Genomic DNA, 144,179 nt, shown 5'->3' on the forward strand with positions numbered 1-144,179 from the left:
ATTTTCAAGAGGTCTTTTATTGTTAAAGAGGGGAAATATTCCAACCATTTTGTCATCCCCGTTTTTAGCAAAGAGTAATCGATGTTTTAGTGAAGAAATTTATATTATGAAGAGATAGCTCCTTTAGACAAAGGAGGTTTTAATGAAAAAATTATCCAGGGTGTTATTCCAGTTATTTATTGGAATCTTTTTTACTATCGTGTTCACATAGTGTTGCGCTTGTAAGAACGCCATCCTGTGGGGAACTATGTATGTGAACTTTGTGGAAGCATCCGAATATAAAAGTGGTTTATGGGAATCGGGATTAATCAGTTGACAAATATAAAATAGCCCCTCCGAGGACCATCTAGCGACTGCCTCACCATTTTGAAATTGTGGGTTTCTCAAGAAAGGTAAATGGATGGTGTAATTCTGATGAACGTTATATTTATGTCTAAGTATCATCCATACTTTGCGCGTGGTCATTAAAAGAGGGTTATTTAACAGTTCTTTAGGAACATCAGTGTCTGCTAAATGTACAAATGCCACAAGTGATATCGTTGGCGTAAAATCTTGTTGTAAAAACGAGTTAGCACAAATTTGGTCATTAGTTTACCAATCTTTAAGGTAACTTATATGAGCGGCATGGCTGTATAGTAAGACATCTGGAATACCAATTCCACCATTGAGTTTTCGTTAACAAAATTTAAATAATCCGATTCTGGCGCGTCCATTGTTCCAGATAAATGTGCAAAATATTCAAGTAATGTCTTTGAGATCTTTTTGAGATAATAATACTGGGAGAACTTGTAGGGGGTATAAAAGTTTGGGGAAATGCACCATACGTAAAAATTTGCTCTACCCAAGTAGGATAGTTGGAGACAGCCCATCCCCCCCAACTCAGCGGAAATTTTCTAGATTATTTTCTTCACATTAATGTCATATAAATTATTAATGGTTTAGGGGAGAAGTATGCCGAGATATGAAAGTTGTTTTTTGGCCCACTTCACATGTATATGTGTTGCCCATTTAGGGCGATAAAATCCTCGCTTTAAGTAGAATGCCTGTGTTTTATCAAGATTTATTGTGAAGCCAGACACAGAACCAGGTTCGTTGATTAATTCTAAAAGTGGGAGTAACAAGGATCTTGGGTTTGACAGGTATATTAGAACTGTCTGTGAGTAATTAATACACCTGTGCACTGCTGGGTTACCTGCAAAACATGCACTGTGTGTGGTCCTGAGGACCGAGTTTGCAGACCTATGGTCTAGTGCACAGGTTCTCAAACTCGGTCCTCAGGACCCCACACAGGGCATGTTTTGCAGGTCTCCTCACAGAATTACAAGTGAAATAATTAGCTCCACCTGTGGACCTTTTAAAATGTGTCAGTGAGTAATTAATACACCTGTGCACTTGTTGGGTTACCTGCAAAACATGCACTGTGTGGGGTCCTGAGGACCGAGTTTGAGAACCACTGGTCTAGTGCAGTGGTTCTCAAACTCAGTCCTCAGGACCCTACACAGTGCATGTTTTGCAGGTAACCCTGCAAGTGCACAGGTGTATTAATTACTCACTGACACATTTTAAAAGGTCCACATTTCACTTGCTATTCTGTGAGGAGACCTGCAAAACATGCACTGTGTGGAGTCCTGAGGACTAGTGTGTACCCAGCTTGACATTTCTATAGCAAGTCACATGATCAGCCTATTAAGGTTATAAATCACATCCTAGCTGCATTTCACCATCGCTATCTATCTATCTTGATGGAAATTTATTTTCATATAACATTTCGGTAACAGTAAGCATACCTTACAATTTGAGACGTCATATCAGCAGATACAATTAATAACTGATGCTTCTCTATACAGCAGTGACCATTCTACCAAAGCTAAGTGACCTCACAAAGGCTGTTTATGATGTATGTAAGTCACATGGTCAGCATACTGATGTGAAAAAATCCCATGCCCGCGCCCGAAAAAGGGGGCGTGGTAAAAGGGGGCGTGGTAATGTGAAGGGGACATGCCCATGTGAGCTGCTGGCATGCCCCCAGTTCCGCTGACTACCAAGAATAGACGCTATGTGCATGCACACAGCGTCTATTCACCAATGCTCTGCTATGCAAGGCAGTGAGTGACTGGGAGCCTCCCAACTGCCCCCCCCCCCCCTCATCTGCGGGACACTGCGGGCCATGGGTGTGACAGCTGGACAGGGCCAAAAAAAGGTGACTGTCCCGTGAAAATCGGGACAGTTGGGACGTATGTCTATTTATCTATCTTGATATAAAAATATTTTCATATAAAATTTAGGTTACAATAAGCATACCTTACATTGTGAGATGTCATATCTGCAGATACAGTTGATAACTGACACTTCTCTATACAGCAGTGACCACTCTACCAAAGCTAAGTGACATCACAAAGGCTGTTTATGAAGTGAGCAAGTCACATGATCAGCATTCTGGGGTGAAAAATCCTGCCTGCATTTTACCATTGCTAGCTTTCTATCTATCTTAAAGTACACAATCACTAGACATATTAACAGATACAGTTGATAACTGACAGTTTTCTACAAATCAGGGATCTTTCTACCAAACCTGTGTGACATCACAAAGACGATAGATAGATAGATAGATAGATAGATAGATAGATAGATAGATAGATAGATAGATAGATAGATAGATAGATAGATAGATAGAAATTAAAGTATTTAAAAAAGAAGGCATTCAAACTAGACTTTAAAATAAAACGCAAGGGTGTAGCTACCATAGGTGCAGGCAGTGCAGCTGCTATGGGGCCCAGAGCTGAGAGGGGCCCACCTTCCATAGGCGTGCGCACAGGGGGTTCCTTGTGCGCACAGGCATCCTCTAATGTCGGGCACCCCCAACATGCAGGGCCAGCAGTTGATCATAGCCCAAAGCTTGCTCCACCTAGCCACTGATGACAGTAAGCTTACCATCTTCACTCTACTTCTGCGGCTGTCACATATTAGTCTAGCTGCCTCCCATGCGGCTGTCACATATTAGTCTAGCTGCCTCCCATGCGGCTGTCACATATTAGTCTAGCTGCCTCCCATGCGGCTGTCACATATTAGTCTAGCTGCCTCCCATGGTCCACCTCCGGCTGGTCACTGAGCTGCTGTACCTGGGTGGCCTCCGACTCCTCCTTACTTGGAATGCTATGCATCTGAGTCGTCCAGTCCCGCTCGGGTCCACCTCCAGTTCCTCCTCTCCCGGCTGCTGTTAGATGCAGGCAGCTTCACTCACACAGCCACAATATAGCTCCACTCACCATAGCAGCCTCTGGACTCCTCTGTCTGTCAGCCAGGGGCTTGCTGCTACTCACTGCTGCTGCACTCTTCCACACTGCGGCGCCCACACAGCAACTGCTGAGCTGCCTCACAAGACTCAAGAGCCGCTGTGTCACAGGTACACACAGCACAGCTCCATCCCCTCAGAGTGCTGCCTCAGAACTCTCTAACAGTCCAGGGGTCCCCTGTTTTATCTCCTCTTTTCAGGGGTCCCGAATGTTTCCCTGCTCTGGCTACTAGTCCCTGTATAGCTGACAGGCATGGTATAGTTCTATTACTTGCGTATTGGCTCCTGGAGCTGCACTGAGTGTCCACTGCCACCAATGAGTCTCTGGCAGCATAAGAGTCAGCATATTGCTCCCTCGCTCATACCCACTACATCTAGCATGGGGCCCATATTGGGGGGAGTATCAAGATGCTCAGTTGTACAAGTGAGGTGCCGCATTGCATATATATTTGTTTATTCACTAAAATGCTCTCAGTATTGTATGATAGTCACTAAAATACTCTAGGTATTGTATAACGGTCATAAAATTAGTCTGCATATTTTCTATTAATCACTAAAATGCTCTCCGTGTTGTCTGGCAGTCAGTAAAATGCTCTCCGTATTGTAAGGTGGTGTCTGAAATGCTCTCCGTATTGTCTGGTGGTCACTACAAAGCTGCATATAGGCCCTTATTCCGAGTTGTTCGCTCGGTAATTTTCTTCGCATCGCAGCGATTTTCCGCTAATTGCGCATGGGCAATGTTCGCACTGCGACTGCGCCAAGTAAATTTGCTAAGAAGTTTGGTATTTTACTCACGGCATTACAAGGTTTTTTCTTCGTTCTGGTGATCGGAGTGTGATTGACAGGAAGTGGGTGTTTCTCGGCGGAAACTGGCCGTTTTATGGGAGTGTGTGAAAAAACGCTGCCGTTTCTGGGAAAAACGCGGGAGTGGCTGGAGAAACGGGGGAGTGTCTGGGCGAACGCTGGGTGTGTTTGTGACGTCAAACCAGGAACGAAACTGACTGAACTGATCGCAGTGGCAGAGTAAGTGTCGAGCTACTCAGAAACTGCTTAGAAATTTCTATTCGCAAGTTTGAGAATCTTTCGTTCGCAATTTTGCTAAGCTAATATTCACTCCCAGTAGGTGGCGGCTTAGCGTGTGCAATGCTGCTAAAAGCAGCTAGCGAACGAACAACTCGGAATGAGGGCCATAGTCTGGTTGTCACTAAATTGCTCTGCTTATTGTCTGGTGGTCACTAAAATGCTCTGCATATTGTCTGGTGGTCACTAAAATGCTCTGCATATCGGCTGGTGGTCACTAAAATGCTCTCCATATTAGCTGGCGGTGAGTAAAATGCTCTACATATTGGATGGCGGTCACTAATATGCTCTCTGTATTGTCTGGCGGTCACAAAAATGATGTCTGCGTTGCATGGTGGCAATTAGTATACTCGGTTGTCTGACAATCTTAAGAATAGCATTTTAATTGTATGGCAATCTAAAAAAATATCTCTGAATTATATGGTGGTGTACAAGATGCTCTCCATACTGTTTAACTAACACAAAAAAAGCTCTATCGCAATGCACTCCATATTGTTTAAAGTTCACAAAAAAAGCTCTATCGCAATGCTCTCCATATGTTATGTTCTACGTACTTGGAACCCAAGAGATTGGGTGGCAACCGAAGGGTTCTGTGTACAGATACGTGAAACTGCGAAAGAACTGAGAAACGCAGCTTCACCTAACAAAGATCCCTGACTCCGTTGTCCTTACCAGTGGTCGATTAACGCCTGCAAGACTAACTAATAAATCTATAATAATTAGCAAAACCCAAAAACCTCTGAATAGCCTTTAAGTTAGTGGGTTGAGCCCAATTCAAGACTGCCTGCAGTTTTTTAGGTTCCATAAAAAACCCTTCTGGAGAAATAATATATCCTAAAAAGGACACCTCAGTAATGTGAAAATCACATTTCTCCAACTTGGCATACAAGTGATTCTCCCGCAATTTTTGAAGCACTTGCCGAACATGGAGAACATGCTGTTCCGGAGACTCAGAATAAATTAAGATGTCGTCCAAATAAACTACCACGAATTTCCCCAGGTAGTCGCGGAGGACATCATTTATAAGATCCTGAATCACTGCAGGAGCATTAGACAGACCAAACGGCATCACAAGATATTCGTAGTGTCCGGACTGTGTACTAAAAGCCGTTTTCCACTCATCCCCAGATCTTATTCGGATGAGGTTATACGCTCCTCTAAGGTCAATTTTAGAAAAAATTACTGTGGTGCGGAGTTGATCGAACAACACAGGATTGAGAGGTAAGGGGTAAGTGTTTTTAACAGAAATCTTATTCAGGGCCCGGTAGTCGATGCACGGCCTAACCGATCCATCTTTCTTTTTCAACAAAAAAAAAACCTGCACTCAAAGGGGACTTTGAGGGCCTAATAAACCCCTTTTTTAGGCTTTCCTGCACATAGTCGTCCAAGGCCTTAGTCTCTGGGCCAGACAGTGCATAGAGTCTCCCTATAGGCAAAGTGGCACCAGGAATGAGGTCAATGGTGCAATCATAAGAACGGTGGGGTGGAAGGACGTCCGCATTACCTTTGGAAAAAACATCTGCGTAGTCCTGATAAACTGAAGGAATAAGTTCTGAAGCAATGACAGCTACCCGTACCGGACGAGAAATACACCTCTTAGAGCAGCTGGAACCCCACCATAAAATTTCCCCAGATTTCCAATCAATGGTTGGATTATGGATGGCAAGCCAGGGGTGACCCAAGACTAGAGGCACGGCCGGACAATGGGTGAGAAAGAATTCAATCCTCTCAGAATGTAACGCACCCACAGTCAAATGCAATGGTGGGGTCTGATGGGTAATTACCCAGTTAGAGAGAGGGCCACCATCCAGATCACGCATGGTAATCGGTCTACTGAGCTGTAGCTGCGAAATTCCTAGAGTTTGAGCCCAAGTAAGATCCATGAAGTTCCCAGCAGCTCCGCTATCAATAAATTCAGAGACAAAAGAACTCTGATTGCCTGAAGATACTTCGGCTGGAACTAACAGAGAATCATGTGAGGAGACTAGCTGAAGACCAAAGTGAACCCCCTCAACTTTCACTTGGTCAGGGCATTTCCCTGCTTATTTGGGCAGCTGCGCGCAACATGTCCCTTGCCGCTACAGTATAAGCAGAGCCCTAAATTTAACCTCCTGGTTCTCTCTTCAGAGGAAAGTCGGGACAAACCCACTTGCATGGGTTCCTCGACGTCCTTGGGGAGAGCATACACACAAGGACTAGGCCTAAAACTAGCCCCTCTTTCAGTCCTCCGCTCTCGGAGACGGCGATCGATCTTAATAGCAAGCTCCATGAGCTTATCCAAAGTCTCTGGAACTAGGTACTGAAGGAGACTATCCTTGATCACTTCTGACAAGCTGAGGCGAAACTGACTGCGCAAAGCAGGATCATTCCAGCCACAGTCGTTTGCCCAACGGCGAAACTCAGTACAATACACCTCAGCGGGATTTCTACCCTGTCTTAATGCACGTAAATGGCTCTCTGCAGATGCTTCTCTATCAGGATCGTCATACAACAAACCTAGAGATTTAAAAAAGGCATCAACTGTAAGTAACGCTGTGTCGTCATATCTTAACCCAAAAGCCCAAGATTGTGGGTCTCCCTGAAGTAAAGACATAACTATGCCCACCCGCTGAGATTCTGAACCTGAGGACCGGGGCCTAAGCGGAAGTAAAGTTTACAACTCCGCCGAAAATTTAAGAAATCCTTTTGGTTACCCAAAAAGCGGTCAGGAAGGTTCATCTTGGGTTCAGGGGCTACACTCGGGGAAGCACGTAAAAGATCCTACTGAGACCTAACCCACAGAGTAAGATCCTGCACCATTTGAGTGAGGATCTGGATCTGACTAGCCAATCCTTGGCTGGGATTCAGACCTTGCACTGAAGGATTCATGGGGAAAAAATTACAAGGCCACACTGTTTTTTTGGACAAGAAATACAAAAGGGATTTTTCCCACGCACTCTGCTGGCTGTTAGTAAGAAGAACTATATACTATGTAATAATAGGAAATTTAGAGCTCTTCGTTACATATGTTTTGCAAAAGATATGATAAGCCTCCAGGCCACTTCACGGCTGCTCTATTACTGGAGGTCCCTAACTAAGCATAGGTCCAGGGCTTGGACCCCACAAAGTCGGCCCAGGCCCGACCACCCCAGGGCAGCACACCATTGAAATACTAAAGTGTTAATATGTGTTAAGAAAGAAGCAGAAGCTATGGGTTAGAAAGTGCTACAAAAATAAGGGTGTTAATAAAATACTCAAAAGAGTAATATTAGTGAAAAAATAGGAGTGTTACATAAGTGCTAAATAAATAATATGGCATGCTATCCCAAGGTGGCCCAGCCCCACCAGACCCGGGGGGTACCACTCCCAAACCCATACACAGCATAATAATAATAATAACATCCACTATGGGTCATACAATTGCTTAATGTATGGCCACATGATAATAGCACATACAGAACATATCCAGATTGAGAGCTAGTTTACCTGGAGGCACCCCTGTATCCTCCAAATGGCACCACAGGACCCAGCATGCCCTCCTAATGCTGGCTCCATATATGCCTCTCTGAACTGCAATAAATAGTGGAAAACTGCTATAATCAAGCTGGTAACAATCCCCAGGTGCTGCGGGAGGGGGTTACTCTAGATAAGAAATACAAAAGGGATTTTTCCCACGCACTCTGCTGGCTGTTAGTAAGAAGAACTATATACTATGTAATAATAGGAAATTTAGAGCTCTTCGTTACATATGTTTTGCAAAAGATATGATAAGCCTCCAGGCCACTTCACGGCTGCTCTATTACTGGAGGTCCCTAACTAAGCATAGGTCCAGGGCTTGGACCCCACAAAGTCGGCCCAGGCCCGACCACCCCAGGGCAGCACACCATTGAAATACTAAAGTGTTAATATGTGTTAAGAAAGAAGCAGAAGCTATGGGTTAGAAAGTGCTACAAAAATAAGGGTGTTAATAAAATACTCAAAAGAGTAATATTAGTGAAAAAATAGGAGTGTTACTTAAGTGCTAAATAAATAATATGGCATGCTATCCCAAGGTGGCCCAGCCCCACCAGACCCGGGGGGTACCACTCCCCAAACCCATACACAGCATAATAATAATAACATCCACTATGGGTCATACAATTGCTTAATGTATGGCCACATGATAATAGCACATACAGAACATATCCAGATTGAGAGCTAGTTTACCTGGAGGCACCCCTGTATCCTCCAAATGGCACCACAGGACCCAGCATGCCCTCCTAATGCTGGCTCCATCTATGCCTCTCTGAACTGCAATAAATAGTGGAAAACTGCTCTAATCAAGCTGGTAACAATCCCCAGGTGCTGCGGGAGGGGGTTACTCTAGACAAGAAATACAAAAGGGATTTTTCCCACGCACTCTGCTGGCTGTTAGTAAGAAGAACTATATACTATGTAATAATAGGAAATTTAGAGCTCTTCGTTACATATGTTTTGCAAAAGATATGATAAGCCTCCAGGCCACTTCACGGCTGCTCTATTACTGGAGGTCCCTAACTAAGCATAGGTCCAGGGCTTGGACCCCACAAAGTCGGCCCAGGCCCGACCACCCCAGGGCAGCACACCATTGAAATACTAAAGTGTTAATATGTGTTAAGAAAGAAGCAGAAGCTATGGGTTAGAAAGTGCTACAAAAATAAGGGTGTTAATAAAATACTCAAAAGAGTAATATTAGTGAAAAAATAGGAGTGTTACATAAGTGCTAAATAAATAATATGGCATGCTATCCCAAGGTGGCCCAGCCCCACCAGACCCGGGGGGTACCACTCCCCAAACCCATACACAGCATAATAATAATAACATCCACTATGGGTCATACAATTGCTTAATGTATGGCCACATGATAACAGCACATACAGAACATATCCAGATTGAGAGCTAGTTTACCTGGAGGCACCCCTGTATCCTCCAAATGGCACCACAGGACCCAGCATGCCGACTTTGTGGGGTCCAAGCCCTGGACCTATGCTTAGTTAGGGACCTCCAGTAATAGAGCAGCCGTGAAGTGGCCTGGAGGCTTATCATATCTTTTGCAAAACATATGTAACAAAGAGCTCTAAATTTCCTATTATTACATAGTATATAGTTCTTCTTACTAACAGCCAGCAGAGTGCGTGGGAAAAATCCCTTTTGTATTTCTTGTCTAGAGTAACCCCCTCCCGCAGCACCTGGGGATTGTTACCAGCTTGATTAGAGCAGTTTTCAACTATTTATTGCAGTTCAGAGAGGCATAGATGGAGCCAGCATTAGGAGGGCATGCTGGGTCCTGTGGTGCCATTTGGAGGATACAGGGGTGCCTCCAGGTAAACTAGCTCTCAATCTGGATATGTTCTGTATGTGCTATTATCATGTGGCCATACATTAAGCAATTGTATGACCCATAGTGGATGTTATTATTATTATGCTGTGTATGGGTTTGGGGAGTGGTACCCCCCGGGTCTGGTGGGGCTGGGCCACCTTGGGATAGCATGCCATATTATTTATTTAGCACTTATGTAACACTCCTATTTTTTCACTAATATTACTCTTTTGAGTATTTTATTAACACCCTTATTTTTGTAGCACTTTCTAACCCATAGCTTCTGCTTCTTTCTTAACACATATTAACACTTTAGTATTTCAATGGTGTGCTGCCCTGGGGTGGTCGGGCCTGGGCCGACTTTGTGGGGTCCAAGCCCTGGACCTATGCTTAGTTAGGGACCTCCAGTAATAGAGCAGCCGTGAAGTGGCCTGGAGGCTTATCATATCTTTTGCAAAACATATGGAACGAAGAGCTCTAAATTTCCTATTATTACATAGTATATAGTTCTTCTTACTAACAGCCAGCAGAGTGCGTGGGAAAAATCCCTTTTGTATTTCTTGTCTAGAGTAACCCCCTCCCGCAGCACCTGGGGATTGTTACCAGCTTGATTAGAGCAGTTTTCCACTATTTATTGCACCCTGTTTTTTTGGCCAGTGATAATGTTATGATCTACGTACTTGGAACCCAAGAGATTGGGTGGCAACTGAAGGGGTTCAGAGTACAGATACGTAAAACTGCGAAAGAACTGAGAAACGCAGCTTCACCTAACAAAGATTCCTGACTCCGTTGTCCTTCCCAGTGGTCGATTAACGCCTGCAAGACTATGGTTTCTTGTGCCCACGGCAGCTGCATTTGAATGGGCGAATTAGGTCCGTCCGGACTTCAATGCCCCCGGTCTTAATAGGAGACAATGCATTAACCGAGACCAAGGAGAACAAGGGGAAAACTAACTTAGACTGACACGACTAAAACGGAGAAAGATAAAAAAAAAAAAAAAAAGAAGTATATGCGCGGCGCGGCCACCTGGAACAACAGCAAATAAAGTAATGCAATCTAACGGCCCAATACGAACCCGTCGTAATAAGGCGAGGACAGCAATACAGAAACCTATGCAAAAATGACACAACCAAAAACGGATAAAGGAAATATGGCTTCAGCCATAAAGTGCGGCAAAGCCGCTACTCACGACACCACGAAAGGTGTGCACAGGAAACGGCTGGAACCCAGAAGCTTCAAATACCAGACCACTCTGCTAGAGGGCACCTCGGAGGGCAGCAGGAAACAATCCCTCGGACAGTACTCAGGACACTGGACACTGGATACTGGACACTGGAGTACACCAGCTGGATGCAGGAACACACTAGAGGCAGGAAGACAGGCTCCAGAGGAAGCTATCACCGTCGAGGCTGCACCGTCCTGGCTTTTATAAAAAGGTCCTGCTGACCAATCATTGAACCACCAGTCAGGCCAGCCCCCCGGACCCTAATTGCCCCAGCTGCTATGTGAAGCGCTGAGCGCGGCGTCCCAGCTGCCTAGTAACAGCCGGGACTGCAGTGCAGGGCGGCCACCCAGCATTTCTGGTTGCTAGGCAACCAGCCGGGAACAGAGTCAGCGGCGGAAGTGACGCACCTGCCTCGTTGCCTAGTAACGGCCGGGCGCCAGCACGACCCGCCGCTGCTGACACCATATTGTTTAACTGTCACAAAAAAAGCTCTATCGCAATACCACTGTGTGGTGATCATAAAAATGCCATATACTGTATATTGTGTGGCAGACACAAAATCGTAAGATCCCTCTTCTCTCTATAGGCAATAAAGTGCTTAAAGCCATCTGAGGACAGCGTTAAATAACTATAATAGTTATCGACATGCCCCCTCTGGCGGTGCACACCCTAATAACATTTTCTGCACATTCCTATGCCTCCTTCCCTATCAAAGTTACATGTAGGGGTCCTTACAAACTTTTTCCTTTGGGCCCGCAATATACCTAGGTATGCCCCTGGACCTGCTCATTGTAGTATGGTATAAAATTAACTAGAGGGCATTTTATTGTTATATAATATGAACCGTGGCACTGTAATGAGGCACAATATGAACGGAGAGCACTATTGCGATTCAGAAAAGAAACTAGGGCACTACTATGGGGCATAACATTAAATAAGGCTCTACTATGGTTCAGAAAATGAACTAGGGCACTATTATAGGGCATAACATTAACAACTGCTGCAGACAAGTGTCTCTCTAGAAGCATTGGGACGTGGGCCCCTTCAAAATGTTGCTATGGGGCCCACAAAGTTCTGGCTACGCCCCTGATAAAACGTATCTTATGGAAAATACATTTTGGCACAGGACAGGGTCTGGAACGCTGTCCTTGATTATGTCAGTGTTAAAGAAAGGTTCAGGAACAGCGTTCCTGCTTGTTCCTGCTAAAAATAGCACTGTATACAGTAACAGAAAGTGACATTACAATATAATGTAAGTTCCCATTCCGTCATACCTCACAGACTCGGTAGTTGTCACTGAAAGTTGATTGTTCCAACAGCATCCTTCCTATCTCCCATAGTGCATTGCAGGAGTCAGGGCTGTACCGTGTGATGGACACTGCCCCTCCTTCACCTCTTCTGCCTACTGGGCAGGTCAGCTCAAACAATGATTAAGGGTGGTGTGACCCTCTGAGGGTGCCTGGCGCACATGCTGAAGAGCCCCATAGGCCCACCTCCTACTGTGAGCCACCATTCTTTCAGGAAGAAGTTACCAGCTGCTTGTCTGGGAGGCGGAGCTTCCCAATGTCTGGCTGGGTGGGAAAGAAGGGGGGGGCTGAGGTAAGTACTGTTGTGGAGCTATATGTATCTAATATGGTTTGCAGCCACTGTGGGCATCATTTGAGAAAAGGATGTCTCTTTCAGAGACAGCCTTTGTTCCTGTAGTCAGAGGCACCCCCTAGTTGTTGACACTCAAATGCCTAATGATAGTGCCAGCCCCATCTGTAACATTGCTTTTAAATCTGTTACATACCTGTCAAGCAGGTCTCATGGCTAGTAAAATCACTGCTCTTTTAAATTTTGGGCATAAACACGATCAGAAGTACCGAGATCTACAATCTGATGCTTCATAAATAAACCCCTACAATTTATTACTGGTTTTTAATTTTCTGTTTATAAAAGCCTACTGAGTGGTGGATACTACCTATGAGCTGCAGCCCCTCCCGCAGTGAAATCTGCCACTCTGCTCTGTGTCAGTGAGCCAGATGCAATCTGTGACTGCACTGGCTTCACTGTGACTGGCAGCAACTTCCTATTGGAAATCCTACCTGTCAGTCACAGCCACTACAGGCAGTTCCAGTGGGAGGTGCAGGACTGCCAGACTAGGCTGTGATAAGCATAGAGCTGGCTTCCTGTAGGAAGCTACTTCCTGCCTTCGCGCAGCCCAAACTGACTGCTATAGGCTGCCACCGATGCAGTCCATAGAAGCCGGGGGTTTGCACATGCGCAGTCACAGTGTGTGCGCATGCACCAGTCCCAGCACATGCCATAGACATTGCGCAGGTGCCGGGACCCGAGGCTGTCTGTCTTCTCTACTCGCTGGACACGGGGGTAGAGGCAGCCCTTGCCGCCGCCGCTGCTACTGTATGTTTTTCATTCAAGCATATATTCTGTATTTCTCTGACGTCCTAGTGGATGCTGGGAACTCCGTAAGGACCATGGGGATTAGCGGCTCCGCAGGAGACTGGGCACAAAAGTAAAAGCTTTAGGACTACCTGGTGTGCACTGGCTCCTCCCCCTATGACCCTCCTCCAAGCCTCCGTTAGATTTTTGTGCCCGGCCGAGAAGGGTGCACACTAGGGGCTCTCCTGAGCTTCTTAGTGAAAGTTTTAGTTTTAGGTTTTTTATTTTCAGTGAGACCTGCTGGCAACAGGCTCACTGCATCGAGGGACTAAGGGGAGAAGAAGCGAACTCACCTGAAGTGCAGAGTGGATTGGGCTTCTTAGGCTACTGGACACCATTAGCTCCAGAGGGACCGAACACAGGCCCAGCCTCGGAGCTCGGTCCCAGAGCCGCGCCGCCGGCCCCCTTACAGAGCCAGAAGCAAGAAGAGGTCCGGAAAAATCGGCGGCAGAAGACATCGGTCTTCAACAAGGTAGCGCACAGCACTGCAGCTGTGCGCCATTGTTACTCAGGCACACTTCACACTCCGGTCACTGAGGGTGCAGGGCGCTAGGGGGGGGCGCCCTGAGCGGCAATGTAAAACACCTTGGCTGGCATAAATACACCACATATAACCCCCAGGGCTATATGGATGTATTTTAACCCCTGCCAGAACTTACAAAAAAGCGGGAGAAAAGGCCGCCGAGAAGGGGGCGGAGCCTATCTCCTCAGAACACAGGCGCCATTTTCCATCACAGCTCCGCTGGAAGGACGTCTCCCTGACTCTCCCCTGCAGTCCTGCACTACAGAAAAGGGTAAAAAAGAGAGGGGGGGCACTAATTTGGCGCAGTTTTGATATAACAGCAGCTATAAAGGGAAAAGCACATTTTATAGTGGTATTCCTGTTTATATATAGCGCTCTGGTGTGTGCTGGCATACTCTCCCTCTGTCTCCCCAAAGGGCTAGTGGGGTCCTGTCCTCTATCAGAGCATTCCCTGTGTGTGTGCGGTGTGTCGGTACGATTGTGTCGACATGTTTGAGGAGGAAAATGAGATGGAGGCGGAGCAATTGCCTATTATACAGTTGTCACCCCCTGGGGAGTCGACACCTGAGTGGATGAGCTTATGGAAGGAATTGCGTGACAGTGTCAGCTCGTTACGACAGACAGTTGACGACATGAGACAGCCGGCTACTCAGCTTGTGCCTGTCCAAGGGTCTCAAACGCCATCAGGGCTTTAAAACGCCCATTACCTCAAATGGCAGACACAGACACGGATACTGACTCCAGTGTCGACGATGATGAGACAACCGTGACTTCCACTAGGGCCACACGTTACATGATTGAAGCAATTAAAAATGTATTGCATATCTCCGATAATACAAGTACCACTAAAAATGAAGTGTGTGATGAGGCGTGGGTTTCCCCCGATAAAAAACTGATAATTCCTAAAAGGTTATTGGCATCGTACCCTTTCCCGCCAGAGGATAGGGCACGTTGGGAAACACCCCCTAGGGTGGATAAAGCGATCACACGTTTGTCAAAACATGTAGCACTACCCTCTCCTGATACGGCCGCCCTAAAGGAACCTGCCGATAGAAAGCTGGAGAATATCCTAAAATGTATATACTCTCACACGGGTGTTATACTGCGACCAGCAATCGCCTCAGCCTGGATGTGCAGTGCGGGCCTGGCGTGGTCGGATTCCCTGACTGAAAATATTGATACCCTAGATAGGGACAGTATATTACTGACTATAGAGCATTTGAAGGATGCATTTCTATATATGCGTGATGCACAGAGGGATATTTGCCGACTGGCATCAAGAGTTAGCGCGCTGTCCATTTCTGCTAGAAGAGGTTTATGGACGCGGCAGTGGTCAGGTGATGCGGATTCTAAAAGGCACATGGAAGTATTGCCTTATAAGGGGGAGGAATTATTTGGGGTAGGTCTATCAGACCTGGTAGCCACGGCAACTGCTGGAAAATCCACATTTTTACCCCAGGTAGCTTCTCAACCTAAGAAGACGCCGTATTATCAGGCGCAGTCCTTTCGGCCCCATAAGGGCAAGCGGGCAAAAGGCGCCTCATTTATGCCCCGTGGCAGAGGGAGAGGAAAAAGGCTGCAACAAACAGCCAGTTCCCAGGAACAAAAGCCCTCTCCCGCCTCCGCAAAGTCCTCAGCATGACGCTGGGGCTTTACAGGCAGACACGGTGGGGGCCCGTCTCAAGAAGTTCAGTGCGCAGTGGGCCCACTCGCAAGTGGACCCCTGGATCCTTCAAGTGGTATCTCAGGGGTACAAATTGGAATTCGAGACGTCTCCCCCTCGCCGTTTTCTAAAGTCTGCTTTACCGACGTCTCCCTCAGACAGGGAGGCAGTATTGGATGCCATTCACAAGCTGTATTCCCAGCAGGTGATAATCAAGGTACCCCTCCTACAACAGGGAAAGGGGTACTATTCCACACTATTTGTGGTACCGAAGCCGGACGGCTCGGTGAGACCAATTTTAAACCTAAAATCCTTGAACACTTACATACAAAGGTTCAAATTCAAGATGGAGTCACTCAGAGCAGTGATTGCAAACCTGGAAGACGGGGACTATATGGTGTCTCTGGACATCAAAGATGCTTACCTACATGTCCCAATTTGCCCTTCTCACCAGGGGTACCTCAGGTTTGTGGTACAGAACTGTCACTATCAGTTTCAGACGCTGCCGTTTGGATTGTCCACGGCACCCCGGGTCTTTACCAAGGTAATGGCCGAAATGATGATACTCCTTCGAAGGAAGGGAGTTTTAGTTATCCCTTACTTGGACGATCTCCTGATAAGGGCAAGATCCAGGGAACAGTTGGAAATCGGGGTAGCACTATCTCAGATAGTGCTGCGCCAGCACGGTTGGATTCTCAATATTCCAAAATCTCAGCTGATCCCGACTACCCGACTCCTATTCCTAGGGATGATCCTGGACACAGTCCCGAAAAAGGTGTTTCTCCCGGAGGAGAAAGCCAGGGAGTTATCCGAACTAGTCAGAAATCTCCTAAAACCAGGCCAAGTCTCAGTGCATCAATGCACAAGGGTCCTGGGAAAGATGGTGGCTTCTTACGAAGCAATCCCATTCGGCAGATTCCACGCAAGAACCTTCCAGTGGGATCTGCTAGACAAATGGTCCGGGTCGCATCTTCAGATGCATCAGCGGATAATCTTGTCACCAAGGACAAGGGTGTCTCTCCTGTGGTGGTTGCAGAGTGCTCATCTTCTAGAGGGCCGCAGATTCGGCATTCAGGACTGGGTCCTGGTGACCACGGATGCCAGCCTGAGAGGCTGGGGAGCAGTCACACAGGGACGAAATTTCCAGGGCTTGTGGTCAAGCCTGGAGACATCACTTCACATAAATATCCTGGAGCTAAGGGCCATCTACAATGCTCTAAGCCTAGCAAGACCTCTGCTTCAAGGTCAGCCGGTGCTGATCCAGTCAGACAACATCACGGCAGTCGCCCACGTAAACAGACAGGGCGGCACAAGAAGCAGGAGGGCAATGACAGAAGTTGCAAGGATTCTTCGCTGGGCGGATAATCATGTGATAGCACTGTCAGCAGTGTTCATTCCGGGAGTGGACAGGTATTGCGCCAGGTCAAGGGACCCTCAGGCAATAGCTGTGGACGCTCTGGTAACACTGTGGGTGTACCAGTCAGTGTATGTGTTCCCTCCTCTGCCTCTCATACCCAAGGTACTGAGGATCATAAGAAGGAGAGGAGTAAGGACTATACTCGTGGCTCCGGATTGGCCAAGAAGGACTTGGTACCCGGAACTTCAAGAGATGCTCACAGAGGACCCGTGGCCTCTACCTCTAAGAAAGGACCTGCTTCAGCAGGGACCCTGTCTGTTCCAAGACTTACGGCATGGCGGTTGAACGCCGGATCCTGAAGGAAAAAGGCATTCCGGATGAAGTCATCCCTACCCTGATCAAAGCTAGGAAGGATGTAACCGTGCAACATTATCACCGGATTTGGCGTAAATATGTTGCGTGGTGCGAGGCCAGGAAGGCTCCTACAGAGGAATTTCAACTGGGTCGTTTCCTACATTTCCTGCAAACAGGACTGTCTATGGGCCTAAAATTAGGGTCCATTAAGGTTCAAATTTCGGCCCTGTCGATTTTCTTCCAGAAAGAACTGGCTTCAGTTCCTGAAGTTCAGACGTTTGTCAAGGGGGTACTGCATATACAGCCTCCTTTTGTGCCTCCAGTGGCACCTTGGGATCTCAATGTAGTTTTGGGGTTCCTAAAATCACATTGGTTTGTACCACTCTCCACTGTGGACTTAAAATATCTCACTTGGAAAGTGGTAATGTTGTTAGCCCTGGCTTCAGCCAGGCGTGTCTCAGAATTGGCGGCTTTATCCTATAAAAGCCCTTACCTAATTTTTCATACGGACTGGGCAGAATTGAGGACTCGTCCTCAATTTCTCCCTAAGGTGGTTTCAGCATTTCACTTGAACCAGCCTATTGTGGTGCCTGCGGCTACTAGGGACATGGAGGACTCCAAGTTGCTGGACGTAGTCAGGGCCCTGAAAATATATGTTTCCAGGACGGCTGGAGTCAGGAAATCTGACTCGCTGTTTATCCTGTATGCACCCAATAAGCTGGGTGCTCCTGCTTCTAAGCAGACTATTGCTCGTTGGATTTGTAGTACAATTCAGCTTGCACATTCTGTGGCAGGCCTGCCACAGCCAAAATCTGTAAAAGCCCATTCCACAAGGAAGGTGGGCTCATCTTGGGCGGCTGCCCGAGGGGTCTCGGCTTTACAACTTTGCCGAGCAGCTACTTGGTCGGGGGCAAACACGTTTGCTAAATTCTACAAATTTGATACCCTGGCTGAGGAGGACCTGGAGTTCTCTCATTCGGTGCTGCAGAGTCATCCGCACTCTCCCGCCCGTTTGGGAGCTTTGGTATAATCCCCATGGTCCTTACGGAGTTCCCAGCATCCACTAGGACGTCAGAGAAAATAAGAATTTACTTACCGATAATTCTATTTCTCATAGTCCGTAGTGGATGCTGGGCGCCCATCCCAAGTGCGGATTGTCTGCAATACTTGTACATAGTTATTGTTACAAAAATCGGGTTATTATTGTTGTGAGCCATCTTTTCAGAGGCTCCTCTGTTATCATGCTGTTAACTGGGTTCAGATCACAGGTTGTACGGTGTGATTGGTGTGGCTGGTATGAGTCTTACCCGGGATTCATAAATCCTTCCTTATTGTGTACGCTCGTCCGGGCACAGTATCCTAACTGAGGCTTGGAGGAGGGTCATAGGGGGAGGAGCCAGTGCACACCAGGTAGTCCTAAAGCTTTTACTTTTGTGCCCAGTCTCCTGCGGAGCCGCTAATCCCCATGGTCCTTACGGAGTTCCCAGCATCCACTACGGACTATGAGAAATAGAATTATCGGTAAGTAAATTCTTATTTTCAGCTCTGCATCAGAAATTCCTGCAATCCATGCTCATTTGGTGAGCTATTTGCAGCTAACCAAATGTACAAGGACAGCACCGATGTGGGCAAATCCTCTCACTGAGGGCGGGATGTACTAAGCGGAATATGCGGTAAACCCCTGTTTACCGCATTTTCCTGATGTACTAATCCCCGGCCGGCAGGACAGCGCCGCGGCGGGGTACGCCAGCTTTAGCTGGCATACGTCCATAGAAGCCTATGGGCTTCTCTCCGCGGCGCTGTGTGAGGGATCCGATCGGATCCCTCCCAGCATGCCCTGCGGCCGCCCCCCGTCACCCCGCGCATGCGCAGACTGGCTCCTGTGGCCGCATCGCGGAGGACAGCTCTTATCGGAAGAGCTGTCCTCCGCAATGCTGATCGCATATGTTAGTACATATGCGATCAGCATCGTGGCGATGGGCGGCGATGTACATTAGTACATCCCGCCCTGAATCTAAAGATTCTTCCCTTTCTAATCTCAATTCTATGATGCAGTCATAAAATAGTTTCATCTGCCACCACTGAATGTTTGTGGAGAATCTCCAAAGTTGTCTACATTTCCTATAGATTGCCTATGAAAGGGATTGGGAAACTAAGGGGCCAATTTATCAACAATCACATATTGAATGCATTCTGGGCGGAATCTTACTGTTAGCCGGTCCTGGGAATCCTTCTAGTCCTTGCGAACCTGTTTGTCATCTGGGGTTCTCGCCCGGTTTCGTGAGTAGCGGCTTCTGCCGCGTGTTGCGGCCTATGCCGCTTAGTGTTTACTTTACTGTGAATTGGTGCATTTGCGGAGGTTTCCGCTTTCACTGTCCTCCCCGGAACTCGGCGGTGCCGTGTAGGGGAGTGGACAGTGGTTTCTTTGTAGTTCTTTTCCTTTGGCGGCGTGCCGCACATACGTTTAGTTTTTAGGTAGTTTATAGCCCCTAGCGTGGTTGTTTCAGTTAGAGGTCCCCTTGTTATTACCCTGTCTCAGTTCACACCTTGTCTCTCTTTAAGACCTGAGGGGGCATCGGAGTTGGGCAGACCTAATCCGCCCTTCAAACGCGGCTGCCATGGGCCCAAGAAACCATAGTCGTTCAGGCGTGAATTGATAACACGGGTAAGACAACGGAGGTAGGGTGCTAGGGGCTATTTCCTTCCCATTTCCCAATCCCAGCATTCCGTCTTGGTGCTCAGGACTCACTACATAAGATCTCCCCTGTCCTGAGCATCAGGATCGTAACATTATCACCGGCCCACATAAAAAAAAAAAAAGGGGTTTAATTTTTTCCGTTGTATTGGTGGGCCTAGAAATTCGGCCTCATGAATCCGTCAGGTTTAGGGCCAAACCCTAGTCAGCTTTTGGTTAACCAAATACAGGAATTAACTCAGATGGTTCAGGACCTTACTCTTCGGGTGAGATCGCAGGAAGATCTTTTGCGAGCCTCCCCGAGTATGGTTCCAGAACCAAAGATGCATTTACCTGACCGTTTTTCGGGTAACTGAAAGGATTTTTTTAATTTTAAGGAAGCTTGTAAGCTTTATTTTCGTTTAAGGCCCCGTTCCTCTGGTACTGAGTCTCAGCGGGTCGGGATTGTGATGTCTCTACTTCAGGGTGATCCACAGACCTGGGCGTTTGGGCTAAGAGCGGATGATGCTGCTTTGTTATCAGTAGACGCCTTTTTTAAATCCTTAGGCCTCTTATATGACGACCCAGATAGAGAAGCATCAGCTGAGAGTCACCTGCGTGCCCTTAAGCAAGGCAAAAATCCAGCAGAGGTGTATTGTACCGAATTTCGCCGTTGGTCGAACGACTGTGACTGGAATGACCCGGCCCTGCGCAGTCAGTATCGCCTCGGTCTGTCGGAAGTGATTAAAGACAGTCTCCTTCAGTACCCCGCTCCTGAGACTCTAGACAAACTCATGGAGCTCGCTATTAAAATTGATCGTCTCCGAGAGCGGAGGGCTGAAAGAGGAACAACTTTTAGGCCTAATCCATGTGTATATACTTTTCCTGAGGACGTCGAGGAGCCCATGCAAATGGGTTTCTCCCGGCTGTCCCCAGAGGAAAGAACCAGAAGGTTAAGTTCTGGTCTTTGTTTGTATTGTGGTGGTAAGGGACATATCGCACGTAACTGCCCGAACAAGCCGGGAAACGCTCTGACCAAGTGAATTGTGAGGGGGTTCACTTGGGTCTGCAGTTAATCTCCTCTAATAATTCTCTATTAGTTCCGGTAAAGATTTCCTTTGGCAGCCTCAGTTTGTTGGTGTCGGCCTTCGTCGACAGTGGAGCTGCAGGAAATTTTATGGATTTAACTTGGGCTAAGGCTTTAGGCGTTCCACTGATACCCTTAGATAGACGTATCAGCATGCACGGCTTGGATGGGGGTCCGCTTTCCAATGGGGTTATTACTCACCGCACACCTCCAGTATTGCTGACAGTGGGGGCTCTACATTCAGAAGAAATAGAATTTTACCTTACACATTGTCCGGCAGTTCCAGTAGTTTTGGGTCACCCCTGGCTTGCCTTTCATAATCCCACCATAGATTGGCGTTCTGGGGAGATTTCCCAATGGGGTCCTTTTTGTGTTAAGGAGTGTATTTCCCATCCTGTCCGGGTTGCGGCAGTTGCCCCAAAACTTATTCCTCTGGAATATCAGGATTTTGCTGATGTGTTCTCCAAGGGTAATGCGGACGTTCTGCCTCCCCATCGGTCCTATGACTGCGCTATAGATTTAGTTCCCGGGGCCACTTTACCCAAGGGGAGATTATATGCCCTCTCCGGGCCAGAAACCACGGCTATGGATAATTATATCCATGAAAGCCTGAAAAAAGGCTTCATTAGGCCTTCGAAATCTCCTTTGAGTGCAGGATTCTTTTTTGTTGAGAAAAAAGATGGGTCGCTCAGACCATGTATTGATTTTCGGGCTCTGAATAAGATTTCTGTTAAAAACACCTACCCTTTGCCTTTGATTTCAGTACTTTTTGATCAGTTACGCTCTGCCGTTATCTTCTCAAAAATCGATCTTAGAGGAGCTTACAATCTCATCCGAATAAGATCTGGGGATGAGTGGAAGACGGCTTTCAGCACACAGTCTGGTCATTATGAATACCTGGTGATGCCCTTTGGGCTGTCAAATGCTCCTGCGGTATTTCAAGACCTCATCAATGATGTTCTTCGTGACTTTCTTGGAAAGTTCGTTGTTGTTTATTTAGACGACATTTTGATTTATTCTGAGTCTATGGAACAACATATTACCCATGTACGTCTGGTTCTTCAAAAAACTACGGGAGAATCATTTATACGCAAAACTAGAGAAATGTGATTTTCACATCACGGAAGTGTCCTTCTTGGGGTATATTATTTCTCCCCAGGGATTTTTCATGGAACCGAAAAAACTCCAGGCCATCCTTAATTGGGCGCAACCCACAAATTTAAAAGCAATTCAGCGCTTTTTAGGGTTTGCAAACTATTATAGGCGGTTCATTCATACCTTTTCTGATTTGGTCGCTCCTATAGTAGCATTGACTAAAAAAGGAGCGGACCCTTCCAATTGGTTGCCTGCAGCCGAGTCTGCCTTTCGGGCCTTAAAGCAGGCCTTTGTCTCGGCTCCTGTTCTCAGGCTCCCTAACCCGGAGCTCCCCTTTATAGTCGAGGTAGATGCCTCAGAGGTTGGAGTGGGGGCTATCCTATCTCAGGAAGATCCGGAGTCTCAGGAATTACACCCTTGTGCCTTCATGTCCAGGAAATTCTCCTCCGCAGAATCCAACTATGACGTTGGTAATCGAGAATTGCTGGCAGTTAAATGGGCTTTCGAGGAGTGGAGGCATTGGCTGGAGGGAGCTAGGCATACTATTACAGTGTTTACTGACCATAAGAACCTGCAGTATATTGAGTCAGCTAAACTGCTTAATGCTCGGCAGGCACGCTGGGCATTGTTTTTTTACTCGTTTCAGGTTTATTATCACCTTCAGGCCCGGTTCCAAAAATACTAAAGCTGATGCCCTGTCACGTTGTTTTCTTCCGGTTCACAATAACCATCCTGCTACTACCCCCATAGTTCCATCATCTGTCATCCGGGCAGGCCTCACACAGGATTTATTTACTCAGTTAGTCCAGCTTCAACAGCAGGCTCCTAAACCGACTCCTGCTGATCGTCTCTTTGTCCCTGAATTTCTGAGAGGCACTGTTTTAGCTGAGTTTCATGACGACAAAGTCTCTGGTCATCCAGGTATCACTAAGACCTTGGAGTTAGTCTCTCGCTCGGTGTGGTGGCCTAGTCTTTCTAAAGATGTAAGGGAATTTGTCCATTCCTGTCAGGTTTGTGCACTGCATAAGGTTCCTCGTTCATTGCCGATTGGGCAACTCGTACCTTTAGCCGTTCCTCTCAGGCCATGGTCACATATATCCATGGATTTCGTGGTGGACCTTCCTCTTTCAGACGGATTTCGAGTCATTTGGGTGGTAGTAGATCGTTTTAGTAAGATGGCTCATTTCATTGCTCTTCCCCGATTACCCTCTGCTCAAGGGTTGGCAGTCTTGTTTCTCCGTCATGTGTTCAGGCTCCATGGGTTGCCCAGGTATATTGTCTCTGATCGGGGTCCGCAATTCATTACTCGTTTCTGGAAACGTTTTTGTGCCTCATTAAATATGAAACTCTCTTTAACATCTGGGTACCATCCACAATCTAACGGACAAACCAAACGAGTTAACCAGTCATTAAAACAGTATTTACGGTTGTATTCGGCCAAACTCCAGAATGATTGGTCTGAATTTCTTCCGTTAGCCGAATTTGCTTATAATAACTCTTGTCATTCTTCCACCAAGGAGTCCCCATTCTTTTCAGTTTTTGGCTTTCATCCTAGAGCCAACTCTTTTTTTTTTTTCCTCATTCTCCAGTCTCCTCGTTGACCTTAACCTCCCATCTCAGAACAATTTGGAGAGAAAGGTGCACCTTGCCTTGAGAAAAGCTGCCTTCAGAGAAAATAAATTTTCTGATAGGCTCCGACGTCCTTGCACTTTTAAGGTGGGAGATAAGGTATGGTTGTCAACTCGCAACATCAAGCTCCGACAACCTTCGGCTAGATTGGGACCCACATTTATTGGACCATTCCTTATCATTAAGAAGGTCAACCCAGTTGCTTTTCGGCTACGCTTGCCGAGATCTCTCAAAATTGGCAATACTTTTCACTGTTCTCTTTTGAAACAGTATTTTTCTTCCAGGAGATTTCCTCGGAGGACTTCCCAGGGTAGATCTCCGGTGGATGTTCAGGGGCAACAAGAGTTCTTGGTGGAGAAGGTTTTAGATTCTAAGCTTTCTCGGGGTCGGCTCTATTTTTTGGTCCACTGGAAAGGTTATGGCCCTGAAGAAAGATCTTGGGTGTTGGATAAAGATTTACATGCTCCCAAGCTGAAGAGGATTTTCTTTCAGGAGTTTCCTCAGAAACCTGGCTCTAGGGGTTCTTTAACCCCTCCTCAAGGGGGGGGGGGGTACTGTTAGGTGCGGCGGTCTTCGGCCGTGCCCTGACTGAGCAGCGGTCACGGCCGCCGCGCCTCTCTCCTTCCCTGTCCCCCGCACGGCGCCTAGCAACGCCAGGATGCCGTGCGCACAATAGCCGCCGGGTCCCTGGCAACGCAGGACGCCGTGCGTGCAGGGCCGCTGGGTGCATAGCAACGGGGACGCCACAGGTGGACCGCGTTCCCCGTTGCTAAGAATAGTTAATTAGGTTGCTCGTCCAGCAGGGCAGCTGCACGGCAACTAGTAATTAGGGTCTGGGGGCTGGTCCTGCTGGCCCTCCTGTTATTGGCCAGCAGGGCCTTTTTATGTGAGCCAGCACACTGCAGCCCCGCCGGTGATAGCTTCTTGTATGCTGTTCCTGCCTTGCAGAACTCTGTTCCTGTCAGCCGTGTTTGGTGGATCTTGCTCCCTGCCCTTTGGTACTTTGGAGGTCCGAAGCCGGTCCTGGGAATCCTTCTAGTCCTTGCGAACCTGTTTGTCATCTGGGGTTCTCGCCCGGTTTCGTGAGTAGCGGCTTCTGCCGCGTGTTGCGGCCTATGCCGCTTAGTGTTTACTTTACTGTGAATTGGTGCATTTGCGGAGGTTTCCGCTTTCACTGTCCTCCCCGGAACTCGGCGGTGCCGTGTAGGGGAGTGGACAGTGGTTTCTTTGCAGTTCTTTTCCTTTGGCGGCGTGCCGCACATACGTTTACTTTTTAGGTAGTTTATAGCCCCTAGCGTGGTTGTTTCAGTTAGAGGTCCTCTTGTTATTACCCTGTCTCAGTTCACGCCTTGTCTCTCTTTAAGACCTGAGGGGGCATCGGAGTTGGGCAGACCTAATCCGCCCTTCAAACGCGGCTGCCATGGGCCCAAGAAACCATAGTCGTTCAGGCGTGAATTGATAACACGGGTAAGACAACGGAGGTAGGGTGCTAGGGGCTATTTCCTTCCCATTTCCCAATCCCAGCATTCCGTCTTGGTGCTCAGGACTCACTACATAAGATCTCCCCTGTCCTGAGCATCAGGATCGTAACACTTACTGCCCAGGGTTACATTGCAATATGTGATCCCTTCGGGTAAGTGTATCCCCCAGCACCCACAGGGACAAGGCAGGGCTCCGGCAAGAGGAGATGGTATTGAAATGCTGGCAGTCACCACCCCAACTTTCAAAATCCTGACACATCCCAGTGATACATGCTTCCTCAAACTGATCGGTTGATATTCACTTATCCACTATTTTCACTGCTTGACAATACACCCACTAAGGCCCAGATTTATCAAGCCTTGGAGAGTGATAGATTGCATGGGGAAAAAGTACCAGCCAATCAGCTACTAACTGTAATTTTTCAAACACAGCCTGCGACACAGAAGTTAGGAGCTGATTGGTTGGTGCTTTATCTCTGTGCAATATGTAAAAGTAAGTATTTCACAGTGTGACCGTGACTTATTCCATCTGTAAAGTTGCCCTTACGCTAAAAAATGTTCCAATAACCTCTTCTGTGTTTCCTTTAAAATCTTTGGTTTCACTCTGGCAAAACCTCACCACTCAGTAGCTTTAGAGAGAGAGTATAGCGCAATATAGGGGGACATTAATTGGGTGCAAGGTTTGGTGAGGTAAAAAAAAAACCTTGTGCCCAGTTTTGGATTACCATGGGTGTGCGTGCTACTGATACCTGCGATATCCAATTAAACAAAATGGTTTCAGGGTTTCCAGCTCTGAAAACCCTGCGTGCATGAATATTATAAAAAAATTATACCTGTCCAGTGTTCTCTGCAACTGCCAGTGGTCTCCCCTCCATCTTCCCACTGGGAAGGGGTCTGCTTGTAGAGGTATTTCTTCCAGCTGCTACCTCTGGAGAGAATACATTCACACGTGGGGGTCACCATCACGCACTCACAGACACTCATACACACTTTACACTCACCGCTGCTGCAGAAGACCCGGATCCCGATGCTGGTAGTGGCAAATTTCCCATTAGGCACGTGAGGCACATGCCTAGGGGCGGCACCTGTTTGGGGGCAGGATTTGGATGCTTGTGTTTGTACTGACAGCCCAAAAAGTACCAGTAACTCCAAAATATTTCCACTGTACCATGAGGGTAATTCCGAGTTGTTCGCTCGTTGCCGATTTTCGCAACGGAGCGATTAAGGCAAAAATGTGCATGTTACGCAGCGCGCATGCGCTGAGTATTTTAGCACAAAACTTAGTAGATTTACTCACGTCCGAACAAAGAATTTTCATTGTTGAAGTGATCGGAGTGTGATTGACAGGAAGTGGGTGTTTCTGGGCGGAAACTGACCATTTTCTGGAAGTGTGCGGAAAAACGCAGGCATGCCAGGATAAAACGCGGGATTGTCTGGAGAAACGGGGGAGTGGCTGGCCGAACGCAGGGCGTGTTTGTGACGTCAAACCAGGAACGAAACGGGCTGAGCAGATCGCAGTGTAGGAGTAAGTCTCGAGCTACTAAGAAACTGCTAAGAATTATTTAATTGCAATTCTGCTACTCTTTTGTTCGCTATTCTGCTAAACTAAGATACACTCCCAGAGGGCGGCGGCCTAACGTGTGCAATGCTGCTAAAAGCAGCTAGCGAGCGATCAACTCGGAATGAGAGCCCATATGCCATATTGAATGGAGTGTAGGACATGCACATACTGCCCCTGTAAGCTATCCTACTACAATGCATCCGGAAAGTATTCACAGCACTTCACTTTTCTGCAGCAGGGTACATTGGTTTGCACAGGAAAACATCGGGTGTAGGGTGGATTTTGATCCAGAGAGGCACCAACAGGCTAAAGCTTTAGGCTATCCCAGGATGCATTGTGGGGCCTCCTCTATAACCCCGCCTCCAGCCACTGTGAGCTCAGTTTTGAGTTGGTGCCTGTAGAAGCAGTCACTAACATGAGGGCTGCACTGGGCAGCCCTGAAAAAGCTTTTTCTGACAGAAAATTTCTTCAGAACTGGGCTGTCAGCACTGTATGACATGGTGACACTTCAGCGCTGCAGCTCCATCACCTCCCAAGCGGCGTCGCATACTCCCACGGCCTGTTCCCGGGTACTTGCGGTGGAGATGCTCCGGCTCTAGGCACACGGTCGCAGACGCTCTCCTGGTTCACATGGCTGCTACGCGGAGGAGGTAAGAGGGTCCCCCATGCGGGACCCGCCACTAAATCGCGTTCCTGTTGCAGTCTAGGGAGACGGACTGCGACGCTGGCGTGGACACTGTAACCGAGCAGGGACCCCACTATATCCATCAGGGCATAGTACAGGTCGGATATACTAATATCCATTTTAATAAGACTCCATAGTACCAGGTGGTGAAGTCCAGCATAGGGGAACCGGTGCTTGACCTGTAGCCTCTCCCCTGGCCCAGGGCACTATCTACTGCTGGTGTTCCCGCCCTGGAGCTGCCTCACACTCTGCAGGGCAAGGTTTCCTTTGTAAACCTGCCTGTACATCAGCGCTGTGGTTTTACAAGCGCTTAAGTATTCTACATATCGATATTAAGACAGCGTTAGTTAAGAACAAGTGTACCTCTGCTAGAATATATTGTACGAGTATTCTGATATATACATCCGGTCTCAGACCGTGCATTGTTATACATATACTACTCCAGTGCAGTTTTATTGTATTACTAAAATAATTATCTACATTGTCACTGTGGCTGTGTGTGTCTGTATCTGCTGTGTGGATTTCACTTTCAGTGTATCCCAGGTATATCTATCACTGTATTCTGTACCCTAGGGGACTAGGTACGTCAGGGTCCATATATAGTGCGTCACAGTATTTACCGATTAAAGTGTACTCTACTGTGTACTCAGTCACCTAATGCCGGATTTATTTGCTGGTGTTGTGTACTGCGGGCTCAGTCGCATAATACCGGTCTTATTCACTGGTGTTTGTGTACTGTGTATGCAGTCACATACAAGGGAATTTATTCGCAGGTATTGTACTCTCTCTGGCTGTATCGTACTAATACGCTCTGCGGTTGCATTCACTAATAATGTCTTACACAAAGGGCAGGAAATCCGAGGACGCTCCTGCATCCTGCAGCGCATGCGCCAAGGATTTGACTGAGAGGGAAGTTTTGTATGACGGTCTGTGTACTATGTGCTATACATCTCCCAGTCAGTCCGCGGCTCCTGTAACCAATCAGGAACCATCTTGGGCGGCATTCTCAACTATGCTCAATACGCTTTTGACACGCCTTATGCCCCCTATGGGACCTCCTGTGCAATTACAGCCACATATTGTCCCTATGGTAAATCCGCCCCCTATGGGACCTCCTGTGCAATTACAGCCACATATTGTCCCTATGGTAAATCCACCTTGGGCGGATAATTTGTCTACCCAGTTGCAGCAATGGAGTCACTCCTTGGTTAGACATAAAACTGCCCCAAGTGACTCTTGCGTCATGGGGTCATCTAAGAGGGCTGCTTCCGCCTCACAATCCACTTATCTCTCAGAAGATTCTTCTGATGAGGATGGGGAGTATACTGTCCTGTCAGACACTGTCACAGCTACTTCTGACGAGGAATCCACTACTCAGGTTGATGTCCCTAATTTAGTGGTTGCTATTAAGCAGATCCTACAAATCAATGATGATGATGAGGATTCCACTACGGTGTCTAAGAAATCTGATAGGATTGAACGTCAGAAGGTAACTAAATCGTTATTATTTCTGACCGTCTAGTGGACATACAACAAGAATTATAATTTTTTTGTTGCCGGGAATGAAATTCTCCCTGGATGGTAGCTCGCTATCCTCTCCCTACAAAGTTGTGTAACAAGTGGGCAAATTCACCACCGGTGGATTTCCATGTCACCTGTCTAGTGGTGTCGTCTACTCTGCCTGTCACCACTGTCACCTCACTGAAGGAACCGACAGATAAGGGTGTGGAAGGATGCCTGAAGTCTATTTACTCCCTTACAGCTGCTGTACATAGACCTACTATAGTAGCCTCTTGCAAAAGGAATTGAAGCATGGGTTCAGGCATTAGAGGAAGAGCTGCCCCACGATATATCTGTCATTGCCAGACAGTACTTGTCTCACATGACCACCGCCGCCTATTACATTCAGGAGGCGTCCTCTGAGGCAAGTGTGTTCGCAGCCAAGGCATCGACTACGTCCATCCTGGCTCGCCGTATTCTGGGGTTGAGGTCATGGAAGGTGGACCTGGACTCCAAAAAGACCTTGGAGGTACTCCCTTTTAAAGGAGACATCCTGTTTAGAGAAGACCTTTGTGGCTGACTTGGCGGCTGCTAGGACTGTCTTTCTCCCTAACACTACTCCTTCTGCACATAAGGCAAAAGGTACCACTTTTCGCTCCTTTCGACCTCAAGGGAAAGCAAAAGGTCAGGCATACCCGAGACAATCTCATGCTTCCAAAACCACAAAGCCCAAGGCTAAACAATCCTGGGCATCCTGTCAGCCTGCTTCATGATGGGACAAGCCTCCCCCTAGGGGACCCCTGGGCAGGAGGCCGACTTCTGCGATTCACCCAGGTCTGGTTAAAGACCACTTCAGATGCATAGGTGCGAGAAGTTGTGTCTCACGGGTACACAGTCTCTTTCAACAGGCATCCCCCTCACCAGTTCTGCACAACGGTTATCTCTTCGGATCCGTTACAAGCGCAAGCTTTACAAATGGTGGTGTCGACGTCGAAAAATATTGCAGTAGACACATCACGTACAAACTACACACAGATGGCCTCCGTGCGCGTACTTGTTCTGCCGTGCGTGTGCATATTCGCAATTTGCGTATGGTCGCTCCTGCGGTCCTGCGTATTAGCGCGTGGTATGAGTATTTACGGTAGTATTTGTGATCGCATGGAAAAGCCATAAAAACACATTACATATTTAATCCAAATAGTGCACAATGTACACATAGTCTGCCTGCAACACACCAGCAAGTTACACTAGTTTAAATGGTATAAGAACAAAGGGATTCACCTTTACAGGATAGGAGGGGACAGAACTAGGTTATAAGGTGATGTTTGGTATCCAGCTGTAGGGTATTTTAAGAGCAATATTCCGGTGTTAGTTTGCAGAAGATCACACGCTCCTGCGAATAGTTATGTGCAGGAGCAGAATATAAATATTAACTGTATTTACTGTACACTTGATATGTGGCGGGAACCCAGAGGAGACCATCTGCAAGTGCACCTGAACAGACATCGCCCACCTATTCAAACCGACCTATGACCTCTCCTGTACTGTAAATGACCATCCCTGTCTCCAATGGACAAAGAGATTACAGTTTCCACTGTGTTAGGTTTTGGACTATTGTATAAAAAGCCAGCTGCATGCCCGATCCCACACAGACTCTGAAGGTCATCTACCTTGATGATCGAGGACCGGGCCGGGAAGTGCAGGCGAAACCAAAAACGTATGTACCATTGACTGTAGCCATTTTTCTATTGTATTGTATTGTTGTTTATTGTAACCCCCTTTCAGCAATTATATGTTGGTGTGTCGGAACCCAGCATCTTAAATACAATCTGGTGTCGTGTCTCTTTTCCCTGCTAAGGTTATAAGTGTATTTCAGTCACACGTATAGCTGCTAAGTGCTCACGGAGTGTCTTTGGGTGTTTACGCACTGCGTGTACTTTGTACGGCCAGCGCGGCATATGTACACAAAGTGCGTACACTGTACGGAGCTTTGTATGCTAACGGTGTAAAAAGTACGTAGGCTAAGGTTTGATCACAGCGGCCGCAGCGGCTTCATTTTAAAGTGTATTTAATGTATTTTTAAAGTGTTGCTTTTAGTCCTTTATGTAAATTGACATTTACAATCGGCGGCTCCTCCGGTTTTTCCCATGCTCGCAGGCTAGCAGGTCATAACAGACTTTAATCTATCAGCAAAGGGTGGTAAGTTATCCACGTAACCTTTTCCTGGTTGGTGGATGTTCTAAAAACCCTATTTGTGTGCTGTTAGATTGCGTCTGCTCTGTCTGGTCTGCAGAGGTGCTGATAGAATCCGTAGGTAAACAGGAAAAAAGTTATTAAAAAATCTGTGTAATTTTTTTTGGCGCCAAAAGCGTACACAAAGGGCACCGATACTTTGCATACTCTCTCACATATTGTTCCCACGAGGTATAGATTGCTAGACCAGTTTAGATCTGTGTGACATCGGATACATTTGTTGCTATATAATTAAAATTTGAAAGAAAAGTATTTAAGGAAGTAATTATAAAGACACAAAACGCAGGTATGGCCCAGTCATAAAGGGTTACACAGAACAAGAGTGGGTTGTTCTTGTAAGTGATTATAGTTAGTATTTCCCACATTTATAGAGGTTGTGTGATTTGTTTTATTGCGGACACACGTTTTGTACACGGAACTCGGACAAAGTACAAGACCACGCACGCAGCGTAAAAGGCACGCATGGTCGCGTGTTTACGCAAGGTTGCGTAAGAGTGCGGACGCTAAGTACATATTGCATGATAGTTCGTTCAATTAAAAGGTGGGATAGTAGCCATGCTACAATAGCACATAACTATCCGGTTTCAAAAGCAGAGTAGTATAAGACTTTTGTTTAAGCTCTATTGCCTCTGGGGGAAAAGCTGCCGATCAGAACGAGTGAAATTTTTTCTGTACAGAAAAACGCTGTGTATTTGTGTGAGCTGAAAGCAGGAGTGAGTGGGTTGAACCCCGTGAATTCGGAATCCCGTCGTTTGGTACACCAAGTAAGTGGAGGCTTGGTGGCGTGAAGCGGCTGACTCACATTAGTATAGATTGAAGTCCGCAAGTCGTGAGGAGACTTGCACAGGAGCATGGTAGGGAATTGTGACCCATATAGTTTTTTGATACGCTCCGGCTGAGGTTTCGTGATTCGATTCCAATGGTCGTAGGGCGGATAGGTAACAAGTACCTGTATGCTGTGCGAGTGGACCGCATGTTTGTGGGTGCGATACATAGCGCAACTTGATACCCCTTTACGAGCTTTTGCGTAAAATCACGGTATCATTATCGCTGTGTAGAGCATACGCAAGCGTGATTTGTGTACTAGTGCATAGGGAGTTTTCGCTGGTCTCTCTCAGGAAAATCTCCAACGATGGATATTCGCTGGAAGAGGTAACTCACTCCTAAAAAACTTCCAGTGAATAGAAGTCAATTAGGGGCCCTAGGTTGGATATATCGCGATCCACTATCGACAGTGTACCGTAGTACTGGCCAACGTGGGCGAGAGCGGGTGAAGAGCGCTCAGAGAGCTTTCACCATCTACTTACATTGTGTATTTTGGTGTTTGTGGGAACAGGCCAAGAAGGTAAGGCCCACAATTATGGGAGCCAGTTGCTCAAGTGAGGGACGATTAGCCAGGGTTCAGGCTGGAGAGCCGCGGCCCAAGGGGTTAGGGAAATATGGTCCACACGCTGAAGTTTATTGTGACAAATGGGTACGTATGACTGACAAAGATAGGGTATCATTCCCTAGGGTGGGCAGCTTTGAACCAGAGGTACTGCAGAATGTAGGTAGTAAAATATGTCTGATTAAATCCAGAAAACAAAGGATCAGACATAACGATTGTTTAAACCTGTGGCAACAAGAGGGGGAGGTGCAAAGGGAACAAACTCGCAAGGCAAGTTCCAAACCTAGCAGGAATGAGGGCACGGACACACCATTATCGACACAGGTCGAAAGGAAAAAGATGGCTACAATCAATGGTACATCTGTAAATGATAGTAGTATGCAAGAGCAATGTATTAACCCTAACCTTTGCAAGTTGTATCCTGTTTTGTACTCTCTCCAAGGTTATAGGTCACAGGAAGATGAAGGACGCAGTCAAATCGCAGCCCTCATTCAGGCAGTCACCTTGCAGGAAACTCAGGTGGGGCCTGTCCATCCAGTTAGAGCAGTAACCATATTCCCCACTGAAAGAACTGGTGAGATCACAGCTACCGGTAAGTATGAGACGGGTCATTGCAGAGACAACAACACCTTACAGTAAACAGATCAGGAACGGAATGGTAGGATTACATCCTGTCTTGGAAATAGTAACTCCCAATGGGGGAACCGATAGTCAGGGAGAAATCCTCACCAGGAATAATGCAATGTATTGCCCGTGGTCCAGATCTGAGCTGCGGTCAATCATTTCAGAATTTCCCGATCCCCGGAAGCATTTAGCCAGATGTCAGAAGTTTATCAGAGATCTGGGTAATGCTCATGAACCAGCTAACAAAGATTGGCGGATATTTTTGAAAGCGTGCCTACCCCCTAATATTGACACCCAAAAATTCATCACTGATTGTAGATTAGAGTCGGATAGTCCTATGACTGACGGAAACAATCAGGAGAATGTGGAACGAATTAACAGGCAACTAGAGTTGTATTTTCTCCATAAAACAAAGGGAAAATGAAATGGCATCTGAATATTTCCATCGAGCTCTGCAAATAATGGATAGATACGTTGGGATATCGGAGAAGCGGATTACAGGGAAGTGGCAGTCTCTGTGCTAATGGACGGGCTCAATAATAAGATTTTACTTACCGATAAATCTATTTCTCGTAGTCCGTAGTGGATGCTGGGGACTCCGTCAGGACCATGGGGATTAGCGGCTCCGCAGGAGACAGGGCACAAAAATAAAGCTTTAGGATCAGGTGGTGTGCACTGGCTCCTCCCCCTATGACCCTCCTCCAAGCCTCAGTTAGGATACCGTGCCCGGACGAGCGTACACAATAAGGAAGGATTTTGAATCCCGGGTAAGACTCATACCAGCCACACCAATCACACCGTACAACTTGTGATCTGAACCCAGTTAACAGTATGACAAACGTAGGAGCCTCTGAACAGACGGCTCACAACAATAACAACCCGATTTTTTTGTAACAATAACTATGTACAAGTATTGCAGACAATCCGCACTTGGGATGGGCGCCCAGCATCCACTACGGACTACGAGAAATAGATTTATCGGTAAGTAAAATCTTATTTTCTCTGACGTCCTAGTGGATGCTGGGGACTCCGTCAGGACCATGGGGATTATACCAAAGCTCCCAAACGGGCGGGAGAGTGCGGATGACTCTGCAGCACCGAATGAGAGAACTCCAGGTCCTCTTTAGCCAGGGTATCAAATTTGTAGAATTTTACAAACGTGTTCTCCCCCGACCACGTAGCTGCTCGGCAGAGTTGTAATGCCGAGACCCCTCGGGCAGCCGCCCAGGATGAGCCCACCTTCCTTGTGGAATGGGCCTTGACAGATTTAGGCTGTGGCAGGCCTGCCACAGAATGTGCAAGTTGAATTGTGCTACAAATCCAACGAGCAATCGTCTGCTTAGAAGCAGGAGCACCCAGCTTGTTGGGTGCATACAGTATAAACAGCGAGTCAGATTTTCTGACTCCAGCCGTCCTTGAAATATATATTTTCAATGCCCTGACAACGTCCAGCAACTTGGAATCCTCCAAATCGCTAGTAGCCGCAGGCACCACAATAGGCTGGTTCAGGTGAAACGCTGACACCACCTTAGGCAGAAACTGAGGACGCGTCCGCAGTTCTGCCCTGTCCGAATGGAAAATCAGATATGGGCTTCTATACGATAAAGCCGCCAATTGAGTGGCTCAAAACCAATGGGATTTGAGAAAATCCAAAACTACATTAAGGTCCCACGGAGCCACTGGGGGCACAACCGGGGGCTGTATATGTAGTACTCCTTTTACAAAAGTCTGGACTTCAGGAGCTGAAGCCAATTCTTTTTGGAAGAAAATCGACAGGGCCGAAATTTGAACCTTAATGGACCCCAATTTGAGGCCCATAGACAATCCTGTTTGCAGGAAATGTAGGAATCGACCCAATTGAAATTCCTCTGTGGGGGCCTTCCTGGCCTCACACCACGCAACATATTTTCTCAAAATGCGGTGATAATGTTGTGCAGTCACCTCCATCCTGGCTTTGACCAGTGTAGGAATGACCTCTTCCGGAATGCCTTTTTCCCTTAGAATTCGGCGTTCAACCGCCATGCCGTCAAACGCAGCCGCGGTAAGTCTTGGAATAGACACGGTCCCTGCTGAAGCAGGTCCCGTCTTAGAGGTAGAGGCCACGGATCTTCCGTGAGCATCTCCTGAAGTTCCGGGTACCAAGTTCTTCTTGGCCAATCCGGAGCCACGAGTATCGTTCTTACTCCCCTTTGCCGTATAATTCTCAGTACTTTTGGTACGAGAGGCAGAGGAGGAAACACATACACTGACTGGAACACCCACGGTGTTACCAGAGCGTCCACAGCTATTGCCTGAGGGTCTCTTGACCTGGCGCAATACCTGTCCAGTTTTTTGTTGAGGCGAGACGCCATCATATCCACCTTTGGTTTTTCCCAACGGTTCACAATCATGTGGAAGACTTCTGGATGAAGTCCCCACTCTCCCGGGTGTAGATCGTGTCTGCTGAGGAAGTCTGCTTCCCAGTTGTCCACTCCCGGAATGAACACTGCTGACAGTGCTATCACATGATCTTCCGCCCAGCGAAGAATCCTTGCAGCTTCTGCCATTGCTCTCCTGCTTCTTGTGTCTGTTTACGTGGGCGACTGCCGTGATGTTGTCCGACTGGATCAACACCGGCTGACCCTGAAGCAGGGGTTTTGCCAGGCTTAGAGCATTGTAAATCGCTCTTAGCTCCAGTATATTTATGTGAAGAGACATCTCCAGGCTTGACCATACTCCCTGGAAGTTTCTTCCCTGTGTGACCGCTCCCCAGCCTCTCAGACTGGCATCCGTGGTCACCAGGACCCAGTCCTGTATGCCGAATCTGCGGCCCTCTAACAGATGAGCACTCTGCAACCACCACAGAAGAGACACCCTTGTCCGTGGCGATAAGGTTATCCGCTGATGCATCTGCAGATGCGATCCGGACCATTTGTCCAGCAGATCCCACTGAAAAGTTCTTGCGTGAAATCTGCCGAATGGAATCGCTTCGTAAGAAGCCACCATTTTTCCCAGGACCCTTGTGCAATGATGCACTGACACTTTTCCTGGTTTTAGGAGGTTCCTGACTAGCTCGGATAACTCCCTGGCTTTCTTCTCCGGGAGAAACACCTTTTTCTGGACTGTGTCCAGAATCATCCCTAGGAACAGCAGACGTGTCGTCGGAAACAGCTGCGGTTTTGGAATATTTAGAATCCACCCGTGCTGTCGTAGAACTACTTGAGATAGTGCTACTCCGACCTCCAACTGTTCTCTGGACCTTGCCCTTATCAGGAGATCGTCCATTTTCTTTGAAGAAGAATCATCATTTCGGCCATTACCTTGGTAAGGACCCGGGGTGCCGTGGACAATCCAACCGGCAGCGTCTGAAACTGATAGTGACAGTTCTGTACCACGAACCTGAGGTACCCTTGGTGAGAAGGGCAAATTGGGACATGGAGGTAAGCATCTGTCCCGGGACACCATATAGTCCCCTTTTTCCTGGTTCGCTATCACTGCTCTGAGTGACTCCATCTTGATTTGAACCTTTTTATGTAAGTGTTCAAATATTTCAGATTTAGAATAGGTCTCACCGAGCCGTCTGGCTTCAGTACCACAATATAGTGTGGAATAATACCCCTTTCCTTGTTGTAGGAGGGGTACTTTGATTATCACCTGCTGGGAATACAGCTTGTGAATTGTTTCCACTACTGCCTCCCTGTCGGAGGGAGACGTTGGTAAAGCAGACTTCAGGAACCTGCGAGGGGGAGACGTCTCGAACTTCCAATCTGTACCCCTGGGATACTACATGTAGGATCCAGGGGTCCACTTGCGAGTGAGCCCACTGCGTGCTGAAACTCTTGAGACGACCCCCCACCCCACCTGAGTCCGCTTGTACGGCCCCAGCGTCATGCTGAGGACTTGGCAGAAGCGGTGGAGGGCTTCTGTTCCTGGGAATGGGCTGCCTGCTGCAGTCTTCTTCCCTTTCCTCTATCCCATGGCAGATATGACTGGCCTTTTGACCGCTTGCCCTTATGGGGACGAAAGGACTGAGGCTGAAAAGACGTTGTCTTTTTCTCCTTTATACGGCAATACTTCCATGTGCCGTTTGGAATCTGCATCACCTGACCACTGTCGTGTCCATAAACAACTTCTGGCAGATATGGACATCGCACTTACTCTTGATGCCAGAGTGCAAATATCCCTCTGTGCATCTCGCATATATAGAAATGCATCCTTTAAATGCTCTATAGTCAATAAAATACTGTCCCTGTCAAGGGTATCAATATTTTCAGTCAGGGAATCCGACCAAGCCACCCCAGCGCTGCACATCCAGGCTGAGGCGATCGCTGGTCGCAGTATAACACCAGTATGTGTGTATATACTTTTTAGGATATTTTCCAGCCTCCTATCAGCTGGCTCCTTGAGGGCGGCCCTATCTGGAGACGGTACCGCCACTTGTTTTGATAAGTGTGTGAGCGCCTTATCCACCCTAAGAGGTGTTTCCCAACGCGCCCTAACTTCTGGCGGGAAAGGGTATACCGCCAATAATTTTCTATCGGGGGAAACCCACGCATCATCACACACTTCATTTAATTTATCTGATTCAGGAAAAACTACAGGTAGTTTTTTCACACTCCACAAAATACCCTTTTTTGTGGTACTTGTAGTATCAGAAATATGTAACACCTCCTTCATTGCCCTTAACAAGTAACGTGTGGCCCTAAAAGAAAAATACGTTTGTTTCTTCACCGTCGACACTGGAGTCAGTGTCCGTGTCTGTGTCTGTGTCGACCGACTGAGGTAAAAAGACGTTTTAACGCCCCTGACGGTGTTTGAGACGCCTGGACAGGTACTAATTGGTTTGCCGGCCGTCTCATGTCGTCAACCGACCTTGCAGCGTGTTGACATTATCACGTAATTCCATAAATAAGCCATCCATTCCGGTGTCGACTCCCTAGAGAGTGACATCACCATTACAGGCAATTGCTCCGCCTCCTCACCAACATCGTCCTCATACATGTCGACACACACGTACCGACACACAGCACACACACAGGGAATGCTCTGATAGAGGACAGGACCCCACTAGCCCTTTGGAGAGACAGAGGGAGAGTTTGCCAGCACACACCAAAACGCTATAATTATACAGGGACAACCTTTATATAAGTGTTTTTCCCTTATAGCATCTTAATATATATAATCATATCGCCAAATAAGTGCCCCCCCTCTCTGTTTTAACCCTGTTTCTGTAGTGCAGTGCAGGGGAGAGCCTGGGAGCCTTCCCACCAGCATTTCTGTGAGGGAAAATGGCGCTGTGTGCTGAGGAGAATAGGCCCCGCCCCCTTTTCGGCGGGCTTCTTCTCCCGTTTTTCTGAGACCTGGCAGGGGTTAAATACATCCATATAGCCCCAGGGGCTATATGTGATGTATCTTTTAGCCAGTATAGGTATTTCATTGCTGCCCAGGGCGCCCCCCACAGCGCCCTGCACCCTCAGTGACCGCTGGTGTGAAGTGTGTGACAACAATGGCGCACAGCTGCAGTGCTGTGCGCTACCTCATGAAGACTGAAAAGTCTTCTGCCGCCGGTTTCTGGACCTCTTCACTTTTCGGCATCTGCAAGGGGGTCGGCGGCACGGCTCCGGGACCGGACTCCATGGCTGGGCCTGTGTTCGATCCCTCTGGAGCTAATGGTGTCCAGTAGCCTAAGAAGCCAATCCATCCTGCACGCAGGTGAGTTCACTTCTTCTCCCCTAAGTCCCTCGTTGCAGTGAGCCTGTTGCCAGCAGGACTCACTGTAAAATAAAAAACCTAAAAACTTTTTCTAAGCAGCTCTTTAGGAGAGTCACCTAGATTGCACCCTGCTCGGACGGGCACAAAAACCTAACTGAGGCTTGGAGGGGGGTCATAGGGGGAGGAGCCAGTGCACACCACCTGATCCTAAAGCTTTATTTTTGTGCCCTGTCTCCAGCGGAGCCGCTAATCCCCATGGTCCTGACGGAGTCCCCAGCATCCACTAGGACGTCAGAGAAAAGACAGTAAGGGACAGGGTACAAACATCTATGCCTAATTGGAGAGGGGTCACAGTAGCTTATCTTAGAGAGTGCGCAATTGAACACCACAAGAATATTGCTAGGCGCAGAGAACAACAGGAGGAGAAGCTGATGACAGTAAGTCTACAGGCTTTTGCAGCAAAGCCTCATCAGCCTAAACCCCAAAACCCTGGTGGTAAGAAAAGACCGATAATATGTTACACTTGTAGGAAGAAAGGGCATTTTGCCAGAGATTGTAGGAGTAGTAAAACACATAGTCAATATAGACCCCTAGACAGAGAAAACTAGCCACATTATTAAACACATAGATGGGACCAAGGGACATATAGTAAGGAATCACGAGCCATATAGCAAACACAGATTCGGTTAATGGGAAGAACGGAATAGATGCAACTTTACCCTTTTGACAAAACTTGCTGGGGTTAAGATGAGGCCTCTAAATTTTTGCTTCTTTCTCTAGCAGAAATGGCCCCTGATTAATTTAACAGGAATTTTGTTAGATACGGTATACATATAGCGTGCTCCCGCCCAGGAAGTGCAAAGTATGTTAGTCACCCACAAAGACTAATGTTGCATTTCACTGTTCTAGATTCATGTCCATCACAGGTAGAGGAAATTATCTCTCAGATACCGGGTTCCCTACGAACTTAGAATGGACAGGACACTGGATTGATGGCTGGGATAGTCCCAGTAGGGATATAACACACATAGAAATTTTTTTAAGGGGAGCAGACCTAGTAGAAAAGTCATTCCCCATAGTGCCCAATCCAGTTGTCAAATTTTATAAAATCCTCTTTGTCTCTACAAACTTATCTGTTACTAACCTCTATGTGATTTTTCTTCAAAGTTTCCTCCTCATCTCTTACGTTCACCGACAGGAGGGTACAATACATGGACCCGATTACAGTTCAAACGCCATATGCCTACTCGGTCCGTCAGAGTTCTGCCCAAATCCAGTATATCTCACCAGCACGATGACACCAGTATTACTGCAGTGTGCCTGGTAATGCATAAATGGTGGAGAATGAGAATACTGGTGAAAGGAGACTGTGTACAGACACTGATATGCATGATGGTGTGACAGCCTGTTGGTGAATGCCAAACCTGACATTTTCTTTCTTTTTTTTTACTATTATTCCCCTCTCTTCCCTCATCCAGAGACGGTTTACTTCAAACAACTGATAACACACAACAGAAAAATTTAAATGCAAAATTTGTGTTCCCTAGAGGAAAGGGCGGTCTGTAAGTCGAAGGGGTATGGTCAGGAGTCCTCAGGACTTTGGACAGGTGGACACGGTAAGCCGGTGGCCCCCAGAGCATATCTTCCAAGTCTAGCTGAGGCGGCACACAGTCTGACTCATCTGGGCAAAGAGGGTATGTGGAAGCTGGTAAGAGCCTACTGGTGTGTGCCAGGATTCTCTTCTCATGCAGGTAAGAGAGCAATGACATGTTTTACTTGCTTGAGGAAGAATATTGGAAAGACAATACCAACAGAGCCATCCCATATCCCTCCGACAGACGGACCTTTTCAGGTAATACAAATCGACTTCATACAGTTACCACCCTGTAGGAATTTGAAATATGTGTTAGTATGTATCAATGTGTTTTCCAACTGGGTAGAAGTTGTCACGATCCGGGTATCTGGACGCCATTTCTTACCCATCAGATGCCTCCTAAGGCTGGCTCAGCGCTCCAGGACCGGATCCCATCTGTTATCCTGATGTTTACATTCCTGTATCCTCTCCTGTCACTCTGAGACGCGGTCACAGTAAACGCCATATTACACCTGGCATGGCGTCTCCCGCGGCCTCCGCCGCCGTCCCTGAGCTTCTGCATGCAGAGTGTCTGAGTGGCGATTACGTCAGCCGCGGCCTCCGCTGTGTCCGCGTGGTTGGATGTGCACCTGTCAGCTTGGCGCCTCCTGTCTCCGGTGGCCGGCGCCGCCATTACTGTTTTCATTACCACATGGATTACAAACCAAACTTCCCTCCAAGTGTCTGCATGGGCGCAGCCATCTTGGATTTTGTCAGCTGATCATTTCCACCAATCTGTTCTCAGTATTGATAATCTGCATAATTGCCTAGCCAATCCCTTCCTTGCTGCAGGTTTAAATACACTGTGCCTGAGCAAGGAAGGCGTCAGTGCTTTGGTTGTCAAACCTAGTTCCTGTTTGTCTCTCTCCTGTGATTGTCTTCCAGGTTCCAGCTCCTGTCTCAAGACTTCCACCATAGAGACCCGCACCAGCATTCCACCTGCGGTGTAGCCTGACTCTCCGATCCATTGTGGATTCATCTGTTTCCAGCTACAACATTACCTGCTTCCAGCCCAGCTTCCAGCAGAGTACAGCTTCTCTTAAAGGGCCGGTGTCCTTTCTACAGTTTACCACTCTCCACCGGTATTATTATTTCTCCGCTCTCAAACTCTACATTTCATTCATATTGCATCGCTCTCAAGCCTCATTTATTATTTAACTGGTTCCAGCCAGTATCCACTCCGTGCCAACATCTGTCTGGTTCCAACCAGAACCCACAGCAGCTATTTTATTTACAGCAGTCCAGCTTTCCCTGGAACACCAGCTGATACGATCCTGGGCTTTCTTCATTGTTACAGTCAGGCCTGGTAAGGACTTTCCAACTCGCAGATAATAAGAACTGTCTCATATTACCAGAGCTCTGTGGCCCCTGCCCCTGTAGTACCCAGGAACTGTATTATTTCTCTGCTGATTTTATGTTTCTTTTACTGCTACTGTGATGCATGGAGTTTGTCATAAATAAACATCATTGACTTTTATTCAAGTTGTCGTGGTCACGCCTTCGGGCGGTTCTTCTTCATGTTACTTACATGTCCAGGGGTCTGATACAACCTCCCAGGTTCCGGTACATCTCAGCCCCTGCAACTGAGGCTGCCTCCCGTCAGCTCAGGCCCTCAGTTGTGACAGTAAGCACTGACCTAATGAATCCAGCCGGAGACCAGGATCAAGCGGCCAGGCCGATGCAAGAACTGGCAGCCCGACTAGAACATCAGGAGGCTGCACAGGGCCACATCATCCGCTGTCTCCAGGATTTCTCTACTCGGCTGGATGGGATTCAGACAACTCTCCGTGGATCAGGCGCGTCTGGTGCGTCAACCACAGTGACTCCAGCTATAACCCCACCCACCTTACCCATTTCTGCTCCACGTCTTCATCTTCTAACGCCAGCAAAATTTGACGGATCTCCAAGATTCTGCAGGGGATTTCTCAACCAGTGTGAGATTCAGTTTGAGCTACAACCTGGCAATTTTCCCAGTGACCGTACAAAAATTGCCTACATTATTTCTCTTCTCAGTGGCTCAGCCCTTGATTGGGCATCACCGTTATGGGAGAGGTCCGACACCCTGCTATCTTCCTATACTGCCTTCGTGTCAACATTCAGGCGCATCTTCGACGAGCCAGGCCGGGTAACCTCAGCTTCATCCGAGATTCTCCGTTTACGCCAGGGGTCACGTACTGTAGGACAATATCTGATACAGTTCCAGATCCTGGCATCCGAACTGGCATGGAACGACGAGGCCCTGTATGCTGCATTCTGGCATGGCTTATCTGAGCGTATTAAAGATGAGTTAGCTACCAGAGACTTACCCTCTAAGTTAGATGAGCTAATCTCACTCTGTACGAAAGTTGATTTACGTTTCAGAGAGAGAGCAACTGAGCGTGGAAGATCATCTGCTCCAAAATCTTCTGCTCCTCCTCCTCGCCAACTGTCACCAACTAAAGATGAGCCCATGCAAATTGGCCGTTCCCGTTTAACTCCTGCTGAGCGCCGAAGACGTCTCTCCGAGTCTCTCTGTCTTTATTGTGCAGCTCCGTCTCACACCATTAATGCCTGTCCCAAACGTCCGGGAAACTCCAAATCCTAGCTCGCCAAGGAGAGGGCCGGCTAGGAGTAATGATCTCCTCTCCATCTCCTCAAGATTGTAATCTCCCAGTCTCGCTTCAAGTTGCTCAACGTTATCGGAACGTCATTGCCCTCCTTGATTCCGGAGCAGCTGGGAACTTTATTACCGAAGCCTATGTTAAACGGTGGTCCCTACCCACCGAGAGACTTCCTTCGTCCATTTCTTTAACTGCCGTGGATGGCAGCAAAATTTTTGATGCAGTTATTTCTTTAAGAACTCTACCAGTTCGTCTGAGAGTGGGAGTTCTTCATTCCGAACTTATTTCTTTTTTAGTGATTCCAAGAGCCACACATCCTATGGTCCTGGGCCTTCCATGGCTCCGTCTTCACAATCCTACAATTGATTGGACGACTACGCAAATCCTGGCATGCGGTTCCTCCTGTGCTGAGACATGTTTGTTTAAAGTATTGCCTGTCTGTTCTTCCTCCCCCAGGTCGTCTGATGTTCCACCTCCTCCATATCAAGATTTCATGGATGTGTTCAGTAAAGCTTCTGCTGATATCCTTCCTCCTCATAGAGAATGGGACTGCCCGATTGATCTCGTTCCAGGGAAGGTTCCACCTCGAGGTCGAACTTATCCGTTGTCTCTGCCTGAGACGCATTCTATGGAGGAATACATTAAAGAGAACCTAGCAAAGGGGTTCATTCGACCTTCTTCTTCCCCAGCCGGCGCAGGCTTCTTTTTTGTAAAAAAGAAAGATGGTGGTCTGCGGCCGTGCATCGACTGCAGAGGTTTGAACGACATTACCATCAAGAACCGTTATCCTTTACCCCTGATTACTGAGCTCTTTGACAGAGTTAGCGGAGCTACCATCTTTACAAAGCTGGACTTGAGAGGTGCATACAATCTCATCCGGATCCGTGAGGGTGACGAGTGGAAGACCGCCTTTAACACCCGTGACGGACATTATGAGTACCTCGTCATGCCCTTCGGATTGAGCAATGCTCCAGCTGTCTTCCAGCATTTTGTCAATGAGATCTTCAGAGACATTCTATACCGTCATGTCGTGGTCTATCTAGACGATATCCTCATTTTTGCCAACGATTTAGAGGAACATCGTTTTTGGGTTAAAGAGGTTCTGTCCCGTCTCCGTGTCAATCATCTCTATTGCAAATTAGAGAAATGCGTCTTTGAAGTCAAGTCCATTACGTTTCTAGGGTACATTGTGTCCGGTTCCGGACTAGAGATGGATCCTGAGAAACTACAAGCAATACAAAATTGGCCGATACCCTTAACCCTCAAAGGGGTCCAGAGGTTCTTGGGGTTCGCCAACTATTACCGAAAGTTTATACGAGACTTTTCCACCATTGTGGCGCCTATTACTGCTTTCACTAAGAAGGGTGCTAACCCGTCCAAGTGGTCTGAAGAAGCCATGCAAGCATTTCATCTTTTAAAACAAAGGTTCATCTCTGCGCCTGTTCTGAAACAGCCTGACATCGACTCTCCTTTCATCTTAGAGGTGGATGCCTCCTCCGTTGGAGTAGGAGCGGTGTTATCTCAGAGGGCTAAAGATGGCCATTTACACCCTTGCAGTTTCTTCTCCCGGAAGTTCTCCCCAGCTGAGTGCAACTATGCCATTGGCGACCAGGAGTTGCTAGCCATCAAGCTCGCTCTAGAAGAGTGGAGGTATCTGTTGGAGGGAGCTTCTCATTCAATCACCATACTTACAGACCACAAGAACCTTTTATATCTGAAAGGCGCACGTCTCAACCCTCGTCAGGCCAGATGGGCACTTTTCTTTTCCAGGTTCGACTTTAAACTCCAGTTCTGTCCGGGCTCTCAGAATCACAAGGCCGATGCCCTTTCCCGCTCATGGGAGCAAGAAAATGAGTCAGAGTCTTCAGACAAGCATCCTATTATAAATCCGTTGGCATTCTCCACGGTAGGGATGGACTCTACGCCCCCATCAGGGAAAAGTTTTGTGAAACCGATGCTAAGGAAGAAGCTCATGCATTGGGCCCATGCTTCCCGTTTTGCCGGACATACAGGTATCCAAAAAGCCCTGGAGTTTATCTCTAGGTCCTATTGGTGGCCAACTCTGAAAAAGGACGTCTTGGAGTTTATTGCATCTTGCCCAAAGTGTGCTCAACATAAGGTATCCCGCCAGTCGCCTGCGGGGCAACTGGTTCCACTATCTGTTCCCCGTCGACCTTGGACCCATTTGTCGATGGATTTTATTACAGATTTACCCATGTGCAACAAGTTCAATACCATCTGGGTGGTAGTTGACCGGTTCACCAAGATGGCACACTTCATTCCTCTCACCGGTCTTCCGTCAGCTTCCAAGTTGGCTCAAGTATTCATACAAGAGATCTTCCGACTCCACGGTCTTCCTGAAGAAATTATCTCAGATCGAGGAGTTCAATTCACAGCCAAATTCTGGCGAAGTTTATGTCAAGTCCTTCAAGTCAAGCTAAAGTTTTCCACGGCTTACCATCCTCAGACCAATGGTCAAACCGAGAGGGTGAATCAGGACTTGGAGGCCTTCCTCCGCATCTATATGTCCTCCTCTCAAGATGACTGGGTTCAATTACTTCCCTGGGCCGAGTTCTGTCATAACAACCAGTATCATTCTTCATCTGCTTCAACACCATTCTTCACTAACTTTGGATTCCACCCTAAAGTCCCTGAGTTCCAACCGCTTCCAGCAACTTCTGTTCCCGCAGTGGATATCACCTTGCATCAGTTTGCCAATATCTGGAAGAGCGTACGATCAGCTCTGCTCAAGGCATCGTTCAGGTACAAGAAGTTTGCGGATAAGAAGCGTCGAGCAGTTCCTGCTCTCAAGGTGGGTGATCGGGTATGGTTATCCACGAAGAATTTGAGGTTAAGAGTTCCCAGTATGAAGTTTGCACCTCGCTATATCGGTCCTTTCAAGATTGAACAAGTCATCAATCCTGTTGCTTACAGACTTCAGTTGCCTCCCTTCTTAAAAATACCCAGGACATTCCATGTTTCCCTGTTGAAACCGCTGATCTTGAATCGGTTTCATTCCTCACTTCCTCCAACTCCGAAAGTCCAAACTCAACGAGGCGTTGAGTATGAAGTAGCCAAGATCCTGGACTCACGTCACCGTTACGGTCAACTACAATATCTTATTGACTGGAAGGGTTATGGCCCTGAGGAACGTTCATGGACCAATGCTTCTGATGTCCATGCTCCTGCCTTGGTCCGGAGATTCCATTCCAAGTTTCCTCAAAAGCCAAAAGAGTGTCCTGGGGCCACTCCTAAAGGGTGGGGTGCTGTCACGATCCGGGTATCTGGACGCCATTTCTTACCCATCAGATGCCTCCTAAGGCTGGCTCAGCGCTCCAGGACCGGATCCCATCTGTTATCCTGATGTTTACATTCCTGTATCCTCTCCTGTCACTCTGAGACGCGGTCACAGTAAACGCCATATTACACCTGGCATGGCGTCTCCCGCGGCCTCCGCCGCCGTCCCTGAGCTTCTGCATGCAGAGTGTCTGAGTGGCGATTACGTCAGCCGCGGCCTCCGCTGTGTCCGCGTGGTTGGATGTGCACCTGTCAGCTTGGCGCCTCCTGTCTCCGGTGGCCGGCGCCGCCATTACTGTTTTCATTACCACATGGATTACAAACCAAACTTCCCTCCAAGTGTCTGCATGGGCGCAGCCATCTTGGATTTTGTCAGCTGATCATTTCCACCAATCTGTTCTCAGTATTGATAATCTGCATAATTGCCTAGCCAATCCCTTCCTTGCTGCAGGTATAAATACACTGTGCCTGAGCAAGGAAGGCGTCAGTGCTTTGGTTGTCAAACCTAGTTCCTGTTTGTCTCTCTCCTGTGATTGTCTTCCAGGTTCCAGCTCCTGTCTCAAGACTTCCACCATAGAGACCCGCACCAGCATTCCACCTGCGGTGTAGCCTGACTCTCCGATCCATTGTGGATTCATCTGTTTCCAGCTACAACATTACCTGCTTCCAGCCCAGCTTCCAGCAGAGTACAGCTTCTCTTAAAGGGCCGGTGTCCTTTCTACAATTTACCACTCTCCACCGGTATTATTATTTCTCCGCTCTCAAACTCTACATTTCATTCATATTGCATCGCTCTCAAGCCTCATTTATTATTTAACTGGTTCCAGCCAGTATCCACTCCGTGCCAACATCTGTCTGGTTCCAACCAGAACCCACAGCAGCTATTTTATTTACAGCAGTCCAGCTTTCCCTGGAACACCAGCTGATACGATCCTGGGCTTTCTTCATTGCTACAGTCAGGCCTGGTAAGGACTTTCCAACTCGCAGATAATAAGAACTGTCTCATATTACCAGAGCTCTGTGGCCCCTGCCCCTGTAGTACCCAGGAACTGTATTATTTCTCTGCTGATTTTATGTTTCTTTTACTGCTACTGTGATGCATGGAGTTTGTCATAAATAAACATCATTGACTTTTATTCAAGTTGTCGTGGTCACGCCTTCGGGCGGTTCTTCTTCATGTTACTTACATGTCCAGGGGTCTGATACAACCTCCCAGGTTCCGGTACATCTCAGCCCCTGCAACTGAGGCTGCCTCCCGTCAGCTCAGGCCCTCAGTTGTGACAGAAGTGTTCCCTGCTGCCAGAAATACTGCTACGTTCACTGCAAAGAAAATTGTGCAGGAGTTTGTGTGTAGATATGGTATCCCTAGAATGATTGAAAGTGATAGGGGTACCCATTTTACAGGTGAAGTCTTTCAGGTCATGTGCAAACTGATGGGAATTAATAGCAAGCTGCATACTCTGTACCGGCCACAGGCGAGTGCAAAGGTAGAGAGAGTGAACAGCACTATTAAGAACAAGCTGAGAAAAGTGATGGCTGAAACTGGATTGCTGTGGCCAGAAGCTTTGCCACTAGTGTTGTACAGCATCAGAACCACTCCCAGGTCTCCACTTAACTTATCACCCGTTGAAATTCTTTTTGGTCGACAACCTCATGTAATGATAGACCCCCAGGATGATTTGAAATGCAATAATGAAGTGACTGTGAAATATTTGGTTGGGATGAGCCAGCAGCTGAGAAATCAACAAAGAAATCTAAAGCTGGTGATTCCTGACCTACCGAACAGTAATTGTCATGACATTGAGCCTGGGGATTATGTGATGATTCGAAATTTCTTACGCTCAGGTTGCCTCATAGACAGGTGGGAAGGACCGTACCAAGTCTTGTTAACCAGCACGTGAGAACTCGTGACAAAGAGCAGGGTGAAGAGAACCTCGTATCGCTAGAGTGTTTGTTCTGGGAAAGTTGAGAGGCAGGACTGTTGAAAGGCACCAGAGCACGGAGAGCAACAAGATCTAGGACGGTTGTCGCACCATGTTCTTTTTTCACCCCCCCTGCATTTTCCTTCCTTTTTCTCCTCCTTATTTTCCTTCGTTCCCCTAACAAAATGGATCCATCACAAGAGACTGCGTTTTGGGTTCTGCTAGTAATTCTGTTTTTGATCAGCACAATTTGTTTTGGTGAGGGTCCCAGAGAGGTCGAGCAGGGATCTGGAATAGGTTCTGATGGCGAGTACGAATTTGTAGGATCTCAGGAGCAGCACATCACTCGAGTAAAGGCTGGTATCAGTAAGCGCTCTGGTAGTCATGGAGCTCGGAGGCAATGTGAAGGGTTATTGTCTGATGAATATTGTATTTGTAGGAATTGTGAGAACATAGTCGAAGACGGGTGCATCCAGAGATGTCAGTCCAACATTAATATCGACATGGACCGACATCCGTTCAGGTACCTCAAGGTCAGAGTAAGTCAGGATTAGTACCATACCCTTTAGCGATAGATGAGGTACTCGAATTACGGGGTGGGAGACCGGTGGACAAGAAATTCAATATCTCCAGGCCCCCTAGCTTGAAGCTCCACCAGTATCATGTAGACAGGTCTCTATTGTGTTTTAATATTTCCAATTACCGAAAACCAGGAAATTGGGAAGTGACGTGGAATAACCAGACAATGACCTTTTCACATAGAGCTGATAAGATACCTATTGACCCTGAACTTGTACGCCAGATAGCCAACAGTGGGAGGTATTTTCGGTATAGGTATACACGTGGAAGCAAGACCATGTGGGTTGGAAAACTATCGTCAGGGTATTGTGCCCATATCATCCAGCCCGATACTTGTACTGAGCAAATGAGAGAACTAGGGATTGGTTTCTTTACATGGAAAGTTTGCAATATGGTGATGTTACATTTTGTCCCCTATGTTCTCCCAGATGATGCCTATTTCATATGTGGGAGGAAAGCGTACAAGTGGCTTGCCCGGAGCTCTGAGGGATTGTGTTATATTGGGAGAGTACTACCGGAGGTCATGACCATAACCCACAATAAAATGAAAGACGTTCACCGCAGTGCTCAGACTCCTTATACTCATACTCACTATGGACACATCATCAAGAGACACCTCATAGATAGGGCAGAGCACGCAGCCTCTGATTTGATCCACGAATCCACCGGGATTCAGTTCCTTCTCGCATTAGACCTCACCCGTACTGCCAGAGGAACTATAAATTATAGGTATATCCATGCGCTAGCGAACTTGATAGATAATATCACTGAGATGTATGATGACACCTTCAGGTATACGGGAAGGGAGTTACAAGCCTACAAAAAGGACCTGATCCAGCACAGGATGGTCCTTAATTATGTTACGGCCGTGATAGGTGGGTACTGTGTTACTCTGGCAACTCAATATGGTGTGAAGTGCTGTACATATATTACGAACAGCACTGACGACCCCACGGAGATCATCGATCAGAAGATGGACGAGATCTTGCAGTTGAAGTTGGAGTTCAGGAGGAAACACAACCTTACCTTAGCGACTGTGGGTAATGAACTGACCGGCTGGGTCTCATGGTTGAACCCACGCAAATGGTTCTCAGGGTTAGGAGAGTGGGCTCAAAATGTCATTATGAGTGTGGGGAAGTTTCTCCTTTGTATCCTGGGAGTCATCATAATTATTGGTTTGATATTTAGGTGTGTTCAAATTCTAACGCGGCGCAAGCACAGCACAAATTTGATGAGTCTAAGGAGCAAGGGCGCTGTTACAGCAGCAGATTTGATTTATGATACATCCATAGAGACAGTGTTATGATAAGGATTGCAAATGAATATCATGGCCTGTTTCTTTCACCCGTTTTTCTTTGTCTCCCCCTCTGCCTAGATACATCCAACCACAAAAGACGTCAGCCCTACCCAAAATGTTTATGTGAATGTATTTTTATATATGTGTCTTATCTTCATCTCTGCAACCTCCAGTTAACGGCACACATAGTCAACAGGTGATATCCACATATACTAGCACTCACATATGTTCCCCCTCCATGTATCATCAACTAAATGTGCACCCCATTTGTTGGAACAAGAAGCCGAAAAGAGCTCGGTAGTGTTTGTTTGCCCATTTACAGACCCTTAATACGGGATGAGAAGGATTTAATGTATACTTCGCAATACCTCGAAGCTTATTTAGAACATATACGGCACGATGATACATGCCCCTCAGACATGGATTCATACATACATGCTTTTTACTATCCCACTAGGTCATACATTTCCCACCTACAACTCTTCCCCGATCATCCAAGCTTCTGTATATATTGTATAGATATTTTTCTGTTTATTGATTAGTTAGTGGCAGTTATTGGTGACTGACAAAGGGTGGACTGTCAAAGTCGAAAAATATTGCAGTACACACATCACGTACAAACTACACAGATGGCCTACGTGCATGTACTTGTTCTGCCGTGCGTGCGCATATTCGCAATGTGCGTATGGTCGCTCCCGCGGTCCTGCGTATTAGCGCGTGGTATGAGTATTTACGGTAGTATTTGTGATCGCATGGAAAAGCCATAAAAACACATTACATATTTAATCCAAATAGTGCACAATGTACACATAGTCTCCCTGAACCACACCAGCAAGTTACACTAGTTTAAATGATATAAGAACAAAGGGATTCACCTTTACAGGATAGGAGGGAACAGAACTAGGTTATAAGGTGATGTTTGGTATCTAGCTGTAGGGTATTTTAAGAGCAATATTCCGGTGTTAGTTTGCAGATCGCACACTCCTGCGAATAGTTATGTGCAGGAGCAGAATATAAATATTAACTATTTACTGTACACTTGATATGCGGCGGGAACCCAGAGGAGACCATCTGCAAGTGCACCTGGAACAGACATCGCCCACCTATTCAAACCGACCTATGACCTCTCCTGTACTGTAAATGACCATCCCTGTGTCCAATGGACAAAGAGATTACAGTTTCCATTGTGTTAGGTTTTGGACTATTGTATAAAAAGCCAGCTGCATGCCCGGTCCCACACAGACTCTGAAGGTCAGCTACCTTGATGATCGAGGACCGTGCCGGGAAGCGCAGGCGAAACTAAAAACGTATGTACTATTTCTATTGTATTGTGTTGTTGTTTATTGTAACCCCCTTTTATATGTTGGTGTGTCGGAACCCAGCATCTTAAATACAATCTGGTGTCGTGTCTCTTTTCCCTGCTAAGGTTATAAGTGTATTTCAGTCACACGTGTAGCTGCTAAGTGCTCACGGAGTGTCTTTGGGTGTGTACGCACTGCGTGTACTTTGTACGGCCAGCGCGGCGTTTGTACGCAAAGTGCGTACACGGTACGGGGCTTTGTACGCCAACGGTGTAAAAAGTACGTAGGCTAAGGTTTGATCACAGCGGCAGCAGCGGCTCCATTTTAAAGTGTATTGAATGTATTTTTAAAGTGTTGCTTTTAGTGCTGTATGTAAATCGACATTTACAGTGGCGAGTTCCCTCCTGGATACAGGAGTGGTGGTGCCAGTACCTCTGTCCCAGAGAGGCAGGGGATACTATTCGACCCTGTTTCTAATTCCGAAGCCAAATGGGTTTTTCCGGCCTATACTCAACCTCAAATCACTGAACAAGTCTGTGAGAGTATCCAAGTTCCGTATGGAAACACTGCGCTCAATTGTACTGGCCATGAAACCCGGAGATTATATGGTATCCCTGGATATACAAGATGCTTACCAGCATATACCTTTTGCCATATCACATCAGCAATATCTGCAGTTTGCTATTGGCAACCTTCACTGTCATTTCGAGGCTCTGCTCATCTCCGTCGCCAGGGAGTAAGGACCCCGCCTGCAGTGCACATGGTTTTGCCTGTTATCTAACAAATTTGCTGCTGTGATCAGGTCTGAATTAGGCCCCATGTTCACTGCAGGTGTGGCAGATATATCATTTGCAGAGAGTTAGATTTGGGTGGGTTATATTGTTTCTGTGCAGGGTAAATACTGGCTGCTTTATTTTTACACTGCAATTTAGATTTCAGATTGAATACACCCCACCCAAATCTAAAGCTCTCTGCATCTGCCCCACCTTTGTTACCTACTGTGATTTTTTTTTAATCATTTATCAATTTTTTCCTCTCTTTCTCTGCAACTACTGTGGGGTGAGATTCCTTCTCAGAGCAAATCCAGAGATTTTAAAGAAATACAACATTGATTAAAACTGTTTGATGGAATTTTTAAGCCAATTTACAGATGGGATACTTTAGTCATACTTGCCTACTCTGGAGACTCCTACTTTTTCGGGCAGTTCCCCGCACTCACGGGAAGAATAGCAAGATCTCCCACATCCAAAGGAGATTAGTGATGCAGGGCTTAATGACGCAAATTCACGCCTTCATCCCCACCGTCTCCAAGACATGCTGTGGGTTTAAGAGGCTCTGCTAATGGCCTTTGGTGTATGGACAAAATAGATTTATTTGATTTGACGCTTGCACCAATGGTGTATTGTATAAATTGCTATACTATTTAATTGATTGAAAGCTTTTTTTGTGGTCTTCCTGTTTTAAATTGCTGCACAATTACTAGCAGGAACACTCTCCATTTCCCTCAATTTATTACAAGTTTAAATATATTTCCTTTTCCTACTGGATGTATCTCTTTATGGGGGAAATGTACTAAGCCTTGGAGAGATAACGTATTAGCCAATCAGCTCCAAACTGCCATGTTACAGGAGCTAATTGGTTGGTAGTTTCTCTCTCTCCACTTTTTCACACTCCAATAATTAGCACATCTGCCCATATGAATGAAGATTGAAAGGGAAAAGAATATCTTGGACTCAGCAAGGTAAAATTCCAAGGTGTTGGGTGCATAATGGGTAAAAGGGAAAGCCTGTTTTTGAAGCACCTATTACACCAGCTGTCTACAAAACCCTTTTCACTACCAAGCACACAATCCATCTCAACATGCCTGATCACATGACCCATCTCACACCTCCCACCCAGGCTGATCACGACCTATCTCACCCCTCCCACCCAGTCTGATCACAACCCATCTCACTCCCCACCCAGTCTGATCACATGACCCATCTCACCCCTCCCACCCAGGCTGATCACGACCCATCTCACCCCTCCCACCCAGTCTGATCACAACCCATCTCACCCCCCACCCAGTCTGATCACATGACTCATCTCACCCCTCCCACCTTGGCTGATCATTATAGGACCTGGGTCATCAATCACTTAAAATCCCTTTTGTTACCAGGAATGTAGTTTCTACTTTCTCAACAGTGAAAGAGATTTCAGAGAAAAGCCAAGGAAGCAGTGTTCTTGAAGGGTATGGAGTCCATTGGCACCAGGAGGGGGTGGGGGGAGGATACTAATTACCTGGGCTCGCTGCCCCCACCCTCACGAGTACACCTACAATTGATGGCGGCGCCATCTTCCCAGTGATATTTTTGGGAAGATGGGTCCTGCTCATTGAAAGCAAAGACTGGCACTGGGCCCTCTCTTCCCCCTTGCATTAGAATGGTGCCCCCTGTGGAGCGGGGCTGCACTTATTCATTTTTTTTAACACATATATATATATATATATATATATATATACACATACATATAAGCCATGCCCCCCCATGGCTCTCTACGCCCCTGATGGAGGACATAACCCACTTTCGATCTGATCCTGCACATACCACATTTACAAAGGGGTCAATACTATTATGTTGCACTTACAGTACCACCGGGCTCATGGTTTTTTATTCACAGCCCTGCTTACAAAAATCCAGAGTCCAGGGTGAGATTGGGCATCAAGATGGCTGTATTGCGGTGTCACTGCCAGAGTTTCTACGCCATCACCACAGCAACTCACCCCCTTCGTGGTTAACTGGATTGACCCCCATATTTCCAATTCTATATAAACACATATCCAATAGGAGCAGAGAACAGAAATACAGAATACATCTTTATGCAGACAAAGGAAATTTTATAGGATTGTCAAAAAAAAGTGAGTTACAATTCCATGAAACAACCAATTAAAAATTTGTTAAAAACATACTTATGAAATATTTAATAACAAAAAGGAAATACTCAGACTCCGCATACAAAAAACATAGGGATAAAAAAAGCTTACATTTGTATTTCTGAGCATGCTACAAATAGGCCTGTCAATACAAAATGACAGGTATACTTCACCAAAATGATATACTCTTTTTGCCTCTAAAAAATTTTTTTTAATGCAAGTGTGACTTTTGAGGGGCTGAATTTGCAGCTTTAAAGCGGACCCATCACCTAAACCTAGCGGATGAAGCCATTTTGTGGACTAAGGAGCTGATTCAGATTGAGATCTACAGAACTCGCAAATCCCTGATTAATTTATCTGCGCAGGAGATGCACTTGTGCATGGCGGGTCTGGTCCTGCGACATCAGCTGAAATACCCCGAAAGCCATAGCATGACTGACATGTTGATGGTGTGTGGGGAGGAGCGGCAGCGTTCTATAAACATCTGCCTCTTTTTCTGGGCGTGCCGAAGCCATTAGCTGTTCATTGGCCTTGGCATTCTGATTTTGCCAGACATTCTAAGTAACCTGAAGATTACCCAGATGACTGTTGTTCATTCAGTTGATCCATGGCGTCTTCTCGAAACCAGTTAGCGGGTAAGCGGAAGCGTACGTCTTTTTTAATGCAAGAAGCCTCCTGAGGCTTTTGCATTTTTTAGCACAGACACTGCACAGAAAGACGCAGCAGCTGTGCATTAATTGTTACTGTTTGAATCGGGCCTTAGACAAGGCCTGGCCAACCTGTGGCTCTCCAGCTGTTGTGAAACTGCATATCCCAGCATGCCCTGCTAGTTTTAATATTTACTAATACCAATATTGTGGCAGTGCATGCTGGGATGTGTAGTTTCACAACAGCTGCAGAGCCACAGCTTGGCCAGACCTGCCTTAGACTGTATTTTTAATAGGCTACATCAGAGTTTATCCACGCCCCCATTACAGTCCAGGTTTTAAATTCAGAGGGTTAAATCAAATTGACTAAGGTAATCTGTGCACAAGCATGGCTATCCTTAAAACCTGGACTGTATTGGCTGAAATGCAGTCCATAAAATAGCTGCTTCCATTGTGTATAGGCAAGAGTCTAACTTTAAGGTTAGATTTAGAGCACACCAAGTACAACAAAGTCTGTACTGACTCTGTGTAACATGCACGTTAGCAAAGCAGACAGTAATTAATTAATTAAATTCACTATAATTATACAAGGAAATGGAATGTTCTTCTGCATTGCTACAGATCTGGTAATAGCAATATTCTTCTGACTCCATGGTAGCAGTTCTGTAAAAGTGGACTAGGATTAAATGGAGTTTAAGGAATCGATTCAATTACAGGAGGTTAAATAGGGCTGGATTCTTGCAGAGACGGTACCACAATATGGCGCACAGAGCAACCACACAGATTTATTTCTACGGTCATCAGCAACATTGTCCCCTATTTCACCAGCACAGAACACCAAATTATTACAATTTCTTTTAATAATAACAGTGAAATTAAAAGAAATCCAAACATGAACTGGGTGCACAAATCTTGTTGCGTGTTAAATCATGCAATTATTTTCTTGAGCAATCCTGGAGAATTTTGTAAGACTTCCGCACACATGGTTCCGGCGACCACTAAAGCAGCGATGCTCAGATTTGCATATTGTTTTAGTAAAAGAACCACAGTATGAACCGGGTACTTGTGGATTTAGGGGCTATAATTCAGACCTGGTCGCTGCTGTGCCCTGTGATCGCCTCTGCGTTTGGCCGCCGTTTACGGGGCGCGGCGGCTACGTGGAGCTATTCTACTCTTCAAGTACAAAAGCATCGCCGCTGTGCGATGCTTTTGAACTTGTGCGGGGGGGGGGGGTCGGGCCTGACATGCGGGGCGGACTAGCCCTGTGCTGGGCGTCCCCCTGCATGTCTGTGTGACTGATCGGGTCAGGTCTGAATTAGGCCTACAGTACATAAGTTCATTGGGCCTATACACAACACTTCCATTGCATTGCAGAAAAATGTTGGATCGTGGATTGGCGAATTTGCCGCCGATCCACGTGTTTTGTCGAATTTGCAGGTGTTTGCCAGGTTTTTGGGTCCGTTTTCGTCCATGCCGATTCGACAAAACCCCCCCCCCCCCCCCCCCCCGAAAGTGCATGGGTGGAAATGGATTAAAAAACGGTCGAAAACGCCCGCTATTGAATACACACAGGTCGAATTAGTGCCGATTTTCCACCTGTCGGAATATTCGGCACTAATTGAATATACCCCAATGTCTTTTTTTAGCGGCAAGAATTTCTTCTTCCATAATAACGTGGTACTAATGTGATTTCGGACCCTGGTTGCAGTGTATACATTGCTGTCCGTGTGCAGTACACGTGACGGTGTGAAGCTCACCTATGGCCATTCTATGCAAAAAAAAATAAATGCTACCTGTTAAAGGACATGTAAGCAATTGCAATGTATTTTAATACAGCTTTTATATATTTTTCAAAGTTACTATGTGTTAAGATTTACACCAGTAAAACATAACCAGGAAAGCTGTAAATTACTGAACTGCAAGTAAGATTTGTCCCTGTGCAACAATAAACCCATTAAAAGGCATATATTTATGGTGCTAAGACAATTTTTATTCAATGTACTGATATGTGACATGAAGTGATCTAAAACACACAAATTGTGATCATGTGCATGTAATACCACACTAGTCGAAAGAGGATTGGGATTTAAGGTGCACTTCCAGCCTACACACCATGGCAGCAGCCATTTTGCAGGTCGAACCAATGGGTCAGCTTCTCAATTCACTGAAAGGCTGCACTCAATAAATATTGGTACAGGTCACAAGATGGCCACCACTACTGTGTGTACCGTGACAGGCACACTTTAAGTTATCCCCAGACCAGATGTAATTTTAATAATTCACCGACTAAAATACCATGAATGTGCATGGTAATTCAGTCATTCTTCATGCTGTACCCAAGTCTAAATAAAGTAATTGGTCAACAAATTCCATTAACCCTATGCCAGCATGGGTAACAGTAATTTAATAGTGCACAGTCATGATCGAAAACTCCAGAACTAAACCAGAGAGAGGTACAGGAGGTTTGTGCCTGGTCACAAAAGGCTACATGCAATACTACAAATAATAACAGACTTTAAAAAAAAATGGTTGTAAGGTAAAAATAGGATTTTGGTACTTACCAGGTAAATCCTTTTCTTTGAATCCATAGGGGGCACTGGAGTACTCTTGGGATATGGACGGGCGGAGCCGAACAAAGGCACTGAATATTCAAATTTAGGACCCTCCCACCCCTCCATATCCCCGAGTACCTCAGTGTACTATCTCAGTGTTTTTTACTGAGCGAACAGGAACGATATAGAGAGGTTGACAATGGAGAATACCTATACATAACGGACAACAACAATGTTGACCCATAACCTTACTGTCAACTAAACAGTTGACGCCATAACCGATAGAACTTTATAATTTGAACCAATCGGTGAAAATGTGTTACCATAAGCTCCTCTGAGCTTAATATCAATCAAGTAAAACTTGTTACCCTAAGCTCCCTTGAGCTTAAAACAACCCAGGTAAACTGCTCTGGGTGGGCGTCCAGTGCCCCCTATGGATTCAAAGAAAAGGATTTACCTGGTAAGTACCAAAATCCTATTTTCTTTTTCATCCACTAGGGGTCACTGGAGTACTCTTGGGACGTACCAAAGCTTCCCTCGTGGGCGGGAGAGCTGTTTGATACTTGTAACAGTAGGCAGCCCAAGGCTAGATGCTGATGGCGCCCCATTTATAACGTGTAAACGTGCACCAACATGGTGCACATGAAGGCTATATAGCCGCGTTTTAGACACTCCACGACCCACTGGGTCTGACATTCCCACAGAACCTGTGGGATGAGTTATTACTGACGTAGGCGATTGTAACCTAGCCTTAAAGTAAGCCTGACTTGTAGTCATTATTATTACCCAACTGGATAATGTCTGCTGAGAAACTGGCTAACCCCAGTTGGCAGTATCATAGAGAACAAACAACGTATTCATATCACGTACTGTTGACGTTCGGGACATATATAAACGCGTAATGCGTGTACCACATTCAGAATTCTAGAATGTGCTGTCCACACAGGAACCCCTATTGGTACATTGATGTGAAGAATACGAAAGCGTGATTCGTCCGAAGATCTGCTTTGTCATGAGAAAACTGAAATACGGTGGCTTGGAATACAAGGCACCCAAATATGAAAACAGAACCCTTGCCGAAGCCAAGGCTAGAAGAAAAATGTTTTCCCAAAGTGAGAAACTTAATTCCCATTTGTTGAAGGGTTCAAAATATGAAAACTGTAAGAAATCTGAACCCAACTTCAAGTCGCCTGGCGCTGTAGGTGGGAGAAATAGAGTGTGAACTTTGATGACACCTTGTAGAAAGATGTGTACAGACGCAAACAGAAGCAAACGTCTTTGAAAATAAGTTTACCACACAGATACCTGCACTCTTCGTGCAGATCCACGCAGTTTTCCATCCCACCCCGTTTAACAGAATACGGGTTACTTGAAGGATGATGTTGGAACTTCCGAGGTTTACAACCTATGTAAGCACACGAAATTTTGTAAAAATGAGCTGCCTTAAACGGCTTACTATTTCGTAACATGGTTAGTATAACCGATACTGTAATGCTCAATTTCTTAAGAGGGCGGTCTGAACCCTCACCCCGTCAACCGCAGCTGCGGTACTTAGATAATAGGTACATAGGTAACTATGGGTAAACTAACGTTCCCTGATGTAACAGGTTGGACGTATTATGAGCGGGCCAAGATCGTGTGCAAGTATTCCTTGAAAATTCGAGAAGCAAACTTCTCCGAAACCCATGAGATACCACCAGTATGACTGTGACAAACTGTCTTATGATCCGTTTTGACAACGGAGAGAGCAGCGGAAAATGGTGGAGCCAGATACACGATGCTGAATGACCACATGAATGTGAGAGACTCCACCGCCACTGCCCTTGTGATCTGTTTTGTACACATACTGAGCTTTCGTAATTGTGGCGAGATGCCATCATGTATACTTGAGGGTAACCCCCTTCTGTGGACTCACATATGAAACACCTCTAGATTTAATGTCCAGTTTTCAGGATCCAAATCCTGACGGGTGAGATCCTCTGTCTAACAGATGTCCACTCACATAATGATCTCTTGACATTTTCACATAATGGTGTTCTGAGCCATTGAGGATTTGAGTTACCTGCCGCATTGCCATGCGGCTACTTGGTTCTCACTGGTTGTTGTGTATGCAACTGCCGTTGCCTTGTTTGACTGCTTAAGGCCAGCGTGAGACAGGCATCAAAAATTTACATGAAACTCATGGTTGTTCCTCTCCACAGCAATCTTTAGTACAAGGCGAAAGATTTATTCGTCCTGAAGAGAAACCAGAGTATATACCTGGTCCGACTGAAAGCGAATCATGTATAGCATTGTAAAATGCACAGAGTTCTAGGACATATATCGACAGCAATCTGTCGTGTTTTAGAACCTTTGTTGCTGATTTTAACTACAAATCCTGACCCTCTGCGACTGTCGTCCAGAGTATATGCACCCTTTTCCCTCTGTGGGAAATGCGAGTGAAGGGTGGCGAACTAAATTGAAAAACCCATCGTTATTCTTAATAGGTGAATACACCAATGTACCGCTAGTGTGCGTGCTTTGCACTAATTACTAGACGTACATTTGTTATTGCTGGTGTAGTAGGTAAAAGTCTTTGATTTACCGTATTTATCATCTTACCTAGGCCTTGACATCGTTTAGACGGAATTAGATGCGATTGTTTTCGAACTTGATCTGCTACCGCAGTATACCTTAGTAGCGCAAGTTAGAGGAACTTTGTTGAGACAGAGTTCTTATGTGAGATGAGCTATCATCCCAACATCACTTTTGGTAAATACCCAAAGCGATAAGCAACGGTAGACATGAAATGGTTAATGGTTGTGGCGAATTGCAAACGCTAAAACCTGTGATGAACAAACCGGAATGGGTATATACGCATTGTGAAGATCAAATGCCAGTATTCAATTTTGTGGCTCCAATATGTCAATACTACCCGCAGCAAATCCATTTTCAAACTGCAGTAAGTGATTTGCTGATTGAAACTGCGACGGAGCTGTATGGATTGGTTCCCCCAACCAGAGGGGAATAAGCCACCCTGACTCTGCCTGTATTATAAAGACAGCTGAAACCCAGTAGAAACCAAATGGCTACCTGCCAATCCGTTCGACAGAGGCAGTCATGTCCCTGTTGAAGTCTGGAAACCCCGCAAAGGTAACATGTAAAGACGCGCTCCCACAATTGGAAAAGAGGTCATCAAACTACTGGCTTGCAGACCGTAGCGACCTGTCGTTACAAGGCGTGAGTGTGTGTATCACCGCCTTGAAAACTGAAGTCTAAAGGGATTAAATGCCGGCACAAGAATTCCGTTTCGATTAACGGCTGAATATCAAATGTAGGACCAACAAGCTGTGGCCTTGTGCTGAACTGGCGACGATGAAACGTCGTTAGAAGCTTTACAGATATACTCTGTAGCTTCTTTTAACCGTAATGTCTAGTGACCCAAATGTTTCATGGGTCTTTATAATGTTTGACACAGACGCATTTACCAATGTCGGATGGCGTCATATTGTAAACGATTAAATAGTGGTCAAAGTCTACTAAGTGGAACAATGGAGACCTTGACTCCCTGTAATTTAGCAATGTATGTTGGCAACAACCCTGCACTATCTGAGTGCAGGTCTAATGAACCCTTCTCACTCGTAGTTATCTGTGTGAGATTTGACATAGAATCGTGCATTACATTAGAAGACCAGTTAAATAAACACTGTGGTACCCAAAGGGAATTCCTTTGGAAAACTGTCTTTTGTTAGAGCTGGCGGAATAACTTCCGAGACTCCGATGCCAATGTTATTTTTAGTCTGCACTAGAGCCTTATTCGCTATGCAGACAGACACCCCAATAGGCCACGGACAGCCATTGCACGCCTTATGACGTTATCATGTCATATATATATATTGTATTGGTGAACAGCAAAATAATATTAACTCAAGGTTGATTCTCTCTACGGAAATCTTTAGGAAAAACAAAAGATTTATTCGCTGTGAAGAAAAAACAGAGTAATCTTTATGTGAAAAGCAGTTCACATGGCCTATGAAACCCGAACCAAATTCCTACTAACCCCCCTACGCCTCTGGTGGCTTAGAGATGTAGGGCAGGAATGTTCTAGAATCATGTAGAAAAACAGTTTACATGGCTTACTTATGCTGATTAAAAATTCCCACTAACACCCCTGCGCCTCTGGTGGCTCAGAGATGTAGGGCAGGAATGTTCCAGAATCACAAACTGGAAAACAACAGGCAGCATGGTTAAAATGGCCCCTTTGCCATGCTGACCTTTCCGTATAGGTTATTATACAGTATAACCACAGGACGGTTACAACTGTTCTATGAATAAATATATACATAAGCTGATAGGCCATTATCACACCAGACATTAATATTAATATATTAATATAGGCTCCCTCGCCTTGTTAATCGCAGCCATTAATATAGGTTCAACTCTGAAAATCACAGCCAGTAATATAGTTCAATTATTACTGTCAGTACCGGTAACAAGCTTATATCTGTGATAGATATATATATATATATATATACCCAGCTGGTCATATATCCGCCAGCTTCCACCGTGCCTCTTCCCCCCCTATGATCATCTGCGGGAAGCCTGCACTTGTGATCGTCTCTGTACTGAGACTGATGGGCGGCCGGACGTAGCTGGGCGGCCGTGTTGGAAGCCTGCCCTGGCATTTGTGTATGCAGGCCGGGACGGAGCGGCGGTCATACTGGTACTAAGTATGGCTTACCTGCTGTGCAGCCGTACGGAGCCCAGTGTGCGGCAGGACGGAGCTGGCGGCTACCGGAGCGCTGGGACGGGCGGCCTGATGTCAGACGGAGCAGCTGCTTCGTATGATCTCCCCCTGCTGTGCGGCAGGAGGGAGCTTGGCGGCGACCGGAGCGCTGGGACGGGCGTTTGATGACCCCGTCTTGATACATAGCGGCTGTTTAGCGTCGTCTGATCTCCCCCTGCTATGCGGCAGGACGGAGTTGGCGGCTGCCGGGGGACGGCTTGTCTCCTCAGAAGGTAGTGGCTGGCTTGGCGGGTATGAGCTCCCCCTGCTGTGCGGCGGGACGGAGCTGTATTGTATTAACCTACTGCACCTTAACCCACACATAGCGGGGCGGCAGCCTGCGCTGACCGCCCCGCTCCCCAGCCTACCTTTCTGTAACTTCTGGCTGTGACGGGACTTTCTGTATAAGCTCCGGCCAGCTGCAGTGGTGTGACTCATGGCTGCAACGGCCTTCTGTAAGCTCCGTCAGCTCTGTAGTCCTGGCTGTGACGGGGCTTCTATGTCTGTAAGCTCCGTCCAGCTCCAGTCAGCTTCCAGTGATCTATGGCTGCGACGGCTTCTTGCAAGCCCGTCCAGCTCTCTAGTCCTGGCTGCTGTTTGTAGAAGCAGTGCTGTCTGTGGCCGTGAGGGTGCTCTTTGTGAGGACCGACACGCCATGCTGTCTGTGGCTGTGAGGGTGCTCTTTGTGAGGACCGACACGCCATGCGCTGCCCGTGCAGCGGCACTATCCCGGACCCATGTTTTTCCAGAAACTGGGAAGGGATGTGCTAAGTGTAAAAATAAAAATAAAAATAAAAATCCAAGTGTGGCTATACCACAAGCCGATGTTCGTGCTGTGAGCACCGAAAAAACACTGAGATAGTACACTGAGGTACTCGGGGATATGGAGGGGTGGGAGGGTCCTAAATTTGAATATTCAGTGCCTTTGTTCGGCTCCGCCCGTCCATATCCCAAGAGTACTCCAGTGACCCCTAGTGGATGAAAAAGAAATATCTGTGTGAGGTAATAATACTGAGTGAACCCATTGCGCAGTATTGTGGAAAGAAAAAAATGTTCCATTCACTTTACAAACTGCGGCACCGGAACACTGCTGTGCCTAAGCGGTTGTAATATGGTTAACAGGTAAAAACTTGGTTTTAAATGCTGTACATATATACATGTGGATTTAAGTTTCAGTCATTTGTATAAACTCTATATCCTAATTTTTTCTTGTGTTTTATCTCCAATAGATTAGACTATAATTTTACCGGTCTGCAAGCCTCATGCAACTTCAGACATATTAAAAAGGCATTGATTACCAAGCTTTTAACAGGTTAAAAACATATCTTAAAGTCCTATAAATCATGTAAAAGTGATATTTAACCCATCTTTCCCCAACCTCATGAACAATCGTCACTATCAAAATTTCCCATTAAATGCATTTGCAAACATACAAATGGAAAAAAAATACCAAAAAAAGGTAAAACAAGACATATAAAAGTATAGTGCAATACAAATAACAGACACAATATATCAAATTCCCTTTGATAGACGTATGGGCTGGGCTTATCAACAATGCTTTGACGTAGATGGGCGTGTATGTTCCAGTTTGAGAATAACAATTGTAAAATGTTGGGACTGGTTTATAAGATTTAGTCAGGGCTAAATGTAGCGGAAAAACCAAGTAAAATGTATTCAGTTGGCACGTCACAGAAGTACATGCCTATAGGCAGTGAAGGCAGCCATTTTGTGTGTGTGAGGAGAAGGGGCAGGGTCAATACTCACAATAATGTGAGTTAAATGATGTTCGTTAAATAAATATGCAGTCCATCAATTTACTGGGACTTAGGCTGGGTACACACTTGCCGATATATCGTCCGAACCGGCGGATCGGACGATATGTCGTATACATCGGCAAGTGTGTATACCCTATATCGTTAACGAGGTACAATATCTTTAGTTTTCAATTTGAGATCTAAAGATATTGTACGAGACAGCATACACCTGGATGTGGGTGCATGCCATCACCGACGAGACGCAAACGATATCGTTCAGTGTGTATGAACGACATTGTTTGCTGGGGATCTTGCACGATGTCGCCGACATCGGCAAGTGTGTACCCAAGCCTTAGCTCCGTCACTGAGACACAATCCACCTCAGGGGTGTCCTCAGCAAATTGATAGGGAACACATTTATGAAAATCAGTTCCAATCACAAAATGGCTGCTGCCACTGCAATTGAACTATCTAGTCCCTATGTTGCCACAGCCGTTTCATAATTTGTTCCTATTCGAACTGATGCAGGAAGCATCACAGATACACTGTTTAATTACATCTAAAACCAGGCACAGACTACAGTATACAGTTGTAAACACAGACTGAAAGAAAAGGCAACGTGACTTAAAAAGATTGTCCAAACGTGAGATACTGTAGGAAGTTTTCAAAAATATTGTGACTGCGATCCAAAAAAACCTGAAAGCCACACCAGAGTCAATCACATTGCCAATAAACCCCTCTGCTATGTCCCCTGTGCTTTTTGCCCACAAGGGTTTCACAGAATTAGAATGCAAACATGTACGTCCTATATGGTGGGTCTGTTTCGCCATACATAATTACATAATACAAGGAGAGAAAAAAAAAAAAAAAAGAATTTGAATAAATATTAGTCCGTAAAAATGAAAAAAAAAAAAAAGCAGAGAAAAATTGCTGTCTGCTTTGAACAATACATATACACATTAAAAAAAGCTTATTGCCACAATTAGGATTTTTTTTCCTGTGTAAAAGGCTGGTAAATAAGATTCATATAAATTTGCATTACTTATAAAGTGTACACTTCAGTGAGAAAAACTGATAGGTGCCTGACAATGTAAAAAGAAAACGAAAAATAAAAAAAAAAGTGTTTTAAGTCACTGAGTGCTCTTCAGTGTGTAATCGCGAGGCGAAATTTGATGTTATATATATTTTTTTTGTTCAGTCACGTTCACACCGGTGAAGGCATGGATACCAACATGCTTAGAGAGGGCCCAGCGTTTGGTTGATCAGACATTGCTATTCTGTTTAATTTTTCAACCTCTGTTTGCCATGAGGGCAGTTTTTTCGTGGTCATGTGCCGCCGTGCGTGCTTGGTGAGGTGATCGCTGCGCATGAACCTGCGGTCACACACTGGGCAGGCAAACTTCTTTTCACCAGTGTGGGTTCGGCGATGCCGGGACAGTTCATCTGATCTAGCAAATTTTTTGTCACAGCCTTCCCAGAAACAACTGAAAGGCTTCTCTCCTGTAACAGAAGGAAAATACAGTTATTGGACTGTAAAACAAAGACATGTTAACTCACAAAAATGATGAGTGTTCTAGACAATCATACAGCCTTCCTCATGGCTACAGAACACCAAGCCTTCCGCTATCGGCAGCCATACACCTCATGGCTCAACTGCCCAGTTGCCGGAACTGTGAAAGATATGGCGATGCATATCCGTAGCTAAATCTAAATGATCAGGACATACACTATTAGTGCCTTTGTTCACCATCCAATCTGATTGAACATCCACCCCAGATAACATCCTAAATATCTACACCAGGCCTGGCCAACCTGTGGCTCTCCAGCTGTTGGGAAACTACATGTTCCAGCATGCCTAGTCAGTTTTCCTATTAGGGAATGCTAAAACTCAGGCAGGGCATGCTGGGATGTGTAGTTTCACAACAGCTGGAGAGCCACAGGTTGACCAGGCCTGATCTACACTACCTACTCTAGCTCCACCTTGTGGTATGAATGCACTGTACTTGTCAATGTGCTTTGCTGAAGCCTGACAAACTTTATCAAGTGTATTTGCAAAATAAACTTGTCATGGATTTCACAGCCTTGCTACACCCGACTCAAATAGGACATTATACAATAATTTGAATCTCGTCAGTTTGAATAAAAGCTATATTTTAACATTTTCTATACATATTGTTCAAAGTGTGCCCCAAAAAGGAGTATTTTCTTCTGGTATCTCTCCCAACCTCTTCTTGGGATGGTACCCCGTTTTGATTTATCATACAGTAATTTGCAGGGGCCCTGCTGTCATTACTTGCAGTTAACCCTGAACACTGTAGAGAATATAGGTTTGCCTTTATTCTTAAGTGCCATTTCTAATGGGGAGTATTCAACTCGTGCCGTTTATTCTATCAGTTAAAAAAACGCCAATTTTCGCCCGTTTTTGGGTTGAATTTACATTCGACTTATTCAGTGCCCGTGCCGTTTTTTTTCAACTGGCCGAAAATACGTGGATCAGCGAATTCGCTGCCGATCCACGTATTTTGTCAAATTTGCAGGCGTTTTGACAGTTTTTGGGTCCGTTTTCGCCCATACCAATTTGACAAAAAAAAAAACGAAAATGGATTAAAAAACGGGCGATAACACCCGCTACTGAATACACACAGGTCGAATTAGTGCCAATTTTCCGACTGTCAGAAAATTCGGCTTTAATTGAGTATCCCCCAATGTACGGTAGTAGAAAATTGTCAGGAATAATCACACGTCACCTGCATCTGTACTTTCTCAACCCGCAGGTCTGCCACTACAAGGGTGGGCTCACTGGTGGGACAGAATCAATCCATGAATCGGTTGCACTATGATCCCCTGCCAGACTATCACTTATATACTATAGAGTTTGCCGAGCCCTGCTGGACTGGTTACCATGTAGGCCCACAATATTTGCTCATAAACAGTATTTTCCCTTTAGAAATAGAGGGCCTAATTTACATCATTCAACAATTACATAATAAAAGACTATTTGCCACAATGGCAAACATAAAGATTAGCATTATTCATCATTTGGTGAACATGGCGTCTCTAGATATTCCCACTGTAAACATTTACAAAGGGAAAGAAATGCCAGTGTCTGGCATTTTCCCTGCAAAAGCGCCCCCACTTGTCATCTCACCTGTGTGAGTCCTAAGGTGTGCTTTGAGGTGAGAACTTTTGAAATATGTCTTTTTACAGCCGGCGAAATTGCAGACATAGTTTCGTCTTCGGGAAAAGTCCATTTGCGGAGGGCCACTTTGCCCTGAAGTGATAAACACAGGCGCTGGGGCAAGAGGCAGTAACTTTGTGCTCCCGACTGTCATTAGAGTCTGTGGACACGGCTGAGGTGCTTGTGTGACGGGCGACTGAGGAAGGACAAACATAACGGTTCCCTGAGACATTTGAGTGCCCATCAGGACTGGCTGTGAGAGCACTGTGGTTTGGGGCAGGATTGGCTTAATGGGATTTTGAGGAGAAGGCTTAATGAAAGCAGAGAGGACTCCAGCTTGCGCAGTAACTGGAATCATCTGACAAAGAACGGGGGAACTGGGAACAGAAACAGAAGCCAACTGGTTGGCATCGTTTGAGTTTTCATTTTCACATTTCACTGGCTTTCTTGCCTGTGCGTTATCTATTTCCCGGCTGCCAGCGCCTATATTTGGGCAGCTATCAGTCTGAGGAAGGTGCACTGGTGAGGAGCTTCTTGACAGGCCCTCAATGTCATTTGTCTCTTTGGTGAGCTTGGAATGTTTGACTTCGCACTTCCCCGGTGGTAGATCATCAACAGCTGGTGTCCTCACTCTCACAGGAGATTGCGGAAAGTGATGGAAGGCAGATGTGTCAGCTGTGTGACGTATGACGCTTGTTACCATTGCCCTGCAAGGCCTCTCAGAGACTTCCGACCCCAGGGTAGGCGCCATGTGTGCTCTAGAAGCAAATGGCTTGGACACCTCATAAGATGGCGTGGAACATAGGGAAGTGCTGGACATGATGGTCACAGGCTTGGAATACGTCACTTGAGAGGTAGCGGGAAGTGTTGTGCAAGGCTCTGCAAATTCAGGACTGTGTGGAGGAGTCATGCACTAGAGGGGAAAAAGGACAGGCATTAGGTTAAATAGGTCAACAACATTTATTCTTAATTTTATCTATGATATAGACACTATATATATATATATATATATATATATATATATATATATATATATATATATATATATATATATACACACATACATATGTATGCAGGAAACCTGCAGCACTTGAGCAAGTATTCTTGGGAGTTGATCAACAGATGATAGAAATGATTACATTTCATGCTCAAGTCACAGGTATGTAAGTAAATATATATACACTACTTTAATTATGATCAAACTATTATTTTAACAATAGCTTCTGCACAGTAAGTATAAGAAGGGAACAGAAGCTTCATACATCCCAGTTGTGATGTAAGGCTCTTGGGCCTCAACTCTGAAGGGAAGTAACTATAGTGAAGACGTTCCATAACAATGCCATGATGTGCCAGCTGGCTATGTGCCACGCTTTGTTCCTTGTCAAGTAAACAAAACATAAAGGTTGACTGTCTACAGCACAAAGGGAATCTTTAATAACAACTATTTAGAAGACTCACTGGCAACACATTCCCTCCACAATTCTATACAAGCTAATCACCCTCACCAACTCCTCCCCTTCATACATCTCACATGACACACAAGATAGCTCTCTCTTCCATCTCCAAGACTTCTGCTGTGCTGCTCCCCCTACCTCGTCATAGCAATCTACTCCAACCTCCATTCTTCCTAGCCTCTCCTTCCCTCACCTGATACTGCATGTTCTACCAGCTCTGGTCCCATGCCCACTCAGTGTCCCACCTACTAGACAGTAAAAGCTCATGAGCAGGACCATCTATACCGTGGGTCTTCAACCTGTGGCTCTCCAGCTGTTGTGGAACTACACATCCCAGCATGCCCTGTCTCAGTTTTAGCATGCCTTAATAGCAAAACTGTGGCAGGGCATGCTTGGATGTGCAGTTCCACAAGAGCTGGAGGGCCACAGGTTTTAGACCCATACTCTGTACCTACCCAGCCTCACAACTATGGTGGCCAATCCCGGGATCGGCGGGATCCCGGGATATAGGGCCAAAAATGGCCGGGATTCAATCTCGGGATTGGAAGCTCCAATCCCGGGGATTGAGGGATCAGCGTTGAGCGTCCACAGGACGCTCAAACGCTGCCTGGCTTCCTCCTTCCGGGTCCCCAGCGCAGCGTGAGAGGTCACGCTGCGCTGTCAGCTGCTGCTGGGAGCTGCCAGCAGCGTTGAAATGATGTTTGCCTCCCACCCGCCCCCGGTATATGGTGATTTATATGTGTGGGGCGGGCTGGGCGGGGCGAGGGGGCGGCCACCTAGCAAAAAGCCAATCCCGGGATTGGCCATTTTTCAATCCTGATACCCGGGATTGAAAAAATGGCCCGGGATTGGCTTCCCTACTCACAACTGCACGTCTTTCACCAACCTTGTGCAATTCCCTTTTCAATTCCCTTTTTATGTGAAATTTGTATTTTGTACTATCTATAACGGATTGTCCAGTACTGCAGTTTAGTGGCGCCTTGCAAAAAAATTATGATAAAAACACAAATGGTCAAAATTCTAAAAATACAAAAACGAGGCCTCACTTATTCCACTTATATTGCAAATCTGATCAACAGATTTTTCTCTAACGTCCTAAGTGGATGCTGGGGACTCCGTCAGGACCATGGGGAATAGCGGCTCCGCAGGAGACAGGGCACAAAAATAAAGCTTTAGGATTAGGTGGTGTGTACTGGCTCCTCCCCCTATGACCCTCCTCCAAGCCTCAGTTAGGTTTTTGTGCCCGTCCGAGCAGGGTGCAATCTAGGTGGCTCTCCTAAAGAGCTGCTTAGAAAAAGTTTTTAGGTTTTTTATTTTCAGTGAGTCCTGCTGGCAACAGGCTCACTGCATCGAGGGACTTAGGGGAGAGAATTTCAACTCACTTGCGTGCAGGATGGATTGGATTCTTAGGCTACTGGACACCATTAGCTCCAGAGGGAGTCGGAACACAGGTCTCACCCTGGGGTTCGTCCCGGAGCCGCGCCGCCGACCCCCCTTACAGATGCTGAAGATTGAAGGTCCGGAAACAGGCGGCAGAAGGCTCTTCAGTCTTCATGAAGGTAGCGCACAGCACTGCAGCTGTGCGCCATTGTTGTCACACACTTCACACCAAGCGGTCACGGAGGGTGCAGGGCGCTGCTGGGGGCGCCCTGGGCAGCAATATTTAATACCTTTATGGCAAAAGAATACATCACATATAGCCATTGAGGCTATATGTATGTATTTAACCCATGCCAGATATCTAAAACTCCGGGAGAAAAGCCCGCCGAAAGGGGGCGGGGCTTATTCTCCTCAGCACACAGCGCCATTTTCCTGCTCAGCTCCGCTGTGAGGAAGGCTCCCAGGACTCTCCCCTGCACTGCACTACAGAAACAGGGTAAAACAGAGAGGGGGGGCATTTTTTTGGCGATATTTTGATATATTTAAGCTGCTATAAGGAACAACACTTATATAAGGTTGTTCCCATATATATTATAGCGCTTGGGTGTGTGCTGGCAAACTCTCCCTCTGTCTCCCCAAAGGGCTAGTGGGGTCCTGTCTTCGATAAGAGCATTCCCTGTGTGTCTGCTGTGTGTCGGTACGTGTGTGTCGACATGTATGAGGACGATGTTGGTGTGGAGGCAGAGCAATTGCCGATAATGGTGATGTCACCCCCCAGGGAGTCGACACCGGAATGGATGGCTTTGTTTATGGAATTACGTGATAATGTCAGCACATTACAAAAATCAGTTGACGACATGAGACGGCCGGCAAACCAGTTAGTACCTGCCCAGGCGTCTCAGACACCGTCAGGGGCTGTAAAGCGCCCTTTACCTCAGTCGGTCGACACAGACCCAGACACAGACACTGAATCTAGTGTCGACGGTGATAAAACAAACGTATTTTCAAGTAGGGCCACACGTTATATGATCACGGCAATGAAGGAGGCTTTGCATATCTCTGATACTGCAAGTACCACAAAAAGGGGTATTATGTGGGGGGTGAAAAAACTACCTGTAGTTTTTCCTGAATCAGAGGAATTAAATGATGTATGTGATGAAGCGTGGGTTAACCCAGATAGAAAAGTGCTAATTTCAAAAAAGTTATTAGCATTATACCCTTTCCCGCCAGAGGTTAGGGCGCGCTGGGAAACACCCCCTAGGGTGGATAAGGCGCTCACACGCTTATCAAAACAAGTGGCGTTACCGTCTCCTGATACGGCCGCCCTCAGGGATCCAGCTGATAGGAGACTGGAAACTACCCTAAAAAGTATATACACACATACTGGTGTTATACTGCGACCAGCCATCGCCTCAGCCTGGATGTGCAGTGCTGGGGTCGTCTGGTTGGATTCCCTGACTGAAAATATTGATACCCTGGATAGGGACAGTATTTTATTGACTATAGAGCAATTAAAGGATGCTTTCCTTTATATGCGAGATGCTCAGAGAGATATTTGCACTCTGGCATCGAGAGTAAATGCGATGTCCATATCTGCCAGAAGGAGTTTATGGACGCGACAGTGGTCAGGTGATGCGGATTCCAAACGACATATGGAAGTATTGCCGTATAAAGGGGAGGAATTATTTGGCGTCGGTCTATCGGATCTGGTGGCCACGGCAACTGCCGGAAAATCCACCTTTTTACCTCAGACCCCCTCCCAACAGAAAAAGACACCGTCTTTTCAGCCGCAGTCCTTTCGGTCCTATAAGAACAAGCGGACAAAAGGACAGTCATATCTGCCTCGGGGCAGAGGAAGGGGTAAGAGAGGGCAGCAAGCAGCCCCTGCCCAGGAACAGAAGCCCTCTCAGGGTTCTGCAAAGCCCTCAGCATGACGCTGGGGCCTTACAAGCGGACTCAGGAGCGGTGGGGGGTCGACTCAAGAATTTCAGCGCACAGTGGGCTTGCTCACAGGTGGACCCCTGGATCCTGCAGGTAGTATCTCAGGGTTACAGGTTGGAATTCGAGAAGTCTCCCCCTCGCAGGTTCCTAAAGTCTGCTTTGCCAACGTCTCCCTCAGACAGGGCGACGGTATTGGAAGCCATTCACAAGCTGTTTTCTCAGCAGGTGATAGTCAAGGTACCCCTCCTACAACAGGGAAAGGGGTATTACTCCACGCTATTTGTGGTACCGAAGCCGGACGGCTCGGTAAGACCTATTCTAAATCTGAAATCTTTGAACCTGTACATACAAAAATTCAAGTTCAAGATGGAGTCACTCAGAGCAGTGAAAGCGAATCTGGAAGAAGGGGACTTTATGGTGTCCCTGGACATAAAGGATGCTTACCTGCATGTCCCAATTTGCCCTTCACATCAAGGGTACCTCAGGTTCGTGGTGCAAAACTGTCATTATCAGTTTCAGACGCTGCCGTTTGGATTGTCCACGGCACCTCGGGTCTTTACCAAGGTAATGGCCGAAATGATGATTCTTCTGCGAAGAAGAGGCGTATTAATTATCCCTTACTTGGACGATCTCCTGATAAGGGCAAGGTCCAGAGAACAGCTGGAGGACGGAGTAGCACTAACCCAACTAGTGCTGCAACAATACGGGTGGATTCTGAATTTTCCAAAATCTCAGTTGACCCCGACGACACGTCTGCTGTTCCTGGGAATGATTCTGGACACGGTTCAGAAAAAGGTGTTTCTTCCGGAGGAGAAAGCCAGGGAGTTATCCGAACTTGTCAGGAACCTCCTAAAACCAGGGAAAGTGTCTGTGCATCAATGCACAAGAGTCCTGGGAAAGATGGTGGCTTCTTACGAAGCGATTCCATTCGGCAGATTCCACGCACGAACTTTTCAGTGGGATTTGCTGGACAAATGGTCCGGATCACATCTGCAGATGCATCAGCGGATAACCTTATCGCCACGGACAAGGGTGTCTCTTCTGTGGTGGTTGCAGAGTGCTCATCTGTTAGAGGGCCGCAGATTCGGCATACAGGACTGGGTCCTGGTGACCACGGATGCCAGTCTGAGAGGCTGGGGAGCGGTCACACAGGGAAGAAACTTCCAGGGAGTATGGTCAAGCCTGGAGATGTCTCTTCACATAAATATACTGGAGCTAAGAGCGATTTACAATGCTCTAAGTCTGGCAAAACCCCTGCTTCAGGGTCAGCCGGTGTTGATCCAGTCGGACAACATCACGGCAGTCGCCCACGTAAACAGACAGGGCGGCACAAGAAGCAGGACAGCAATGGCAGAAGCTGCAAGGATTCTTCGCTGGGCGGAAGATCATGTGATAGCACTGTCAGCAGTATTCATTCCGGGAGTGGACAACTGGGAAGCAGACTTCCTCAGCAGACACGATCTACACCCGGGAGAGTGGGGACTTCATCCAGAAGTCTTCCACATGATTGTGAACCGTTGGGAAAAACCAATGGTGGATATGATGGCGTCCCGCCTCAACAAAAAACTGGACAGGTATTGCGCCAGGTCAAGAGACCCTCAGGCAATAGCTGTGGACGCTCTGGTAACACCGTGGGTGTTCCAGTCAGTGTATGTGTTCCCTCCTCTGCCTCTCATACCAAAAGTACTGAGAATTATACGGCAAAAGGGAGTAAGAACGATACTAGTGGCTCCGGATTGGCCAAGAAGAACCTGGTACCCGGAACTTCAAGAGATGCTCACGGAGGATCCGTGGCCTCTACCTCTAAGACGGGACCTGCTTCAGAAGGGACCGTGTCTATTCCAAGACTTACCGCGGCTGCGTTTGACGGCATGGCGGTTGAACGCCGAATTCTAAGGGAAAAAGGCATTCCGGAAGAGGTCATTCCTACACTGGTAAAAGCCAGGAAGCAGGTGACTGCACAACATTATCACCGCATTTGGAGAAAATATGTTGCGTGGTGTGAGGCCAGGAAGGCCCCCACGGAGGAATTTCAACTGGGTCGATTCCTACATTTCCTGCAAACAGGATTGTCTATGGGCCTCAAATTGGGGTCCATTAAGGTTCAAATTTCGGCCCTGTCGATTTTCTTCCAGAAAGAATTGGCTTCAGTTCCTGAAGTCCAGACTTTTGTAAAAGGAGTACTACATATACAGCCCCCGGTTGTGCCCCCAGTGGCACCGTGGGATCTTAATGTAGTCTTGGATTTTCTCAAATCCCATTGGTTTGAGCCGCTCAAATCGGTGGAGTTGAAGTATCTTACATGGAAAGTAACCATGCTACTGGCCCTGGCTTCAGCCAGGAGGGTATCAGAATTGGCGGCCTTATCATATAAGAGCCCATATCTGATTTTCCATACGGACAGGGCAGAACTGCGGACACGTCCTCATTTTCTGCCTAAGGTGGTGTCAGCGTTTCACCTGAACCAGCCTATTGTGGTGCCTGCGGCTACTAACGATTTGGAGGATTCCAAGTTGTTGGACGTGGTCCGGGCATTGAAAATATATATTTCAAGAACGGCGGGAGTCAGAAAGTCTGACTCACTGTTTATATTGTATGCACCCAACAAGATGGGTGCTCCTGCGTCTAAACAGACGATTGCTCGTTGGATTTGTAGCACAATTCAACTTGCACATTCTGTGGCAGGCTTGCCACAACCTAAATCTGTCAAGGCCCATTCCACAAGGAAAGTGGGCTCATCCTGGGCGGCTGCCCGGGGGGTCTCGGCATTACAACTCTGCCGAGCTGCTACTTGGTCAGGGGCAAACACGTTTGCAAAATTCTACAAATTTGATACCCTGGCTGAGGAGGACCTTGAGTTCTCTCATTCGGTGCTGCAGAGTCATCCGCACTCTCCCGCCCGTTTGGGAGCTTTGGTATAATCCCCATGGTCCTGACGGAGTCCCCAGCATCCACTTAGGACGTTAGAGAAAATAAGAATTTACTTACCGATAATTCTATTTCTCGTAGTCCGTAGTGGATGCTGGGCGCCCATCCCAAGTGCGGATTGTCTGCAATTCTTGTACATAGTTATTGTTACAAACAAATTCGGGTTGTTATTGTTGTGAGCCGTCTGTTCAGAGGCTCCTACGTTTGTCATACTGTTAACTGGGATCAGATCACAAGTTATACGGTGTGATTGGTGTGGCTGGTATGAGTCTTACCCGGGATTCAATATCCTTCCTTATTGTGTACGCTCGTCCGGGCACAGTATCCTAACTGAGGCTTGGAGGAGGGTCATAGGGGGAGGAGCCAGTACACACCACCTAATCCTAAAGCTTTATTTTTGTGCCCTGTCTCCTGCGGAGCCGCTATTCCCCATGGTCCTGACGGAGTCCCCAGCATCCACTACGGACTACGAGAAATAGAATTATCGGTAAGTAAATTCTTATTTTTTTTTCTTAAGGGGCGTACACACGTGCCGATGTGTACTGAGCGATCTAGCACAGAACGCTCAGCACACATCTCCAGGTTAATACATCTGCCCCCCAATACCTAAATGGTGATACTGTATCAGTGCGCTCATTAGGTAAGACAGTAAGTTATTAGATAGACAGCAAGTGACTATTACCACTAAAATGTGTTGCCAAAATATGGGACGTGCAGTACAGTGGATAACCTGACTAGGCCACACAGTCACAACCCATTTTATGTGGTCACTAGAAGCAGCTTGTACTGAAATCAAGAATGTGTCAGGGATGTAAAGGTGGGTACACACTATTAGATATATCTGCAGATCAATTGATCTGCAGATATATCTATGTACGGATCGGGCAGTGTGCTGTGCATACACACAGCCCGATCCGTCGGGGGACTGACGTCATGAACTGGGCGGGCGCTCGCGCCCGCCCAGTTCACCTGTCAATCACCGCCGGCCGCCGCAGCATGTGTACGGGCGGTCGGACGACCGCCCCGTACACACACAGCGACGGGCCAATATATCGTTAGATATATTGGCTGTCGGCTGTGCTGCGCGGCCGACGCGATACGTCTGTGAACGACGGAGTTCACAGACGTATCGCCCGTACACACTGGCCGACGGTCCCGCGATGTATCGGCCATTTAAGAGAACGGCCGATACATCGACCAGTGTGTACGGGCCTTAAGATTCCCCAACTGTCATTCATTTACTCTTATAATCAAACATATATTAGCATATTCTGGTACAGTGGGGGTAATTCCAAGTTGATCGCAGCAGGATTTTTTTTAGCAGTTGGGCAAAACCATATGCACTGCAGGGGAGGCAGATATAACATGTGCAGAGAGAGTTAGATTTGGGTGGGTTATTTTGTTTCTGTGCAGGGTAAATACTGTCTGCTTTATTTTTACACTGCAAATTAGATTGCAGATTGAACACACCACACCCAAATCTAACTCTCTCTGCACATGTTACATCTGCATCCCCTGCAGTGCACATGGTTTTGCCCAATTGCTAAAAAAAATCCTGCTGCGATCAACTTGGAATTACCCCCAGTACACGGTGACCACACGCACTCACTTATGTACTTACCAGGGTGGACAGAGAGTGGAAATCTTTCGACATGACGGGACAAGGATCGCACTGTATCATGTAATCAGAAGAGTCGGAGGCTGGAGTGAGCGGCCTCATCTTCAGAGCATCCCACTTCTGGCACCTCTGACCCCAGGAGCTCATACAGACCAAGGCTTCCACTGCCTCAAAATCATTCTGTTCCAATGTGCTGCAAGAGGACCTCTCACTGTCATGTCTCTTCCTTTCCAGTATGGACTCGCATATATCCATGAAGTCAACCTGTGGAGTGAAAAATGATTGCAAGGAATAAAATCAAACACCATATTGCTGTCCTGTTGAAATACAGATGCTATGTCAATGGGATGCGTTTTGCATCTCGGCAGTTGGGATGCCGGTGGTCATGTGACCGATAGCGGAATGCCGACAGTGGAACACTGACATTCCAAACGTAAGTATCGGGGTTAGAGTTAGAGCACGGGAGAAGGGGTAGCCGTAGCCCTAACCCCCTATCTTAGCCCTAGCCACCATGCCCAGGCGGGTTAGGGTAGGGGACAAGAGAGAGGTAAAATAATTACCCGGACCCCTGATGTCACTCTCAATGTTGGGATGATAGTGTCAGTCATGTGACTTCCGTCATCCCGACAGCCGGATACCATACCCAACCCATCCTGTAAATCAGAATATCCAGCATTTTGGCTGCTGCCGCTCATTCTGATAACATCTGCATATAACTGAGCTTACTTGTGTAAGCTGACTAATGGTTATAGTTTTTCTTTTTTCTTTTTTTTTTAATTAGCAACTCATTAAAAATAAAGTAGCAATAAAAACTATTAAAAAAATCTAATATATAGTTCACAAGCTCCAGCTGTCTACATGATGGTTTTAGTGCATGTGACACTTCTGGTTTTTTTTAGGGACACTTATTTAATTGCTCACGTCATGAGCATGAGGTCAGCCAATACTCCCACACCACTGCCGGTAAGGACAACACCCTTATAACGTGACATGACATCTAATAAATGAAGTCATCCTGGAATAGTTGTCTGTTTTATCGGCAAGAAATTATATACAGGCGATTATTCAGCAGTTCTTTCTATGGAAAGTAAAGGGGGAGAAAAAGCACCGCTTCCTCTAATATGTAATACTTGGGATCCGTGCAGTTCTGTGTGTGTCCTCAGATGACCTACGCCAGCACGAGTTTCCTAAACGCTAAAAGGTACTCTCATCTGAAACACCTTATCACACACACAATGATTGACCAGCTTATTAGACATGTATTGCCCACAAACCCAGATCAGCAAACACGTATCTAACCTTTATGTCACCATTACCTGAATACTCGCTAAGCTAGAGCAGAAACAGATGCACATTTAAGATTGAGAGACCTAACTCTGCACAACACAAAATGATGACATTCGTTAACAGACTTATACAGCATTGAATAGGTCAATAAATCACATACACTTTCCAAGATATATGGGAATAATACAATGAGAGTTCCTGGCTTGTAAATATTGTTTATAATAACGTCATCATATCAATCGCTCGAGTCATATCATACAAAGTGTCTCCTTTAAGCCTTATCCAAACGATCGGTAGTATATTACACAAGAGTACGCTATAGAGCAAATGTAGCATTATTAATCAGGAAACCAGCTCTAAAGTGCGGTGCTGTCTCCACCGATGGATGACCGCAAATGCTTACATCACGTCGGGGGAGGGGGGTAATAAACATGCCCTAACTTGCCCTGATGTCAGCTGGATTGCATGGACGAGGCATCTTTTATATACATATACAGCGTCTTATTTGCCACGGACAAAGATATATATGTGTATATATAATAACCACAATACTAGTTCTAAAAAGCAAGTGGACTTTAATCTAGGTCACTATGCAACAGATAAACCACTCTAGGGGGAGACTGTATTCAAGCAATTAGAACAGCTGTTTGCAGACCTAGCTGTGCTACAAGAGGGCAGCATCTTATTAATATATACAATATTTAATAGGCAGCATATGCACTTATGGGCTAAAATGAAGAGCTCTTTGGTATTTTGCATGGTGCTTAACACTGAGGAAAAGGAGCCGACAACCAGCTTCTACATATAGGAAATAAACAAGTAGAAAACAAAAGGGTCCAGCTCATGAGCTTAAGTAAAATGTGAATTAAGAGTATGTAGAAGAAAAAAACTTAAAGTAATCCTGATACATTGTTATAAACGCATTGTTATAAGACACTGCACGAAGCATGCTAACCCCAAAGGCTTACAGTTAATTGTTTAATGGTAGACTTTTGGCCACTGAGTAAGTGTTTTACACCACACCCTGCCATATCCAGGCCAGGTCAGCTGCCAGCCAGACTCCACTGCTGATACAGTTGTTTTCGCAGTTTCAGGGTGGGGGTGGGTGAGCTGTAGTCAGGGGACAATAAGAAGTTGAACGGATTCGCCCCACCCCAGACAAGTGGGCAACAAACATTAAGCCCCAGCCCCAATTCCAACCACAGCCTTCCCAAGGGGGCGGGGCTCTGCAGGCCAAATATAGCTTTCTAATACGTCACCCATTAAAATAGCCATGTGAGGTGGGCAGGGCAGGGGAGGACCAGGAAATGGGGTGGGTGGGGAGAACAGGCTACAGGGGCTGGGGTTCTGTTCAAAATCCATCCAAAAAAAACAAGCAGGGTGGTTGTCCATCATTAACTCACATATATTTTACAGCAGCAACTAAAAGGCTATGATGTATCCAGCACTCACCCCCATCCCCAATAGAGACATCACAGGTATGCACTACAGATACATTGTTGCTGCTAGCTGCAAGAGTGACAGCTACATGCTCTCTCTCCCAGCACAAGCCTCCCAATTCTAATAAGCAAATCAATGTCTGTTGCATGCAAAACACACACACGATCACACACACACGATCCTGCTGACTGCAACAGTGACAGCTACACAATCTTCTGTGCATCATACTGTAACTTCTCTGCTTAATAACAAGTGGTTGTTGAGAAGACATCATAGACCTAGGGCACCATAGAACAGAAGTCATCATGGCTACATGTAACACCTACACAGCTAGAACAATGGCCAGTGTGACACAGTAGCCCCATCACTACTGCAGAGACACAGTAATGTACAGTGCATGGCCATCTATTGCATGAGATAGCTATATACACACACTGAGCTATACACTGGGCTGCATTGCTGCTGAGGCATGCCTGGGCAAGACTGCCCCCCTAGCCATGGTGATACAGTGTTGCAGAGGTACCCTCACAGCACTGATGATGACAGCCGGCAGGGCTGCTGTACTTACAGCTGGGGGCAGCTGCTGCTGCCTGTCCGCCGTGTTCAGCATGATGAGCGGCTGCTACAAGGTAACAAAGGATGGAGAGGTATCCGGTGCCGCCTGCCTCAGCCAGGGCTGCTGCTGCTGTGCTGTATCACCACCAGCAGCAATAACAAGCACCGGGGCTGTACAGCCCGTCGTCATGCTGCTGCATGGGAGGAGGGAAGAGGGCCGGCACACACACACACACAGGGGGCGGGGAAGGCGAGCTGAGGACAGAGCGCTCACACTGCACGGCACCGGGGACAGCGGCAGCCAATCGCAGCGCGGCGTGGAGCCTTCCCAGCCAATGGCAGGCGAGCCGGGAGCGTGATCAGCTCGTGCAGGCGGCATGCCGCTCGGCGCTGAGGTAGTGTGAGAGTGGGAAAGTAGGGGAAAGGTCGTGCGGCTGCTGCGGCGGGGGCCGGTCCCGGGGCGGGGAGCCTTGCTGTCTGTCAGCCGGCGGGGGCAGCCCACAACGGCAGAAGCCCAAATACTAGGCTGTGTAGCGCTGCTCACATGATACGTGTGTGTTGTTGTGTACATAAGCTGTGCTAACCGGAGTGCTACACCTAGCAAGTATATAGTGCATGCTGCATAGCCGGGCCATTGTGTACATACAGCCCCACCTCCCCTCCCATGGGCCGCGGACGAGGGTTTATAACCTTTAGAGCGCAAATAGTACTTTTTACAGTACAAAGGAAGGTTAGCAATGCAAAAATATATATATTTAAGTTACAAACATAGAACCCCGTGGATTAGCATAACTAAACTGCCTCAGAATATCATTACACTTGTTCAGAACATTAAAAAGAGTACATTCGCGGTCTCGCTTTGCTTGCCACGCTTCGGACACAGGTGGTCATTCTGAGTTGTTCACTAGCTGCATTCGTTCACTGTGCAGCGATGAGGCTAAAAAATGGCAGTTCTGCGCATGTGTACGCGCGCAATGCGCACGCGCCACGTACTATTACAGTGAACAATGTAGCTTCACACAGGGTCTAGTGATGCTTTTCAGTCGGACTGGCAGCCACAGAGTTATTGACATGAAGTGGGCGTTTCTGGGTGGCAACTGACCGTTTTCAGGGAGTGTTCGGAAAAACTGCAGGCGCGGCTGGCCGAACGCAGGGCGTGTTTGTGACATCAAATCCGGAACTGAATGGTCTGAAGTGATCGCAAACGCTGAGTAGGTTTGAAGCTACTCAGAAACTGCACAAAATAATTTTGTAGCTGCTCTGCGTTACAATCGTTCGCATTTCTGCTAAGCTAAAATACACTCCCAGTGGGCGGTGGCATAGCGTTTGCACGGCTGTTAAAAACTGCTAGCGAGCGATCAACTCGGAATGACCCCCACAGTGGCTCACACTGCTTTGCTTGCTATAGGTCATTAATCCCATTAAATATCCATCTGGCTAGTGAAACTGAAGGCCCGGGGATCCCATGTTCTGAACTTGAGCCATAAAAATTATATATATCTATAGACAAAAGTATTCAGACGCCTGACCGTTACACTAACAGGGACTGTAATGGGGAAGCAGTTAGTTTCCCAACGAACGGGATCCCGGCGGTCAATATATCGTTGCCGGGATCTCGATGGAGTACAGAAACTATACTGACACCAAATGGGATGCTGGCGTCAAAATACCAACAGCCGTCATCCCAATCATCCTGAGAGCCGGAAGCACTGCCGTCCTGCTGCGGGGGAGTAGGTTTAGGCTGCAGAAGGGAGGTTAGGGTTAGGCTGCAGCGCCATAAAGGTTAGGGTTAAGGCCCATACACACTGGTCGATATATCGGCCGTTCTCTTGAACGGCCGATATATCGCTGGACCGTCGGCCAGTGTGTACGGCCGATACGTCTGTGAACTCCGTCGTTCACAGACGTATCGCGTCGGCCGCGCAGCACAGCCGATGGCCAATATATCTACCGATATATTGGCGCGTCGCTGTGTGTGTACGGGGCGGTCGGCCGACCGCCCGTACACATGCGGCGGCCGGCGGTGATTGACAGCTGAACTGGGCGGGCGTGTGTACACGCCCGCCCAGTTCATGACGTCAGTCCCCGACGGATCGGGCAGTGTGTATGCACAGCACACTGCCCGATCCGTCCATAGATATATCTGCAGATCAATTGATCTGCAGATATATCTATTAGTGTGTACCCACCTTTAGGCACCGGGGAGGGATGGTTAGGGTTAGGCACCACCTGGGAGGGTTAGGGACCCACAAGGGAGGGTTAGGGTAGGAAAAAGGTGAGGGTTTAGGGGGCTGTCGGGATTTTGATGGGCAGGATGCCGCTGTCAGTATACTGACCACCGGTATCCCGTCCATTGGCCAATCATACTGATCTTCTGTAATGACATTGTATTCAACTACATACAGTATACTTTAATATGGAGTTGGTCCCCCTTTTGCAGCTATAACAGCTTCCACTCTTATTGGAAGACTTTCTACAAGATTTTGGAGTGTTTCTGTGGGAATTTATGCCCATTCAATCTGTAGAGCATTTACAAGGTCAGGCACTGATGTTAGACAAGAAGGCCTGGCTCGGAATCTCAGTTCCAGTTCATCCCAAAGGTGCTTAATGAGGTTGAGGTCAGGGCTGTGTGCAGGTCGGTCAAGTTCTTCCACAGCAAACTCATCAAACTATGGGGTAAATTTACTAAGATGAGAGTTCTGTTTAAGATGGGATGTTGCTCATAGCAACCAATCAGATTTTACTTCTCATTGTCATGCCTGTGGTTTTTGTGAACCCGGTGTTAGTGAAGTCTGTGCGGGCGACTGGAGGACTATGTGAAAGTTAGGCTGGTCTGTAGGAATCAGTGAGAAGAAGGAGCAATCCCTGATCGGGGATCGAACCCGGGCCTCGGCAGAGGAAGCCGCATCCTGACCACTGGATCACCAGGGACTTGGTGTTGATAGCAGGATGATGAATGTATAGGTGAGATTGAACTGGATATAGTGTCACAGGAGTAGGTGCTTATGTACTCAAGGTTACTGGCGAGATAGTAAGCCGGGCTGGTTACTGGTGAAACTGAGAACCGTACTGGTTACTGGTGAGACTGGGACGCAACTATAATCTGGGCTGGTACCGGATATGACTGGAAACGCAACTGAAAGTAGAACGATGGCTGTGACTTTAAGATGAGACTGGAATACTGCAACTGTGACTTTAAGATGAAACTAGAATACTGCAGCTGTGGCTTTAAGAGGAGACTGTGGAATACTGCAACTGTGACTTTAAGATGAAACTGTAGAAATACTGGATATCAATGGTAACACAACTGTAATCCAGACTGGGTGGCAAAGGAACAGAGTTTTACAGGAACCAAAGTACAAGTGTTACCTTTAGGGAGCTCAGCTTCTAAGCTCACACAGAGCTGTGTGTGACATGAGGAACTGGCAGAGTTTCCAACTCAAGTCTCCTGACTTATACTTCATGGTCCTTGGTGATTGGTGAACAGGGTCAGGTGATTTAGAGAGTCTCAGGTTGGCACAGGATTGGACAGCTCTGGGTCAGGTGAACAGTCACTGTCATGTGAGTACTCTAGACTAGGCTGTTATGTGGAGTGAGGCCTAGCAGGCCGAAAGAACACTGAAGCCTGAACTTCTGCAAACAAACAGAAGATGCTGGCTTTTAGGCCTACACTTCAGATTGCTGATTTCAGACTCACACAGAAGATTAATCACCACAGGTGGAGCTCATTAACTCTTACCTTCCAGGCAGAGAACTCAGGACTCAGGAAACTCATGGTATTGGCAAGCTGTTTATCCCAGTGAGCAGAAAGATGCAGGATCCAGTACAGAGATGGCAGAGGTAAGTCACCAAATATGAGAACTACAGTGAGGATCGTGACACTAATTTATCTAGCACCTTCTAGAAGATAATACCTGGAATCTGATTGGTTGCTATGGGCAACATCCCATCTTAAATAGAACTCCCATTTTAGTAAATATACCCCCATGTCTTTATAGTCCTTGCTTTGTGCACTGGCGCACCGTTTGGCCTTCCCCAAACTGTTGCCACAAAGTTAGAAGCAAAGCATTGTCCAAAATGTCTTGGCATACTGAAGCATTAAGATTGCCCTTCACTGGCGATAAGGGGCCTAGCCCAAACCCTGAAAAACAGCTCCATACCGTTATCCCTCCTCCACTAAACTTTGCATAATGCAGGTAACGTTCTCCCGGCATCCGGCAAACCTAGATTCGTCCATTTGACTGCCAGAGAAGCGTGATTCGTCACTCCACAGAACACATTTCCATTGCTCCTCAGTCCAGTGTCGGTGTGCTTTTCACCACTCAATTTGACGCTTGGCGTTGGACTTAGTGATATGAGGCTTGCATGCAGCTGCTCGGCCATGGAAACCCATTCCATTATGATCCCATTGTACAGTTTTTGTGCTCACATCAATGCCAGTGGAAGTTCAGAACTCTTCAGCTATGGAATCAGCAGAGTGTTGGCGACTTTTATGTTCCATTCACCTTAGCAGTCATTGACCCCGCTCTGTGATTTTATGTGGTCTTCCTCTTTCTGCCTGAGTTGCTGTAGTTCCTAAACGCTTCCACTTTCTAACAATATCACTTACAGTTGACAGTGGAGTATTCAGGGATAAAATTTCACTAACAGTCTTATTGTAAAGGTGGCATCCTATCACAGTACCAGGCTTGAAGTCACTGGGCTCTTCAGAACAACCCATTTTGTATCACAAATGTTTGCAAATGGAGACTGCATGGCTAGGGGCTTGATTTTATACACCTGTGGCAACAGGTCTGATTGAAACACCTGAATTCAATAATTAACAGGTGTGGCCAAATACTTTTGTCTAGTGTATGTATGAACGTTTTTAGGGGTTAATTCAAATAAGAGCGATGCATCAGCCATGCTCACAGTGGCCTCTAATTTATGTATTTAAATATGTACCCCTCTGGGTCTATGCACTAATTTGACAGTTGAATGTCATAATTGGCACAATTTAGAGGCGATGAAGGTTGCCTGCGATCCAGTGGCACATTCTACGCATCACCATCACATCATACTTGCCTACCTGACCCTCTCCATGAGGGAGAAAATGCTCTGTTCCTGGACTTTCCTGGTAATGTATGATTGCCATCACCTGTGGTGAGCTAGTTAATTGATAAGAAAGGTGTTTCACCACAGGTGATGGCAATCATACATTACCAGGAAAGTCCAGGAACAGAGCATTTTCTCCCTCATGGAGAGGGTCAGGTAGGCAAGTATGCATCACATCAGCCCCTACTTGCATTGACCCCTTAGAGCACTAGTTCATAGTTCAGCTTTTAACAATGGGTTTGGGATAATTTTGGGCTATGAGGTTTTTACGGCAGATCAGAGAGGTCTTACGCCAAAGGTTCCAAAATGCGGTCCTCAAGGCACCCTAACGGTCCAGGTTGTAAGGAAATCCGTGGCTGAGCACAGATGGTTAAATCAAATAGCTTGAGGTAAAAATTAAGTTACCCGTGGCCAAGCTTGGATAGCCTTAAAACCTGGACCGTTAGGGTGCCTGGAGGACTGCCTTTGGGAACCTCTGTCTTACGCTCTATATTAAGCAGGGAATGACCTGCTTAATATAAAATGTGCCTGTTTGTTTCAAAGTGCACATCCACTTCCCAGCTTTGGAACCACGCTAGTTCCACGGGAAAGATAATGGTAAATTGGTTGTCTATGACTGATATGGGCACTTGAGAGAATACAAAAATGCAAATACATAAACAACTTGTACTCCCCTGGTTTTTGTTGTTCTTATTATGTTGAGTGTTTCCAGTATTGCTTTATCGATGGTTAAGGTGCATACACACGGTGAGATTCTTTCTATAACTGGTTTTGACTATGCAATATCCCTTGAACTCCCCTAGAGCCCAGAGAGCACAAATTTTGACTATCTGTACTTTCGCTTTTGTCTATGTACGATTTTGACTAAGTGCAAATTTCTCCGGCAGGGTCCACAGGTTATCCACAGGATAACAATGGGATATGATTAAGCGACAACGGATTTGCACCAATCGGTCAAAGCTTTTCCGGCCTCCCAGCATGCAACGGGCCCGTCCATATATCCCCGCCTCCTTGCTCAGGCAAATCAGTTTTTTGTTTGGTGCGGCAGGAGCCGGACCATGGTCAGAGGGCTGCTGGTTTTTAGCAGCCCTAAGCTTTCTTATTTTATTTTTATAATCTTACAATTTTTCTGAGTGATATTTCTAAACAGCGTCTTATACGTACCTTAGAAAGAGTCGCTCCAACAACTCTTCGCCGGGTCACGACAACGCTTACCCACAAGTACAGTGCTGTTTCGGCGGGCGTCTGTGTCGGATATACTAGCAGGTCTAGCAGACGTTACCAGGCTGTGGCCGGAGCACGGGGAGAAGGTAAGTCATCGGTTCTGCTTAGAAGGGGAATACGGATACAGCCGCATTGTTTTGGGAGGAGACCACCAAACAGTCACTGACGCGGCTCCCAACTCGGGTGCACCAGCGCTAGGCCTTAGGGATCAAAGGCTCCAGGAATAGTATGAGGCCACGATCCCTACAGTTGATGTCAGCGGTGTGGAGTCAGACGCTCTCCTGGTCGCCCCTCCCCCCGGTTCATGACCAGTTTCCTCTGAGTCTCCATCATGAACTGTTTCCCGCTTCCGTCTCAGACGCTGTAAACGAAGGGGACCCAGTCACAGCATAGGCGGCTGTGTGACTGGTGCGTCCATGTTCACTGAGAATCTGTGTTCATGGAGCGGCAGTGTACACTAGTAGCGTCTGGATCCACTCAGCGTCCGCTAATGTATTGATCGGTCCTGGAAGCGAGGCGAGTCTCCCTGTATCCCACTCTACTGAGTACGGGTTATACAGCACTAAGTCTCTATCTACCCTTTGAGTACGAATAGTTAGATAAGTGCCTATTGCATATGAGTCTGTATACATTTACTGTTATTTCTTTCACATTGCGTCTGAATACGTTAGATCTTTTTAAACATGATGCAGTAATATGTTCTCCTACATACTTAAAATGTAGTTGTAGTTGATGTGCTCATATTGCTTATTATACTAATGTATAACGTGACTGACTGCTAGTGTGATTGCTGACTTTACTATATTTCTGTCAGTTTGTTTATTCCGATCCTCAATGCTGGTGCATGGGTAGGGTCGGATTGTATATCACTTTAAGAAATTTAAAGTGATTACAGTCACAAATTGTGTAGTACACTGTGGAAGTGTTGATTATCATGTCTAAGAGCAGCAAAGGTGAGGAAGGTACACTAACAGCAACAGCAACACTCATGTCATGTTTGTCTTGCAAAGCGGTGTTATCCTCTCAGGATCTGGTTCAGGATGGTTTATGTGCAAATTGTTTTAGCTTTCACCAAGGGTTAATGAGAAATACAAGGCAGATTCAGGTGCAGCTGGATCCACCTTAGGCTATGTTTGCACAGACTTTATCCAGTATAGCTTAACGGATAATTCCTCCAACTCCTATACCAGGGACAGGTTACACTTTTAACCCTTACATGCAGCTCCCCACCTATGGTGTATCACTTCCAGCAGCAGCTTCTCAAAAGAAACAAGCTGATAAGCTGGTGGTAAGTAAATCTTCACCCTCACAGGATACACATGATTCAGATGAGGAGTCATCGGAAGATGAAAGCTCAATAAATTCTACTTCTGCTTACGAAGTGGAGGAGGAAGGTCTCAGCTCAGTGGATATAGCTGATTTAATTAAAGCAATGAAAGCCTAGAATCCTTAGAGGATTCAGCAGAGCCTATGTTAAAAACCAAGGCACCCGTGTTTAAACGTCCCAAAACAGTTAAGACTGAGTTTCCAGGGTTAGATCAGCTGACGGAAATTATGGAAGAGGCTTGGGCTACACCCAATAAGAAGTTTAGAATTCCTAAGAAATGTAATTCCAATTATCCTCTTCCAGCTGGGGATTGTTTAAAAAGGTAGGTGGCTCCTAAAGTAGATACGCATGTAATTTGATTAGTGCGAAAATCTACATTACCTTTGCCTTCAACATCATTAAATGATGTCATGGATAGGAGAGTGGATGGTTTTCTAAAAACCATTTTTTCCCTGTCTGGGGCAGTCATAAGGCCAGCCATGGCTTCAGCTTGGATGGCAAAGGCAGTGGCTGCCTGGGCTGATGCATTGGAGGGGGATTTTTCTATAGCTTCTAGAGAGCAAAAATCCCATATAGCTCATATAAAACAGCCTGCAATGTTCCTGGAACAGCATTGGATATGGGTACTATTGCCTCCAGGACATCAGCTTCAACAATAGCTGCTCGCAGAGCAGTTTGGTTACGTACGTGGAAAGCTGATTCAGAATCTAAGAAGATTTTGGAATCTTTGCCCTTTTCTGTAGGTATTCTTTTTGGCAAAGAATTGACAGATATTCTGGAGTCAGAAGCAGACTCCAAGAAGGTCAAGTTTCCTCCCACATAAAATTTCAAACATAAATTTCTGGCTTTTCTGCCCTTTCGGTCTCAAGGAAAAGCTAAAGGAAAAAGTGATGGCAAGCAGTCCCCAATACAACAAGTCTGGTAAGACTAAAAGGCATTGGGCTACCAGAGGACCGGTTGGGAAAACAGATACTAAGCCATCAGCCTGATGGTGCAGGCCTCCACCTGGGGGACCCCAGGGTGGGGTGGCCGACTTCTTCAGTTTGCACAGATCTGGCATCAGTCTACAACAGATGCCTGGGTGCAGGAAGTGGTATCTCAAGGTTATGCTTTTGCCTTCAAGAAGCACCCTCCTCAAAGGTTTTTTTTGTACTAGCCCGTCTCAGGTAGAGACGAAGGCCAGGGCTTTGTTAGAAGCAGTTCAGAAATTTCTTCAGTCAGGAGTAGTCATTCCAGTTCCTCCTGCACAACGAGGACAGAGTTTTTACTCCAACCTGTTTTTAGTTCAGAAGCCAAATGGGTCATTTCGGCCCATTCTCAATCTTAAATTACTGAACAAATACATTTGGGTACTTCGGTTTCACATGGAGATGTTAGGTTCCATCATTTTGGCAATGGAGCCAGGAGATTATATGGTATCCCTGGATATACAGGATGCTTACCTACATGTTCCTAGCACTGTCCCATCGGTGCTATCTCAGGTTCGCTATCCTCCAACAGCATTTTCAGTTTCAGGCCCTACCTTTTGGGTTAGCCACAGCTCCCAGAGCATTTACCAAGATTATGGTAGTAATGGCAGCTTATCTCCGCCAGCAGGGGATAAGAATATATCCATACCCCAACAATCTTTTAATCCTGACACAGATGCAGGAATTGCTCTTATGTCATCTGCAACAGACAATAACATGTCTGCAGAACCACGGGTGGCTCATAAATTGGGCAAAATCGTCTCTGGTTTCGTCACAACGGATGACTCACTTGGGGGCTGTACTGGATTCAAGGCTTCAGAGAGTAATTTTACCTCTGAACAAGATATCCAAGGTCCAGTCAAGGATTCAGGACTTGTTATACAGTCAAAAGGTATCCATTCACGCAGCAATGTGCGTGATGGGTTTGATGGTGTCAACATTCGACATGGTGGAGTATGCACAATTCCACTCGAGGCCTCTGCAGAGTCTGATTCTTGCCAAATGGAATGGGTTGCATCAGACTATGTTTATTACGATAGAAGTAAGAAGGTCATTAGCTTGGTGGCTATATACATCCCATCTGGATAAGGGGAGACCCTTTTCGGATATCAGATTGGGAAATTCTGACGCCAGACGCCAGTCTCCAGGGCTGTGGAGCAGTGTCAGGAAGGTTGTGTTTTCAGGAGCAATGGACCAAGGAAGACAGTTGCCTGCCAATAAACATATTGGAACTTTGGGCCATATACAGGGCACTGATTCAGGCAAAGGACATTCTTCAGGGAAAACCAGTCCAGATCCGCTCAGACAATGTGACAGCAGTAGCGTACCTCAACCATCAAGGAGGAACTCGCAGCCGAAAAGCGATGAATGAGGTAAGTCACATATTAAAGTTGGCAGAACATCATCATCCAGCCCTGTCCGCAGTGTTTTGTATCGGGAGTCCTAAACTGGGAAGCGGACTTTCTCAGTCGACACGCCATTCAGGCAAGCGAATGGGCTCTACACCCAGAGGTCTTCCAGACTCTAGTAGACAAGTGGGGGTTGCCAGAGATAGATCTCATGGCGTCCTGGCTGTGCTCACATACGGGTCAAGTACAAAGGATCTCAGAGCGATCTTTGTGGATGCCCTGTCGGTGAGAGGGGATTTTCATCTGGCTTATGTGTTTCCTCCAATCATCCGATTACCCAGGGTGGTGAGAAAGATAAAGCAAGGAAAAGGTGCCGTGATACTAATAGCTCCGGCTTGGCCCAGAAGACATTGGTACACAGATCTGCAGAGAATGTCGCTGGATGTTCCACTTCTGCTCCCTCAACGTCCAGATCTACTGATGCAGGGTCCTTGTTATCACAAGCATCTGGATCAGCTGTCTTTGACGGCGTGGCTTTTGAAACCTCTATCCTGAAGTCAAGAGGATTCTCACAACAGGTAATTCAAACTATGCTCAGAGCAAGGAAACCTTCCTCAGCTTGCATTTATCACAGAATATGGCAAACCTATATTCATTGGTGCAGTGAACGGAATATGGACCCTAAATCTTTAAGAGTTTTCAGGGTATTAGCATTCCTTCAGGCAGGAATGGATAAAGGTTTGAAGGTGGCATCCTTGAGAGTGCAAGTGTCGGCATTGACTGTATGGTTCCAAAAGAAAATTGCCAATTTACAGGATGTGCGTACTTTTTTCCAGGGAATGCTGCGCATTCAACCTCCTTTTGTTCCTCCTACAGTGCCTTGGGACTTAGTGTAATCCTGAAAGCCCTTCCGGTTGCCCCGTTTGAACCACTTAAAAAAGTGGATCTTAAATGGTTGACAGGTAAAGTTCTCTTTCTACTGGCTATGGCGTCAACTAGAAGAGTATCAGATTTAGGGGCATTATGTCATTCCCCATTTTTGATTTTTTTTATCCAGATAAAGCAGCTTTCAGAACTAGATCTGGGTATTTTCCCGAAGGTGGTGTCTAAATTCCACCTTAATGAAGAAATTGTAGTCCTGGCTTTCCAGGTACCGGGCCTTTCTGCAGGAGATGCATCGCTGGACGTGGTCCGTGCAATAAGGATCTACGTGGATCATACCAGTGCCATCAGAAAGACAGATTCTCTCTTCATTCTCTACGGATTTCACAAGAGAGGATGGCCTGCTGATAAACAGACACTGGCAAGATGGCTTCGGATGACGATTTCAGAAGCATATTCTCAGGTGATCTCCCGGTTTCCGGCTAATGTCTCTGCTCACTCTACTCGTAAGGTAGGTCCATCTTGGGCAGCACAACGTGGTGCTTCAGCAGAACAGGCAGCCACATGGTCTTCCATTAACACATTCATTAGACATTATGCCTTGGATACCTTTGCCTCTCATGAAACTGAATTCGGACGAAGGATTCTCCTGTCCAATCAGGAGCGTCCCCACCACTAAATTGCTTTGGGAAATCCCATTGTTATCCTGTGGACCCTGCCGTAGAAATATACGTTATGGTAAGAAATTACCGTTGATAACGGTATTTCTCCTAAGTCCACAGGGATCCCACCCTGACGCACCTGATTTGAGGATCCTTTTACTCGCTAACCTCTTCCTTCTTGTTATTATTGCCTGATTAGGGCTATCTATGATGCTCCTGCCTTGAGCTTTGGAATACAACTGATTTGCCTGAGCAAGGAGGCGGGGGTATATGGACGGGCCCGTTGCATGCTGGGAGGCCGGAAAAGCTTTGACCGATTGGTGCAAATCCTCTGTCGCTTCATCATATCCCATAGTTATCCTGTGGATCCTGTGAACTCAGGAGAAATACCGTTATCAACGGTAAGTTCTTACCATAACGTATATTTTAACTATACTTTGTACTAGATAGTCAAGATTGACTTGTCTGCACAGTCTGTCTAGCCTTGCGATACTGACCCCACGGGAGTGTGCATCGGGATCGAATCGGTATCGCAAGCTGCCTAACACCTTGCGATTTCCACTACCTTTCCTTGCGATTTTGACTATATAGTCAAAAATCGATAGGAGAAATCTCACCATGTGTACACCTTAACGTAAAGAAAAAGAAAATACAAAAAGGAAAATCCTTGTGTAATACCATTTGGGTAGATGAACACTGCAACAAATGCTTTTGATTATAAAGCCACATGTATTAAATAGAAAAGGATGTGATGGGGTTACCCCCTAATCTAGACACTCACAAAAGTGCAGGTTTAAACCAATTTATCATCACTCCAAATAGAGTCTGATAACCTTCACCCAAAATAAATGGTTTCTGCGCCATTTCCCCTGCTGCTGTCAACGTGGAACTTCGGAGGGTATTACAAAACTGGGTGCAGCATGTGCGGTGTGGGTACCCCTGTACTCACGCATCACACACACTGCACCCGGGTAGGGCTGGCGGCACCCCTTCTGCCATTGCAAAGTGCCCACATGCCACTGCATGAGGTACAAAATGCTCTGTTCCTGGACGCCTGAATTTTGTCTGAATACATTTCCTGTGCTGTGGCACAGTGGGTATGCTGCAGTGACTTGCGGTGGAGTGAGGCAGGTGAGGCAGAGGGGTATATGCAATTGCCGGCGAATCGCGGCAATTTTTCGCCCGTTTTTTTATTCGACACAATTCGACCGTCGAATTCCGGCAAGTGGGTGCCGAAATTCAACATATTCAATAAAAAACGGATTCGACAGTCCCGCTGTCGAAAAACGGCCGATTTGACGGATTTTGATCCGATTTTTAAAAAACGGGAAAAAACCCGAAAAAAAATTGCGTGGGGTCCCCCCTCCAAAGCATAACCAGCCTCGGGCTCTTCGAGCCGGTCCTGGTTCTAAAAATCCGGGGGAAAAACTGACAGGGGATCCCCCGTATTTTTAAAACCAGCACCGGGCTCTGCGCCTGGTGCTCGTGCAAAAAATACGGGGGACAAAAAGAGTAGGGGTCCCCCGTAGTTTTTACACCAGCATCGGGCTCCACTAGCTGGACAGATAATGCCACAGCCGGGGGTCACTTTTATACAGCGCCCTGCGGCCGTGGCATTAAATATCCAACTAGTCACCCCTGGCCGGGGTACCCTGGGGGAGTGGGGTTCCTGTCATACTAACGTTTGTACCAGAGTTTTGACTGTATAAAGTATATGAACAATACAAAGAATGCGTTAGAAATATATTTTTTGCATTATTCTAATCATTTTTATAGTCAAAAGTCTATGACAGGTGAGGCAGCGCCTCCCCTACCTATCTTTTCCGCACAGCTCTGATCAAAACAAATTTCCAGGAGTTTATACAGTTGCACCTGTATATAATGCCCACATGTACCCTCTGGCTCATATATTGTGTGTAAATCTGGCTCTGGTGCTAGCCAGTGCTTCCTGAGCCATTTATCTCACCGCATGTCCCTGCACCATGCTGCCACCCCTGAACAATGTTATGAAGCATTGACAAAAAGTACAGTGTTGGGCCCTGCAGACTGGGCGACCCGCCACCGAGCTGCCCAACCGCCGATACGGCAGATGGGCGACCCGGCGGCGGGGGGTAGGTGACGGGGGGAATTAAGTTTCTTCACTCCACCCGGCGCCATAGCAATGCATGCTGATATGGACAATCTCGTCCATATTGGCCTGCATGCATAAGCAACGGAGCACCAATAATGAACGAGCGCCGGGTCAGGCATCGTTCATCGTTGGTGCCTACACACTGCACGATATGAACGAGTTCTCGTTCATTAATGAACGAGAACATTCATATCGTGCAGTGTTATCTGCCAGTGTGTAGGTCCCTTGTGTTTTACAGTCTCTGTAAATTTACAAGAAGGTCATAAAAACACAGAAGTCACAGAGTTTCATTAGTATATTGGGTGTTGGTATAGAGGTGATAAGGTGTTCTCTATGACAGGAAAAGGTTGATGTTAATCGCATGTTAGTGCTGAAGCACTAATTTATTTATGGCTTGTCTCTGTTTGACTTTAGATACAAGGACTTTACCCATGTTCCAGGCAAAGGTAACACGTGTTCTTATTATTAGTGTGAATTTTGTGCCTGTGACTGTAAAGGTGATTGCTATCTCTATGTCTGCTTCTGGATTGGCAGACACCACTAAATAACAAAGGGGACAATTGAAGCCCCATTCATATATATGTGCTGGGAAAATAAATAAAAATGCATGAAAACGAATGTGCGATTTGGCATGCTTTTTGTGTGTGCATTAACATTTTAGAATGCATTGGAAAGAATGTACCATCAGCCCTTATTTGTACTCATTTAATGCACCTTTGTGGCACTTAGCGGCATACAGTATGTATCAATTTGTTTCATCAAAAAATGATATAGGAAACTGCAGTTTCTGCATAATTTTATGGTTTGTGGCTATGTACTGCAGAATGCACTCCAGATTGCCATTGTGCCATTTTCCTGGAGACCTGCGCATGCGCAGTAGACTCTGGTACGCTTAGTGGTCAGAGTCTACCGCATTGCCGGCTAAAGAAGAGTGGATCCGAATGGAGACTGCACACAGGCTCCCACCTCTCTTAATATGCCCTTGACCAGAGCTATGCATTCCGGAGCTTAAACAATTTCAGTTTAGCATCCCCCCTTTAGAAACCAATGGGGGCTGCTTTTCCGAAAACCACAGCTGATATCTGACTTCTGCTGTGGTCCCCAATATATATAGTACATTCCGAGAATTCTTAACATTTGCAAGTATCCCCTGGAAACTGAAGTTTTTGGGAGATACTCAGTAATTGTTTTATTAATATGCTGCAGACTTATTAACCTTTTTTTACTAAAAAAAAATGTGAAAAAGGGTGTTTTTACACCCTATTAACATTATTTTAATATCACTTGAATGTATTAAATGACAGTAAAAAAACTGCTCCAAACCCTTTAATTCTAATTTTTTTAGTACCAGGTAGGCGCTCAAAACCAGAGACAAACTTAGTAAAAATACAATGGCCCAGATTTATCAAGCCTTGGAGAGTGATAAATGACACGGTGATAAAGTATCAGCCAATCAGCTCCTATCTGTCATTTTTCAAACACAGCCTGTAACATGGCAGTTAGGTGGTGATTAGCTCGTACTTTATCACCGTGCAATTTATCACTCTCCAAGGCTTGATAAATCTGGGCCAATATTTAATATCATATAATATAATATCAACAATGAATTTTTTTTAAAACATTTGAATCTCAAATGAGCTGAATAGCAAAAGTGTGTGACAGCTCTACAGGTGTACAGATTGCCAAGATTGAATCAGCAGCTCCTGCATATGTAGCTTATATTGCCCACTGCTCAGCAAAAAATGCCGGCGAGCTGTGATACTGATTCAATCTTGGCACTTAACATTTCATCCAGTAGCGGATCTTGCTACGGGCACACGGGATTTTTGCCCGGGGCGCCGCCTTCCAGAGGGCGCAGCCACCATCCGGAGGGCGCCACCGCCATGGCAAGATTTGCTATTGTTGGTCAGTGCCCCCCAGTGCTGTGCTGTGCGGCGCTGTGAAGGAAACTAGACGCTACCTGTCTAGTTTCCCTTCGTGGAGAGGACCTTTGCTGTGCGGTGCGGATGACATAATCGCACACCGCACAGCATTGTGGGACTGGCACATAAAAGCTAGGGGTCATAACTGACCTCTAGTGTCTATGCTGTGCTATGGGAGAGACGTCATGACGTCTCTCCCATAGATCCGAGGAGCGGCGCCAGCGGAGGTCCGCAGCGGTCGGGAATCAGGAGTGGGGATAGTAAGTATTAATTACAATTTCTTAATTTTTTTTTTTGTAAGCGGCGCTACTCAACTGGGGGCACAACTCTGCATGGGGCACAAATGGGGGCACAACTCTACATGGGGCATAACTGGCCACCCCCCTGTATGAATCCACGCCCCTATTTTCGCCCGGGGCGCCACAAGGGCTAGAACCGGCCCTGATTTCATCCATTACTGTGAGCCAAATTCAACACCACTGGTACTTTGCTATTGTGATCATATAGCCGGAGCACATATATACCCTTTTATTACGGGTTACCTATTTGGATTAAGGTGTTAGAGACTGACTGAACTTTTTCTGAGAGTCTCCACCCAGTACCATCAACAGCGGTCATTATAATGATTATATATATATATATATATATATAATCAGTTGCTCATAGCACTTTTGGACTTCCAGGGAATCACTATATTCATGCAATCTGTACACCTGTAGAGCTGTCACACACTTTTGCTATTCAGCTCATTTGAGATTTAAATGTTTTAACATGTTTTCATTGTTGTTATTATATTATATTATATTATATGATATTAAATATTGGGTTTTTACTAAGGTTGTCTCTGTGGTTTTGAGTGCCACTGCCTACCTGGTATCAATTTATATTAGTGGCTATTTTGAGGAGGTGGGCTGCCCCCTCACCAGGTGGCTGCTGATCCACAGCTGTCAATCTACACTGCCCCGCACGGCGCCAACAAACCTTTCAGGTTTTTTTTTTTTTTTTCATTTTTCTTTAGTATCCAAGGTAGTATTTCCCATACTTATAATGGGAATGCAATCTGATGTCCGATGTAATCAATTATCACAGTGGTGATTGGGTCAATTTTATCACATCCCATCCTCAGATGCAGATAGTGATAAATTGGCCCCATAGTGTGGAGCGGAATTGTATGCTGAAGCAGCTAACATGGGGCCTAATTCAGGGCCTAATTCAAACCTGATCGCTGTGCTGCAAATTACACTGTCCTGCGATCAGATAATCGCCGCCCAGGGGGGGTGAAAATTCGCCCCGTTCAAGTGTGCATTGGCATGTGTACACTGTGCGAAAATTCCCCTCAGTCAGCGGACAGCTGCAATACCATTCTCATCACACTCACCATCTAATGTTTTCCCATTCTGTGCAGTGTGTGCAGTCTGTGCGTAGCTCAATACTTACTCCTCCAGTGCAAAGAAATCAGGCGGATCAGGGCCGCAGCTGACGTCACACACAGTCCCTGAAAACGCTTGGGAGCGCCTGCGTTTTTCTGGACACACCAAGTAAATGGCCAGTTACCACCCACAAACATCCTCTTCCTGTCAATCACCTTGCTAACAGACGTGCAATCAAAATTTTCGCACCATCCTGTTGTTGTTTGGTGATAGGCATGCGCATTGTGGTGCATACGCATGCGCAGTAGTTTGATAATCGTCCGCTGTGCGAAAATGCACAGCAGCGAACAGGTCTGAAACGGGCCCTCAGACCTGATCGCAGCAGCAAATTTTTTCTCGAATGGGCAAAATCAATATGTGGTGCAGGTGGGGCAAATATAACCTGTGCAGAGAGAGTTAGATTTGGGTGGGGTGTGTTCAAACTGAATTCTAAATTGTAGTGTCAAAATAAAGCAGCCAGGATTTACCCTGCACAGAAATAATATTACCCCACCAAATCTCTCTCTGCACATGTTATATCTGCCCCACCTGCAGTAAACATGGGGGCTGATTCAGACCTGATCGCTAGGCTGCGTTTTCTCACAGCCTGCGATCAGATCTAAACTGCGCATGTGTATGCACCGCAGTGCGCAGGCGCGATGGACCGCAGCGATGGGGATCGCCGGTCAGCGATGGGATGGTGCGAAATTTCCGAGCACACGGGCGATCGCAAGGAGATTGACAGGAAGAGGGCGTTTGTGGGTGGCAACTGACCATTTTCTGGGAGTGTCTGGAAAAACGCAGGCGTGTCCAAGCCTTTGCAGGGAGGGTTCCTGACGTCAATTCCGGTCCCGGACAGGCTGTAGTGATCGCAGCGGCTGAGTAAGTCCTGGGCTGTGCAGAGACTGCACAAAATCTGTTTGTACAGCTCTGCTACACATGCGATCGCACACTTGCACAGCTAAAAAACACTCCACCTGTAGGCGGCGACTATCTGATCGCAGCAGGCAAAAATTACCCCCATCGTTTTGCCTTTAGAGAAAGATTTTGTTGCTACAATCAGGTCTGAATTAGGCCCAAGATTACATACCAGTGGAGCATTTTCTTGTGACTGAATATTGATTGTTATAAGAAAATATCATATACTGAAGCTGCTGGGTAGATACAGATATGCTTCTATTTCCAAGTTCATTTTTATTGATTCCTTTACCATGCCTAGTTTCCAAGAATGTAGCTGCTGAAGACTCAGGAATTTTGGAGAGCTCTCCCGGGACCACAGCTATCCTTCAAGCGTCCCATTAATTTCTGCAGAGAAGTGGGCGGGGCTCTGTGATGGAGACATTCCCACCTGTCGCCCTAATGCTCCTGGGACCTTCCCTTCAGGAACTCCCAAAGGGGAGTCCCAGAGATTCTGCATATATGCCCTGCACAAGCCCTCTCACTTCTCCACCTTCTCTGCGGTACCCTTTATAAATAGAAATTACTATACAGTATGCTAACACTGAATGACTGCTATTATTTTCTGCTGACATGCTATTATGCTATACTAAAATATATGTAAAAATGAAAGTGGAAGCCATATCTAAAACAAAATCCTACCGAGCATTAGTATCAGTAATTGCCATGATTTTTACTAATATCAATTTTTTTACTTAGTAGAAATGCTTTGATGGGCACATAAAAGTTGTTGTTTTTTGTTATAGCAGGCAGTATTCAATAGCTGCAAGGCGCAGACAGGTTATTCTTAGTGCATTGCTTGTGCAGGTTGTACTGTAGCCAAGAATTCAGCGTAAACACAGTTAGGTCACACAGTCATCTCAGGCAGTGAGGTGAGTCAGACTTGTTTTGATACTGAGTGCTCACATGTCTGGCAGACACCTTACAGCCAGGAACACCTCCTTACCATCATTTTACACAAACAAGCAATGAGCCAGCAAATGCTTTCCAGAGCTGTCTGTATAACAAAAGAGACAAAGGGGATGACGCACAGCTGAGCGTCTGCTCATTTTGCGGAGAGTATCTTGAGTGAATTTGCACTGCGCCTACTCTGGGAATGGGCGTTCCCTAGTACAGAAGACCACCAGGAGCCGCAGAGACCACCGGAGAGGAGAATATCTTTTTTTCCCGCACATCGCAGGGTTTCAGCGCAGCACACTTATCCGCGGTAATCCAAAATTGGGCACAAGGTATACAAGAGGTGTTTTTTGCTAAACCTCGCTGCCAATTGTATTCCCCCCTAAGTGCGCGCAGATGCAGTTGCATCTCAAGATGCATACAACTCTGCCTATGGATGACCATACTCTGTGCACAGCTCTTTGGAGCAAAATACGTGCTATTAACTTCCAATAGGTCCAAAAGTGTTATAACATATGGGGCCTAATTCAGACCTGTTCGCTAGCAGGCGATTTTTGCACTGCTGCAGTCAGATAATCGCTGCCTACACGGGGAGTGTGTTTTCGCTTTGCAAGTGTGCGAACGCGTGTGTAGCAGAGCTGCACAAACAGATTTTGTGCAGTCTCTGCACAGCCCAGGACTTACTCAGCCGCTGCGATCACATCAGCCTGTCCGGGACAGGATTTGACGTCAGGAACCCTCTCTGCAAACGCATGGACACGCCTGTGTTTCTCATACGTCCTAGAGGATGCTGGGGACGACATCAAGATCATGGGGTATAGACGGGATCCGCAGGAGACATGGGCACTCTAAAGACTTTTCATTGGGTGTGAACTGGCTCCTCCCTCTATGCCCCTCCTCCAGACTTCAGTTTTAGAAATGTGCCCAGGTCGACTGGATGCACTCTGAGGAGCTCTACTGAGTTTCTCTGAAAAGACTAATGTTAGGTTTTTTTATTTTCAGGGAGATCTGCTGGCATCAGACTCCCTGCTTCGTGGGACTGAGGGGGCAGAAGCAGAACCAACTTCCTTAGAGTTTCATGGCTGTGTTTCTGGCTGACAGGACACCATTAGCTCCTGAAGGGAACTGAACGCTAGCCGTGTCTAGATGCTCACTCCCACAGCACGCCGTCACCCCCTCACAGTGCCAGAAGTCAGAAGACAGGTGAGTATAAGAAGAATGATCTTCTATCAAGTAAGTGACGGCTGAGGTACGGCGCAGCTGGCGGGAGTGCAGACTGGCTTACAGGGGGCATAAGTTGCCACTGGCACAGCCCTACCCCGCCAGTATAAATATTACAGTGTATATATGAGTGTAAGGACGCGCCATTGCGGCGGCGGAGCTTCTTCCTCAGGCAGCCAGCACACTACTCAGCGCCATTTTCTCTCTCTCCTCAGGCTGCAGAGAACACTTCTGACAAGTACAGGGTGCTATTAAGGGGGGCACAAAGCGATTGTGGTGCATTTGATAGTGTATATTACTATTTAAAAAGCGCTGTTAGGCTGTGGACATACTGTGTTCACAGGAAATACTGGCGCTGGGATTGTAAACTGGCTGCTCCTATCCTGTGTCCCTCTGGCAGATTTTACTGTGGGTCTGTCCCCAAAATAAGTCCCAGTGTGTTTGTTGGTGTGCTGTACACGTGTGAGGCATGTCTGAGGCAGGGAGTTCCTCCCCGGAGGAAGCCATTTTAGGGACACAGAGTTGTAATGTGGTGGCGCTACAGGCACACCAAGAACCTGCATGAGTGAAAGAGTTACGTGACAGTATGCATCTGATTAACCGTAGATCAGATAAATCTGAATCTAAGGCTGCATGCTGGAGAAAATCTGTGGAATATGTGATTTTTCAGGATGCTGTTATTCCTTATGCGGGCGGCCCCTCTGGGTCACATAAGAGACCATTTGCAAATGTTGTAAACACTGATACCGACACGGATTCTGACTCTTGTGTCGACGATAGTGAATCCAGAGTGATAGATCATAAATCGGCAAAAAATCTACAGTATATGATTGTGGCTATAAGGGACGTGTTGGAGGTTACAGAAACCACTCCTGTACCTCAGGAGAAGGCTTATTTATGTAAAGAAAAGAAGTCCAAGGTCACGTTCCCCCCTTCACACGAACTAAATGCTCTGTTTGAAGGAATGTGGGTGAATCCTGATAAAAGATTTCGTATTCCCAAAAGGATTCACATAGCTTACCCTTTCCCGGCTGAGGACAGGAAAAAGTGTGAGTCACCCCCAGTGTTAGACAGTGCACTTTCCAGGTTGACAAGGAAAGTAATTCTCCCTGCTCCTGCCACGGCTTCTCTTAAAGAGCCGGCAGACCGCAAAATGGAAACGACATTGAAATCCATTTATGTTACCAAAGGTACACTGATTAGGCCCACTATTGCCTGCGCATGGGTGAGTCGCGCTATTGAAAAATGGTCAGAAAGCGTATCATCAGAAATTGACACGATTGATAAAGATGAGATACCCCTTAAATTAGGGAATATCAAGGACGCTGCCGCCTACATGCTGGAAGCAATGAAGGATATTGGACTCTTGAGTTCACAGGCCGCTACCATGGCAGTATCGGCTAGGCGGGCGTTGTGGATTTGCCAGTGGAACGCGGCTGCAGATTCCAGAAGAAACATGGAGGCTCTCCCATATAAAGGTGAGGCCTTATTTGGCGATGGCCTGGATGCGTTAGTCTCGGCGGCTACCGCAGGTAAGTTGACATTTTTGCCCTCTGCACCTGCACCGGCAAAAAAGACCTATCACCCGCAAATGCAGTCCTTTCGGCCCAATAAATACAAAAAAGCGAGAGGTTCCCCCTTCTTTGCAGGTAGGGGAATGGGAAGGGGAAATAAGCCCACAGTGGCTCCAGGTTCCCAAGAGCAGAAGTCTACCCCTACTTCTGCCAAATCCCCAGCATGACGCTGGAGCTCCCTTGCGGGAGGCCGCTCGGGTGGGGGCACATCTCAAACTCTTCAGCCAAGGTTGAATTCTGTCTGGCTTGGATCCCTGGGTGTTTCAAATAGTATCCCAGGGATACAAACTGGAGTTTCAAGACGTGCCTCCATGCCGATTTTTCAAATCGACCTTGCCAGTTTCTCTGCCAGAAAGAGAAGCAGTAACAGCAGCAATCCAAAAATTATATTAAGACCAGGTCATAGTCCTGGTACCGTCGTCTCAACAAGGGAGGGGTTTTTATTCCAGCCTCTTTGTTGTTTCCCGAAGCCGGACGGCTCGGTCAGACCGATCCTAAATCTAAAAGATCTGAATTGTTACCTAAAAAGGTTCAAGTTCAAGATGGAATCACTTCGGGCAGTCATTGGTGTCGGTGGACATAAAGGATGCTTACCTGCATGTTCCCATTTATCCTCCTCACCAGGCTTATCTGAGATTCGCGGTCCAGGATTTCCATTACCAATTCCAGACGTTGCCTTTCGGTCTCTCCACGGCGCCGAGGGTATTCACCAAGGTGATGGCGGAGATGATGGTCCTCCTTCGTCAGAAAGGAGTCAATATTTCTCTAACGTCCTAAGTGGATGCTGGGGACTCCGTAAGGACCATGGGGAATAGCGGCTCCGCAGGAGACTGGGCACATCTAAAGAAAGCTTTAGGACTATCTGGTGTGCACTGGCTCCTCCCCCTATGACCCTCCTCCAAGCCTTAGTTAGGATACTGTGCCCGGACGAGCGTACACAATAAGGAAGGATTTTGAATCCCGGGTAAGACTCATACCAGCCACACCAATCACACCGTATAACCTGTGATCTGAACCCAGTTAACAGCATGATAACAGAGGAGCCTCTGAAAGATGGCTCACAACAATAATAACCCGATTTTTGTAACAATAACTATGTACAAGTATTGCAGACAATCCGCACTTGGGATGGGCGCCCAGCATCCACTACGGACTATGAGAAATAGAATTATCGGTAAGTAAATTCTTATTTTCTCTAACGTCCTAAGTGGATGCTGGGGACTCAGTAAGGACCATGGGGATTATACCAAAGCTCCCAAACGGGCGGGAGAGTGCGGATGACTCTGCAGCACCAAATGAGAGAACTCCAGGTCCTCCTCAGCCAGGATATCAATTTTGTAGAATTTTACAAACGTATTTGCTCCTGACCAAGTAGCTGCTCGGCAAAGTTGTAAAGCCGAGACCCCTCGGGCAGCCGCCCAAGATGAGCCCACCTTCCTTGTGGAGTGGGCATTTACAGATTTTTCACATTCACAGTTAGATCTCTGTGCCCGAACGAGAAGGGTGCACACTAGGGGCTCTCCTGAGCTTCTTAGTGAAAGTTTTAGTTTAGGTTTTTTATTTTCAGTGAGACCTGCTGGCAACAGGCTCACTGCATCGAGGGACTAAGGGGAGAAGAAGCGAACTCACCTGCGTGCAGAGTGGATTGGGCTTCTTAGGCTACTGGACATTAGCTCCAGAGGGACGATCACAGGCCCAGCTTGGATGGGTCCCAGAGCCGCGCCGCCGGCCCCCTTACAGAGCCAGAAGGCAGAAGAGGTCCGGAAAATCGGCGGCAGAAGACGTCCTGTCTTCAACAAGGTAGCGCACAGCACTGCAGCTGTGCGCCATTGCTCTCAGCACACTTCACACTCCGGTCACTGAGGGTGCAGGGCGCTGGGGGGGGCGCCCTGAGACGCAATAATAAACACCTTGGATGGCAAAAAATGCATCACATATAGCTCCTGGGCTATATGGATGCATTTAACCCCTGCCAAAATACATAAAAAAACGGGAGATAAGGCCGCCGATAAGGGGGCGGAGCCTATCTCCTCAGCACACTGGCGCCATTTTCCCTCACAGCTCCGTTGGAGGGAAGCTCCCTGGCTCTCCCCTGCAGTCACTACACTACAGAAAGGGTTAAAAAAAGAGAGGGGGGCACAAATTAGGCGCAGTATTAACTATACAGCAGCTATAAGGGGAAAAACACTTATATAAGGTTATCCCTGTATATATATAGCGCTCTGGTGTGTGCTGGCAAACTCTCCCTCTGTCTCCCCAAAGGGCTAGTGGGGTCCTGTCCTCTATCAGAGCATTCCCTGTGTGTGTGCTGTATGTCGGTACTTTTGTGTCGACATGTATGAGGAGAAAAATGATGTGGAGACGGAGCAGATTGCCTGTAATAGTGATGTCACCCCCTAGGGGGTCGACACCTGAGTGGATGAACTGTTGGAAGAAATTACGTGACAGTGTCAGCTCTGTATAAAAGACAGTGGTTGACATGAGACAGCCGGCTACTCAGCTTGTGCCTGTCCAGACGTCTCATAGGCCGTCAGGGGCTCTAAAGCGCCCGTTACCTCAGATGGCAGATCTAGACGCCGACACGGATACTGACTCCAGTGTCGACGGTGAAGAGACAAATGTGACTTCCAGTAGGGCCACACGTTACATGATTGAGGCAATGAAAAATGTTTTACACATTTCTGATAATACGAGTGCCACCAAAAAGGGGTATTATGTTCGGTGAGGAAAAACTACCTGTAGTTTTCCTGAATCTGAGAAATTAAATGAGGTGTGTGATGATGCGTGGGTTTCCCCCGATAACAACTGATAATTTCTAAAATGTTATTGGCATTATATCCTTTCCCGCCAGAGGTTAGGGTGCGTTGGGAAACACCCCCTAGGGTGGATAAAGCGCTCACACGCTTGTAAGGGCTCTATCCTCTCCTGAGATGGCCGCCCTTAAGGATCCTGCTGATAGAAAGCAGGAGGGTATCCTAAAATGTATTTATACACATACTGGTGTTATACTGCGACCAGCAATCGCCTCAGCCTGGATGTGCAGTGCTGGGTTGGCGTGGTCGGATTCCCTGACTGGAAATATTGATACCCTAGATAGGGACAGTATATTTTTGCCTATAGAGCATTTGAAAGATGCATTTCTATATATGCGTGATGCACAGCGGAATATTTGCCGACTGGCATCAAGTCTAAGTGCGTTGTCCATTTCTACCAGTAGAGGGTTATGGACACGTCAGTGGTCAGGTGATGCGTATTCCAAACGGCATTTGGACGTATTGCCTTATTAAGGGGAGGAGTTATTTGGGGTCGGTCTTTCAGACCTGGTGGCCACGGCAACAGCTGGGAAATCCACGTTTATACCCCAGGTCGCCTCTCAACATGAGAAGACGCCGTATTATCAGGCGCAGTCTTTTCGTGGATAAGCGGGCAAAAGGTTCCTCATTTCTGCCCCGTGACAGAGGGAGAGGAAAAAGGCTGCAGAAATCAGCCAGTTCCCAGGAACAGAAACCCTCTCCCGCCTCTGCCAAGCCCTCAGTATACGCTGGGGCTTTACAAGCAGAATCAGGCACGGTGGGGGGCCCGTCTCAATGAATTTCAGCGCGCAGTGGGCTCACTCGCAAGTAGACCCCTGGATCCTTCAGGTGATATCTCAGGGGTACAAATTAGAATTCGAGACGTCTCCCCCTCGCCGTTTCCTAAAGTCGGCTTTACCGATGTCTCCTTCTGACAGGGAGACAGTTTTGGAAGCCATTCACAAGCTGTATTCCCAGCAGGTGATAATCAAGATACCCCTCCTGCAACAGGGAACGGGGTATTATTCCACACTGTTGTGGTACCAAAGCCGGACGGCTCGGTGAGACCGATTCTAAATCTAAAATCTTTGAACACTTACATACAGAGTTTCAAATTCAAGATTGAGTCACTCAGAGCAGTGATTGCGAACCTGGAAGAAGGGGACTACATGATGTCTCGGGACATCAAGGATGCTTACCTTCATGTCAAAATTTACCCTTCTCACCAAGGGTACCTCAGGTTTATGGTACAGAACTGTCACTATCAGTTCAGACGCTGCCGTATGGATGGTCCACGGCACCCCGGGTCTTTACCAAGGTAATGGCCGAAATGATGATATTCCTTCAAAGGAAGGGAATTTTAGTTATCCCTTACTTGGACAATTCCCTGATAAGGGTAAGATCCAGGGAACAGTTGGAGGTCGGTGTAGCACTATCTCAGGTAGTGTTGCTGCAGCACGGTTGGATTCTAAATATTCCAAAATCGCAGCTGGTTCCGACAACTTGTCTTCTGTTCCTAGGGATGATCCTGGACACAGTCCAGAAAAAGGTGTTTCTCCCGGAGGAGAAAGCCAGGGAGTTATCCGAGCTAGTCAGGAACCTCCTAAAACCGAGCCAAGTCTCAGTGCATCAATGCACAAGGGTTCTGGGTAAAATGGTGGCTTCCTACGAAGCAATCCCATTCGGCAGATTCCACGCAAGAACTTTCCAGTGGGACCTGCTGGACAAATAGTCCGGGTCGCATCTTCAGATGCATCAGCGGATAACCCTGTCACCAAGGACAAGGGGTCCCTCCTGTGGTGGTTGCAGAGTGCTCATCTTCTAGAGGGCCGCAGATTCGGCATTCAGGACTGGGTCCTGGTAACCACGGATGCCAGCCTGCGAGGCTGGGGAGCAGTCACACAGGGAAGGAATATCCAGGACTTATGGTCAAGCCTGGAGACATCACTTCACATAAATATCCTGAAGCTAAGGGACATTTACAATGCTCTAAGCTTAGCAAGACCTCTGCTTCAAGGTCAGCCGGTGTTGATCCAGTCGGACAACATCACGGCAGTCACCCACGTAAACAGACAGGGTGGCACAAGAAGTAGGAGGGCAATGGCAGAAGCTGCAAGGATTCTTCGCTGGGCGGAAAATCATGTGATAGCACTGTCAGCAGTATTCATTCCGGGAGTGGACAACTGGGAAGCAGACTTCCTCAGCAGACACGACCTCCACCCGGGAGAGTGGGGACTTCACCCAGAAGTCTTCCACATGATTATAAACCGTTGGGAAAAACTCGACAGGTATTGCGCCAGGTCCAGGGACCCTCAGGCAATAGCTGTAGACGCTCTGGTAACACCGTGGGTGTACCAGTCAGGGTATGTGTTCCCTCCTCTGCCTCTCATACCCAAGGTACTGAGATTGATAAGATGGAGAGGAGTAAGCACTATATTCGTGGCTCCGGATTGGCCAAGAAGGACTTGGTAACCGGAACTTCAAGAGATGCTCACGGAGGATCCGTGGCCTCTACCTCTAAGAAGGGACCTGCTCCAGCAAGGACCCTGTCTGTTCCAAGACTTACCGCGGCTGCGTTTGACGGCATGGCGGTTGAACGCCGGATCCTGAAGGAAAAAAGGCATTCCGGATGAAGTCATCCCTATCCTGATCAAAGCCAGGAAGGATGTAACCGCAAAAACATTATCACCGCAATTGGCGAAAATATGTTGCGTGGTGCGAGGCCAGTAAGGCCCGACGGTGGAAATTCAACTGGGTCGATTCCTACATTTCCTGCAAACAGGAGTGTCTATGGGCCTGAAATTGGGGTCCATTAAGGTTCAAATTTCGGCCCTGTCAATTTTCTTCCAAAAAGAACTAGCTTCAGTCCCTGAAGTTCAGACGTTTGTAAAAGGGGTACTGCATATACAGCCTCCTTTTGTGCCTCCAGTGGCACTTTGGGATCTCAATGTAGTTTTGGGTTCCAAAAGTCACATTGGTTTGAACCACTTAAATCTGTGGAGTTAAAATATCTCACATGGAAAGTGGTCATGCTGTTGGCCCTGGCCTGGGCCAGGCGCGTGTCAGAATTGGCGGCTTTATCCTGAAAAAGCCCTTATCTGATGTTCCATTCGGACAGGGCGGAATTGAGGACTCGTCCTCAGTTTCTCCCTAAGGTGGTTTCAGCGTTTCACCTGAACCAACCTATTTGTGGTGCCTGCGGCTACTAGGGACTTGGAGGACTCCAAGTTGCTAGACGTTGTCAGGGCCCTGAAAATATATGTTTCCAGGAGGGCTGGAGTCAGGAAATCTGACTCGCTGTTTATCCTGTATGCACCCAACAAGCTGGGTGCTCCTGCTTCTAAGCAGACTATTGCTCGTTGGATTTGTAGTACAATTCAGCTTGCACATTCTGTGGCAGGCCTGCCACAGTCAAAAAATCTGTAAATGCCCACTCCACAAGGAAGGTGGGCTCATCTTGGGCGGCTGCCCGAGGGGTCTCGGCTTTACAACTTTGCCGAGCAGCTACTTGGTCAGGAGCAAATACGTTTGTAAAATTCTACAAAATTGATATCCTGGCTGAGGAGGACCTGGAGTTCTCTCATTTGGTGCTGCAGAGTCATCCGCACTCTCCCGCCCGTTTGGGAGCTTTGGTATAATCCCCATGGTCCTTACTGAGTCCCCAGCATCCACTTAGGACGTTAGAGAAAATAAGAATTTACTTACCGATAATTCTATTTCTCATAGTCCGTAGTGGATGCTGGGCGCCCATCCCAAGTGCGGATTGTCTGCAATACTTGTACATAGTTATTGTTACAAAAATCGGGTTATTATTGTTGTGAGCCATCTTTCAGAGGCTCCTCTGTTATCATGCTGTTAACTGGGTTCAGATCACAGGTTATACGGTGTGATTGGTGTGGCTGGTATGAGTCTTACCCGGGATTCAAAATCCTTCCTTATTGTGTACGCTCGTCCGGGCACAGTATCCTAACTAAGGCTTGGAGGAGGGTCATAGGGGGAGGAGCCAGTGCACACCAGATAGTCCTAAAGCTTTCTTTAGATGTGCCCAGTCTCCTGCGGAGCCGCTATTCCCCATGGTCCTTACGGAGTCCCCAGCATCCACTACGGACTATGAGAAATAGAATTATTGGTAAGTAAATTCTTATTAATTCCTTATCTGGACGATCTCCTGATAAAGGCGAGATCCAGGGAGCAGTTGTTACAAAACATATCACTCTGTCTGTCAATACTCCAACAACACGGGTGGATCATAAATTACCCAGAGTCACAGTTGGAACTGACTTCAAGGTTGTCTTTCCTCGGGATGATTCTGGACACAGAAGTTCAGAGAGTATTTCTTCAGCTGGAAAAGGCTCTGGAAATCCAGAAAGTGGTAAAACAGATATTGAAACCATCAAGTGTGTCGATCCATCAGTGCATTCGGTTGTTGGGGAAGATGGTGGCGGCCTACGAGGCCATACAGTTTGGCAGGTTCCATGCCAGAATATTCCAGTGGGACCTGTTGGACAAGTGGTCGGGGTCACACCTACACATGCACAGAAAGATAATCCTGTCGTCAAGAACCAGGATTTCGCTCCTGTGGTGGTTGCACAGCTTTCACCTGCTAGAGGGACGCATGTTCGGGATTCAGGACTGGGTCCTGGTAACCACGGATGCAAGTCTCCGAGGCTGGGGAGCAGTCTCTCAGGGAGAAAACTTCCAGGGACGTTGGTCACATCAGGAATGGTGTGGAGGCGGGCCTCCGATTAGGATCAATCAAGGTCCAGATTTCGGCCTTGTCAATGTTCTTCCAAAAACAATTGAACAATTCCAAATGTTCAGACCTCCATTCGTGCCTCCAGTGGCACCATGGGACCTTAACGTGGTATTGCAGTTCCTTCAATCGGATTGCTTTGAGCCTCTACAAAAGATAGAGTTGAAGTTTCTCACTTGGAAAGTGGTGATGCTTTTGGCATTGGCATTCGCGCGGCGGGTGTCTGAATTGGGGGCCTTGTCTCACAAGAGCCCTTACCTGATCTTCCATGAAGATAGGGCAGAGTTGAGAACTCGTCAACATTTTCTTCCGAAGGTGGTTTAATCTTTCCACATAAACCAACCTATTGTAGCGCCAGTAGTTACTGACACATTCACTGATTCAAAATCTCTAGATGTGGTTAGAGCTTTGAAAATCTATGTTGCTAGAACGGCTCGTATACGGAAAACAGAGGCTCTGTTTGTCCTGTATGCTCACAACAAGATTGGCTGTCCTGCTTCCAAGCAGACTATTGCACGTTGGATTAGGAATACGATTCAGCAAGCTCATACTACGGCTGGATTACCGTTGCCGACGTCGGTAAAGGCCCACTCCACTAGGAAGGTGGGCTCATATTTGGCGGCTGCCCGGGGGGTCTCGGCATTACAACTTTGCTGAGCAGCTACTTGGTCAGGGTCAAACACATTTGCTAAGTTCTACAAGTTTGACCCCTTGGCCGATGAGGACCTAAAGTTTGGTCAATCGGTGCTGCAGGGTCATCCGCACTCTCCCGCCCGTACTGGAGCTTTGGTATAGACCCCATGGTCTTGATGTCGACCCCAGCATCCTCTAAGACGTATGAGAAAATAGGATTTTGATACCTACCGGTAAATCCTTTTCTCCTAGTCCGTAGAGGATGCTGGGCACCCGTCCCAGTGCGTATTTTACCTGCAGTTTAGTTATTACAGTTACACAAGTTGTGTTATCTTAGTTTCAGCATGAACGCCATGTGAGCGGCATGGTTGAGGGTGTGAGTTGGTTAATGTCTCACCACTAGTTAAGTAATTCCTTTCCTCGAAATGTCAGTCTCCATGGACACAGTTCCTACAACTGAAGTCTGGAGGAGGGGCATAGAGGGAGGAGCCAGTTCACACCCAATGAAAAGTCTTTAGAGTGCCCATGTCTCCTGCGGATCCCGTCTATACCCCATGGTCTTGATGTCGTCCCCATCATCCTCTACGGACTAGGAGAAAAGGATTTACCGGTAGGTATCAAAATCCTATTTTTTTCCAACCACTCCCTGAAAACGGTCAGTTGACACTCACAAACGCCTTCTTCCTGTCAATCTCCTTGCGGTCGCCCGTGCGAACGGATCCGTCGCACCATCCCATCGCTGAGCGGTGATCCGCTTTGTACCCGTGCGACGCGCCTGCACATTGCGGTGCATACGCATGCGCAGTTTGGACCTGATCGCCCGCTGTGCGAAGACACACAGCAGCGATCAGGTCTGAATTACCCCCATTGTTAGATCATTGTTGGTAGCCTGAGTTTCACAGGTTTATATATATATATATATTTATAAATTATTGCTGATTTCTATTGTTTAGTCTTGCTAGCAAAAGCACACAAATTATTTACTGGAAATCTGTCACATGATTCACGGATGGGGATATTTATCAAATTCTCTAAAGAGCACAAGCAGGTGGTGCAAGCAGATTTTATTTTATGATGGCACTCTCTGCATATGATGAAGGTGTGTGCATTGAAAGGGCTGCGCATCATGGGCGTGTCCGCACGACATGCTCCTATTTCACATAATTTTGGGGGCATGCCCAGCGCTCCGGAAGTTGCTGGACTGCCTGAAGTCACTCACGGTCCGGGGCACATCTCACCGCTCAGCTCTGTGACATGCTTGGCTGTACTGCTAATGGAGTACAGGTGGCAGGCGTAAGGCATACCAACTAGTAATTTCTTAATGGTATGCCATGCCGTCCTGTACCACCTTACTTGCACCACTGGCACAAGCAGCCAATCAGAATAGCTATTATTGTTCTAGAAAAGGATAGCAATAATCAAATTCAAGGGGTGTGCGAGCGGTGCCACCACCAAGGGCGCAGGTCCTATGGTGTCAGTGGCGCACGCAGGGGGGGGGGGGGGTTCCGAGCACCCAGAAACCCCCCTCCACAAAAAAAAATAAAAAAAATACATTTTTGCTGCATTTTGTGAGCCGCGATTTAAGCTCTGCCCTCTGGTCTCCACTCAGTCCCTCCACTATCGAAGACTCCCTGCGGCTCCAAAGATGAGTCTTATTAATGGCTGTCTGACGTCCTCTGCAGCCTTCCTGACGGCACTTGTAAGTGCTTAATAAAAGTTTACTTTATTTTAATTACAGTACATCTATATCCATGTGCATACATATATACACTTGTATGTACATACATATAAACACACACAAACACACGTGATAGATATACGTGTATGTATATATATATATATATATATATATGTGTGTGTGTGTGTGTGTGTGTATGCATGTTTAATATGCTATGTGTATATATATATATGTGTATATGTATATATAGGTGTACATACGGTATATATATATATGTGTAGGTATGTAGATATATATCTCCTATATAATAGCCCTGTGACTCTGTGCCTGGGTTTCTAACGCTGGGCGTGGCTAGGAGCTCTCATTGGGTTAGTGGCAGGTCTATCACAGCCAGCCCACAGCTGATTGGGTGAGAAACGCCCTCCCACACAGGTTACATCCAATGGGAGGCTCTGCCCTTTGCCTGCTGTGTTTTCACAGAGCAGGATTAGCAATGGGACTGATGGAGCTGCAGCTCCAGCCCCACACCCCAAAATAGTCCCACTGCATCTGCAGCAACATACCCTCCAACAATTTACACATAAACATTGATGCAAATTCGAAAAGGGGGCGTGGCCATGAGTACGCCGGCGTGGCCACGCCCCCTTTCCTATACTTTCAATGGAAGCTTGGAGAGTCAAAAATCAGTACAGACCATAAAAAAAGGGACTGTACCTGCCAAAAAGCTGCAGCTGGAGGGTATGCCACTGCATCTGCAGCAAGTCTCTGCGCTGTAGATAGGGGGGAAAACAATCCTTTTACTGCAGCGTCCTATGGGGGTCATTCCAAGTTGATCGCTAACTGCATTCGTTCGCTGTGCAGCGATCAGACAAAAACTCGCCACTTCTGCGCATGCGTATGCAGCGCAATGCGCACGTGCGGCTTACTATTACAACGAACGATGTAGTTTTACACAGGGTCTAGCGATGCTTTTCAGTCGCATAGGCAGCCGCAGAGTGATTGACAGGAAGAGGGCGTTTCTGGGTGTCAACTGACCGTTTTCAGGGAGTGTTCGGAAAAACGCAGGCGTGGCTGGCCGAACGCAGGGCGTGTTCATGACGTCAAATCAGGAACTGAATGGTCTGAAGTGATCGCAAGCGCCGAGTAGGTCTGAAGCTGCTCTGAAACTGCACAAAAATTTTTTGTACCCGCTCTCCGATCGCACTTCTGCTAAGCTAAAATACACTCCCACTGGGCGGCGGCATAGCGTTTGCACGACTGCTAAAAACTGCTAGCGAGCAATCAACTCGGAATGACCACCAATGTCTTGCTGCCAGTCCACCTGCCCCTCCGGCATCAACAATCCCCACTCCCTAGCCGCGCCGCTGGTGGAACAAAAGCTGCCGCGGCCACCGGCATAGATGTGTATGAAAGCGGCGCAGCGGAAGACTTTTTATAGCCCTCCCTGCGCCGCATACTCTCTGGGCCCCGGAGCCTGCTCTGCGTGTGATGTCACAGAAGTGTCTCCCCGCCACAGGCGTGCCCAGATCCCCAGAGGCCCTGACTCCGCATCACAGCACCTGGCCTGCCGGCCTGGAAGCCCCAAGATGGTTAATGTAGCGGATAGAAAGGGTGATATAATGGAGGGTAATGTCTGGACGCTGAATCAATGTAAAAGGTGACAGTGCAGCGCAGTACAGTGGGTGTGCAGTCTGGGCCGGTGCTAGAGTGTTCGGCGCCCCCCTGCAAACTATACATTTGCACCCTTGCATACTTTACAAACGCACAGCGCACATAATGACCCCTGTAGTAGAAACACTTACACATGTAATGCCCCCTGTACCAGAGACGCTTACACATGTAATGCCCCCTGAACCAGTGACGCTTACACATGTCACGCCCCCCTGTACCAGTGACGCTTACACAAGTAACACCCCCTGTAGCAGTGACAATTACACACGTAATGCCCCCTGTAGCAGTGATGATTACACACGTAACGCCCTCTGTACCAGTGCCGCTTACACACATAACGCCCCCTGCACCAGTGATGCTTACACAAGCAATACCCCCTGTACCCAGGGCCGGTGCAAGGTTTCGCAGCACCATAGGCAAATCTTCAGCGCGCCCCCCCCCCCCCCCTCCAGTAGCCAACCCCTCAGGTGAAATGTTAAAAAGTGCGGGGAGGTGGCATCTTACAAGTTCCACAGCAACTGCCTGATAAATGGGAATTAGTGAGGCACCAAAGAATATTTTCCTCGGAATACGAGCCATATGGCCTATCCAATCTGCCCTTTATGGTTAGGGACTAGAGTATTTGGGATTGGTTAGGGGTTAGGGTAATAGGGTTAGTTAACTGGATTTGGTTAGGATATTACGGATTGGTTATTAGGGTTGTTTTAGTGGGTGGAGTTAGGGTATTAGGGTTAGTTTGGAGGATGGGGTTAGGGTATCAAGGATAGAATATTAGGGTTGGTTTATCAGTTTGGGTTTAGGTACAGTATTAGGGTTAGGGCCGGGTTATGATTAGGGAGATATTGATAAATACTGTATACTTCTTTACTTATGGGCTGCACTCCACGGATTTCAAAAAAGTATGCAGATACGCAGAAATACTTTACATTTCAGATACTTTAATATAGCATCTTTAATATTGCATCTTTTGTCAAAAGATGCAATAATAAAGCATCTGAAATGTTGAAAAGCTATCTCTGCGTATGTGCATACTTCTTTGAAATACATGGAGTGCCACCAATAAGTACAGAAGAATGTTTGGAATTGACAATTCCAGGGAGGGCACCAAGGTACATGCAAAAGCCTAAGCCGGTCTTTCCTGCTTTAATATATATATATATGTTCCAATTCAAATGGGCAGCGGCACTCAGAAACTTTTGAATAATTTTCAAGTGTATTAAAAAAGTGGAGACATACCAACATTTTGGGGCATAATTACCCCTCTGCCGTGGTGAATTCACCTTGACAGAGGGGTAATTATACCCAAAAACGTTGTTATGTCACCACTTGATTTAATAATTTGAAAGTCTCCGAGTGCCGCTGCCTGTTTGAATTGGAACATATATATATACACTAATCCGGAGGGCATCGGAACAGTTGCCAGTGGGAAAGAGGAGTGCCGGTCCATTTGGAGAGAGAGAGAGAGAGAGAGATATACTGTATATAGTAATTTGGACCCATCCTACACCAGTTCCCCCAAACCCCAGATGGCACAGACTATACAGTATTTTATATATATATATATATATATATATATATATATATATATATATATATTTAATCCGAGTTCCGCCGGATCTGCAATTTGTATATTGTGCTCAGATCAGGAGCTTACATAGAGGGCACCAGACTACAGCTGTCCCTTTTGTTGGTGTGCTGCCTGGAAGGACTATATGTGTGTGTGTGTGTGTGTGTGTGTGTGTGTGTGTGCGTGCGTGCGTGCGTGCGTGCGTGCGTGCGCGCGCGCGTGTGTGTGTGTGTGTGTGTGTGTGTGTGTGATACTGTATATCAGCCATACCTTGAAGACACTCCTGCTGGGGTAGTGACTGCTGGAGTTGTGCTCTACATTCCAGCTGCTGGTCATGGCTAGCAGGGAGAGGGGGCAGATCGGTTGGTGGTTGGGGAAGCTCTTGCCGTCCAGCTGAAGGTGCCGTCCCCAGTCATGTCCTCCTCCTCAGCAGCTCCTTGTGCGGCTTGCATGCAATCCAGGGCGGCACAGGTAGCGGATCTTCTCCCCGGTCATCGGGTCGGGGCAAGGAAGGGGCGGAGCAAGCAAGGCAGGTCGGGAGGGGGAGGCGGGGACAGGACCCAGGCATACGTCTCGACTCCAACCCCGGCCCAGCAGAGCAGTCACCAGGTGAGCATGAAGCGGCTGTGGGAGCCTCACATTCCTTCCAGTTTGCGCAGCACACATTCTGGCTGTCATAGCCTTCATTTTTTTTGTTCCGCTCAGCGGCGCCGCCCTTCAAGTGCCGGCGCTCATAGGCAGCTGCCTAAAGCTGCCTAATGGTGGCGCCGGCCCTGCCTGTACCAGTGATGCTTACACACGTAACGCCCCCTGTACCAGTGACGCTTATACACGTAACGCCCCCTGTACCAGTGACGCTTACACACGTAACACCCCCTATACCAGTGACGCTTACACACGTAATGCCCCCTCTCCCAGTACCGTTTACACACATACATTACACACATACACAGTCACACATATATACAGTATACACAGACACTGTATATATGCACACACACTCACTCTCTTTCCAGACACTTATCTAATGAAGTCTGGCTGGCCGAAGCTGTAGCAGATCATCCTCCCGCTGCAGCATGGTCCCGTGTAGCTCTGCCCCTTACTCCCATCTAGCTCCGCCCACTTTGGCTCCCTCCCGGCCACTGAATGTCACACAGGGGAGGGGAGGGGGGAGAGGAGGTTTTGTGCTGCTGGCGCCGAGGGGGAGAGGAGGCTTTGTGCATGTCGGCGCCGAGGGGGAGAAAAGGTTTTGTGCTTCCGGCGCCGCTGCATGTGTGTAGTGTCACTGACACTGCACAGCACTCTCACCTTTTACATTGATTCAGCCAGTCACACAGTTCTGCCAGCCAGTCACTATTGTTAGCACCAGTGTCCCAACGCGCCGCATTACAGGGAAGTAGATGCACTACATAAACTACATCTCCCAGCAGCTCTTAGCGCCGAAGCATTCCGCCCCTTAGGGCTGCTGGGAGCTGTAGTTTATTGCGTACATCTTCTTCCCTGTAATGCGGCGCGTTGGGACACTGGCACGAACAATAGTGACTGGCTGCTGTGTGAGTCTCCGGGAGAGCCACTGCCAAAGGGAGGACAGCAGCTTAGATGCTGACAGGAGGAGAAGCAGGATAAGCATTACCCGCCTCTCCCCCACTCGCAGTACCTCCGGGTCCCATCCGCGGCACCCCCACACACCCCCTCCAGCACCCGCGGCAGCTCCGGACCCCCTCCCCCACCCTCAGCGACCCCGCACCTCCCACCACATCCACCCCTCTCCCACCCGGGGCAACCCCGCAACTGCTCCTCCCCCACCCGCAGCGCCTCCGGACCACCACCCGCGGCACCCATGCACCCTCCCCCACCTGCGGCACCACCGCAACCGCCCCTCCCGTGGCACCCCAGGATCCCATCCGCCTCTTCCCCGCACCCCCTACTCCCCCAACCAAAGTACCTACTAGGTGATTCACCAGGCCCTGCGTGCGCTGTTCACGCCTTTGCAAGGGGCTTCCACCCCTTAACCATTGCACGCCCTTTGTCCGTGCAATATTTAACCACTCACACAATTATGATTGGAGGTAATACTCCATATAATAAAAATATTGCATGCCACAAGGGTGTGCAAGGGTTAACGGGGCGTAGCCCCTTACGACGGTGTGAAGAGCGCCCGTAGGGCGCGATGAATCACCTAGTATATATATATATATATACATACACAGACACACTAGATTTACGGACCCAGCATATACTGGGTCACCTCAGTCCCCACCCCCGTGCTTGGCTCCACCCAATTCTGGAAAAAACCCCATGCAAATCCTGTGTTTGCCACTGCGTGTAGTGCTGTCGCTACTCCATGCCACCTTTATTTGGAATGTGGGGTGTCTGGAACAGCACGCTGCAGCCTAGAAAGCTGCTGTCTGCTGCATCCTTAAAGTGCTTGGGGTGCTCAGCCATGGTCCTGGTGGCAAGCTGCCACAGAACTGCCTGATGAATCCGTTGTGTACTCTGCACTGAAGTCTTCCCTGATCCTTAGTATATACTGGGCCCTCGCTCTCCTTGGTCCCAGTGGCCCTTCCCTCTCACTGTGATGTTACTTTCTGGGGCAAGGCCAACACAGGGTGCATTTGCCCCTACTATAGCCCTTATTGGATTGGTTGCTATGGGCAATACCTCCAGTTATCCTCTTTAGAAGGATTGAAAACTCTCCTTGTATCTTTCTGTAAATTTCCAGTAAAGCATTTGTATGTTCTGTTGTTTTTTTGTATAATTTTTTTTGTTATAGCAATTGTCCGACTGGCTGGTGCTACTGAGTTATGTGGCTCCTTATAAATAACCATTGATAATGATGAGCAATTCTTCAACAGCAGCTTTCCACAGCTGAAAGTGCTATTCTGAATGTTGCATGTTTTTTAGGCATCTAGAAAACAGGGCCGGATCTAGGGGGGGGGCGAAGGGGGCGACCGCCCCCCCTAACACAGTCATAGCCACACCCACTTTTGAGCAGAAGAGAGCTCTCCGGGGAGAGCCTGAGGCAGAATGATGTGCTGCAGCTTATACCACAGCAGCACAGAGGAGCCAGGAGAGCAAGCGTTACAGAGCATTTGCCCCTCACTTTCTGGTGTGTGGGTACTAAGGCTAATAAATACAATTACCCCATAGCACAGTCACATGTACATAGAACAATCACAAAGCTCTATCTCAGTCTCACTCAAAAAGTTCAGTCAGAATTGAGAGAGGAGGAGTTAGGATTGCAGATGGGAGGAGTTGGGACTGTATAGGGAGGAGTCAAGATTAAACCGTAAACTGCCCCCCCCCCCTAAAGAAAAGTCTAGATCCGTCCCTGCTAGAAAATCATGTATAATATGAAATAGCTTATTAGGACTGATTCAGAGATGGACAGTTTTGCACAGCAGCCGCTAGTGCAGCAGGAGGTGTCTAAAGGAAAAAGACGCCTCCTCCTGGCATATCAGATCCGTTGCCTTCATCCAAAGGCTCAAGATGGAATCAACATCAGGCATCTGAGTAAGCCTAAGCTTACTCAGAATGGCCAGATCCTGCCTGCTTGTGAGGCCATAAATCTGGCCTTGCCGAGTTGCCGTGCCTACATTTTCTTGAAACATAGGCAGTGCTGCCCCATCCCCACTCACAAATGGTGCTGCGGCTTGGGGGTACTGTGTGCCATCTTGCAGGACTCATTCTGCACATGCTCTAAACGGATTCTGCACATGTGCAGTCCCACAAACATCGGAGATATTCATAAACCATTGGTTTTCCGTACATCTCTGATTCAGGCCCTTTGTGAGTCTGAAACCATTGATTTGAGTAGAGCTGTCTGTGCCATTAATGTTCCTTCCACTGAGCTATGTCGTTGTTGGAGGGTCACTGGAGGAAAATCTCCAGTAAAACTTCTTCCAGTAATTTAAATATATTTGACATTTCCAGCTATGATTTTTTCTTACATAAAATTTTACAATGACACTGCCCTTATCAGAGCAAAGTTGCCTGCACATGATGGGAGCACTGTGTCTGAAACACAGGATCTGTCCCCATGAGTAGGCGGCACTTCAAGGATACGTTTTCTTGAAATGATAGCCTTAATAGACTTTCCAATTGACGTTCCAAATTTCAAACAAGTGCCCCAGGAATTTGGGGAAGGGGGGGGGGGGGTGCTTGGGGGGGATTTTTGAAGCAGTTGTCTGGTCATCCTTAGTAGCTGGACAGATAGCTGAACCTGCATACACTTTGGCCAATCCTTCTAGGCATAGCCCTTTCACAACTGTGACAAATTGCCACCAATTTGTGTTTTAATCTTCCAAACTGCTGGATGAGAATTAATATAAATTCACCATATGGATTGTTATATAGTGGCGCCGGCACTCTGTATATGTCATTATTCAGAATGCTAACAGTTTATTGAAGGTCAGAATAATACATTTCACTGTGACTATGACCATGCCTGTAATTGTGTAATCTTCAGCAATAGAGCCCTACTATATCCCCTCATATCTCACAATGAATCATGTATAATACACAAGCAACATTTGTAGGTAAATGTAGATATGTTACTGTCACTTGTGTGTATCATACAATTATATAATATTATTATTATTATTATTATTATTATTATTATTAATAATAATAAAAATCATTTACTGCCAAATTTGTGCAGATTAATAACTTGTAATACTTTGTACACAATTCAAATTGCAGTCAGTTCATAGATGTTGCATATCCCCCCAAAAAAATTGTTTACAGCTTTTCTTCCACTCAATCTGAAGTAGCTAAGCAAGAATTACACAATAAATATTGCCCAGGGCTTTAACTGGTGCCTAGGGGGTGTGTGACAGCGAGGACCAATAAGACGCAGCAAGTGGATATTCTGCTGGATAGTACTATTAACCAGCTATTCACCAGCTGGATATGTCATTATCAGCAAACTCTTATGATTCACAGTATCTTGTTGTAAGGATTATATCTCTGAACCACCTCGATTTGATGACCCCTTAGGTACCCGTGAGAGTAACTCTTAACACAAAGAGTAAGCACGCAGCTGTAGTTAAGAATCACTCTGTTTATTGTAAAAATTACAGCGTACTATATAGATAAGAAACATGGGTGTATACAATATGTGCAAGCATATGATTGGATAAATAGAAGTAGCATACGACATTACATGCAGGATATCATACAGCATGAGGACATCATGAGCTCTATGTCCATATAGGGGCTTCCGTACACGGACAGGAGTACGTGTCGAAGCTAAGGCATAGTATCAGTGTGGGATAACTTTGCAAGGTCATAACCACAATAGAAAACATCGAGACATTCTTGTCCTTGTAGCAATACAGCAAGAGAAGAACATAGACCCTTTAACCCTTCAATCCCCTCTTAGAATCACAAATTTATATTATGTGATTCTTACAATGGGATTTCTTTAATCGATAAGTGGCTAAGTATTGGGCGTAGGCCTTAGGGGAATCATCACGTAAAGTGGTGATGTCTTCGTACATAAGTGCGTTGTCGATACCTTTGGAAGTGAGCTTTCTGCAACAGGGTATTACGCAGTATACAACAACACAGATGAGAATAAAGGCAATTAGTATGAAGATTCCTAACTGAACGAGGGCTTGTTTCCAATTTTCAAACCAGCCAAAGTATTGGCTCCAGGGGTTGTCAATACCAGAATTTCTTTTAAGTTCAATGGATAAGTTTTCCAGTTTGTTTATGGCCAAGGTGACTTTGCCATTAGGGCCAGTATTGTCAGGTATGTAGGTACAACATCCTTCTACCTTCCCAATATAGACACAGGTGCCCCCTTTCTCTGCTAGTAGCATATCAAGGGCCATGCGGTTTTGGAATGTCATTTGGGAAGTGGCTTCCAGTTGCTCAGCTATGCCTTTAAGAGCATCCTTTGTGTCATTTATAAATCTCTGCTGATTATAATAAATGTAATTAATCCAAGCAACATTTTTATTCACAGTAATTATGGGTATTAACGATTCAAACCCAGCTGCCACTTGGTCCCTGGCTTTAAACTCATTTGGTACACCCCTAGGTACCCCAATAGTATCTATATATACATGTGGATCAAAACTGCCCCCTGGGCTTTCCCTCTTTCTTCTCCTGGGGGTTACAACGGGAGAGGGAGGCTGCTCCTCTCCTGGGATGATATGGAGGGGCATGATCACCTTAGCCAGGGCACATTCTCCTTGCCAAGTAGTATCTAATTTTGTTCTTAATTTCATATCCCCACAGATATAGTAGATGTCACCTAAGGATTTGGTTTGATTCACCAGGACAGTAGTCCTTTTAGATGTACAGTAACCTGGGGGGAAGGTTTTCAAGTCCCTGGCACTGGAAGTGTTAGAGACATAACAGGTGTAATTCCCTGGATATATGGTTATGGTATTACCTGGATTGGGGTTTTTTGATAGGATAGGATATTCCTTTTTCCACATTTCACATTGACTGTCATTGGTTTTGGTGCTGTTGTAAAGGCTGAAAAAACAACTTTCCTGCTCTAGGGGTATATTAAGGGGCACTGTGCCTAGGTGAGGCCTAGATCTGCCACAAACATAGCAGTTACTTTTATTATGTTTATTGGCGCTATATTTCATCCATTCTAACCAGAAATTGATGTCAGAGAAACCAGTTTCAATAGCTAGGATGTCTTCAAAGGTGGGATTGTTAATGGCTATCATATCCTTGAAGGTAGCTATATGAGGCCTTAGGGGTTTACCTTGGGGGATAGCTTTAGACTGATATGCTGGATTGTTAAACATGTCCCATAAATGAAAGCTTTGCCTTTCGCTATAGTACCCTGTTCCCCACCATATTCCAACTACATAGGTACCTTTATCTGCTCTGCTGGGGCGTTCTATGTTTAATCTGAACCTATATGCACTTGGGCCCTCGTCCATCTTAAAGATAGACATTCTAGAGAGTAGAGGTATTCCACCAGGTTGGCTCCATCTATTTAAGGCATCTGATGGTCTGTACCCCCAGTCAATTCCTGTGTTCCACCCCACAGATCCCCAGGAATCACAGTTGTATCCCCACCATGAATCAGTAACACAAATATAAACTGTCTCAGATATTCCTGATTTTCTTTTTTTGTGTATAGAGTGTTTTGCTTCAGCAAGCTTGGAGAACATAAAGTAATCTAAGACATAGGTGGCTACGTGTGTGTTGGAGGAGTTATACCATAAGGTGGTCACCCCTTCCTTTTGTGAGATGTTAACCTCAGTTCTTACAGGGAAGTGTTAGGACTGTGATGAGGGTTAGGATAACACATGCCCAGCGGGGTCCGTGGTTCACAATCATCTTCTCCATGTGTGAGGTCATCTTGGTTGGAGGTCAGGGCTGTCTGCCCCCGTTAGTACCTCTCCTCGTTGGAGGTCAGGGCTGTCTGCCCCCGTTAGTACCTCTCCTGGACTTGCTTCGCGGTTTGGGCTGGGTATCTTCTTTACTCGGGATGCATGGATCCAGGTGGGCCCCTCCTCAGTAAGGACAGCTGTTCTGGTTACTGCAACAACTTCTGTTTCTGGACCATAGGTGAAGTCTCCTGGACTCTTATTCCTGGGAAGCACCTTCACCACGACTCTGTCTCCGACCTGGAAAGGGTGTGTTGGTTCCTGTGGGTTAGAAGGATTTTTACAAGCAACCTTATGTTCAATCTCATCTAGTTTTGTTATGAGGGACCTGACGTATTCTTCCCTTATGAGCTCTAAGTCTCCTTCCTGTACTAGTATGATAGGGAGGGCTTGCTTGAGGTATACATGGTTTCCCCTCTTTGCAGATTAATCCTGTTTTAGGATTCTTCTGCATTATTGGAAACAACCAATCAGCTAAATCTTTGGGGGAGGCAGAAACTTGGAGTTCAGTAAATAGATACTGATCATCTATCATGGGTGGGGTCATGACGGCCATGGCTTGGTATGTGGAGTCATTTGGTCTAGCACAAGAGCCGTCAACAGAAACATGGTCAGAGCCAGGAACAGGTATGGGGGACATGTCCAGTCTGGGAGATGTCTCAGTCTCTATGGTCAGACAGCAGTCATGGTCGTCGGGCAAGTCATCTTGGGGACCTTTGAGACCAAGAAGAGCGTTTAGAATAGGGGCAGGACCTGAAGTTGTATTAGCATACTTGATGGTGAGGGAGGGATTTCCCAGCAATTGTACTTCATAGCCACTAAGGCGTTGGGCAGACATGTGTTGTGTATGTAATCCTTTAAGAATGGCCAAAACATCATGGGTTGTGTGAAGTACAGTGGTGTGTCCTAGGGTGAGTGTAGTTGCCATTTCAGCTACCATTGCACAGGCCGCTAGTGCCCGAAGACAGGCAGGCATACCTTGGACCGACACAGGCATTACTTTGGAAAAGAATGCCACGGGGCGCAGCTTGCCTCCATGAAATTGAGTCAGTACCCCCGCCATGGTTTTACAGTTGTCCCTTGCATATAAATGAAACGGCAGTACATAGTTTGGGAGGCCCAGTGCCGGACTTTTTACCAACATACATTTTAGACTTTCATATGCAGTTAACATTTCTTGTGACCATTGAATCTGTTTAGGTTTGTCATTGAGAGTGGCTTGTCTCAAGATATTGTCATAGTAGGAACAATCAGATATCCACTGTCTGCAATAATTAATCATGCCCAGAAAGGATAGCATTTCCTTCTGAGTAGTTGGGGTGACCAGGCCCAATACAGACTGAATGCGTTGTGGACTGATTTTCCTTTCTCCCTCTGTGAGTACAAAACCCAAATAATCGACATGCTTTTTACACCATTGCATTTTTGTTTTAGACACATTCACAGAGCCAGTTTAACAGTGATATACCATCCTCTCGGCAGGCCTCCTCCGTTTGACTACAGAGAAGCAGATCATCTGCATACTGTAGCAGGACAGAACTATAGGGGGGGTGCCAGGGAACTGCTTGCCCTCAAAAGAAAAAGCAAAAAGTAATTGTGTCTGAGGGTCCACTGGTATGCTGAAAAATGCATTTTTTAAATCAATTACTGAGAAAAATGCAGCGTGTACAGGGATGGCTGAGATGAGTGAGTTTACATCAGGTACAATGGGTGCAATAGGAACAATTAGCTGATTAATTGCCCTAAGATCTTGTACAAACCTTATAGTCCCATCTGATTTAGCTACAGGGTTAACTGGTGTGCAGTATGGGGATACTACATGTTTGAGAATGCCTTGCTTTAAGAATTGCTCTACCATGGGCTTTAGACCATCCATTTTTTCTTTAGACAATGGATATTGTTTCTGGTAAACGGGGTGTACATTAGGTTTCAGTGTGGCCTTGTAGGGGGTACAAGATATCAGGCCTGTGTCGAAGGGACCTTCTGCCCACACAAGGGGGTCTATTGTATCTAGTTCAGTGGTCTCAGTGAGCACGGGGAAGTGTGGTGAGGTTATGTCCATACCCCCACCAGTAGGGGTGATGGTTATCTGTAGTTCAGTAAGGAGGTCTCCTCCCAGCAAGTTAACTGGACAGTCAGGTATGACAGTGAATGAGTGAGTCCCTATGTAATGTCCCCGTGGTGTGTCAATAGGGATAGGTACAGTGGAGTAAGCTTTTGTGGGTATCCCATTGATTCTTATTGCATGAAAGTCGGGACACCCTCCTCCGGGCCCCGTCAGCGGGGCTGTCCCTACCAGTCAATCTGGAACCTTGGGGGGTCCCTGGGAACGTTGCTAAGGGGGGCAGATTCAGTTGATGGCTGCCTAGGTTTGTTAAGGGGGTAGGGGCAGTCCCTAGCCCAGTGTCCATCCTTGCCACAGTTAAAGCAGGATGTATGTCGTCTGTTTGGAGGTGCAGGGGGATCCCTATTATGTGGGGTGTCCCGCTGGGGGCGAGGGTTCCTGTGTTGCCTCCGGAGGTTCTGAAAACTGTGGGTCAGTACGTTTTGAGTAGTCTTTTTAATGTCAAAACAGCCTGCTGCTTCCTTCTCATATAAATGTTTACTGAATTCCTCAATGTTGTCTGAGGTCCAACTAGAAACACTTTGTTTTACTGTCAAGGTCACAGAAGGCAGCAGGTTGTTTATAAATGTGGAAATAAGTAAGCTGTCAGTATTTACTAGGGTGAGACCTGCTTCCTCTGACCAGCATTTTTTTAAATCTCTTCCAGAATTCAGTCACATTCTCACTAGGTTTCTGTTTGCAAGCTACTGCTAGGGACGAGCGGGTTTTAAACACTGCGTCCAGATGTTCACTCAGTTCATCCCAATTGTCTAGCCAGGGGTTAACAAGGTAGTAATTTGTAGGGGAGACACGAGCAACATATTCCTTGCAGGTCTCTCCCGGGAGGGGAGGGGGGTATTCAGTCTCTTTACTCTGATCTGATCCCATATTACCAATAAGTAACTAACGTGTCTAAACTGAATTAATAACAATCTTTATCATAAAAAAACATAGATTGTTCCAAACACAGTGTCATATAGTGCGTGTACACTTACCACCCACGCAATATATTTCTAAAAGAATTCACAAATAACAGGGAAGGGGAACAATAGTCTATGTATGCATTCAGCTGATCTGATCATAGATCATTGGTAACATGTGGGAGTGCATATTCCCTACACAAACTACCGGGAACAGAAAACAACAACAGTACAACTTGTGATACCAAATGTACGTACACTTACCACCCGTACAATTAATATCTCTGCAATCGTGGACAATGTTATTTGTTACAAATCAACTTTCAAATGTACTTAAAATCACTGTAAACAACAATGTCCTCTGGCACTCAGCGTCCGTGCACTTACCACCCGTTCACTGAGTGTCCTTAATAGAAAAATTACAATATGAGTACTTATAAGACAGACATACAAATATTTAGGTGATCAAATCGAGGAGGCGTTGTTATTTGGACCCCTGGTCCATCTATGGTATCCCGGATACCTGTGCCTTTAAAGATTATATGGACCCCTGGTCCTTCTATGGTATCCCTGATACCTTTGCCTTTAAAGATTATATGGACCCCTGGTCCTTCTATGGTATCCCTGATACCTTTATGTGGCGCCCGGCACCTTTAAGAAAACAAGTTTCTTTTCTGCCAAGTCCCGGACTTGGATTGTATTTCTTGTCACGTGTTCCCGGAACACGAAATGAGTTCAGATCTAGTAGTAATCGCAATCCCTGAACGGAAAAGACAGACAATAAAATTCTCTATCTTACCGGGCAGGGGACGATCGCCTAGATTCCGGCTACGAGCCCCCAAACTGTAAGGATTATATCTCTGAACCACCTCGATTTGATGACCCCTTAGGTACCCGTGAGAGTAACTCTTAACACAAAGAGTAAGCATGCAGCTGTAGTTAAGAATCACTCTGTTTATTGTAAAAATTACAGCGTACTATATAGATAAGAAACATGGGTGTATACAATATGTGCAAGCATATGATTGGATAAATAGAAGTAGCATACGACATTACATGCAGGATATCATACAGCATGAGGACATCATGAGCTCTATGTCCATATAGGGGCTTCCGTACACGGACAGGAGTACGTGTCGAAGCTAAGGCATAGTATCAGTGTGGGATAACTTTGCAAGGTCATAACCACAATAGAAAACATCGAGACATTCTTGTCCTTGTAGCAATACAGCAAGAGAAGAACATAGACCCTTTAACCCTTCACTTGTCATATTATGAAACATGCTCTAAATGTTCACTTATTTGTTTATTATTGCTCAGTTGGTACCACATATGCTTAATGGATTCTAGAGGCCCATACACACTAAAAGAGAAAATAAAAGATATCGCTCAGAAGGGCCAATCTGATCGAGAGCTTCTCGTCTAGTGTGTACACTCAATGGGGCCAATTCAGATCTGATCGCTAGGCTGCGTTTCCTCACAGCCTGCAATCAGATCTGAACTGCGCATGCGTATGCACCACAATGCCCAGGCGCGACGGACCGCAGGGATTGTTTCTTCTTTCCCATATAGATTAACATCTTCCCGTCTCCACCCACTATCTCAACATTATGTTTTCTCATATGTCCTAGAGGATGCTGGGGACACCATAAGAACCATGGAGTATAGATGGGATCCGCAGGAGACATGGGCACTTTAAGACTTTGAAAGGGTGTGAACTGGCTCCTCCCTCTATGCCCCTCCTCCAGACTCCAGTTTTAGAATTGTGCCCAGGCAGACTGGATGCACTTTGAGGAGGTCTACTGAGTTTCTCTGAAAAGACTTTGTTAGGTTTTTATTTTCAGGGGGACTGCTGGCAACAGTCTCCCTGCATCGTGGGATTTAGGGGAGAGAAGTCAGACCTACTTCCAGTAAGTTTAAAGGCTCTGCTTCTTGGCTACAGGACACCATTAGCTCCTGAGGGTTTGGAACACTAGGTACGCCTAGGGGTTCATTCCCAGAGCCCGCCGTCACCCCCCTTGCAGAGCCAGAAGTCAGAAGACAGGTGAGTAGAAGAAGATAGAAGACTTCAGTGACGGCTTCTGAGGTACGGCACAGCGTTCGCGCTGCGCGCCATGTTCCCACACACAGCGGCACTACAGGGTGCAGGGCGCAGGGGGAGGCACCCTCGGCAGCATAAAACGCCTCATATGAGACTGGCAAAGTGTGATATAAGTGCCTAGGCACTAAATCCTTACCCCCGCCAGTATTTTTATTTTAAAAAATAGCGGGGCTGAAGCGCGCCATTAAGGAGGCGGGGCTTAGCCCTCACAGCTCTCATCAGCGCCATTTTCTCTTCACAGAGCTGCAAAATACGTTATTATAAACGCGCTGCAGGTCTGAGGCATTATATTGAAGTGTCAGAACCGGGATAAGCGCTGGGTTGTGAGCTGGCAGACTCCCTCTGTTTCTCTGACAGGCTTTACTGTGGGTCTGTCCCCTATTTGCCCAGTGTGTCTGTGGGTGTCGGTACACGTGTGTCGGCATGTCTGAGGCGGAGTGCTCTTCCCAGGAGGAGACTGTGTTAGGGACAGAAACGGTTGTGGGAGTGACCCTGTCGGCACCGCCGACTCCTGATTGGGTAAATGTGTTGAATGCTTTGAGTGCTAATGTGGCTCTTATTAATAAGAGATTAGATAAATCTGAGTCTCAGAACCAGGCATGGAAGAAATCTGTGGAGGATGTGTTATCACAGGTCCAGACCCCCTCGAGGTCACATAAACGTTAGTTTGCTCAGTTGACGGACACTGACTCCAGTGTCGACTATAGTGATACCAGATTAGACCCAAAATTGGCAAAGAGCATTCAGTACATGATTGTGGCAATAAAAGACGTGTTACATATCACTGAGGACCCTACTGTTCCTGATAATAGGGTCTGTCTGTATAAGGGAAAGAAACCTGAGGTAACGTTTGCTCCCTCTCATGAACTGAATACCCTTTTTGAAAAAATGTGGGAAAATCCTGACAAAAAGTTTCTGATTCCCAAAAGAATTCAGTTGGCGTATCCGTTCCCCTCTGGGGATAGAGAAAAGTGGGAGTCACCCCCCATTGTGGACAAGGCTCTATCACGATTGTCTAAAAAGGTGGCTTTACCGTCGCCTGACACGGCAGCCCTTAAGGATCCTGCGGATCGTAGACAGGAAAATACGTTAAAATCCATTTACGTCACCACAGGTACACTACTCAGACCAACCATTGCGTCTGCGTGGGTGAGTAGTGCTATCGAAAAGTGGGCAAATAACTTGTCATCTGATATAGATACCCTAGATAGGGATATCATCCTTTTGACACTGGGTTATATCAGAGGCGCTGCGGCCTACGTAAAGGAAGCGCGAGAGATATTGGCCTTTTGGGATCAAAAGCCAATGCCATGGTGGTTTCAGCTAGGAGGGCATTGTGGATTCATCAATGGAATGCTGATGCAAACTCAAAGAAAAATATGGAATCTCTCCCATATAAAGGTGGTGTCTTGTTTGGTGACGGTCTTGCTGATTTGGTATCTACGGCTACCGCGGGTAAGTCGTAATTTTTGCCTTATGTTCCTCCACAACAAAAGAAAGCTCACCACTTACAGATGCAGTCCTTTCGGCCCAAAAAATACAAAAAAGGCCGAGGTTATTCCTTCCTTGCTATTAGAGGAAGAGGAAAAGGTAAAAGATCTCCGGCCGTGGCAGGTTCCCGGGAGCAGAAGTCCTCCCCGGCTTCTGCCAAATCCACCGCATGACGCTGGGGCTCCTCTGTGGGAGTCCGCACCGGTGGGGGCACGTCTCAAGCTCTTCAGTCAATTCTGGGCTCATTCGGCCCTGGACCCATGGATTTTAGAAATAGTGTTCCAGGGGTACAAACTGGAGTTTCAAGACGTTCCCCCTCGACGATTTTTCAAATCTGCTTTACCAGCTTCTCTTCCGAACAGGGAGGTAGTATGCGATGCAATACAAAAGTTGTGTCTGAATCAAGTCATTATCAGGGTTCCCCCGTCACAACAGGGAGAAGGCTTTTATTCGAGCCTGTTTGTGGTCCCGAAGCCGGACGGCTCGGTCAGACCAATTCTGAACCTAAAGTCCCTCAATCTTTACCTAAGAAAATTCAAATTCAAGTTGCAATCTCTCCGAGCAGTGATCTCCAGTCTGGGGGAAGGGGATTTCATGGTGTCGGTCAACATAAAGGATGCCTACTTACACGTCCCCATATATCCTCCGCATCAGGCTTACCTGAGGTTTGCTATTCAGGATTGTCATTACCAATTTCAGACGTTGTCGTTTGGTCTGTCCACAGCTCCGAGGATTTTCACCAAGGTAATGGCGGAAATGATGGTTCTCCTTCGCAAGCAAGGAGTCACAATTATCATTTACTTGGACGATCTCCTGATAAAGGCGAGATCCAAAGACAAGCTGGTGCAGGACATTGCGCTCTCCCTGACAGTTCTGCAACAACATGGTTGGCTCCTAAACTTGCCGAAGTCACAGTTGAATCCGACGAAACGGCTGTCGTTTTTGGGAATGATTCTGGACACAGAATTACAGAGAGTTTTTCTTCCAGAAGAGAAGGCTCTAAGAAATTCAGAGTTTGGTCAAACAAATTCTGAGACCACTGAGAGTATCAATCCATCAATGCACTCGATTGCTGGGGAAGATGGTGGCGGCCTACGAGGCCATTCAATTTGGCAGATTCCATGCCAGAGTGTTTCAGTGGGACCTATTGGACAAGTGGTCCGGATCCCATCTGCATATGCATCGGAAAATAATCCTGTCCTCCAAGACCAAAATCTCACTCCTGTGGTGGCTGAACAGCTCTCACCTCCTAGAGGGATGCAGGTTCGGGATCCAGGACTGGATCCTAGTAACCACGGATGCGAGTCTCCGAGGCTGGGGAGCAGTCACACAGGGGGAAACCTTCCAGGGAAAATGGTCAAGCCAGGAAGTTTGTCTACACATAAACATTCTAGAGTTAAGGGCCATTTACTACAGCCTTCTTCAAGCGGAACGTCTTCTTCGCAACCTGCCCGTCCTAATCCATTCGGACAATATAACAGCAGTAGCACACATAAACCGCCAGGGCGGAACAAAGAGCAGAACGGCAATGACAGAGGCCACAAAAGTTCTCCGCTGGGTGGAAAGACATACAAGCGCTCTGTAAGCAATCTTCATTCCAGGAGTGGACAACTGGGAAGCAGACTTCCTCAGCAGACACGATCTCCATCCAGGGGAGTGGGCTCTTCATCAAGAGGTCTTCACAGAAGTGACAAGTCTTTGGGGAATTCCTCAAATAGACATGATGGCGTCTCGCCTCAACAAGAAACTTCAGAGATATTGTTCCAGGTCGAGGGACCCTCAAGCAATAGCAGTGGACGCGGTTCAGGCGATCCTCATTGTTCCGGACTGACCAAGGAGGGCTTGGTATCCAGATCTTCAGGAATTAATCATAAGAGATCCCTGGCCTCTTCCTCTATGAGAGGATCTGTTACAGCAGAGGCCGTGCGTATATCACGACTTACCGCGGCTACGTTTGACGGCTTGGCGGTTGAACGCCGGATCCTAGCCCGAAAGGGTATTCCCGGTTGAAGTCATTCCCACTCTTCTTCAGGCTAGAAAAGGAGTGACGGCGAAACATTATCACCGTATTTGGCGAAAATATGTGTCTTGGTGTGAATCCAAGAAGGCTCCTACTGAATAATTTCAGCTAGGGCGTTTTCTCCATTTTCTGCAAGGAGGTGTGGATGCGGGCCTAAAGTTAGGCTCGATTAAAGTACAAATTTCGGCCTTATCGGTTTTCTTTCAAAAACAATTGGCCTCCCTTCCATAAGTTCAGACTTTCGTGAAAGGTGTTTTGCACATCCAACCTCCATTTGTGCCCCCAGTGGCACCATGGGATCTTAACGTGGTGTTGCATTTCCTTCAATCACATTGGTTTGAACCTTTACAGAAGGTAGAGTTGAAATTTCTCACTTGGAAAGTGGTCATGCTATTAACCTTAGCATCCGCGAGGCGGGTGTCTGAGTTTCTGGCTTTGTCTCACAAGAGTCCTTATTTAATCTTCCATGAAGATAGAGCGGAGTTGAGGACTCATCAACAATTTCTGCCAAAGGTGGTTTCATCGTTCCACATGAACCACCCTATTGTGGTACCGGTGGCTACTGACGCCTTCGCTGAGTCAAAATCTCTCAATGTTGTCAGGGCTTTAAAGATTTATGTCCCCAGAATGGCTCAACTTAGGAAAACGGAAGCTCTGTTTGTCCTGTATGCGGCCAACAAGATTGGGACTCCTGCTTCCAAGCAGACTATTGCGTGCTGGATCTGTAATACGATTCAGCATGCTCATTCTACGGCTGGATTGCCGTTACCGAAATCAGTGAAGGCCCACTCTACCAGAAAGGTGGGCTCATCCTGGGCGGCTGCCCGGGGGGTCTCGGCATTGCCGAGCAGCTACTTGGTCGGGTTCAAACACTTTTGCAAAATTTTACAAGTTTGATACCCTGGCTGATGAAGACCTCATGTTTGGTCAATCGGTGCTGCAGAGTCATCCGCACTCTCCCGCCCGTTCTGGAGCTTTGGTATAAACACCATGGTTCTTATGGTGTCCCCAGCATCCTCTAGGACGTATGAGAAAATAGGATTTTAATACCTACCGGTAAATCCTTTTCTCTTAGTCCGTAGAGGATGCTGGTCGCCCGTCCCAGTGGACTCTATCTGCAGTTATTAGTTATGTTTACACACAGGTTGTGTTATGTTATAGTCAGCCTGTTGCTGACATTGTTCATGCCGTTGACTGGAGTTCTGTTAAATGCCATGTTGTACGGCGTGTTTGAGGTGTGAGCTGGTATGTATCTCACCTTAGTTTAACAATAAATCCTTTTCCTCAAAATGTCCGTCTCCCTGGGCACAGTTCCTATAACTGGAGTCTGGAGGAGGGGCATAGAGGGAGGAGCCAGTTCGCACCCCTTTCAAAGTCTTAAAGTGCCCATGTTTCCTGCGGATCCCGTCTATACCCCATGGTTCTTATGGTGTCCCCAGCATCCTCTACGGACTAAGAGAAAAGGATTTACCGGTAGGTATTAAAATCCTATTTTCAATGGCAGGTGTGTAGATTCAAGTTTTGAGGGTTTTCAAGCCTCCGATTCTTGACGGCTTTGACCGCTGAAATTAAAATGGCAATAGTAATAAATGGTAAATCAGGCTTGTTTTGCATTCATTGCTATTTTCATTTTAAATCCAGCAGTCAAAGTCGCCAAGAATCAATGGCTTTGACAAGCCGCTGTTAGAAAGTACAAGTGTAGCCCAGCACTGGGCATTTTATTATATGCCAAAAACAAAATCTTGAGATTATTTGCCTGTAAATCACTGTTCTGTATATGTGGGGTTGTTGGTACCTAAAATTCCCCCAAAATGTAATAAATATTGTCCATAATAGTGCTTCACGAACTTGATCCTCAAGACCAGCGGCAACCATATAGTGCAGGGGAGAACTACTTAGCACACATATACATACACTCATCACATCCAATCCCCGGTGGAATCAGCTAGCACATATATTACATACATGATAACATATATGTTTATATGTGCTAAGTGGTTCCCCCCCTGCACTATATGGTAACAGTTAATTTTTTAAGAATATCTTTGCTTGAGCACAGATGGATAAGTCAAAATGATTAATTTACTTGTATTCAAGCATGAATAGCCTTAAAATCTGGACTGTTAGTGTGTAAAAAAAAAAAAGCAGGGGCATTATAAGAGAGGAGGCATCCCGTGTGCAGGCTCCGTCTGGGCCTCCTCCTCTCTAGTAGAGTGCTAGTATACTCTGTGTAATAGTCTAATGCGCATGCACAGGCCTCTGAAAAAATGGCGCTGCTGCCATTTTGCCCGGCAATTTTCCATCTGCTGCTGCCAATGTGGCACTCCTGCGAGGTGATTATTAAAGAAATGTGTGCAGTGTGGACCCCCCTGGACCCAGGGATCCGTGTGCACTGCACACCATGAACCTAGTATAAATAAGCCACTGGTCTTTAACCACTTGCCTGGTATTGTCACATCATGTGTGACCTCACCAGGCAGTGCGTTATCTGATCTGGTCTCAAACGATACAACCATACAAACAGTGTGAGCAGCTGCAGGAAGAGAATCTTCCTTCAGCTTCCGCTCTCGGAGGGTCCTTCCGATCTCTCTGCTTCCCTGCACCCTCCTCCAGTGCCTACCGTGCTGTCGATCACTGCTTATTGGTCAGCACAACAGGACCCCCCAATGTACATTAACCTCTCCTAAACCCCGTCATTTTGTACCTGGTGGCTGAGCAGATCAGCAGCTGCTAGGAAAATCAACGTTGCAATGTTCCCAATGTTCTGATGGTGAAAATCCAATGTTCCGATAGCTTGAAAAAAAAATAATATTTTTTTTTCCAAAATAATCTTCTCTTACGTCCTATAGGATGCTGGGGTCCATATTAGTACCATAGGGTATAGATGGGTCCACCAGGAGCCATGGGCACCTTAAGACTTTAATAGTGTGGGCTGCCTCCTCCCTCTATGCCCCTCCTACCAGACCCAGTTTAGAAAATGTGCCCGGAGGAGCCGGTCACAGCTAGGGGAGCTCCTAGAGCTTGTTTGTTTTTTTTGTTTTTTTAAGAGTAATAGGCACAGGGAGGCTGCTGGCAACAGCCTCCCTGCTTCGTGAGACTTAGGGGGGGAGTTGTGCCCAACCCTCAGAGGTTAATGGCCACTATCTCCACTGACAGAACACTGAGCTCCTGAGGGTGTTGATTGTTAGCCCCCGAGGCGACCACTCACTCCTGCAGCATGCCGCCACCCCCTAACAGAGCCAGAAGATCGCGATGCTGAGTGTGTCACCGGTGACCCGACAAGCGTGAAGCCGGTGTGTATGGCGGCAACAGGGTGGGAGTGCAGTACTGACACTGCGCTCCGGAGGCTCAGTGGTACACAGGTGCGGCACTGTGAGGGGCGCCTTGGGCCAGCGCTGTACCCTACAAAACTGGTCACTCAGGCTATCAGGGACATATGTACTACTGCTAGCACCATTACCTCAGGCCAGTATAAACATCCAAAGTGCGGAAAGCTTTGCCATGTTTGGGGGCGGAGCTTCTCAGAGCGGACCCAACAGCTCACCAGCGCCATTTTCTCCCTGCAGATCCACACTCTGAGATGCTGACAGGGAGCGCTGACGACTCCAGCTATCCTGTGCGGTACCAAGTGGGTTGTAGAAGGGGGGGGGGGGACAGTCTAATACTGTGTAGTTCTATTAAGGGTACACAGTCAGCGTAGTTATTCTATAATTGCCTACTGGGGCGCTGTGTGTGCTGGCTCCAAGCTCTGTGTTTCTCTGAAGGTACTTGGGGGGAATTGTGTGTGACATTTCCGTGTGTGTGTGTGTGTGTGTGTGCGCAAATTTCTCACATAACCATGTCCAGGGACTCTGTGTCTTGTGCAGCAGAATATGTATCTTCTCCAGAGGAATCCATTCCATGTACACAGGACTGTAATGTTTTGTCTCAGCCTTCCGAAGCCGAGCCCCAGTGGGTAGCTTTTGTTAAGGGAATTATATCCCAGATTTCTACTAGGATTGCGCATTATGAGAATGAATCACAGATTTTAAAACTATCTGTGGAGGATTTGTCTGGTTCTGTCCCCACTACCTCAAAATCCCCTGGTGTATCCAATAAACGTGCGCTTGTTCAGATTATGCAGGTCGACATGGACACCGACTCTGACACGGCAGAGGGTGATGCGGATATGCGGGGGAGGTGAGGCTTCCCTGGCAAGATGGGTACAACTCATGATTGAGGCAATTAGGGATGTGTTACACATTACTGACAAACCACGTGAACAGGTAAAGAAGGCTTTCTTTATAGACAATAAGAAGGCCTCCCTGACCTTCCCTGCATCTAAGGAATTAAACGCATTATTTGAAAAATCCTGGGAAAATCCAGAGAAAAAAATTCCAGATTCCAAAGAGGGTTCTTGTGGCTTTTCCGTTTCCCTGAGGAAGATAGGAAAAAGTGGGAAAACCTGCCTATAGTAGATGCTTCTGTATCTAGACTGTCTAAAAAGGTGGTTTTACCTGTCCCAGGGTCTACCGCTTTGAAGGAACTGGCAGGCCGCAAGATTGAAACTACGCTCAAATCCATATACACTGCTCCAGGAGTGGCGTTAAGACCCACTATTGCCTGTGCATGGATTTCTAAAGCCATAGTAAAGTGGTCAGGCACATTACTAGAGGACTTAGATTCTATGGATTGAAGTGACATTGAATTGTTTTTACGTAACATACAGGATTCTGCGGGATTCATGGTGGAGGCCATGAAGGACCTGGGTAATCTGACTGCAAGGACATCGTCCATGGCTGTCTCAGCACGCAGGGTCTCTGGCTACGCCAATGGTCTGCAGACGCGGAATCCAGGAGAAGTGTGGATAACCTACCCTTCACAGGTCAGGCTCTATTTGGGGAAGCATTGGATGCGTGGATCTCCATGGCAACGTCAACCTTTCTTCCCTCTGCCTCTCAGACGGAAAATAAACCTTTTTCTACATCCTCTGTGCAGTCCTTTCGGTCTGCAAAAGTTAAAAAGTCCAAGACTCCTACCACTTTCTTCAGAGGTGGGCAAGCAAAATCCAAAAAACCGGCACGGCAGGTTCCCAAGACCAGAAACCTGCCTCTGTGTCCTCAAAATCCTCAGCATGATGGTGGATCTCCCTGCCTGGAGAACGGGCAGGTGGGTGCGAGGCTCATACGTTTCAGTCACGTCTGGGTGTCGTCCGGTCTGGATCCCTGGGTACAGGATATTGTGTCCCCAGGGTACAAACTGGAGTTTCAAGAGCTTCCATGCCACAGGTTCTTCAAATCAGTCCTGCCAGCTTTGCTGACAGAAAGGGCTATCCTTCAGGAAGCCATTCACAATTTGGAAAGGTCAGATGTAATTGTTCCAGTTCCACCTCATCTGGTAAACCAGGGTTACTATTCAAACCTGTTTGTGGTACCGAAACCGGATGGTTCGGTCAGGCCTGTTTTGAACCTGAAGTCGCTAAACCCTTATCTGAGGGAATTCAAGTTCAAAATGGAGTCTCTGAGAGCTGTGATCTCAGGGCTGGAGGAGGGGGAGTTTTTGGTGTCCTTGGACATCAAGTATGCGTGCCTCCACATTCCGATTTGGCCGCCACACCAGGCTTATCTCAGATTTGCGCTGTTGGACTGTCAATATCAGTTCCAGGCACTGCCATTCGGCCTCTCTACAGCACCAAGGGTGTTCATCAAGGTAATGGCAGAGATGATGATTCTCCTCTGCAGGCAGGGGGTGAATGTAATTCCTTATCTGGATGATCTGCAATTAAAGGCATCTTCCAGGGAAAGAAGGAAAAAAAGGAAAAAAAAAAATCGGCTGCGCTTAGGGTGCTTTACAAATGGGTATAAATCATGGAGAGTTGACAAACTTCTATGTAGAGTGGATTTATTATGATATAAAATACATCAACAACAAATAAAATAAATCATGTACAACATAATAAATAAATGACTATACTCTAAAACACCATTATATAAACACACAGTATCAATCGAGATCTATGTATAATGTTCCCCTGATTCAGGGTTAGGGATTGATACTTATTGACAATTGTCACAATGATGGAACTTAAGTAGTTACAATTTAACTCTGCAATGTATTATGGCTAGGAATAGATGGAAACAGCAAAGCTTTTTCTCCAATACTCGGAGACAGAAAGAAAGGGCCCAGCGGTCAGCAATGAAATAAATAGTATACAGTTTTACCTCTCCTATGGGCTGGTACGACCGAGCGTCCTCGGTACAGTCCTGTATTGAGCCCACCGTGTGATGTTTGAGGAGAGAGATTTTTTATGAAGAAGTATTTATCCAAAGATACTGTTTAAATTTGTAAGTCCCGGATGCAGGATAATTACCTGTGTTTTACCTAGGGCTGGTGGAAATCCTTTTAGTGCCCTGAGCATAGGTGTTAACACATCTTCCAGGACATCAAAGGATCACACGCTGTTGCCGTTAATTGCGGTGAAGATTCACAGGTGTGATACTGACCAGAGCCGTTGCACTGGTTTATATGAGACTGAAGCGCTGTCCCACGGCCAAATGGCCGTTTAGATGATGCAGGCTGGCGTTGTCTCACAACCAGGTATAGCTGTAGGATGGTAATACGGGCTGTAGTTTTCCCACTGCCGGGGACGGCTGTCAAAGCTGGCGATGTCTCGCGGCTAGTTGCAGCCGTCAGATGCCGTTCAGAGATAGCAATAGCCGCCGTGCAGACTGGAGAACTCTCCACTAAGGGCAGAGTTCCTTGGAGCTGTAGTGCTGGTGAATCAGAGTCAAAAGGGGAGGAGCCTCCAGGGAAAGGTTATTGCAGTCCATTGCTCTCACGACTCGACTGCTCAAGGAACATGGATGGATCCTGATTCTTCCAAAATCACATTTGGAGCCGGCAAGGAGATTGTCTTTCCTGGGGATGATCCTCGACACGGAAGTGCAGAGGGTATTTCTACCGTTTCTACCGGTGCAAAAGGCATTGGTGATCCAAGCTAGGGTCTGGGATGTCTTGAAGCTTACCCGGGTATCGGTTCATCAGTGCATTCGCCTTCTGGGGAAGATGGTTGCCTCCTACGAGGCTCTTCAGTACGGAAGATTTCATGCATGGGATCTCATCTGCATATGCACCAGAGGATATGTCTGTTGCCAAAAACCAGGATTTCACTCCTGTGGTGGCTACAATTGCCTCACCTTCTAGAGGGCCGCAGGTTTGGGATTCAGAACTGGATCCTTCTAACCACGGATGCAAGTCTCAGAGGTTGGGGCACAGTCACCCAAGGGGAGACCTTCCAAGGAAGGTGGTCAAGTCTGGAATCCATTCTTCCAATCAACATTCTGGAACTAAGAGCCGTGTTCAACGTTCTTCTACAAGCGGCACATCTTCTACAAGATCGGGCCATTCAGGTGCGTTCGGACAATGTCACGACGGTGGCCTACATAAAACGACAGGGCAGGACAAAGAGCAGAGCTGCAATGTCGGAGGTAAAAAGAATCATCCTCTGGGCAGAAAGGCACGCGTTGGCGCTGTCAGCAATCTTCATTCCGGGAGTGGACAACTGGGAAGTGGACTTCCTCAGCAGACACGATCTCCATCCAGGAGAGTGGGGTTCCCATCCGGAGGTGTTCACGGAGGGGACAGATCTTTGGGGTGTACCTCAAATAGACATGATGGCCTCCCATCTCAACAAGAAGCTTCGGTGGTACTGTTCCAGGTCAAGAGACCCGCAAGCAGTGGCGGTGGACGCCCTGGTGACTCTGTGGGTGTTCCAGTAGGTGTACGTGTTTCCTCCACTTTCACTCATTCCAAGGATTCTAAAACTCATAAATAAAACAAGAGTTCAGGCAATCCCCTTTGCTCCAGACTGGCCAAGAAGGGCTTGGTATGGGATCTTCTGGATCTACTGCTGGAAGATACGAGGCCTCTTCCTCTTTGGGAGGACCTGCTGCAACAGGGGCCGTTCGATTATCAAGACTTACCACGGCTACATTTGACGGCATGGAGGTTGAACGCCAGATATTAGCTCGGAAGGGCATTCCGAACAAGGTTATTCCTACCCTGATACAGGCTAGTAAAGGAGTAACGTCTAAACATTACCATCGCATGTGGAAATAGTATGTATCTTGGTGTGAAACCAAGAAGTTTCCTACAGTGGAGTTTCAACTGGGATGGTTTCTCCTCTTCCTGCAAGCAGGTGTGGATATGGGCCTGAGTTTGGGATCCATAAAGACCCAGATTTCGGCCTTATCCATTTTCTTCCAGAAACAACTAGCTTCCCTCCCTGAGATTCAGACTTTCTTGAAAGGGGTTCTGCACATCCAGCCTCCCTTTGTGCCGCCTACGGCACCCTGGAATCTTAACGTGGTGTTACAATTCCTCCAATCGGATTGGTTCGAGCCTCTACAGGAGGTTGAGGTCTAGTTTCTCACGTGGAAGGCTGTCACTTTGTTGGCCTTAACTTCTGCTAGACGTGTGTCGGAGTTGGGGGCTTTGTCTTGTAAAAGCCCCTACTTAATCTTCCATGAAGATAGAGCTGAGCTCCGGACACGTCAGCAGTTCCTTCCAAAGGTTGTGTCGGCTTTTCATATCAACCAACCTATTGTGGTGCCAGTGGCTACTGACTCCTCAATTTCATCAAAGTCCTTGGATGTTGTATGGGCTCTGAAAATCTATGTGAAGAGGACTGCTCGTCACAGAAAATCAGACTCTCTGTTTGTCCTGTATGATCCCAAGAAAATTGGGTGTCCTGCTTCTAAGCAGATGATCTCTCGCTGGATCAGGTTCACTATCCAGCATGCATATTCTATGGCAGGATTGCCATGTTCTAAATCTGTTAAGGCCCACTCTACTCGTAAGGTGGGTTCTTCCTGGGCGGCTGCCCAGGGTGTCTCAGCTTTACAGCTTTGCAGAGCGGCTACTTGGTTTGGGTCGAACACGTTTGCGAAGTTCTACAAGTTCGATACTTTGGCCTCTGAGAACCTAAAGTTTGGTCAATCAGTTCTGCAGGAGCCTCCGCGCACTCCCTCCCATTCTGGGAGCTTTGGTACATCCCCATGGTACTAATGTGGACCCCAGCATCCTCTAAGACGTAAGAGAAAATAGGATTTTAATTACCTACCGGTAAATCCTTTTCCCGTAGTCCGTAGAGGATGCTGGGCGCCCGCCCAGCACTTTGTTTTCCTGCAGTGGTTACTTGGTTCAGTACTGCTTTGTTCTTGGTTAAGTGCTGTTTGTTACTTGGTTAAGTATTCTTGTTCAGCTGTTGCTGAGTTTTCAAGCTGGTTAGCTTGGTTTGCCTTGTATGGTGTGAATCTCGCCACTATCTGTGTTAAGTCCTTCTCTCGAGTTGTCCGTCTCCTCGGGCACAGTTTCTAGACTGGGTCTGGTAGGAGGGGCATAGAGGAGTCAGACCACACTATTAAAGTCTTAAAGTGCCCATGGCTCCTGGTGGACCCGTCTATACCCCATGGTACTTATATGGACCCCAGCATCCTCTACGGACTACGAGAAAAGGATTTACCGATAGGTAATTAAAATCCTATTTTTTTTTTAAATAAAATCATCTTGTATAAATATATGTTTTTACCTAATTTACTCACAAAAAAAAATTCCCCTGTTAAGTGGTTAAGGATTGTAGGCCTAATTCAGACCAGCGATTGCAGGCTGAAGCTCTTTGGGGAGTGCGCGTGCGCACCCCGGGAGGCCCAGTGAGATACTAAAAGCATCTCAGGGCTGCGATCGCCTCTGTCTGATTGACAGGCAGAGGCGGTCGCGGGGCGGGAGGGGGCGTGCCAATGGCGTTAGAAAACCGCTGGGGTGCGGCCCGGACGATGCAGGCGTGTTCGGACTGTTGCGGGGGTGGGCTGCGGCAGCAGCGTGAAGTCACACGCAGCCACTGCAACCTAGGACGCGGCGGGTAGCCGGCTGCCCGCGCAGCTAGGCTGCACAGGCAGGGAGCTACTCAGCGGGTTCAAAAGCATTGCCGCCGTGCGATGCTTTTGCACCCGTGCAGGGGTGGCAGGGCATGACATGCGGGACGGACTAGCCCTGTGCAGGGCGTCCCGCCACATGTCTGAGTAACTGATCGTACATGTGCTAAATTTAGCACATCTACGATCAGAACTGAATCACCCCTCAAGTCCGAGAAGCACTGGTACAGTAGTGGAAAAATAAAAAGATCTGACATAACACTTATTACCTGGTAATAACACTTATTAGTAGGTAATATCAAGCTTTTGATTTTAAAGTGTTATATCTATTGTACTCTTGACTATTAGTAGGGCAAAATCTATATATGGCGTTCTTCTGTGTGTATTATGGGTATGTTATCCGTATACGAATTATGAACAGCCATTTGACCTTTCACCACCCTTTTTGGGGTTTTGCTTATCTCTTGCTTATAATACTACTAATGCCACTTAGACATGCCAGCCACTCACTGACCGTGACATTAGCATGGCTAATACCTAGTTAGTACCACCAGGCTCTTTTACCCTCGCACTTGTTGGATATTATGAAGCCGCTGCATCATCTCTTTGCTGGTTGCTGTGGTTTAAATTGTTGCTGACTGCTTACTGTGGGTACTTGGATTTGTGCTGACTCAGGAACGCTGAGCCCAATACAGGACAGCAGGGGGTGGATTATAGCGTTAGTTTTAATATGTTGATCACAGTAGTCCAGGGACTAGTGTTTGTAATAAGCAGGATGTAAAAGTAATTGCATTTATAGACTCAATTAGCTCTTAAAGCAGTTGTTCCAAATGATTATTACACATGGGCTACTAGATCACCTTTTACACAGAGACCATACCTCTTATCCAATCCAGGCTTGTTTATCCATGTGAACCAGCCTGGATACTCTGCATTAACAACAGTGACATGGGGAGTGTCCTGTCAAAATGTAGCTGGGGCAGTGGCAGAACTAGAGTGGTGGGCCCAGTTGCAACAATATACATTGAGCCCTCCCTATATTCCAAATAGGAACAGCACGTGCTCAAAAAATGGGGCATGATCTCATTGAGAAGAGGCATGGCCACACCATAGTACCTCCAGATCACACAGTAGTACAACCTTGTTTACATTACACTTAACATTAGTGCTCCTTATTCACATTATGCCACACAGTCAGGGACGGACTGGGGTCCGAAATCAACTCTCTGTGTGACAGGACCGGCCCACCAGCCCATCGGCCCTTCTGGCATATGCCAGATGGGCAGTCCAGCCCTGCAAACGGTAGTGCTCCTTATTCACATTATGCCACACAGTAGAGCTCCTTATGTACGTTACACCACAAGGTGGTGGTCCTTATTCACGTTACACCACACAGTAGTGATCCATATACACATTATGCCACAAAGTAGAGAGCTTTATTCACGTTACGCCACACACTAGTGCTCCTTATACACGTTGCGCCACACAGTAGAGAGCCTTATTCACGTTACACCACACAGTAGTGCTCCTTATACACGTTTATCCACACAGTAGTGCTCCTTATACACGTTACACCAACAGTAGAGTGCCTTATACACATTACACCACAGTAGAGCTCCTTATACACCTTACGCTACATAGTAGTGCTGCATATACACATTACACCACACAGTAGAGCTCCTTATACACCTTACGCTAGATAGTAGTGCTGCTTATACACATTACACCACACAGTAGAGCTCCTTATACATGTTACGCCACAGTAGTGCTCTTTATACACGTTACGCCACATAGTAGTGCTCCTTTTACACATTACACCACACAGTAGAGCTCCTTATATATGTTACGCCACACAGTAGTGCTCTTTATACACGTTACGCCACATAGTAGTGCTCCTTATACACCTTACGCCTCACAGTAGAGCTCCTTATACGCTTTACGCCACACACTAGTGATCCTTATACACATCACGCCACGCAGTAGTGCTCCTTATACACGTTACGCTACACCATACTTACCTACTTACGAAAAAGCATTTCAGGGAGATTGTAAAAGTAACACCTATCAGCGCGGACGTGTACTGCTACAGCTGAGAGGTGTGTCATAAAAATAATTTACAGCCAAATGTAAATGAGCCCTAAAGTTAGTAAGATCTACTTGTAGAAGAAAAGACACTGATATTTTTCTGGATTTGTTTGTGTATTGTGCTTTACAAGAGGTTCCATATACTGTAAGTGGCCACGAGAAACCTTATTTAAAATGCATGTAGCCGTAGGGATCATTGGGGCAGATGTATTAATCCTGGAGAAGGGATAAAGCAGTGATAAGTGCAAGGTGATATAGCACCAGCCAATCATTATGGATTAGAAAAATGACAGTTAGGAACCGACTTGCTTGTACATTATCACCTTCCACTTATCACTGCTTTATCACTTCTTTATCCCTTCTCCAGGCTTAATACATCTGCCCCATTGTGCCTTATAACCAATGCAGGGAAATGGCACTGATAATCCCATTTGAATGTATGTATCTCTGATTTCTTTCTTCTCTAACGTCCTAGAGGATGCTGGGGTCCATTTAGTACATTTTTCCCCAAGAATATAACAGCTACATAATGGGGGTAAGGTGCAATCAGGGAGATTGCTGGACTGTTCAGGGAGTCAGGGAGATTCCTACTGTTTCAGGGAGTCTCCTGCAGAATGTTGGAGAGAGGCAACTATGCGCTACACAGTAGTGCTCTTTATACACCTTATACCATACAGCAGTGCAGGAGAACACAGTAGTGCTCCTTATACAGATTATGCCACATAGTAGTGCTATGTTTAAGATGTGCTTGCTCCTTCTTATAAAGATGTGCAGGCTTTAATCAGTGCAGGCTCACCCTGTACATGCAACACAGCATAAAAGTCTCCAGAAAGGCAGATAATTTTTGCAGGGCTTAGATGTAACTGCCGGGAGCATCCACAGGCTAGTCCAGGGAGACCTTAGGTGCCGGGACCGGGGAGCTGCCAGCAGCCAAAGCAGTGTCCAGTGCAAGGTGCTGGGCCAGCGCAAGGCACTTAAGCAGCAGCTCTCAGTGTAGCAAGTCAGCAGAGAAGCCACAGGAGCTGGGACTGGGAAGCCTCCGGCAGCAGCAACAGAGACCCGCGTGTGGTGCCGGCCCCGACAGGAAGCACCAGCACAGCTTAGTGGGAGGCCTCCGAACAGCCGTCCAGTCTGGGCCGCACAGGACGGTCAGCATGTGAGGCGTACTAAAGTTGCTGCAGCAATGTTTCCCTTATAGCTTCCTTGTTCAGGCAGCGGCTGCGTTGAGTTTGTGGTACCGGCTGCAGACAACTAGCAGCAGCATACAATGAGTCAATGTGACTCAATGTAATGCCGGCAGCTGCGGGCCCCTTCACTGCAGCAGGCCCCGGTGTAATGCATTGGCTGCACCGCCACTAATTCTGCCACTGGCTAGGGGGCTCATCCCTTTTAGAATTGACACTACTGATAGAGTTTGATGTAAAGCGGACATGCTGTATGTTTTTTCCTGACCTACGTGTATGGAAAAGATTTGTACATTCGCCAGTATCTTTTGGTATAACTGGCCCTGATT

General features: G+C 46.9%; 1 protein-coding gene, 1 long non-coding RNA gene, 1 other non-coding gene and 1 pseudogene across 4 annotated transcripts; 1 reads left to right on the forward strand and 3 right to left on the reverse strand.

Moving 5' to 3' along the window:
• Window positions 1-57,075: 57,075 nt before the first annotated feature.
• Window positions 57,076-80,205, reverse strand: KLF11 (KLF transcription factor 11). 2 transcript variants are annotated; one of them, XM_063915427.1, is made up of 4 exons: window positions 79,973-80,205; window positions 76,681-76,941; window positions 67,327-68,269; window positions 57,076-65,678 (listed from the first exon to the last, which is right to left on the reverse strand). In XM_063915427.1, the coding sequence occupies exons 1-4, from the start codon at window positions 80,012-80,014 to the stop codon at window positions 65,383-65,385; spliced, it is 1,542 nt and encodes a 513-aa protein (XP_063771497.1). In that variant the 5' UTR covers window positions 80,015-80,205; the 3' UTR covers window positions 57,076-65,382. The 2 variants fall into 2 exon arrangements, with proteins under 2 accessions (XP_063771497.1, XP_063771496.1); XM_063915426.1 differs by lacking the exon at window positions 79,973-80,205 and adding an exon at window positions 78,933-79,533.
• LOC134913487 (U5 spliceosomal RNA) lies at window positions 59,800-59,914 on the reverse strand. The gene has a single exon (XR_010177241.1). It is a non-coding gene; the product is annotated as a U5 spliceosomal RNA (small nuclear RNA).
• On the reverse strand, window positions 61,533-61,640 carry LOC134913573 (U5 spliceosomal RNA; annotated as a pseudogene).
• Window positions 80,206-83,733: 3,528 nt separating the features above from the next.
• Window positions 83,734-98,433, forward strand: LOC134911166 (uncharacterized). Its single transcript, XR_010176374.1, has 3 exons — window positions 83,734-83,799; window positions 94,011-94,042; window positions 98,147-98,433. It is a non-coding gene; the product is annotated as an uncharacterized LOC134911166 (long non-coding RNA).
• Window positions 98,434-144,179: the final 45,746 nt, after the last annotated feature.

The sequence above is a fragment of the Pseudophryne corroboree genome, chromosome 4 (genome assembly GCF_028390025.1).
Source record: "Pseudophryne corroboree isolate aPseCor3 chromosome 4, aPseCor3.hap2, whole genome shotgun sequence".
NCBI classification, from domain to species: domain Eukaryota; kingdom Metazoa; phylum Chordata; class Amphibia; order Anura; family Myobatrachidae; genus Pseudophryne; species Pseudophryne corroboree.

Bases quoted from the DNA above. Each gene is read 5' to 3' on its own strand.
- KLF11 (XM_063915426.1), bottom strand. From the start codon at position 78,995: ATGGCAGGGTGTGGTGTAAAACACTTACTCAGTGGCCAAAAGTCTACC. The intron at 76,942-78,932 runs GTAAGCCTTTGG...TTCACTCCACAG, and splicing joins CTACCATTAAACAATTAACT to GTTGACTTCATGGATATATG. The intron at 68,270-76,680 runs GTAAGTACATAA...TTTCCCCTCTAG, and splicing joins TCCACTCTCTGTCCACCCTG to TGCATGACTCCTCCACACAG.